Source organism: Anastrepha ludens, chromosome 5 (assembly GCF_028408465.1).
Source record: "Anastrepha ludens isolate Willacy chromosome 5, idAnaLude1.1, whole genome shotgun sequence".
In the NCBI taxonomy this organism is placed as follows: domain Eukaryota; kingdom Metazoa; phylum Arthropoda; class Insecta; order Diptera; family Tephritidae; genus Anastrepha; species Anastrepha ludens.
This window is the reverse complement of record NC_071501.1, coordinates 33,503,828-33,648,006: the sequence shown is the minus strand read 5'-3', so window position 1 is coordinate 33,648,006 and position 144,179 is coordinate 33,503,828. Positions and strand designations below refer to the sequence as shown.

At 37.8% G+C, this 144,179-nt stretch overlaps 1 protein-coding gene across 1 annotated transcript; it reads left to right on the top strand.

The window, feature by feature from the left end:
- Positions 1-46,323: 46,323 nt before the first annotated feature.
- LOC128864625 (POU domain, class 3, transcription factor 3-like) lies at positions 46,324-143,494 on the top strand. Its single transcript, XM_054104383.1, has 2 exons — positions 46,324-46,634; positions 142,319-143,494. The coding sequence occupies exon 2, from the start codon at positions 142,955-142,957 to the stop codon at positions 143,492-143,494; it is 540 nt and encodes a 179-aa protein (XP_053960358.1). The 5' UTR covers positions 46,324-46,634; positions 142,319-142,954.
- The last annotated feature ends 685 nt before the right edge of the window (positions 143,495-144,179 follow it).

Genomic DNA, 144,179 nt, shown 5'->3' with positions numbered 1-144,179 from the left:
TGGACTTATGCAGAGAAAGTACTCAACAGTATCGTTCACTGAAAGGTGCCCACAGCTTCTAGAATGGAAGTTCAATGGTAAATCTAGCTTTTCCGCGTACCCTGTAGAAAACCATAATTATTTATAACTGAAAAAAAAAATTTAAATATAAGAGAAAAAATATTAGTTTGTGCTCTTGAAGGATGTGGTATTGCCTTGAAAATGCATCCCATGTGACTGGTTTATTAATCACAACGGACGTATTTTTGAATAGTTGTCCAAGGGTGCCCTAAGCTATTTCTCTCAATTTCAGACTAACTCAATTTGAACCATGGAAAGATATACAATCGACTAATGCGTAAAGGTTATTCAGGCTTGTTATCAAAACGGGCGTTCAAATCAAAATGCATATCGCGCACTTCGTAATTTTTTCGGCCAATTTAATCGTCCAAATGTGCGTACAATCGGAAAAATTGTGCAAAAGTTTGAGTAACCCGGGTCTGTATCAGATCTGAAAACATCAGTGCATGCTCGTACTGCAGAAAATATTGCTGCTGTTCGCGATAGTGTGGTTGCAGAGCCATCCACCTCAACACGCTTACAAGGTGCAATTGACTCAAGAACTAAAGCCTGTTGACCATTTCAAGCATCGTCAATGGTCAGAATGGTGGCAGGAAATGGCAACAGTGAATGACCAATTTTCCAAGAAAATCATCTTCAGTGATGAGGCACCGTTTCACCTCAGTGGATTCGTCAATAAGCCGAATTGCCACATTTGGGCGGATGATAATCCAAGAGTGATTGCCGAAAAACCAATGCACCCACAAAGAGTGACTGTTTGGTGCGGTTTATGGGCCGGCGGCATCATTTGGCCGTATTTTTTCGAAAATGAGGCCGGCAGGCAGTTACTGTGAATAGTGTTCGCTATCATGAGATGATAACGAATTTTTTATGACTCGAATTGGAAGATATGGATGTGCACAATATGTGGTTTCAACAGGACGGTGCCACTTGTCACACAGCTAACCAAACAATGGCTCTTTCGCGCGAAATATTTGATGGCCGAATAATCTCACATCGCGGCGATGTCAATTGGCCGCGAAGATCATGTGATTTGACACCGTTGAACTTCTTTCTTTGAGGTTATTTGAAAGAAAAGGTGGACGTCGATAAGCCAGCAACAATTCAAGAGCTAAAGGATTCGGCACATTAACTGCATAGAACCTCAATTATGCCTCAGCGTCAACGAAAATTTGGACCATCGGATGGAGGGGTGCCGCCGAGACCGCGGGGGTCATTTTGCCAATATTTTGTTTTGTGCATAATTGAATCGTACCAGTATTATCATAATAAAGAGAAATGACAATAAGTTCTTTAAAAAATTGTAGTTTATTTACAATCAATACCGGACTTTAAAACTTAACCACACTTTAAATATTACTAAGTCTAGCGAAAAATACGGTAAAACAATTGGCAAGAGAGGAGTAAATCTTGAAAAATACATTCGAAGCATTTTCGAATAAAAATCGTAAAGGCAAACGGCGATTTAGTAATGTTATTTCTAAGAACTTCTAACAAAAAGTTTAAAATAGGTCATTTCATCCGTCATGGTAGGTTTAGTGTTAAATACTCAGTCTGGTTTATTCAATAAAATACTTACTAAATTACAACAAAAAAACACAAAAAAGTATACCTATTATAAAAAGCAAGCTAATTGTAGAAAAAAAGTTCATTAAACCACAGAAAAAAAGTTAATTAAACCTCATAGCAACTTTATTTGCCCGCAATTGTTATTTGGCTAATTATGAGAATTTCTCACATACAATGAACGCGAAGTTATTGGAGAAAAATGATTAACGAAAATCTACGTTGACACAGCGCTTGACAGTAACAATAATTTGTCATCCATTTGTCATAGTACGAGTATTTGCGTCAACCACGACAAAGTTGATTGTCATAAAAAACGAGAAAAGGTAAAAGAGAGGAAAAATAAACAAATAAAGACACAAATAATTTATTTGCTTGTGTGTGTGTGTGTGTGTGCTTGTAGATGTCTAATAATTAGGTAAAACAATCTGCTTGTTTTCGTCGCGGCGCAAAGTTTTCAATTTATATACGAGAATGCGCCTGACTGCTTGCCAACCGCAACGGTAATATGTAATTTATAATTTTTGCACCTCGCTTTATACATATGTATGTATGTATGCACATACGTATATACATTTCTTATTTTTTCATTTTTCATTTGTTGGTTTGGTTTTTTTGTTTTTTTGCTTTTCCGTTATGTTTTGTCAAGCCATGAAATGCTAAATTGTTTTTTAAACTTTTTTCTTATATAATCCTGCATTTTTCACCGTTGCGGCATCAGCGCCTCCAACGCCTCCAACTGTCGCCTGTGGCGCCGGAAAGATGACAAATGAACATTTGACAGGCGGCGTGAACTTTGAAGTTTTACTTGCTCATGGTTCGTTGGCGCAACTGGGTGAGTTGAGTGCATACAACACACACACATACATATATGTAAGTGTGAGAATTCGCTTGTTGAACAAACATGGAACTAGGCGCTTAAACAAATACCCTGCAGTCAAACCTAGTAGCTCTGTGATATCTTTGCTTTGCAGCTAAAGAAGATCACTATTCCTTTTCTATCACTTCTCAATACAAGAAATGGTATTTTTTCTTGTACGAAATGTCAATTGTCAGCATATGCAACTGTATCAAATCAAACAACGAGCTACACAGGTATAGTTCAACTAGTTCATAGTGGACTAGTTCATAACAGATAAAAAAAAGTTGATGACTGAGCACATTTAAGTCTAATCTTCATTTAACGCAGGTTAAGTTCAACTAGTTCATAGTGGCCTAGTTTCTAGACTAGTTCATAATAGACAGAAAAAAGCTTATGATTGGGTCCATAACCATTCTCATTAGTCTAATCCTCACTGTAAGGTTCAACTAGTTCATACTGGACTAGTTTGTAGACTAGTTCATAATTGACAGAAAAAAGTTGATGACTAGGTTCTTAGACATTCTTATTTGTCTAATCTTTATTGTAAAGTTCAACTAGTTCATACTGGACTAGTTTGTAGACTAGTTCATAATTGACAGAAAAAAGTTGATGACTAGGTTCTTTAATATTCTTATTTGTCTAATCTTTATTGTAAAGGTTAAGTGCAATTAGGTCATAGGGGACTAGTTAGTGACTAGTTCATAAAAGTGCAAAACTGAGCTCATAAACATTCTTATTGTTCTAATCCTTATTATAAAGGTAAAGTTCAACTTTTAGTTTAATCTTCATTAGCACCCAGTCAGAGCTCAACTAGTTCATGGTGACTCAGTCAGTGGACTAGTTCATAATAGACAGAAAAAAGTTGATGACTAAGTTCTTAAACATTCTTATAAGTGTAATCTTTATTGCACAGGTAAAGTTCAACTAAGCCAGAGTGGACTAGTTAGTGAACTAGTTCATAATAGACAGTAAAAAGTTGATGACTGAGTCCATAAGCATTTTTATTAGTCTAATTATAATTGTTACACAGCTAAAATTCAACTAGTTAGTTCGTGGTGGGGTATTGAAAGATTATTTGTTGTGTATGGTTATATGGTCATATTAGGTTATTTTGCAACTAGTACTATTCAACCCACTCTCGCACTAGTGAGACTTCTAACATCGAATACCATTTCATGAACTACATTGTTTGCTTAGTAATTCGGTTCTACACTGCAGGGCACACGTAATCACATGTATACCTACCTACATGCACACATACCCAACTGTCTCACACTCGACAAACACTACGCCTTTTCGCTCTTAATTACATTTTCATCGTTATTTCGCGCCTTAGCTGTTTTTTGTTTCGTACTTTTTGTTTACTTCATTCTAAAGATCGCAGCTGTCTAACAAGCCCAGAAGGAAAACGGTTGCCAATATCAAATAAGCATGCAACTATTTTTCAAACGATATGAAGATTTTTTCTACTCAGTATCGTGGACAACCGTTGACAATTGTAAGAGCAGAAAATTTTCCTAAACTATATCGTTCAACCTATAAATCCAATTGCATTGTCAATCGCCTTGAATATTTTAACGTGCACAATGTGCATTGAGTTCGGTAGGTGGTGTTTGGGCAACATGAAAGAGATCACAAGTCTGAAGTCTGAAGTCTCAGAAATGTTTCAAAGGAAGTCAGTAGTAGAGGGACAATATGCCGTCGGCCACTGTATCTATATTTGGGTTGTCCGGGAAAGTTGATGGATAGCCACACGAACGAATAAGAAACGAAAACAAAGAGAGTCCACTGATTTCCTGGAGCAGAGTTTGTCGAGTTTAAATTATTGTATAGAAATTGTGTACAATACTCCAGAGAATCATCACCGGATAGTTGTGAAAATGTGCTAAGCTGGGCACACGCATTAGCATTAAATTAAAGTTTGAATTTATGAGCGATGAGACTGTAATTTTTGATATCATAAGTATGCCTCGCACCTCATAAACATGCATGGCTCGATCATTCGCACAGGTACTGTTGGACGATTTTTTCATTATCATTCTGGTGATAGCTACGACAGGCTCAGTTATTGGGTAGGCCTAATCATCCATTACGCTAACCTAACGTCTACTATATCGTAATAGTTACAGCTACAGTTCTAAGGAATATGCCTATCCTTACTATTATCTAGCACATCTTTATTCCCTAATAAATAAGCCAATGCTACCTTGAAGGCAAGTCAGAATCTCTTTCAATACTTTAAGTCTAACGTTAACATTTCTTCCTTCTAACATCATCAAGCAGAGACTACAAGTATTCGTCACTACAAGTCTACTAATTACATGTGAAATTTGTTGGCCGAAAACAATCACAAACATGAAACTGGCTGATCTTAATGAAGAAGGCCGCATTACTGCGCCAATCAGTAGCAGAAATTGGTAGTGGATAGACTACCAACGACGCTAAGAGCCTCGCTGTAGTACCAGTAACTAGGACTAGTTTGTAATTCGTAAGGTAATCAAAAATACTGGCGCTCCAAAACATTGAGGAAAGGAACTAGTTTTTACGAGCTTCAAACCGTCTTTAAGATCTGAAAGTGAGTAAAAAATATTGTCCTAAATGGAGTTCAAAGGAAACTCTTAGTAGAGCCCCTCACAAAAAAATTAGCAAATCAAACGTGAAACTTAACAAAGGAGAAAATTCGAATAAGAAAAGCAAAGAACATCGAAGTAGGTTTTTTAATACAGAGTGGGACATGCTGCTGAATCGCCTTGAAAAAAACCTTCAAAATACTGAAACAGTTGCCTTCAAAGGAGTCACATTTCGACTATTCTATAGTTTTTTTCAGCTTTTCATTAAATAGTTAGCGATCAGAGTGTGGATGACTCATTGAACCCTAAAATGTGAGCAAATTTCCCTATTTTCAATATATTTTCAATAATAGTAAAAATGCTTGGTTTTTTGCTTCTCAACTAATTTTCGATATTTCGCTATGAAAAGTACTTGATATTTGATAAGGAAAAATAAAAAAAATTGGAATAGAAGAATTGGAAAGAAAATTTGGAAAAAAATATATTAAAAAAATTACCTAAAAATGGTTGCAGTTAAAGTTAAAAAAAAAATAGCAAGTTGTGGCGACCTGTGATCTAAAAACTGGGAAAAATTAAAAGCCAAAGTAAAAAAGTAAAAAAAAAAAAACAAAGTTGTATGAAAGAGTGCGGACAATTTAAAAAACAAATGATGTAGTTCGAAAAACAAATGATTTTCCTCAGTCTAAATATGCCAGAACCGGCCACGTTTTTCAAAATTTTTGAAAAAAGACTATCTCCGTGCAATTACACTCGAATTACCCTTTCAAAGGAATCGGAGAACCACTTTTTTGACTGATATTTAACAGCTTAGAATAGCCAAAGTTGGAATCACTTAGGATTCAAAAATAATTTTTCTCCACTCCTGCTACCATTGGGTGACACTAGGAAATTATGGATGAATATCAAGCTATTGATTTTTAGGCCCATTGAATTTTCTTTTTACTAATTAATAAAATTAATGAAAAAGCTTCTCATAAAAAATCATCGGCCACTCCTAAGGCAACACAAAATTGTACGTCCGTCCCTCCATTTGTGGAACAACATCAAGTCGAACATCATAAACAGAATGAAGGGCTCGGCCAAATACCAACAAAGGGTGTAAGTGACAATTATTTATATATATATATATACATAATTAATAAATGGTAATTCTAAGAATGCGCTCGTTTTCAATACTCTCTATGTGAAACCGAAGGCAGATCCATGTGTGGCAAGTTTCGTTAAGATATCTAGCATTTTTATATAGAACTATCTCTGTGCATGGGCAAGTCAAATTGCAAACCTTATAAAGGAATGGCTGATGGATCTTTACTCTCCCCATTTATATCCATGAAGCTGTGTCGTTCATTGTCTGTGTCCATCGACCGTGTTTATTATCATCTACAAAGTCTAGAACAAATTTATTTTGTTTATAACTATAACTTCCAACTTCAGTCAAGTGTACTCTGTGGTTCAAGGCCATGCAACGTTTTGGGCATTTTCGTTCTGCGAGAGAGAAAAAAGATATAATGTAGAGGAAAAGGAGAGAGAAAGCTATACCTCATATATATCTTAGATACACTTTAGCCTATTTTCCAGAGTTTTTCCTTGTGATTGCTAATTTTTAGTGAGAAATAACACTGCCTACTTTTTGGCGCTTGTTTATTGGTACAAACTTGTAGGAAATATCTTTTTGGTGCTTACTTTTTGGCGTTACATTTCCTTGGTGCATACTGTTTGGGGCGTTTTTTGGTTCCAATTTTTTTTAGCGTTTTTTTGGTGCCTACTTTTTGGCGCCTATTTCCGTTTCCTGGCTAGTGCTTGTGCGTACTATTAAATGCTATCCATTCCGGCGTCGGATTTATTGGTATTGCCTTGCGGTAATTTGTGCCATTGCTGCGGTCCTGGAATCGCTGCGTTTGTGCGGGCGATAAACGCTCGGAGTAGTGCGCGTTGTTGCCACGATTTGTGTTCGGTGTTTATCTACACCAGTCGACCCTTCTCCGTTGTTTGTAAATTTTGTCTATTTGTATTCTCTGCAAATGTTGTGAATTTATTTAGATATATATTCTTTCTCTCTCTCTCTTTCAGTCTCTTTCGGGTTTCTCCCTCTTTCTTTGTCTGCCTTGAAAGTTTCACTTCTGTTATGTGTACTACGCTACACGCACTTTTCTGTTCGACCAAGTACTGCAGCTTCCACAGAGTTCACAAAAATGTATCGCTTGATTTCTGCTGTTACAAAAAAAATATAAAAGTCTTTATTTTGCTCTTTAATTTACTTTTTCTAAAAATTGGCCAAAAAACGTCCCAAACAGTAGGCACCAAGGAAATATAACGGAAAAAGTAGGCACCAAACATATATTTCGTACAAGTTTGCACCAACACACAAGCGCCAAAAAGTAGGCAGTGTTATTTCTCACTAGAAATTAGCAAGCATAAAGAAAAACTCAGGAAAAATAGCCTAAAGCGTATCTAAGATATATATAAGGTATAGCTCTCTCTCTCCTTTTCCTCTACATTATATCTTTTTTCTCTCTCGCAGAACGAAAATGCCCAAAACGTTGCATGGCCTTGAAATTTTACTCTCCATTCTCGCTCGATCATCGACACCTAAGAAGTTTCACTTCAAAAATTATATTCCTTATTTCTCCCCAATTATTCTTATTCCTTGAAGATGAATAATTCTCAAATAATAGCAGGTAGGCACTTAGCTCCATATAGTTCATAGTTCCATTTCTCGCCAGAAATATACAACAGCACTGAAAACTATGTGAAAGACCGCCGTAACATTGCAAAGTGACCGTTAGCAAGTACCAAAAAAATTAACCATTGGTTAAACTGTTTCGCAGTGCATAAAATTTCAGTCTTATCGCAGCTAGGAGAGACTCACACATCCCATTGCCAATGGAGTGGTGTTCAAGTAGAGCCAATACACGAAATTAAATTTTTTCAATGGATTTTGAAATGGATGCAAAAGTTGGTGGATGAATAATCATTATCTTAGTTTTTTTTTGTTTTTTAGTAATACATTTTTAGTAATAAATTTCAGCAATGCTTGGCTGACAAAATCGAAATTTATAACTAACGCAAAGTCACACCTTTGCATTCCTTGCTGAGGACTTTCCCAAGGAGAGCGAGAGAGAAAGTGAGACAACTGGCTATTGAGTATACCTCCTTTTCTGGCACCCTCTTCAAAATAGAACAAAAACAACAATTTTGAACTTTTAATTAATTTTTAGTAATCCAGCACCAACAATTTTGCTATGTGCGAAAAACTTCTTATCCAATCGACTTTTTCAATCAGCCGCCGGGAATTTATTCCACCGATATTTTTCCGCAGGGCAATCAATTTTAACACCACCACCACCACTACTACACTACGTACAAATTCTAGCCGCCAACAATTTTGTTTTTATTACTTACTGATGATGTTGTTGTTGCTGGCTGCCGTTTGTTAGGTTGCTTTAGTTAGCTGACTGTGGGCGGTGGGCTGTGGGCTTCGAGCTGGTTGCAGTTGATGTTGATGTTGCGTTCGCATGTTAACTAGCGCTTAATCAAAAAATATTCACAACACTACCAACACCAACAAAATCGAAATGTCGGATGTATGTTGTTTGTAAGTGTGTGTCTGTGTGTTTGCGTGTTATTTTTCGCCACTTGGCATGGCGGCGTGCGAAAATTTGCACAATCACATTGGCAATAAGCGCTTGCCTGGCTGTACGCGCTGCCGCGGGTGATAGTGAATGACTGAGTGAGTGAGTGAGTGAGTTGTTGCTGTTGTGCTATGCTATGCCTTTTTTTTATTATTTCGTTGTGTTTCTATTGCCGTTCTGCAACTCGGTGCTCGTTGCAGTTCCACTTCATGGTTCGTGGTTTCGATGCAGTAAGTTTGTCGCCCAACTAAAGTGTAACTTTATAAACGCGTGTGTGTGTGAGTGTGTGCATTTTCACATTTCACACTTACAAACGTATGTGTGCATATATTCAAAGCAAATTTCTGTTTTAATGAGCGCAAAATTATTTCACACTCGTTGGTAATTTATTTGCCAGCACTGATGTGGCGTATTTTTGCTCGTGACTTTTCTGCGCTCGTTCATGTGCCTGTGTGCTTGTCTGTTTCATAGGTATGCACTAGTACGTACGTATGTATGTACGTACATATCATGGTGATTGTGGTGGGGAAATGCAAAGCTCATTGCTAAACTGTTGTCAACCCAAATCTTATGTAAGCCTCAGTCAAGCGGTTCCACATACTGTAAGCATAGTTTTTGGCGATTGCGTGGCATATTAGGAGCAACTGAAAGTTGCTTTATTTATAATTGCTACTTAATGGCCCAATATGTTTAATACACTAATTGTATGAGTAAATTGCAACTGTGGACTTTTATTGCTATTCACTTTCGGAAAAGTAGTAAGTGAAAGTGTCACCGAGCTATGGCAGCCCTGTTGAGCATGCACTCGCTCTAGAATTACTGAAGGATATTTATTTTTACTCCAGCTACGATGTTTGGAAAAAACAACTCATCTGAAGTTTGGGTCAAAATATGACTAGAAGTTATATTCAATCAAATATTTAACTGTAATGACCGCATGTGCCATATGCAAAATTCATTAAAAACAAGTTAAATGTCATAAAAAATGTCACTTGAGTAAAATACAACTATGGTATTTCATCCCTAACAGGGTTTGATTGAAAAGTAATGAGCCTTATTTTTTTAAGCAGTTTTATTAAAGCTTTTGGCTTATATAACTAATATTCTTCAAAATAGGACCCTTGAGCGTCAATACACCGCTGGTAGCGGTCCTTCTACTGCAGGAAACATTCCTTAAACTCATCCGCCGGAATCGCGTTCAATTCGGCTGTCCCAGTTTTTTGGATCGCCTCGATGGAGTCGAAACGCCTCCCCTTCAGCTTTCTGTTCAGGCGCGGGAACAAGAAGCAGAGGTCCGGAGGGGACAGGTCTGGGCTGTAGGGAGGGTGGGGAAGCACCGGAACCCCCATCTTGGCCAATGCAGAGGTGCAGAGGAAGGTACTGTGCGCCGGCGCATTGTCATGATGAAGGGTCCAATTGTTGACAAGGGTGGGCCGAATCCTGGCGACGCGGTTTTTCAGCCAAAGGAGCACTTCTTTGTAAAATGCCGCGCTTACAGTACTTCCTGGAGGTACAAACTCTTTGTTGACGATGCCTCGCTGCATTTTCGCCACTGCAAAATCCTAACACACTTTTAAAACAGCTTTCACGCGCGGAGCGATGTTGACTGCACCGCTGTTGCCAGCGTACTCGGACCGGTTTCTAGTGGAAGGTTAAAGTCGAAAGATCATTTTCCCCCACCATCCGATTCGGTTGATCGCTTGGCAGACGCTCCGCGCGGGAAGGCTCATTACTTTTCAATCAAACCCTGTATATCAATAATACATAGGTATTATCCAAAATTACAAGGAGAAGGCCAATATAATCAAGACTGTTTTTGATAGCGCCATCTTCTTAATGAGTTAGTGCGTTGGAAGTTACATCCCTAGCTGATTTCCAGTGAAAGCTTCGTGGCATTCGGTTCAGTAGAAGCGAAGTTATTGCATCTAAAGTGTCTATATGTTGGTGTCATCCGTACAAAAATGAGTTTCGAACAAAGAACTAATATAAAATTTTGTTTTAAAATCCGCAAAAAGTTTACCGAAACATTTGAATTTATGAAAAAAGTTTATGGCAATGATGGCCTATCTCGTGCCAGAGTTCATGAGTGATTTACATGTTTCAGAGGTGGTTGTGAGGACATAAATGACAGTGAACATTCGGGCCGGCCAAAATCAGTAACCACTGAAAACTGCATCGAAATTGTTCATAAATTTATCGAAAATGAACCGAGATAATCCTTAAAGTTCCTGGAATCGGAGTTGAATATCTCCAAAACATGGATTTATTGCATTTTAACTATTCATTTGGGCTTGCGAAAGGTTTGTGCAAGTTTCATTCCGCACAAGTTAACTGAGGACCAAAAATTGCTTAGAATTCAACATTCGAAAGACTTCATTAAAGAGGCGAGAAAAGACGAGAACTTCCCTTACAACACTGCAACTGGTGATGAAACGTGGTGTTTCCAACATCAACCTGAAACTAAGCGTCAAAGTGCCGAACGGAAGGCTACAGACGAGCCACCACCCAAAAAATCGCGTTTGGAGAAGTCAAAAATCAAGTCGATGCTCATTTGTTTTCACGATTCCAAGAGAATTGTCCAGAAGAAGTTCGTGCTAATGGACCAAATCGTCAATGCAATTTTTTATCTTAGCGTTTTGAAGCGCATTCGTCGAATTCGCCCTAAATACTGCGAAGCAGAAAGCTGGCGCTTATTGCATGATAATGCACCATCTCATCGATTCGTTCTTGTGACTGATTTTTCGACTAGAAATCACATTTGAACCATCAATCACTCAAAGTGATCGCTTGATATGGCTCCCTGTGACTTCTACTTATTCGAAAAATTGCATTAGACCATGAAAAGAAAACGTTTTGCGTCCGTAGAGGCCATCCAAAGGGTTTGCACCGACATCCTGAAGGACATTCCACTCAGTGACCTGATGCACCCTCGAAAAGGTTTAAGATCGCACTGAACAGTGTAACGAGGACAGAGGGGACTATTTTGAATAAATAAACGCTAGGTTATCAGAACAATGCTCCTGTCGTTTCTATTTTAGTTCAGTCTTGTTTACTTTGGACTTCACTTTGTAATTATGCCTTATTTCTTTACGGCTTTGCTCCAAAAACTCAACTTTACAAAATAAAATTACTTCTAAATTCTGCTCAGCACCTATGTTTCAGCACCTTGTGATCCACTCCTATAAGCAACTTACTATTTGAAGCCAATATTGAATCAATATAGGTGCAACAAAATATGGCTCTCCAAAAAATTTCTAAAATTTAATAAAGCGTCTAATCTCTTGCCTTTCATAACCTCTTCAGAGATTTGTCCACCAAATTTGCTGAATATTCATTTGCGTACACAGATGTACCCAAAATTAATCTTACAAAATCATACAGAGTAACAACTATATATACTTAGGTCTGCCATAAGTTCTGTTACAAGGTAACTCCGTTATAAATATGAAGCTAGTTTTATTTAATCATGTAAATATTATATCAAGCAAATAAATTTTAAAATTTCATCCATAATGGTCACCATTTGCTTTTGCCTTCAAACGATTAGGCCATTGAGTTTTTCCAGCACGCACAGTTCCGATGAATACTGACGTCGCTGCTCGAACCAAAGATTGCTTGAGACTTCCAAATTTCTGTGAGATCTTCTACAGGCTATGTTCTTTAATTCTGACCACAAGCTGTAGTCCAATAGAATTAAATCTGAACTTCCAGTCGGCCAATCTTCTGCGGCTATGAACCTAGGAATATTGTTTTTTAGTCACTGTTGGGTGGTTTTAGCTTTTTCGGCTGAAGTGGAATCTTGCTGGAAGATCCAACACTCTCCATTGAAGAGAACTGCTTCACCACGCCTTCTAAGACATCCTCCTGGTATACTTTTGCCCCGGTCTTAAGGGGGTAGTATGGTTAATTCGGTGTAAAACAAGCATATTTTTCGAAATTTTTTTTGTCGACACAGTTGATTTATTCAAAATTTTAAAATTACTTCATTATAAAGTCATATTTAAAGAATATTGTGTGAAATGTTCATTGATTTTTATGAAGAAATGAGTTGGTGGCAGCGAATCTTCGCGGACGTCTCATAAAAAAGTTTTATTGCGGTGTCCCTCAGAACTCATTACTGGATCAACTAAAATCAAAAAACCAAATTGATTTCATCAACTAATAAAGTTTCGCAGGTAACAGCGTCGAATTTTTTTTTTTTGTTCTGCGATGTTCTAGTGGTACGGTTGCGACATGTCTAGTTTTTCCGGAAAAACAGGCGACCATTTGCTTCAAAGTGTTTCGTGCGCGAACAACTTTTGTTGGATTTGGCTCATCTTGAAACACAGTCGACTGCTGGTAAATTTCGGGCTCATACGCGTAAATCCATAATTCATCACCTGTTACGATGTCATAGACGTGTTTCGAAGCCCCGCGATCGTATTTTTTTGAGCATTTCCTTCGACCAATCGACACGAGCCTTTTTTTGAGCGATTGACAAATTTTGTAGGATCCAACGCGAACAAATTTTATTGACAGTCAAATGTTTATGCAATATTGAATGTATGCTGGTCCCACTAATGCCTAAGATTGTCTCAATCTCACGATAGGTCACATGACGATCTTGCAATATCAGTTCGCGCACAGCATCAATGGTTTTCGGAACAACAACTGATATTGGACGATCTTCACGAAATTCGTCTTGGAGTGAACTACGACCACGATTGAATCCATCATACCATCGATAAACACTGGTCCTTGATGGAGCTTCATCGCCAAAAAATGAATTAAGTTCATCCATGCAATGTTACTGAGTTAATCCACGTCGAAAGTTGTAAAAAATAATCTCACGAAAATGTTCTCGATTTAATTCCATTTTTGGACCGAGATGAATCTTTTAAGTTACTGTGAACAATACAAATAGCGCTGGTATTTCGAAACGTTCTGAGTACGTAAAAGCCAAAAAATGTCAAACTTTGCGATACAGCTGTCAGTTGCCAGATTGCAACACCAGGGTTGCTAAACTCCGTTCGGAGTCGGCTTGAAACTGTAGGCCCCTCCATTTGTGGAACAACATCAAGACGCAGACCAGAAATAGGAGGAGGAGCTCAGCCAAACACCCAAAAAGGGTGTACTCGCCTTGGGCATTCTAAACACGTGTCCAAACCATCTTCTCCTCTAAGTTTTTATAAATCTTATCACAGTTTCGTGGTTTGCTCAGGATTATACATATAATATATATTTTATCACATAATCTACTTTACTAATCTCTAAAAGATAAACAAAGATACTTACTCTCTAATCGTACATCTACGATACATCACCAAACAGCGATGCGCTTCACCGCATTATACCTTTGAGCTGGTGCATATAACTCATTTGAATTTGAAGCGTCACAACTGCACCAATCAACAGGCTCCCTTGTTGCCGCAGACTGTCGCTCATCGTTAAAAGTTATCTTTATATTTTTCTCTTCCCTTTTTCCGTCTTATACTTTAATTTCATTTCAACTTGCGTAACCTGGATGCCGTTTTTCTTTCCACTATTCTCTTAGCTTTTTAGTTTCTGCCCTCCTCCATTGCTGTCACTTGTTTACCAATTTTCCCGCAGTCACACAGGACCCATTAGCGCCTCCAAATGTCGGATAGTTATGCTCGTGCACTCAAATTCTCGCACATTTGTTCTCCGTACGTAACAGCAATTTTTAAATTTCACATTTTTTACTTCTGCTTCTTCTTTTCACTTTTTTTCCTCTTCTTCCTTGCTTCTTATTTCACTCATTGACTCCCACTGGAATAACTTTGCACACCACTGTGCTTGACTTCTTTAGCCGCCACACAATTCGTCAAGTGAAGCGATGCAACAGCAACAGCACAGCAGGCGGCAAAAGTGTCAAGCTTTATCACTACTTTCTGCACAACAACAGCAGCAACAAGCACAGCGAATCCACATGTGTTGTAGCTGTGAGAAGTGAAATCGTATGTGTGTGAATGGTGAATGGAGGAGCATGACTTGGCGATGAACGGCTTGGCGGTGATAAATAAGAATAACTGGCACTGTGTGTGGCATCTTTTGCACATGTCGTTGAGTCGCGTCACTGCTAAGTTTTTTACGTTGACAGTTGAAGGCGTACCAAATGTCACAGGAATGATTATTATTATTATGAGGGGATTGAGCTCTGTGACCTCAAAGATTCAGAGTATTTCTCTGCGCCCAACTTAACGAGCGAATTTCAGTATTTGCCCTTTTTTTTGAGGAATGATATGTGCTTTATAATTTGCCTATTATTTAACGCCAGGAGAGAATTTTTAAAATTATATAAACATTTTTTTACACAATTTTTAAAAACCTTCCAGTATATAATTAAGCCATACTTTTTTACTTCCTGCATTGAAAAATTATTAATATTATTGATGTGTATTTGGTATTGTGATAAAGGGGAACCAGTTAAAAAGGAAGAGAGAAACTTGTGTCACGTAACCTTTAAACCAACAATTAAGAAAACATGCCGAGATTAAATCATTCTTACCACAGAGTTAATTTCGAAGTCACCACCTTTTAATTGCATTTTTTATTCGCCATATACGCTGTCAGTGGGCCGCTTTTTGAATTTGCTTGCTTTTGTGTCGCTGTGAAAAACGGCGAAGTAAGACCGACGCCGACGAGCAGTGAGGAGTTCGAGTGCAGAGTAGCAGTAGTGAAGTCGCAAAAATATTCATTATCTTTTAAGAAAGGCTTACTTATAGCCGAATTTAACGTTTTTGTAAAATGATACATGGAATTTAATAAAAAATATTCATATGAATTTATATGTGTTTTTGTGGACAAAACGTAGTGATCGGACATCTTGATATATCACCCCGGCTCGCCCCCGTCGTGACACTTATAGTCATTGGAGGTGTATGTTTTGTATTTGTATTGAAAATCATTGGACAACACGCAACCTCAATGGATGGTCGAGGAATAAATATAATATTTGTATACTCTTAGCCAATGTAAAATTTGTTTGCAAAGAACGTCTTAACTTTGGAACTCAAATGATGATTCAAGAATAATAACTTCTTTATTTTGAGCGACGCCTTTATATTAACCGGGCTAACGGACGGTTAAATAATTTTAAGATGTAGTATCCGAACATAATTTAGGATTTTTTGGAATAAGTACTAAAACCCAATGTATTTCTTTTCTAATATAAATAAAAAATAAGAATATATTAGTTCTTAAAGTTATTTGCTCATAAAATAGCGGCTATTGAAAGGTAGAAACTTTTCGAAGTCCTATTAATGACTCGATTTCCAATTTTGCCTTTATATGAATACATATTTGGGAGTCGGAATGGAGTATTGACTTTTGACCTTTATGGAAAGATTTGATATTCGTCGTGTATTCCCGCCTTACACGATTAATCTGAGAACCTTGAGGAATAATAGCTAAGAATTCATTGATGGTGTTACTCCTCGGAACCAAGCCTTTACGTCATCCACCGTATTCAATAACGGCCTTTAGTGGTTTTCCAAGACTCATAACTGGAACCATATAGTCTAAATTGACTGTGGCATTCCCAGTAGTAGAGCTATGTGCGAAGGTTCCAGAGGTAAGCTGTTCGGTTGCTTATAGCCTCACAGCTGATTTTGCAGCCCGATTTTAGAGAGCTGCCGTTGGAGTTGATTTCATAGCTTCCGTGATGCAAAACGCGGCGAGTCGTTGAACTTTTACCAATGGCCTGAGATATGTTTTCTTCCTTATCGCCTTCCACCACACCAATATAGTGAAATAAGTCTAACAATTGCAGTGTAGTACCAGTGCATAAGAGCGGCTGATAGCCCCCATGTGCTTCTAAGCATCTTTTTACATGCGTGTAAAGTATTCGTGACATTCTTCACCCTCTCGTCAACATTGGATTTCCACGTGAGTTTATTGCCCTCTATTAAACTAAGGTTCTCGGTGCAAGATTTCAGCGATAAAGAGGCGCCATCGAGCGAGGTTTGTGTCCATGCTGGAGCTCTGTACTTCTTTGTAAAGAGTAGTAAGTTCGTTTTTTCAACACTAACGTTCAGACCAGCATTGCTGGCCCTTTCAAGTAAGTAAATATTAGACAAATTTTCTTGGTGTTGCGAAATTTGGGACCAATTTTTTGTGAAAATGAGCTGGCCAAAGGTTTACCCAATATGTGAGGGTTCCGAGCACGATATGAACCACAAATTCATATGCCCTCTGACACTCACTCACTCACAGTGTCTAAGACAACCAGCCCCAATATAAGCAAAGAAGAAAAGCGCTAAAAAAGGCAATTAAAAACAGTAAACGCCGGTGTTTTCTTCAGCTATGCGACGATTCCGATAATGATCCATGGGGCCTTGGGTACAGGCTTGTTATAAAAGAACTTAAAGTCTTTAAGCCACTTCCAACAACATGCCCAGCTACTCTAGGTAATGTAGTAGAAACAGTGTTCCCCGTGCAAGACACTATACGAGACTACGAGTTGGTAAGACTCGGTGAAGGCCACCGAAATGTGCAGTTAACAAAAAAAGAAGAACTCCTGATGAGCATAAAACGGATAAAAAATAATAAAGCTCCTGGCCCGGATGGAATCCCCAACGAGGCCTTAAAAGTAGCAACCCAAAGTCGTACCGACAATTTTGTAGATCTCGACAATACATGTCTAAAGGAAGGTACATCTCCAACCCATTGAAAGCTGCAGAAACTGGTTTTAATTCCAAAAGGATCTAAGCCTGCGGAAGATCCTTCAGGCTACCGCCCCCTGTGCATGCTCGGCACCGCAGGGAAAATCCTCGAACGCCTGATCGCAAATCGTCTGGAAGCTGCTATAGAGGATGTAGTCGGTCTATCACCCCGACAATTCGGATTCCGGAAAGCCCGCTCAACCACAGAAGCAGTATCTGCAGTCAAAACCATTGCAGAGAAGGCGATTGAAGGTACTCGATGGCTATACGGTAGCAAGGAGTAGTGCCTAATTGCGACGCTGGACGTTAATAATGCCTTCAATACGGCGAATTGGAGCAAAATTCTAATCGCGCTGGATAGTTTCCACATTCCAATGTACATTCGCAAGATTTTCGCCAGTAACCTTTCTGACAGAACCTTGCGTTATAAAACCGATGCTAGTGTAAAAGAGTACAAAATAACAAGGCTCAGTCCTCCGTCCTTTGTTATGGAACGTTATGTACGATGGAGTTCTGCGTCTCAATCTACCTCTATGATCACAAATTATAGGATTTGCTGACGACATAGCTGTTGTGGTCGTGTTGGTCAAGCCGAAGAAGCATGCACCCAAGCTGTTGGCATGGTAAAGGAATGGTTGTGCAACAGTGGTCTAACTCTTGCGGACCATAAAACTGAAGTAGTATTAATTAGCAGCAGGAAGATTGTGGAGTCGGCCAACATAATGGTGGGCGATCATGGCATAGGATCGAAGCTATTCATTAAGTACCTGGGAGTAATAATCGACCGTAGGCTTAATTTCAAAGAGCACTTGGCGTAAGCGAGCAGCAGAAGCAGTAATTGCGCTAACGCGAATAATGATGAACATCAGAGGCCCTAGGCAAAACTGTACGAGACTACTCAACTCTGTTGTCTCATCGATTATGCTGTATGCAGCTCCCGCATGGGCGGAAGCCACAAATTGCGCCTCATATGTGAAGTGCATGACATCAGTGTACCGATTAAGTGCCCTCAGAGTGTGCTGCGCGTTTCGCACTGTATCGGAAGACGCCATTATGGTTATAGCAGGACTACTCCCAATCAACCTAATGGCAACAGAGTATGCTGAAATCTACAAAGCTACTTCAGAATGGGTGACAATATGCAAGATAACAAGAGAGCGTAGCCTGCGTTCATGGCAGGAGAAATGGAGCTTGTCCCTCAACAGCGTCCGTTGATTCCCACAATTTCCAAATGAGTTAACCGTGAACATGGACAGTTAGATTACTATCTGACCCAAATACTGACAGGACATGAATGCTTTAAATCCTACTTATATAGGTTTAAGCAAGAAGACGGCCCGTACTGTTATCATTGTGCACCAACTGCAGAAGACGCAGAACATGTTTTGTTTGTCTGTCCGCGATTTGCGTTCGAAAGGGAAGAACTAAGCATTAGGGTGGGGAAGCCAATTATGGCTGATAACCTAGTGGATATTATGTTAGAGTCAGAAGAATATTGGTCCGCTGTATGTAATATGGCAAAAATAGTAATCTCCAAACTGCGTCGCGCTGAACAACAGCGCAGATCTTCATAGCAATAGGCCGCTCCCCCTCCCGTGAAGTACTACTTAACGGTTGTCCCGCGGGAGGGAAACGGGGCTGGGGTGGGTTTTTAGTGGGTGAGCCGAAAGGCAAGTCTCACACTTTGCGGCTTTCAATGCTTTGTGCCACCTCCATAAAAAAAAAAGAAAAAAAAACCCCACTCACCTATAGGTGCAACCCATCGAAACTGCATGTTTCCTATGACAAGATTTTTCTGAGATAGACAATGACTACCAAACCTGTTTTTGCTTTGAAAAGCAGAAAGCGCTACGGCAACTTAAGTAGTTCTATAAAACTAATATACATATTTATATTACAAATATTTTCAATTTGTCCATTGATAAGCGAAAAACCTCTCATATTCTCATACTCATAAATACTCATACCATTCCAAACATACATACATATATATATTGATAAAGCATTTCTCCCACACATTACTAACGATTTTGAAGTTTATTAGAGCAAAATAACTAAAATACATTTCCACTCTTTCCCAATGTCAAATTTTCCCATACCCAGCGCAAACTACAAATATACCAAGTAAAGCTCGGTCACCCAAATATTTTTATTTAGAATTGATTACGAAATATCCATTGCTGAAAAAGATTTCTTACATATTTCTAAAATCTTTCTTACGCCTCAAATCAGTGATTTTCAGAAAAGTCTGCTCACAAGCAATTTGAACTTATTCCAAATCACTCGTCCAAGATATTGCACAATTTTTATTACAAAACGAGACTTCCTTATTCGAGTTTAAATTCAACGGTATGCATGTATGTGTATTTAAATATGTATGAATGTATGTTTATATGTATGTATGCATGTATTTGTGTATGTATGTATGTATGCACAAATATGTAAGTAAGTATGTACGCACACTTGTTGGCAAAAGCACGCCTCTGAAATGAGTGGCCCATCGATGCCATGCATTGAAAGCCATGAATGCTGCAAATGGAGTGGGTGTAGTACTTAGTACAAAAAAAATGTAACTGTGCGAGCTATGAAAGCATTGGATGCACGTACGAAAGGCATAAAAAACTGATGCGTGTCCTGACAGTGCGTATCTCTCTATAATAACTGTATTTGTACTATAAATGAATGCTCAGAATCGTGTGGCCTGCAAGAAAATTTTCTGTGCTCGTATTGATGGTCGACTAGTTTGCGATGATTTGTTTGTCTTTTCGTTGGTGTGTTTTGCTTCCACTTCAGTTAATTGCAGTTAGCTTTATTATTCGGGAGTTATGCTTGATTCGAATAGATTTATTTATTTCGTTTTTTAGATGTGGTGATTTATTCACAATTTTTGACCAGTTTTGAGATTTTTTATCCGAATTATGTCTTCATCCTCAAGGCTTTCAATGAGTGTCGGTTGTTTGGTAGTGTATCGCCTTAGGATAAATGGTCTCATTTAATGCACCTAAGGCTCTAATTCGAATCCTCATACATTATCTTTTACCTCGATTTATCGTTATCTTCAAAACATTTGGGCTTGTCGATAAATTTCCAATTTTTTTTAAGCAATCAGAGATCTCAGCTGCTTTCAGAAGCAGCCAAGTATGTAATGCTTATTGTGGTATAAGACTGAGCACTCCCAGAAATAGTAAAGAACAGTTTTTCATTTTCCATAAGCTGGCAGCTGCTATAACGAAGGTTGCATGGAACATCTATTATTGACAAAGGGACTCAGACTTAGCTGCGAGTCTGAAAATGCTGCTCTGACTTTATTTGATGCTCTTCTGCTTTCGACTTACTATAGTTGCCTCGAATCTGCTTCATAAAAAGTTCGCAGTTGATTTATAGTGAGGCAGATTCATAGTCAAATCAATATGATTGAGTGATGGAAATCTTCTCTACCTCTACCGATCCATTGCTTCTCTGTTTGTATACGCCAGCTGTCTGTTTTACTAGTGTCGAACATGACTGCCATACAACGTCATCACATGGGTGATTAATTTTGCGCCACCTTATATCATACTAGAGTAGAGAGAGCACTATGAGAGAGCATTATTAGTACTTCAGCTAATACCTCTCCTTCAAATACTCAGTATAAATGTGGATGGAGTCCTCCTTCTTCGAAGCTTCATACACATAAAAAAAATTTAAGAGAATTAAAAAGGTGAGATATTACTGAAAAACATTAATTTTTTAGAAATAAATTAAAAAAACAAAAAATGTATTAAACTAAATAAAAAACTTAATATTTAATGTAATTAGCCCAGGGCTAGGCATGTTGTGACGTAGAGATGCAATTTCTATCTATAGTTAGGCTTAAGAGAAATTCTCTCAACCTCTCCAAAGTTTTCAATAGGAAAGAAGAGAGAGATATCGGTCTTAAGTCTTTCGAATGGGAATGTGAGTTTCTACCAGCTTTTGGAATGAAAACAATTTTGACTTGTCTCCACTTAAGAGGTATATGACCGTAAAGAAAGGAACCTTTGAAGAATGCTAGTAGCCAGTGTGCTAGATATACGGCGGACTTTTGCAGTTCCACTGGGTAAATAGCCTCTGGGCCCGGTAATTTAAGAGGTTTGAAACTTTCAATCGCCCATAAGAGCCGGTCCTCAAATATAGCGTATATTCTAATTTCACGACAGCGTACTGTATCTTCCATGTCATCCCCAGTAGTGTCTGAGCAGCCTGGAAAATGAGTGTCGAGTAAAAGTTCTAAAGACTCTTTACTGGTTGTGGTGAAAGTGCCATCACTTTTCTGTAGCAGTTACCAATTTTGGGGAGTTCCCACTAAAATCTTACGAAGTCTGGAGGTCTCAGTTGCCCCCTCAACCTCTTCACAAAAGGATTTCCAAAAAAGTTTTTGGGCATTTCTGATTTCTTTCTTATACATTTTCAGAACATCTTTATAGCCTTTCTATTCTTCTACGAAACGTGTTTTCTTTGCCTCATTAAAAGCGCTTCTGCTTGTTTTTTGAAGCTTGCTTAGTTCTCCCGTCCACCACTTAGGCAGTCTTCTTAGGGGGCAGGCTTCCGCCAAAGTAGCATTCATGTTGTAGGTAATCTTATCAACTAGTCCTTCTATGCTTTCTGGTACCACAGATGGACATGTTCCTAGGGTAACCCCAATACAATCTACATACTTTTTCTAGTCTGTTTTACTGATATTTCTACCAGGCTTAAGTTTCGGTAGATTTTTACTAGCCTCAAACGAGATATATCTATGATCAGAGAAGGAATGTTCTTCCAAAACTTTCCAGTTAATAATTCTGTTAATAACCGAGTCAAAAGCAAAAGTAGCGTCTAGCACTTCCTGTCTATTACTAATGACAAAAGTAGGTTTATTACCTTTATTTCAGATCTGTAGTTTAGTTCCTATCTGATAATCAGTGAGACACTCACCTCTAGCGTTAGTATCAGTGCTGTCCCATATCTCGTGATGCGCATTTACATCCGCACCAATAATTAGTTTTGCGCCAAGCTTCTGCGCCTGTGCTGCCAGATCTTTGAATATTAATCTCGGTAGCTCCTCATGGTCATGTGCGAGGTAACAGGAAGATAGCCCCATCCGTTCATTTCCCGACTCCAGGCTAATGGTCAATTGATCGGTGTCGCTGCAGTTAGAGAGCATGAAAGCATATATCCCTTTCAATTTTTTTTTCTAAATTTAATTAAAATATTCTTAGAAAGACATATTTTTTTCTAAATTTAATTACATTAAAATTTGTTCTTAGAAAAAAAAAATTTTTTCCTAAATAAAAAAATGAATTAAAAAAAAAAAAAATTTCCTAAATTAATATTTTTAAGAAAATTTTTTTTTCCCAAATAAAAAAATTTTTTTTTTTTTTCAGTGCTTATTAATTTTTTAAGAAAAAAAAGTTTTAAGAAACAAAATCAATACTTGTTTTCAATAATTTTTCTTTTAACTTTTAATAAAAACCAACCAAAAACCAACAAATACTTTATATAATATTTCTAACTACCGAAGGGAACCACATTTTAGTCACTTATCAACCGACGCCTACTTACTCACCATAGGAGCGATTCTTGCTTTTTAAAATCCACAATTTTTGTTTACTAATTCAAATTCTCTCTACAGGGTGGGTATCCAAACTGATACGTGTGGGTACATTGACATTCGTATGGAAGATATTTTGTGTCTGCGTGCTCCATTGAATTGGTGCCTTAAGTGAGTTTACCAATAAATTTAGTCGTTAGCATTGCATTTTTGTGTGAGCTTTGCTTAGTTTATTTTTTTTCCTTTTACGAAATATGGCTAGAATGCGTAAAATAGGAGAAAATTGTTCGAGATAGAGCCAAATGCATATGGGCTAGATGAGTTTTCGGAATTAGGGTGCAAAAGAAAGAGAACCATTTACCTTAAGTAAAGGCAACAATTTTATGCGATTTGTACGTATGTGTGTGTTAATTTTGCTTAAATGCCGACGAAGTGTGAATGCTTCTGTGGAAATGTAAATAATTTAAATAGATGTTCGGTTGAGTGCTTGGACAAATTTGCACGAACATACACACCTAAACATGCTTACGTGACTATAGACTAAGTTCGGGCATATGGATTGGTCCCTAAGCTCCTGCAAATTTAAATAAGGAATACTCTATTTGTTGAAAAAAATGTTCTTTTGCCAAAACATTCTTCATTTGCGCTTCAAATAACACAATTTCTCGAGGGCAATAGTTTCTCAGCGATGATCTATTCATTCGACGCAAATTTTGTATTCACATTTCAATAGGAACTATGTGGTCGCATGTGTCGAAATCAGTAAAGTATAATAGATGAGGACAAACTCGTAATGTAGTATCCCCGGTAGCCCTAGTCCACGTGTAGACAATACAACAAAAAAACAATTCACAGGATAGAGAATCACTTGTCTAAAACCTTGTTTGCTATCGGACGGCTCGGATATGTTACTTCCTCCGTGTGGAGTTGCCTGTTTCCCTGACGTGTCCCTAGGTGGCGGAGAGGGGAACGCTTAGCAGATATGTAGGGTAGGTGGGAAATAAAATACCGCACGCGGACCAAAACAGGCAACCCAAAAATTCTAGAAGCGTCTGACTCATATTGAGCGGCTCTCTGGTCAGCGTCTGTTCTCCACGTAAGGAGCGGCTGTACTAATCGCTAAACGCGAACAACGGCTGGGGCTATGGATCTCTGTTACCTGAGTATGCGGAGTAAAATCTTGTAAGAATGGCTTTCAGAAGGGTTTCATAGCCTCTTCCGCCCCTTTCAAACATGGCAGGTCTCACAAAGCGCTCAAAGCGCGTAGTCTTCAGTGACCACGTAGGTTGGGTTGAGATGGCTCCCCATTCATTCCGGCTTGAAGTCTGGCTCTGAACTCTGGACCCCACAAGGGCCAAAGTCAACCCTCGCATGGACTCCCTGTTTACATAGATAACTATGGGACTTACGGTAACTACGTACACGCGCGGAGATAGCAGTTGTGAGTATAGCATGAACAAATTTAATACAAACAAAAACTCAAAAACCATCAATGATGGGACGCATGTACCTGATGTAAACATAAATGTTCACTCGCCGACAGGTGAAGCTGCAAACGCATTTAAGAGGAGCTCTGTGACTAGACGCTCTCCTCCACAAGTAACAGCAACTATAGAAAATACAAAGGAGAATGAAACACCCATGCCCACCGGTAGCCAGCGTCGTGGAAACAGAATAGCAGCGCAATCAAGTAGTATCATCGGTGTCTTGGTCGGGACGCCAACATCACATCACGGCAAAAATGATTCTACAGAACAGCCACAACAGAAAGAAAAACAAAAGACGGACAATGAAGTGCAAGGCATTGCCACAGCGCCCAAACCAAATGCATTGTATGAGCTTGTCGAACGCTTAGGCAATGAGATAGATGGCCTCCTATCATACGTCGAACCACTCAAAACTGTCCATAGTGACATTAGGAAGATGTGCGCAGCATTATAAAGCGCACCCATACTGATATGATCACAAAGCTTGAAGCCGAAGAGCGCAAGGCTCTGACAATTTCTGCCCCAGTACAGAGAGCAGCAAGCGTAGCCCTAAGCAGCGCAGGCAACAACCAAGTCCTCATCTGCGAAAAAAGAAAGAATGACAGCAGATATGTTACTTCCAGTTCTGGCGAAGCTTGCGGCAGCACTCAACGTCATCGCAATTAGTTTTGCGGGGATCCAAAGTCAGATATAGAGAGGTCGAAGTTGAGATGTCTATCTGTGCTATCAAATTGGAAAAGAAGCGGTGTGTGTATGGAGTTGTTTTTCGTGGACCATCTGCCGGATTTGGCGTACTGTGAAGGCGTATCAGTTCTTAAGTCGCACTAATAAGGCCAAATTCAGCGAATTTGTCGCTCTTGAGTCTCCTAATAATTATTCGCACTTCGTCTAGGTCGTATGGTGGTACGACGATTCAGTCCTGAACGACTCAGGAGTCAACTTAATCGTCCACCATTAATAATCTGGCTAAAGTGATTCCTGTGAACTATGGACGCTGAAAGCTAACGAGACAAAACAGCTAATGTGTTTTGAAAGAAGAGTGCTCCGAAGGATCCATGGCCCACTTAAACTGGCAGATGACACTTATCGCATAAGGCACGATGCCGAACTGGAAGTTATAGTTAAGAAAGAAACTAAACTAAGATTTATTAGGTCTCAACGATTTAGATGGTTGGGACATGTGGCTAGAATGCCAAGAGAGTGATCAACGAGAAAGGCACTAGATCTTCGCCCATGTGGAGAATGCAAAAGTGGACGCCCCTAGGAAAAGGTGATTAGAAGATGTGGAAGCTGATCTTAGGGAAATGCGCATGCAATGTTGGAGGGAAGTGCCTGTGAACCGAGAAAGATGGTAAGAAGCTGTGAAGGAAGCAATGGCTCACCAAGGACTGCGACGCTTATAAGAAGAAGCATGTCTTGGTCATCCGTCGCCAGTTGATTTCTTTCGCCTTTAAAGGAACTGGCCTCGCCTTTACAACCTTCCCAAGCTCAAGCAATTATTGTTCACTACTCGATTACGTCATTGAGTTGGAGACTCTTATGTTTGAATTGGAGTGAGAGTTGAGCTATGAAGTTCCTAGTTATATATTGTAACTGCTGCTTTTCGGCATTTAGCTTTCACTAGAAATCTTTTTAAAAATTAACAAAAATTCCGAATGGTATTGGTCTGTTTGTGAACGAGAGCAAAACCGAATATTTGCTAAAGTCGAGGTGGCCTACACAGGTGCAAAAGTTTCATGTGGGAGCTTACACTTTTGAAGCGGTGCAGAATTTTAAGTACTTGGGAGTTATGTTCGCATGTAGCGGTGATTCAACTTCCGACGACAGGGATCGCATCAATGATGCCAACAAAACGTATTATGCCCACCTTAACTTGTTCCAGTCCCGGCTCTTGTCTAATGCTACAAAGCTCACTACGTACAAGACTCTTATTCGACCAATCTTAACGTATCTGCTGACTGCGCGCTGATTGCTAGTATGGAAAGAAAATATTTAAGAAAGCATTTTAGCCCAATAAGAATGGATGACGATACCTATAAAATCCGGTACAACTCAGAACGAAACAGCTGTGCGTTTTGTTAGACCGCAGCGCATAAGATGGTTAGGTTGATCGTATGCCTGCTGACTGTGCCGTGAAGAAAGCCATGACAGGAAAGCTAATGGGTGTAAAGGCCAAAAGTAGACCGAGGAATCGACGGATAGATGCAGTGGAAAGCGATCTCAAGGATTTGGGAATACGTAACTGCGAAGCAATGGCTCAAGATCGACCGCTTTGGAGGAGCTTTGTGAAGGAAAGAAGTAGAAGAAGCTTTCGCTAGTGGTTTTTCGCTGTGTGCTTAGATGCACATTTTTTACCGCGGAGTATGACAAGCCTTTAGTTCATTAGTCTAAACTGGGAGACGAGATGGCGAAGTCTCCAGTCTACCGCAAATCCTACTGCGACGATGTCAGTCTTGCATTTGTTGAGGGCATCAATGAGCTCGTTAGCGCCACACAGCCTATAAAGGGTTCTGATAGAGTTCTGACGAAAATTCTGGGTAAGCAGTATTTTGGTTCATTAAATTTTGTGAAAAAATGCAAGTTTGAATTGCCTCCAAATTTGTGTGAATTTTTGATAACTTTTTTGTTTTTTGCCGGCGGTGTTCTAAATTTTCTGCTACATAACGAAATTTTTTTTATATGGAGCAAATCCACCAGACCACCCACAAGATTTTTGAGCCACTTTAATCTTGTAATTTAGTATAGCAAAATTCAACAGGCTATATAATTGCATACTCGAAATTTTTTTGAAGATTCTTGTGAAAAAGGTTTGATATAAATAAAAATAATAAAATGATAAGAAATGTCTGCACTTCTTTAAATTTTGTACAAGATATGAAAGTTTGAGTTATAGGGATTTTGAGGTTGTATACATTTTTGCACATTTGTTTATAGAAAAGTAGAAAAAAATATAAAAAAAATAAATAAAGAGACAAAACTTTGCTATTTGTCACGCTGCACAAAGGAGTATTTGTATGGAAAAGACGGTCATAAGTCGAAAAAAAAATATGCCTAATCTCATCCCAGAAACTATCTTCTTGAAGGTAGATAATCGGTTTAACAAATAACAGATAGACAGACGCCAGAATTTTCACAGCGTTTGGTGCTTGAGAATTGTTCTCGTCAATCTCATATTTCCATAATGTGCAATGGTTAACTGTGCTGTTGTTTTGAGAAGTGAACGAAAAAATCTTTTTTGGCATGGAAGGGGAAAGTCTGTACTTTTATATAACAATATATTTTTTTAGTTTCATGAGAAGTTTGCACTTCAAGTGAGGATTTTTAAGTCCTAGTAAAAAGTATTTCTTTTTTACTATTGTAAAATTTAGCAAACAATAGTGTTTTTAAATAGGTGCCAGACCTTGTCAAGTAAAATTGTTAGTGTGATCATAATATTTGGATCCTTGTCAAATATAAACGGTAATAAAATTGCCCCCCCATGTCTACAATTTTTTTTTCTCAGTTCTAAATGTATGCACTGCAAAAACAGGTTTCTTGGCGAAAATCACTTGTTCTCACTTTTGTGACAATTTTTTTTTATGTCGCCTCTAAAGACAGAAAGAATGTCTTCGTCCAAGTTCCTAAAAGTGTCGTCTACATTGAAGAACAGTGCCAAGAACTGATAGTAAATTCTCCTAATAGAGCTACTAAAATAAAACACACTTTACTGCTTACTATGGTAGACGGAAAAGTCTGCAACGAAGCTATAGATACAATATCCCCTATGAGGTGCTACATATGTAACCAAACTTCGAATGATTTTAATAAACTGAAGAAAACAACTCAGATAAATAACGAGGCACTCAAATTAGGCCTCTCGGTCCTCCATGCTAGAATTCGTTTCTTCGAGTCTCTATTGCATTTATCGTATAAGCTAACATTAAAAAAATGGCAAGCACGATCAAAAGAAGCGAAAAAACTATTGCAGGAAACCAAAGAAAAAAATCAAAAACGTTTCAGAGAAGAAATGGGTATCGCTTTTGACATTCCGAAAGCCGGTTATGATAACACCATACGTCAATACGTCACGAAAAATTTTTGAAGACCCAGAAACCTCTTCTCGGATCACTGGAATTAATCAAGAGCTTATGGAGCGATTAAGAGTTATTTTATTAACTCAACACGGTGCCATGGTGATCACTCATGCCATTTTACCAATTGAACAGCTATCAGAACAGGCAGCTGAGGCCAAAAATAAACACTTCCGAAAATACCGCCTGGATTTTTCCCGAAAATTTTCTAGAGTAGAATGCAACAGAGATATTCTGAACAGGTTGTTACTAAAATCTGACTCATTCTTAAGCTGCACTAGCAAAAAGAAAAATAAAAGAAATGAAAATCCGCTTTCTGAAGTGGGTACACCGACAATGGACGAAGCATAAGGCACAGCTTATTCAAGTACCAGAAAAAAAATCATAAACCATTAATTATATGCCGTTTATCAATAACTTACAAAGTAAGAGTGAAATGGATATAGTATTGCTTATTTAAATGATCAGTTTTATTTAATTTTTTTTTTATTTTTGTAAAATATATTGCCATTATGATTCATAAACGTGTTTTATTATTAAATACATTTGAAAAAAGCACTTAATATTGTAATTTTGACCGGTTTTTGGGCTGAAATACTCCTATGTGCGCTGCCATGTTTGTGAGCAAAAGTGCGCGTACCTAAATGGCCATATTGAAATTTTTAAAAAGGTTACATATTATTATAAATATTTATATCTACTATTGTGGGCAAAAAGTAAGGTGAATTTGGTTGTAAAATGAAAAATCTTTATTTATTCTTGTAAATCAATTTCATCCCCTTCAAAATAATCCCCTCTCTATGAAAAACACTTATGCCAACGAATTTTCCAATCCCCGAAACATGCCAAATAGTCCATTTCCGGTATAGCCATCAGCACCTTCTTCGATTCAGCTTTTATCTCCTCAATCTACTCGAAACGCGTTCCCCGGAGTGGTCTCTTGAGTTTTGGGAATAGCCAGAAGTTACACGGAGCCAAACGGTGGTTGCGGAACGATATGCGTGGAATTTTTGGCGAAATGGTCACGAAGAACGAGTGCAGTGTGAGACGGTGCATTATCGTGATGCAAAAACCAAGAGTTGTTGGCCCATAATTCTGGTCTTTTTAGACGAATTGCTTCACGTAAATGACGCATAACGCTCAAATAATATTACTTATTAACAGTTTGGCCAGGTGGAAGGATTTCATAGTGCACCACACCACGAAAATCGAAAAAAACTGTCATCACGACCTTTATTTTTGAACGACTTTGACGGGCTCTTTTCGGTCTGGCCTCGCCTTTAGCACGATATTCGCTTGATTGGTCGGTTGTTTCAGGGTCGTAAGCATAAATCCAAGTCTCATCTCCCGTAATGATGCATTTGAGCTTGTCCTGATAGTCTGAAAGCATTGTTTCACACACATCAACGCGACGACTTTTTTTTAAAAAATTGAGAGTTTTCGGTACCAAACGAGATTTGACTTTTCGTAGGCCCAAATGGTCTTTCAAAATGGTTTTGAAAGATCCTTCTGATATTCCGATCATATCGGTAAGGTCTTTAACAGTCAACCGACGATTTTTGAGCATTAACTCCTTCACTTTATTGACGTGTTGGTCATCTGTTGACGTCGATGGTCGTTCGGCGCGCTCCAAGTCATCAACACTTTCTCGACCCTCTTTGAAGTCTTTGTACCACTTATAAACATTTTTCTGCGACATGGTCGAATCACCAAATGCCTTCCGCAACATGCTAAACATTTTCGCAGCCGAAATTTCACGAAATGGCACTTCTCTGCTCAATCAAATCAGACATTGTAAAAATCGAAAAATGCACTCTTGGTCGTTTGGTAAACACAAGCGTAAATGTATTACTGAGAATGACATTCACATGAAAGTTGGCCCAGATGTTATTAACAGTGCTGCCAACTCATGAAAAAAATAACTAGAGCGAAATTTTAATCCCGCGAAGTTTGACAAATAAATTCACCTTACTTTTTGGCCACAGTAAATATATATATATTTGACTCCCGGGTACAAAGTGGCGCAAAATTAATCACCCTATCGGAAGATTTATAATTTTTGCAAATGGTGTTGCAGTATATAAACAGACAAGCCATTGAGCATATAAAGATGAAAATAAAGATTTTCAACACTTGAAATCATTTTTTTTTTATTTGGCAAAAGAGTTACTAAAAAATAAAATATTTGATAATTAATTTTGAGCCACCTAGCAGATCTTTTAAGGGATATTCGGCAAGTTTCTCTACAGTTATGATCGGCAATCTTTGTTAGGAGAAACGTTTCCTATCAAAAGGTATTTCGTGTTCATAGTGTGCTCCGTCGTCGAACCGACCGAATTGTGGTCGCGCATACTCAGCTTCGTGGGTTGACCTCTCCTTTTATTTTTGAATTGCTTTCTATTTCACCATATCCGGAGTTCTCTTCCCCTCAAATGTTCTTTTACCCTCCTCCATTGTGACCCTCTCTTGCAGCGCCACTTATTTGCACCCTAGCCACGCACACACTTAAAGTACAACGCATTAGTGTTTCTATTCCCATTAGGGATATCTCTATTACTATTGCCATTTGCTTCATTTTGCTTGCATCGCAGATAAGCAGAGCAAAAACAGGGCAACTAAAAACTGGCATTCCTTTTCGCATTCTTTCGTAATTCCTTCACTACATTTTCCTGCGTGTTGTACACATTTTTCCATTTTTTCCTAACTAAGATACTCTTTTTTACTTAGGTACTCTTTTTTTCTAATTTGCGCCACTGAATAATTTAATTCAATGTTTTGCGTGTAAATGACATGGGACTTAAGTGCTGAACTATTTAAATGCGTCAGAAGGAGTAAACAAAGAAGGAAAAAGAAATACAAAAGCAACAGCTAAGAGGCAAAGTGGTTGAGGCAAAGACTGCTTCAAATTAGTATAAATGCTTCTCATTTGCTCTTGGAGCGTACAAATAAAAACGAAGCAACAGAGGGGCGGAGAGTATAAGCTAAGGTATACAAATGAGAAACGTGAGAATTGTTGGAAAGTATTCTTTGAACTGGCTGGCAGAAAAAGTTGCAATTACACTTTTTTCAGAGATTTTTATAGATACGTTTTATGGGTGACATTTAGCTCTTATATAAGTATATACGACTAGATAAATATGCGAAGAGTTATGGGAATCCCACTATGTTTTCACATTTCGGGTTTACAGAGCAGTCTCAGTTATTAGAGAAAAATCTATGAGGTGAATCTGAGAAAAAATGAAAAAAAAATTCAGTTTTTTGAAATTTTATAATTCAAAAAAAAATTTTAGTTCTTTAATAGAAAATTAAAAACACACGTTTTTCTTAATTTCAAAATTGAAAAAAAAAATTTAAAAGGAAAAAAAACGTTAATTTTTTCCAAAAAAAAAAAATGTTTAAGCAGCATGCAATGAAAAAAATTATGTTAAAGGAACTGACACTATTTCACTTTAAAAACAATCAACCACAATTTTCAACATTCAATAAATTCTTAAAACACATTTACAGCTTATACAGGGTGGGCCATATAGCGTTTGCTTTTTGAAACACCTACTTTTTTGAGAATGGTAACACAAGTGACATGTCAAATGTGTTCATAATTTACTTAAAGATTTGACATTTACGAAATGGGACGCTGTACGCTTGAACAAAATTGGGAAATATTGAAAACCTATTTTCAAAAATGTGAGTGCGTACACCCGAACCATTGCTTCTGTAGCCGAAAATGTGCGTGAACATCCAACAACCTCAACTTGTCATCGTTCTCAATAATTCAACATTTCACGCGCTTCTTTGAGGAGAGTTTTGCATAAAGACCTCGGTATGAAGGCTTACAAAGTTCAACTGATGCAAGAACTGAAGCCTAATGACCATCCAATGCGTTTTCGGTTCGCTCAATGGGCAGAAAATCGTTTGACCGAATATGAGCATTTTTACCGGAAAATCATATTTTCTAATGAAGTTCATTTTCACATCGGTGGCTATGTCAATAAGCAAAATTGTCGGATTTGGGGCTCAGAAAATCCACACGTTACTGTAGAGAAGCAAATGCATCCACAACGAGTCACTGTTTGGTGCGGTTTTTGGTCTGGCGGTATCATCGGGCCATTTTTTTTCGAAAATGAGCGAGGAGCCGCGGTTACAGTAAATGACGAGCGTTACCGTGACATGCTCAACGAGTTGTTTCCAAGAATTGAAGAGGATGACATGGACGACATTTGGTTTCAAAAGGACGGTGCAACTTGTCACACTACCAAAGTTACATTCCAACTTTTGGCTACCATTTTTGAAAACCGCATAGTCAGCCGAAATTCCGATATCAATTGGCCGCCTCAGAGCTGTGATTTAAGACCGTTGGACTATTTTTTGTGGGGAGCCGTTAAGAACAAATGCTATGCGAACCATCTTAAGATGATTGATGCTTGAAAACACGAAATCGCAGTTACCATTCATGAAATTGGAGCCCAAACAATCGAAAATGTGCTTGAAAATTGGATTGAGCGAATGGCCTACTGTAAAGCCAATCGAGGCAGTGATTTGAACGATATTTTTTTCATTCATAAATGACAATGATCAATCTTCAAAATAAAAAAAAGTGTGAAAAAAATATTGATTTTTTATTTTTTTATAGCCGATTCAAAAAGCAAATTTTACATGGCCCACCCTATATATATATATATATATATATATATTAGGCCGGGTCGATTTGTGGGGAGGCAAAAAAATCGCCCATTGCTCTGTGAAAATCATATTCTAGGGATCAAAATAAGAAACTTTGCCGAAGGAACCATACCTCTAAAACGAATTCTGATGTCCCCCAATTTGGGTCGAACTTTTTAGTTTCTTTTCTCATGTAAAGGCCAAAAATGGTGATATTTTGAAATGGTTGTATGGGGAACCCCCCTGGGGAGTTCCAGGGGGTGTGCCACTGGCATGGGTGGATCGGCCGTCCAAAGTAAGTGGGGGTCGGTCATACATTTGGACTCGATTGGAGCACTCTAAATGGGTCAAAGTGGGATTTTTCGTTCGACCCAAATTGGGAGGCATAAGAATTCGTTTTAGAGGCATGGTTCCTGCAGCAAAGTTTCTTATTTTGATCCCTAGAATACGATGTTCACAGAGCAATGAGCGATTTTTAAAACGACCCGCCGTAATATATATAGGTACATATTTATATATATACAATTGGCGCGTTCACTCTTTTTGGTGTTTGGTCGACACCCTCCTCCTATTTGTCGTGTGCGTCTTGATGTTGTTCCACAAATGCAGCGGCCTACAGTTTCAAGCCGACTCGGAAGGCAGATATTGACGTGATAATGTCTTATAATTCGATGTAGCCGGCTACACTCACCAAAAAATCCGTCGTAATCTTGCTCATGCGTCGTTATCTTGGTCATGCGTCGTTACCTTGCTTCACTGCAAGCGAAAGCGCGGAACGAACGACAAAGAGGCACAATCGGCCCCCGCGTTCGGCAACGTTCGACATCTGGCGCTCTCCTATTTGAGTGAGCATTATATGTATGTATATGCGCATTGTATATAAATTCACATATTTGTATTTGCATATGCCTTCTTCCTGTGTGCATGGTAATGAACCGTTTCTCTATTGAGAATAGGACGATGATAGGAAAAGTAGGAAATATGAAAGGGAGTTTTTCGAGTGCAATGTGTCTTGAAAAAGGCAAATCGATGATGGAGCCTCTTAGTGTTGTTGATTTATTAACGTCTGATGCGCAATCGAAATTGAGCATATCTTTCATGAATTTGATATATGTTTCGTCATTTTTCACGTTTGTGTAAATGTAACTTGGCCTATTGCAATTCCATTTACCTCCTCCTCTATATCCATACAAAATATCTATCAAACAAATGAAATTAAAATTTTCTTTTGAAAAATGCAACCATTCCATCAGTATTTTCTTATGATGTTGCCACGTTAAACTATCGTCAGTAAGCCGACTTTACAGACAACCTCTTTTTTATGTTTTTGTTGGTCAACACGGCAGATACACTTTTGTCCTGGCCTCTGTACTCCGTGCCATTAGTTAGAGAAAAGATGTCGGGATGCCATTATCCTCTAAAACAATATTTTCCTTTAGTGCTGCGACGGTCTCTGCATTAGTTTCATAGGCTTTACTTTTGAGATGCCCCACTAAAAAAGGCGGTAGGGGTATAATTAGTCGACCTGGGTGGTCAGCATATGTCATCGAAACGAAGAGAAAAATGTGTTTACAAAAGAAAGCGAAATTACGAAGTATCGCCATGGTCTCTCTGATTTGATTTTTGAAGAGGTGAATTCTAAGATTATTTCTCTATATTTTACACCCAAAGCTTTTGGAATTCCAAGGCGTGCAAAGCGTCGAATTCAACATCTTCATCTGTTCATGAGCCCCGGTCTTGGGCTGTTTACCACCGAATTAGTTGTGTGGAAACTTCGTACCCATGAACGAATCAAATCTTTACTTGGGGCATCAGATAAACATCGAATAATGTAACGTAAACGAAATCTACGACGAGCTGTTGTACACGAATGATTGACTTTGTACATGAACCATTCACTTTGTACACGAATCATTGATTTGGAAATACGCTTCACCCGACCTCTGCAACATCGTGACTAAATAATCCGTACGAATAACGAAGCTAACGCCATCCTCTTCTTACTCATACGCTGAGCGGTTAGGGAGAAACCTTAAAATTAAAACCTCACTAGCCATCGAACACCCTGCATAATGGTGAATAAATGTATGAATGATGAATAAATCAATAATATCTCAAGATTTTATCGCTAAAAATATGCACCCGGTATACATGGAAATCTCGGTGCAGTTAAAACTTCGATTCTCCTTAACTTTTACGTTGTTTTGACTTGAAATTTCATTTAAAGTTTGGATTATGAAATACCTGTTAGATAACAGTTTAGTGAGCCCTAATGTAAAAATGCACCCTTAATTTACTTTGACTTCCGCAAATATTACAATAAATTCGTTAAAGAAACTTCGAGATCCATTTTTTCCCTTACAAAAGGTACAACTTATGTATATTACTTTAGCGAACAAATTGAATTTTTACCCTTACGAAATTTTTACTCAACATAGCTATGTACGCAAAATCTCCTTATGAACGTTTCGTCGTTTCTCTACTCACGTCTACTCACGCCTCACGCCAATATTTCTTAATATCTTCTACCCTTCACCATATCTGTCTGCTTCAAAGCAAAAACCCCTCCAATCGAGTTGCTTGCACCCTACACGAACTCTTCACTCATTCGATTTTAATAGCCAACATTTATGCAACTTAACTGACAGTTTGCCAGCAGCTGCCAGTCAAATCTGAATGAAACTGCACGTGAAACTGTTAGTTAACATATTTGTAGGCGCTCAGGACTGTGCTATGCATATCCTTTAAGTGAAATTTTATTTGAAATAAGCGAGTGCGAGTCGAATATCGATTGATGTTGGAGGAACGTAATAGAGCACGAACATACTTACATATATGTTATGTTTGCTATTAAGGAGAGGAAGAAAAAGCTTGGTAAAACGTCAGGCGGTCGAAAAAGAGGACTATGGAAATATATTTATTGAAAATATGTTTGCTCAAATTTATGATTTATGAACACATTTTTTTGACTTTAACACTTTTTTCGTACTTTTTTTCGAAATATTGATTTTTAAGGCAATCACAACCGATCTTCTTTTAAAAGCAGGCGATTTACGGCCATTATATCCATGGATTTTTTAAACATATACTTCGTCAATTTCTCTCACTTTACAAGAAATTCGCCAATGTGGCTTTTTTAAGTTTCAAAACCGTCTAACTATCTTTGTTTATGGTTATTTTTAAAAAGCATTGAAAATTGAAAGCCGAAAAGTGTGAGACTTGTCTTTTGACTCGTCTACTAAAAACCATCATCAGCCTCGATTCCCTCCCGCAGGACAACCCTTAAGTATTAATTCACGAAAGAAGGAGCGGCCTATTGCCTCTTCATGAAGATGTGCTTATACAGCGCGACAAACTATTACTATTTTTGCCATATTACCGACAGCGGATGAATGTTCTTCTAAGTTAAGCATAATATCTACTGGGTTGCTAAGCATTATTGGCATCCTGACCATCGTACTGAATTCTTCCCTTTCGCACTGAAGACGTAGGCAGACAAAGAAAATATGCTCTGCATCTTCAACTAAGTTGTCCCGAAAAGTGCAGTATCGGTCATCCTCATGCTTAAATCTTTGCAGATAAGATTTAAGGCATCCATATTCAGCAATTATTTCATTCAGGTAGAAGTGTAGCTGTTCATGCTTTCGATTTTTTCAATCAATAGGAAATCAATCGTCCATCGTCCGTTTATAGAGTTTTCCATTCCTCCTGCCACGTACGGGTGCTTCGCTCTCGTTCTTCTTTCGATTGATTAGCTTAACTGACAGCATACCCGCGATGACTAATACAGCATCATCCGATAATGGAATACGCAGTATACCTTGAGGGCATATAACCGGTATACCGATTTAATTCCTTTCATTAAGGAGCTGTAATTTGTTGCTTCGATCCAGACCACTGACGGGATCGCTGCTTTACCACTGGCGTATATTAGGTACAGTTTAAAGCTCAAGCTGTCGTCAATCTTTACTCCCAGAAATTTTTGATGTACACCTGAGACTCCAGTGCGTGGTCATCTACATCATCTACTATCTGAAAGTATTAGGTATAAGAATAAGTTTCCGTCCTCGTAAAAGAGGTGTTGCTGATACTAATTTTGTGTTCGCTCTAGTAATATACTGGAGATTTCGGTCGCAGTAGTTGACATTCGTTTGTAGGCTAAAGATCCTTTTTTATTTGACGTCAAAAATGTCTATGTTCGTCCCGAAAAAACAGCATTTGCCAGGAAGTCATGCTTCATTATTACCTTTTAAAGAAAAGTGAAGCTGAAACGTGTCGTATATTGATCAATATTTGCTGTAAACACGCTCCATCAAATACAACTTATCAAGAGTGGTCTCGACGCTTCCAAAGTGGTAATTTTGACTTGAGTGATAAAGATCGAACTAGCGAAGGGGCACCGATAAAATTCGAAGATACTCAACTATAACAATTATTGGAGACGCATGCCGAATCCTTAACGATATGTCTAAGGAGTTGGATGTTGACAGATCAACTGCCGGTAAACATTTGTACGCGTTGGGAATGGTCCAGAAAGCAGGTAACTGGGTGTCACATCAATTGAAGGAGAGGGATATCCAGAGATATTTGGTTATGTGTGAGATACTTCTTGAATGGCCATAAAACGAAAGGGTTTCTGCATGCATGAAAAATTTATTATTATGTTAACCCTTAGCGTCGAAAATGTTCGGGGCTGCCCGGTGAACCAGTTCCATCTACAGCAAAAAATATATTCATGCTTCAAAGGTTATGTTGTGCATCTGGTGGGATCAGAAGGATGTAATCTATTATGAACTTCCCTAACCATCTGAAACCATCACTGGCGATCCTTACCGACTGCAGCTAATGCGTTTGAATTAAGCTCTGAGCTTTCAAAGAAAAGAGACCGGAATGGGACGGTAGACATGACAAACTGATTTTGCTGCATGACTACGCCAGACCACACGTTGCTAAATCGGTCCAGAAATATTTAAAGGGACTTAATTGGGAAATCTTACCCCACCTGCTGTATTACTGAGACATTGCACTTTTGGATTACCATTTGTTCCGATCAATGCAGTCATCCCCTATTGGAGAGCAGTTCACTTCTTACGAGAGCATCGTAAATCGGCTCAATGAATGGATCAAGTCAAAAGAACTCGAATTTTTCGTTAGAGGAGTCCGTCTGCTGCCCGAAAGATTTAGTAAAGTTGTAGATTTCAATGGCACATACTTCCCATAATATCAGGTAATATTTAGTTGTTTAAATAATTCGTAATTTTGGCTAAGAAACGACGGAAACTTATTCCCATACTCAATATATAAGTATGAGTTTCTCTCATTTTCCCACACATATGTTTCGCTCTCATCTATGGTATGCTACGATCATTATGGACTACTCAAGCCCAGTGAAAATTCGACCGATTTTAGCAAAAACATTCTTAAAGCCAACGTTACTTTATGGTTGAGAACTGTATGCCGATTGTGATAGTCTATGCCGTAGTAAGCGTAATGTCCTTTAAAAAAAAATTGCGAGATACCTAGGTTTATTGTAGAAAACGCCACCAGCACATATCCACCTTTTTCTAAACTAATATTCTCCATGCAACTTAATGACTTACTGCAGTTGAAATGCTGAACACTTCACAAAGTCATTACTTTTCAATAGTCTTGAAATTGAAATTTGAAAAGGTCGAGCCAAGGAGCACCAGGAGATTTGGTGGCTCATAAACACTCAGGCTAAAAAGCCCGTTGTATTTAAAACTCTGAAAAGGGGATAGATAGTCAAGAAGGGAAAGAGAAAAGTATCAGAGAAAGAGATAGGAAAAAATAGAAGACATAGATAGAGCTAGTTAGTCCTCTGAGAATTTACCTTATGCCTTACGGACCGACTTCATTTTACTTTAAATCGTCTCGGCCTCTTAACTTACTTAGTATGAAATACAGCTGCGCAGTAACAGAATGTCAGTTCCTTGTCTTTGCTGTCCGTCTTTGAAACCTCCTACCACCACGAAGTGAGGAGCTATGGAAAATCGCATTGCAGTGATTGCATTAAAATGTAGTTAAAGTGCAAATGATATTTACGAATTGCTGAAGAACTTAGTGTTTTGAGAATGTTTGTCTACCGCACGATTAATCGTTTTACCCAAATGTCTGAAGTGATAGCCAGAAAAAGAAGTGGTCGTTCTCGTGTGGTGCACTGGACAGATATCAAAGCCGTTCGAGAAAGAATTCGCAAAAATTCGCTTATAAAGCAGAAAATCATGCCCAAGGAAATGAAAGTATCGTCCAGATCCATGCGAAGACTAATTATAGATGATCTCCACACGAAAGCCTTCCGTCGCTCAAGTGGTCATCTTTTGAGAACGCATTTGAAAAAAATTAGACTCGCCAGATGCAAGCAGCTTCTTCGGTGGCACGCGGTCAACGGCCATGAAAATATTCTTTTCACAAATTAAAATATATTTTTGAGCTAAGTATATTTTTCTTTTCTTTCACAGTACTGAGTTTGCTTCTGACTCCCTTTGCTAACCCCTTATATATGTATGTATATGGACAAGGTGAAATCCAAAATAAATAAGACTGGCGTCATAGAAATTTTTTTGATGGCGCCATCTTTTTAATGAGCTAGTGCGTTGGAAGTTACATCCCTAGCTGACTTCTACTAAAAGCTTGGTGACGTTGGGTATAGTGAAAACGAAGTTATTGCGTCTAAGCGTCTATATTGTCAGTATATTTGTGTCCAAAAATGAGTTTCGAACAAAGAACTAATATCAAATTTTGTTTCAAAATCGGTAAAACGTTTACCGAAACATTTGAATTGCTGAAAAAGGTTTATGGTGATGATTGTCTATCTCGAGCCAGAGTTCATGACTGGTTTGTACGTTTCAGAGATGGTTGTGAGGACTTAAATCACAATGAAGAACGGGCCTTCCAAAATCAGTAATCTCCGAAAACTCCATCAAAATTGTTCGTAAATTTATGAAAAATGAACCGAAATCATCATTGAGACCCATGGAATTGGAGTTGAATATCTCCAAAACATCGATTAATCGCATTTGATCTAATCATTTGAGCTTGCGAAAGTTTTGTGGAAGTTTCAATCCGTACAAGTTAACTGAGGACTAAAAATTGCTCAGAATTCAACAAGACCTGATTAAAGAGGCGAGAAAGGACGAAAAATTTCTTTACAAGATTGTAACTGGTGTTGAAACGTGGTGTTTCCTACGTGAACCTCAAAGTGCCGAATGGATGGCCCTAGACGAGCCACCACCTAAAAAAGCGCGTTTAGAGAAGTCAAAACCCAAGTCGATGCGCATTTGTTTTTACGATTCCAAGCGAATTGTCCACAAAGAGTTCGTGCGAATGGACCAACGGGCCAAACCGTCAATGTAAGTTTCTATCTTCGCGTTTTGAAGCATTTGTTGCATCGCATTCGTCGAATTCGCCCTGAATACCGCGAAGGAGGAAGCTTTCGCTAATTGCATGATAATGCACCATCTCAGCGATCCACTCTTGTGACTGATTTTTTGACTAGAAATCGCATTTTAACCATCAATCAATCACCGTATTCGCCTGTTATGACTCCCTGTGACTTCTATCTATTCGGAAAATTGCATTTGGCCATGACAGGAAAACGTTTTGCGTCCGTAAATGCCATTCAAAAGGCTTGTACCGACATTCTGAGGGACATTGCGGATTCCATTCAATGACCTGAAACACTCTTTAGAAAAGCTTTTAAATTGTGCAAGACAGTGTATTGAGGCCAGAGGGGACTATTTTAAATAAAGAAACTCCAAGCTATCAGAACAAAGCTCCTGTCGTATCTAGTTGAGCTCAGTCTTGTTTAGTTTAGACTTCATCTTGTATATATAATTGCCGCGTACACCCTTTTTGGGTGTTTGGTCGAGCCCCTCCTCCTATTTGTGGCGTGCCTCTTCAACAAATGGGTTGACTTACAGTTTCAAGCCGACTTCGAACGGCAGATATTTTTTATGAGGAGCTTTTTCACGGTAGAAATACACTCGGAGGTTTGCCATTGCCTGCCGAGGGGCGACCGCTATTAGAAAAACCGGTTTCTTCATTTTGGTGTTTCACGGAGTTTCGAACCTACGTCTTCCGAATGGTAGTCACGCACCAAATCATTCCGCTATGGCGGCCGCTACACTCCATATACATTTCCTTTATTATTAAGAATAGTAGCCATGAGTTTATACACTGTAAAATAACTTTTGGTTTTGTGTTTGATAAACAAATAAATAAAATGAAAGAAAATAAAGGTACAAAAATACCCAAGTCGGGTTACCCTCTACGTTAGTTGTTCAAAATAAATAGACAATCGCGATATTTTAGACTAAAGTTTCGGAATAATTTTTACCTTAGATTGAATTATTTTATGATGTATATGCCGGTTTGCCCAAAGACTAACTTTAAGCCCCCCCCCCCCCCCCCCCAAAAAAAAAAAAAAATTTAAAAAAATTGAAGACTGAAAGCGGTGCATGGCAGCTATAATTCCTTGTTCGCCTTTGACTTGAGCCGTTGTTAAAACCTTGTTGTTTGATTTGTTGTTGTACGGAGTTATTTACAAATGCTCAAAGTTTAGCACAACATCCCATTTATGGCTTTCTTCTAAGCGGCTAATAATCTCTTGACCAATTTGTTGCCAACATCAAGCATTTTACTGCATTTTAACTTTTTTACTTAGCCACATTTTTGGCATTTTCAATGAAGCCGGCTGGCCAAAGTACTTGAACAATTTATAGCCCATACGCAGTGGCATTTTATAGTACCGAATATTAGTCGAATGCATTTATACGTTCGCACGCAATGGAGAGGGTGTCGAACTTTTGCCGCATTTTAACTGCGAAACTCATAAATATTGAGTAGCACAGCACAGTAAATGCTTTATTAGCCACATTCAATGGATGCCAATTATATACTTGTGTGTGCATGTGCGTGTGTGTGTGCGATATTTTAAATACGCCTAAGAGGCGGCAATGAACATAAAAAATGTGTATAGTAAGCAAACAAACCGCAAACAGCAAAATCAAAGCAAAAGTCAAACGATGAAGGCAATAAGTCAAGTGCAGAAAAGTCAAAGCTACCGACAGAGCATTTGACCAGCGCATAGTTTTCGCTTTGTTTACTCTATTTTGCTGTCCAAATGTCAGCGCAGAGAATCTAAATGATGGTATGCGTGTGAGTGTGTGTGCGTGCGTGTGTACCAAGTGTCGCATGCAGACACTTCTATGCGACGAAAGCCCACGTACACGCACATACAAACAAACGCTGCAATTGTTTCCTTTTTACTTAGTTTTTTCTTCTTCTTCTTCTTCTTCTTCTTCTTCTCTCATCTCGACCGCCAAGTGATAAGTGTGCATACGAATGAGTGAGTTATCTACATATTTATCGAGTGAGTGAGCACGCGAGGGAGTGAGTGTCGGGTAGCGTTTTCGTGCTTCACGGCGCATAACGAATTGAAGCACGCTTTTGGGGTCAGTTGGCTGTACAATGCATTTTTTTGCGCTGCATGGAAAACCCCTTTTGAGTTGTTACTACAATCCTCTAAAATTTTGGCTTTACAAAATTCCACTTACCACGAACTATTGCGGCTATTGCAGGTATTGAGTTAAAGGGCGCAAGTTACTCAACTATTCAACTCGCCTGCGTTCACTGCTCTCTATCTCTCTCTTTTGAACCAAAATTCGCAGTAGCGCGCTCTCTATCAAGTTGTATGTGTGTAAGTTTAGTCGTTGGCGGCGAATTCTCGCCTTTTCTCTCATTGCGCGCAAGATTCGCCCACAATCGGCGAACCTTCTGATAAACAAAACTGACCTACATTAAGCTAATTTGCATATACGTACATATACATACAAATGCACATGACTGTTGTTGCTGTGAAAGAGAGCCTCTTTTGGAAACTCAACGTCATAAACATGTTTCACGAGATGTTAAAAGGCAAGTTGTTTGCTTGGCGATTCAAAAATGTTATTGCAATACGTAGAGTTTCTTGGGTGATGTTGGTGCACACAAATATTTGGAAAAGAAACTAAATTTTTGTTCAGCATGAAAACATAAATAATTTGCTCCCATTTTTGCTCCTTTTAGAAATAGGATTTACTGCTTAGGCGGACCATACCTCGTTGACGGAGAAAAGGCGAAAGTCGAAAGGTGCAATGTCTGGTACTTTCATGTAAGGTTTAATCTTAAGCCAATACGGGCGTATGGAATCCAACTATGGTGTTGCTCAAGTACCAGCAATACCTTGCAAATAAAAGGGTTTCAAAAGAAAGTCGTGAGATGTATCTACTGTTGATGTGCCCTGATACGTACGCAGTAGCGATGCCAAACGTAATCCGGATGTTGAGTCAGTTGCTGCAAATGCTACAATGATGATCAATGAGTGATTATTTAAAAACATACAATGACAGAAGTAGGTACATTTTTGATGGGGTAAAGAATACCCTATGACCCGAAAGTACCGCGAATGTTTAAATTAAACAAAACAGAGTAAATTTTCAGGCACATTTATTTTATCTCTTTCAAAATATGACCCGTCTGAAGCAACTCGCACGTGCCAACGTTTAACCCTGTCCTCCATGCACCCCTGGTAGACCGACGTAGAGATGGCCTTCAGCTCCTTCGTCGCATTCTCTTTGATCTCCTCTAACGACTGAAATCTCCTTCCACGAAGTGGTAACTTCAACTTAGGCTTTTTGTTTCCCACGGGGCTACATCAGGTGAATACGGTGCTTGCACGATGGTATTTACTTGGTGTTTGGTGTTAAACATCAAATAATAGAAAAAGTTGTTTCCTAATAGCGGTCGCTCTCCGGCAGGCAATGGCAAAAAAATCTTCTTATAAAAAACCATCTGTCATTCGGAGGTGGCATAAAACTAATCCCAGAGGCGACTTGAACTCACCCCCCATTTGTGCAAAAATATCAAGATGCTGACCACCAATAGTGGAAAACGCTTGGACAAATAAATTAATTAGTCTGGGTATTTGTCAGATAGGTATTATATTAATTTGTCTGAATATTAGAAACAAAAAAACCCGCGCTCAGGTACATATTTTAAAATTTATTTTGGCCATTAGTTAAGTGGACCCGGTGGTCAAGAAATTTCAAAAAATCGATTTTATGTTTTTTCGATATTTGGAAAGTATAGTATCTTGAGAATATACTGTGAAATTTTCTTGCGGAAATTCCCAATACTATAGCCTCTACAGCCCATTAACTAGGTAAAGAGCGGTCCGCTTGCTCCTGTACCTCAAACTTTAAAATCATTTATCTTGAAACGACTTTTTCGGCCTATTCAACCGAATCGTCTGAAATTTTAATATGTGGTTCAACTCATCAATGGCCATCGCTTGCCCGTACTAAAATCATATTATTAGTTTAATTATTTCGTTTTTTTTATTAAAAAACTGACATAGCTACGGCCATACTGATTAATAATTTTTTCGTGTTTCAGATATATAGAAAAGCCAAAATGGGCAACACCGTCCAGGTCCAATTTTTCGGGATGGTCAACTTCAGCGCCATTTTAAGAATTAAATTTTTTTTTCATTTTTGTGTGTTAAAGAAGGTAAATAAAAAGCCTAAAAAATATCGAGTTTCATTTTTCTTATTCTAAAAAAACATTCCTGAAAGTAGCCTATATCTTTGAGCTCTATATCAGCGAGGTGCTTTAAATTTACAAGTTTAGTGCTATCATCCTAAATTGGAAGTATTCGCTACAAAATCAATGATTGGTAATATGTAGCATAGTGTAAGCGGCAATAAGTGATGGCTATATGGACCTTTTTCTTACATTTCAACACATCACAGAAAGTATAAAATCTTTAAAAAAAAAAAACCCAAGTGAATCAGAGAGGTGATAGAATGAACGATCCGAGTGAGCCTGTTATGCAACCACTTTTCAATTGAATTTTGGAATGAGTTCCTTAGATTTCACATCACCAGCTAAAAGTGCATTTTCAAGTATGATATGACTAAAGTTCGGTAGAAGAAAGGATTATATGCATGCACCTGTGTTTAGAAAAATAGCAGCATGACATATTGCAAAGTTTTGACTAGCTATTTATTTTTATTTAACTTTTTTTATTTCCTTTTTTAAGTACCAAAAAACAAATAGCGCATAGTTTCATGACTTTCAAAAAACTAAAAAAAACCCAAATTCAACAAAAACCAACAACATTTCAAACTTTTTAGTTGGAATATCTAGAAAAATTCCTCTATTGTGGCCTCTTCAATTTTGTTTTAATAAAGTAGAAGCTCAAAGTGACTAAAAATTCACGTTGATTTCGGTATTTTTTTTTTTTTTGTAAAATGTTTTTTTTATAATTTTTTTTTTTGTTCTGAATTTGCTTTTACGTTCTGTGCTCTAAATTTCATTTTATGTAGAGAAAAAGCATATAAACTTTGCAATATGTAAATGTATTTGAAAGTATACGGCACCTACTAAAAAAAAAAAACAAGCTTGGCGTTACTTTCAGCTGTATTTATTTATTATTTTTTGGGTTAACACTCAAACACCTGTACCGCGATTTAAATGACTTGTTATGGTAGAGTTATATTTAGTTCACGTGCTAATTTACTCTTATACAAATTTCCATTTATCTCAAGCTCTTCTCCTCCAGTCAGTACTTACTCACTCAACTAAACACAATGCAGTAAATTTCTGTGCTCAAACTCAGCTATTTCGTTACCATTTCGCTATTCTCTCTTCATCATAAACACTCTCGTTCTCTTACATACCATTACAGTTTCGTGCGTTTACTCACAACAAACGTTCACAACCAATTCAACAGCCAATGCATTGTTCTAAACAACGAATCCGACGACTGCTTTCGTCCAATTGGTGAGCAAACGTCGTCAAAGCCCTACAACGCAGCAACTTCGTGCGCTGGTTTTGTTAAACGTTTTTTCGACAAATTTCATTCGTCGCTTGTATGGAGGCGAAACAACGTTGCTCACCACCACACACACACACAACTAAGGCATTTGTATTTATTTACAAGCGAATTGACGCTTCGTTTCTGGCTTTCGAAGTTTCGTTCACCAACGTATTTGTTAAAAGTTCGCTTGCCTTTGCTTGTGTTTGCTTGTATTGTTGGTTGGTTGGCTGGTCGGTTGGCTGGTAGGGCTTCGCCAGGATTCGCTTGTATAATCAGTACGTATCGTTAACAAATTAGTTTAGTTTGATTTTGCCATTCGTCGTTGACGGTTGTGTACCGGCGGAAATTTTTTCCAAAAACGCGTGCTTGTTTGTGTGTTCGTGTATGTGTAGTGGTGCGAATACTAAAGCCGGTAAAAATGCCGCAATTCAATGTGGATGGTGGAACATTGTTTGTTGTTGGAAGTTTAAGTTGAATTTGATGAAGTTGCCCGAATTCGCTTAAACAGATGCACGGAAATCGGGTTAGTTTGGAGAGAAGTGAAAAAATAAATATAGATATTAAAGGTGTAAATATTTTCAAAGTGTGTACTTGTAGCGTGACCCTTATCAAACATGCAGTGCAAAAAATAATGGTAGGCCAATGAGTAGTTTAATGTAGGATATGCAATAGATTTTACTTAGTATTAAACACTTAATCTAAAAAATATGTATGTAATTAAATAAACTACATAGAATAGAAAAATAGAATAAATTAAAGTAAAGTAAAATTAAAGGGAATAAAACAAAATAATAATACTTAAAATAAAAATTAAAAAAATTAACAAAAAATATTTATAAAAACAAAAATAATTGAAAATAATATTACAATAATTTAGATTAAATAAGAAACAAAAAATAAAAATTTAAAAAATTAAAAAAAAATAACATTTATAATGAATAAAAAAATAATTGAAAATAATTTTAATTTGGTTAAAAAATAATAATAATGAAAATTTAAAAAAATTAAAAAAAAAATATTTATAATAAATAAAAAAATAATTGCAAATAATATTAATTAAGATTAAATAGAAAAATAAAATTAACATTAAAAAAATTGAAAAAAAATAATATTTATAATAAAAAAAAATATAATTGAAAATAATATTAATTTAGATTAAATAAAAAAAATTAAATAAAAAATAAAAAAATTAAAAAAAAATATTAATAAAAAAAAAAATTGAAAATAATATTAATTACGATTAAATAAAAAAACAAGAACAATTTAAAAAATTTAAAAAAAATTATATTTATAATAAAAAAAATAATTCAAAATAATATTAATTTAGATTAAATAAAAAAAATAAAATAAAATTTAAAAAAATTAAAAAAAATAATATTTATAATAATAAAAAAATAATTGAAAATAATATTAATTAAGATTAAATAAAAAAATTAAATTAAAATTAAAAAAATTGAAAAAAAATAATATTTATAATAAAAAAAAATATAATTGAAAATAATATTAATTTAGATTAAATAAAAAAAATTAAATAAAAAATAAAAAAATTAAAAAAAAATATTAATAAAAAAAAAAATTGAAAATAATATTAATTACGATTAAATAAAAAAACAAGAACAATTTAAAAAATTTAAAAAAAATTATATTTATAATAAAAAAAATAGTTCAAAATAATATTAATTTAGATTAAATAAAAAAAATAAAATAAAATTTAAAAAAATTAAAAAAAATAATATTTATAATAATAAAAAAATAATTGAAAATAATATGATTTTAGATTAAATTCAAATATACAAATAATTTATTTTAATAAGAACAGCAACACAAAAAAAATATTTATATATAAAAATACAAGAATATATACCAAATCAAATAAATAAATAAAATATATATATTGTATACATATATTTTTTTTTAAACCAATTTTTAAAAAATATTATTTAATTTAATTATAATCTAATATAAAAAATAATTTATGTTAGTTTGAATTCAACAAACAAAAAAAAAGCACATAGAAAAAAATAAATAAAATAAGCGTATAAATAAAATACATTTTTAATTTAAAAAATAATAATTATTCATAAAGAAAGGAAATTGAAATATGTAGAAAATTATGGAAGTAAAACGGAAAAAGTCTCAAAACAATAAGAAAATAAAAATTCAATAAAAAGCAAAATAAATATATATTAATAAAGAAAGCTTAAATAAAAAAAAATATTCTAAAATAAAAAATGGTATTTAGTTGATTTGCATTATTTTTTTAAATATCACATATTAAATTAATAAAGGCAAAAAAATTAAATAACGCAAATTAAGAAAACACAGACTACATACTTTATATATAATAATTTAAAAAAAATAAGGTAAACTAAAACAAACCTAATACGACATAAGCAACTGTATGAATGAATATTCAAAATTTTATTACTTTAAATAAATAAAAAAATTAAATAAAATAAATTAAAAAAATTAAAATAAAAAAAATTAAACAGACGATATAGAAAAACACCGAATACGATATAAAAACTGTATGAACTAATTGTATTATTTTAATTAAATAAAAAATTAAAATCAAATAATATACAAAAAAATAAAAAAAGAACAAAGTAACTTGAAAAAAAAATTACATAAAGTGAAATGAAAAAGGTGTGTTAAAATAAATGAGAGATAAAATAATAAATAAAATTTTAAAAAAATTTCCGTTTATAAAAAGATTAATTAATTACAAAGGAATTTTATTTAAAAAAAAATTAATACTAAATTAAATCAGATTATGTTTCATAATAAAATAATAAATAAAAATGTTTCATAAAACAAAATATTTAATTTTATTATTTTAAATAACATTAAAATGAAATAAATAAAATAAAATAAAATAAATAAGTAAAACCAAACTAAATGAAACAAAATAAAATCAAACAAAATAATATAAAATATAAATGCAAAATCAAAGACTTATATATGTAAAATAAAATTTAATGAAAAATATGAAATAAAATAAGAAAGAGGAGAAAAATTAAAAAATTTAAATAAAACGAAAAACGGTTTAGAGTAGCCACACTTGATCGAGTCCAAAGAACAGCCTGCCTCTTGATAACAGGATGCTTAAGTACAACACCTACTAAGGCTCTAACTACGTTGCTTCACTTCTTCCCTATCGATCTGGCTGGCAAAGCGATTGCAGCGAAAGTTGCGACACGCATGAGTGCTATATCGAAATGGAATAAGTATCTTGGACATTCGGCCTAACTGAACAGAAACACTGTTATCTCTTCCGACATAGACTATCATGTAAGTCTACCATCACCACCCTTGCTGTTCTTCTGTTCACTCCCAACTAGGGGACAATGTAAGGCAAATCTTACCGAAATCGATGGCCCTCTGATTATATATACAGATGATTCAAAACAAGACGGTAAAGTGGGATTTGGAATCTTTTCACATTAATCTATCATTTAGATTACCCGACTGCTGTATTGTATTCCAAGTGGAAGTATGCGCTATCGAGTATGCTGCGAAAACTATCTTAGAAAAGAGAATACCACTTGAGGATATCCGCTTTTTCACTGACAGTCAAGCGGCCGTTCGAGCACTCAGCTCCTCTTATACCCACTCAGATGTGGTTCGATCCTGTCTCTTATCTCTTAACGAGATAAGTGTTCAGAATTCCGTCCAAGTTATCTGGATACCGGGTCACAGTGGATTCGAAGGTAACTGCAAAACTGATGAGCTCGCAAGAGCTGGAGCTGCGCAATCAAATGTTAGTAACTTACCCACAATCCATATTCCGCTCGCAACATGTAAAATGATCATTGATTGAGAATTTCACAGCATTGCTGATCGGAGGTGGCGAGTGGAAACTACTTGCGTTACGACCAGACAAATCTGGCCATCCTACAATCTGAAACAGACAACTAAGGCACCAACTAAAGCATATAATATCTCTTATCACCGACCACTGCCTTTTGGGCACTCACGCACGTCGGCTCGGGGTCCCTCAAAACGACCTGTGCAGATGCTGCGAGAACGAAGATGAGGAAGTATCGAGCAGGCATTTGCTGTGCAGTTGTCCCGGCCTAGCCAGAAGTCGACTCGCTCTTCTAGGCTCTCCAACAATTGACAATCTTTCAGTACTCTCGAACCTGAAAATCGAATCTCTCATCGAATTCTCGAAACGAATTAATATCTTTGAACAAAATCTACAATAAAAATCTCGGTTAGGTGGGGAAATCATTTAATATAATGAGCTCTAAGGTAACACAACGGACGCAACTTGCGCTCTATGTGGCACTCCTTAACTTTGGCTGGGAATTAAGTAAACTTTAAAAACTTAGGTAAAGCAAAATTAAAAATTTATTTATATTAAAATAATAAGGGCAAACTAAAACGTTATAAAAACTCAATAAAGTTATATAAAAAAAAATAATTATAAATAAATTAGGAAATTAGAAATTAAAAGAATTGTATAAAAAAATCAAAAATGAAATCATTAAAAAATTAAAGAAACCGAGCTAAGTAAATTAAAAATATTGTAAAATGAAATACAAAAAAAGTTATTGTTTTAAAAGCTAACATATATAAGATATAGCAAAAAAGGAAATATAATAAAAAATCAACTTTTATAAAAAATAATTATTAAAAAAAAATGTGAAATTTTATTGCACTAATTATTAAACTATAATAATTAAAATAACATAAAGCAAAATAATGTAAAAGTAAAGAAATTAGAACAAAAAACAATAAATAAATAAAATTTAAAAAATTTGCACAATTAAATAAAAAAATTAACACAATAATATGAATGGGGTATAACAAAAATAAATATAATTTAAAATAATTAAAAATTAATTTATAAAAATTTATACTTATTTTCAATTAAACATTTAACGTACAATGATATGAAACATTATTTTATAATAATTTAATTAAATTAAAGGAAAATAATTTAAAACAAGTTAAAACAAAAAAAAAAAGAAAATAATTAAGAAATATTTAAGTTTAATTAAAAATAGTTTTATAAAAATAATTATTTTCAATTACACAAAATTATATTACTTAATATTGTTTCAATATAAAAAAAGTTAAAACAAAAAGAAAAATATATATAAAAAAATTTTTAGTTTTATTAAAAAAAAATAATTGCATTATTAATATATATAATACAAATGAGACATAATAAAAATAAATATAATATAAAAAAACTTTTGTAAAAAAAATTGTTTTAAATTTAACGATTTTTTATTAAATAATATGGAACATTAAATTCTATAGTAATTTTAATAAAATAAAGCAAAATACTATCGAAGTAAATATATTGAAATGAAATGAAATAAAGAAAATTTAACTTAGTAAAATAAAAATAAAATATTAAAATTAAATAAAACATTTAATTGACTTAAAAGAGCCCCAAAGTTAAAAAATTAAAAATGAAATAAGATAAAATACAACAAAAAAAAATATATAATACAAAAATAATAAATGGAATAAAATACGCGTACACCTAGGGCCTGTAAAATTTATGCGCTTTTGGGAGATGTTCGCTTATGAGAAAAGTGTGAAAAACTTAAATATGAGTTATAATAGGGATAGCGTGTTTTGGGAAGGTTGTCTGTTCAAGAGAAAAAAATTTCAAATTTTTCTTAAAGATTTGTGGTATGTACTAAAAGAGGCGTATGCATATGGGAAGTACCCGCTTAACAGAGGTGTCTGTTAGGAGAGAGCTCACTGCATAAATTTTTCTTTAACTCCTTGTGGAGCATATGGCGCAAAAAGATTCACAGCCTCGCAAAAAATAAATACTAACATAATAACAAGATTATTAAAAAAAAAAATAAGCAAAACATAAACATTTCATTAATATTATAAAATTACCGTTAACACAACCACTCATAACAGATTAATTAACAAATTTCTTTGTTAATTCAATCAAAAACATATTCTTATTAAATTTGAAAATACTCAATTAAATTTTAATAAACCAACTTCAAAGCAAGCGCGCATTAAAATGAACCATTGCCGTTCGCCACCCTAATTCCCTGTTGCACACACTTGCTTAGACAGATACCTGAGCGTACGCTGTATGCTATGCTCTGCTTTGGCTTATTTTGTGTTCATTAAATCTAATTAATTCCATTACTGATGGCAAATTTCCCTCCATAATTAAAATAACAATCCATGAAAGCGGAGACTTGCTAGCAAAATAGAAGAAATGAAAATAAGTGCGAGTAAATAAGTAAACACAGCTTAAACGAATGATCAAAGTGAACTCAGCAACAGCAATCTTCTATCGAAAAACGGGTTCTCTGCCGTCTATTGTTAGACTTTTTGTGCGCTGCATTAGCCATTAGCTGCTGCATACGCCATGTCGTATACGCGACTAACTTCATTTTCTCGCTGAATCATTACATTCCGCCATGCGCTACAGGGCAACGCATGCAACAACAAAGCAAAAGTATTGCTAGTTACTAGTTGCAATGGGATTTGCTTATGTGCTTCCTATGCGATTTCGCTCCAATTCTATACATACTTTGTTCGCTTTTTTGTGTTTTGCCTTTGCTCATTATCTGCAAACCGTCCGGGGAATCTTGGAATGCCTTCGCTCGCAATGCATTTGGCCAACACTGGCATTAGCTCGTTAAGCGCACTTCCGTTGCAAAAGCGAATATGCACTTAGTAGTGAACGGTCGTATGTAGTTTGTGGTGTTGTTGTTGTTCTTTCATTTGCCTTGCCTCTGCTTGCACTTCCTCGTTGCGATTCTTAGCGCAGTTTCGCAAGTTAGCGCGTTATGCTCTCGTTACGTAGTTGGGCATTAGCTTGAGTTTAGAAATCGCAAGAACAACAAGCAACTTGTGTTTTGGTTTCTGCTGCTGCTTCTGATTTCATTGGCCTGCCTTCATTATCCATTTTAGTTAACAAACGCATGCGTGCAGAAATACTGTTGTGGAAATGTGTTGATTATAGTGCGCTGGGAGTCTAAGGAACTGGTATGTTTGGATATAATATTTTCAATAACTGCTATCGGATGGGTGGTTTAGCTAAATTAAATGAAAATGAAATGTATTTGTTGATAACTATGAGATTATTAGTGTTAAAGCGAATTCCTTTTTCTTCGTATTCATATGTTGCCCGCCTTTCGTAAGGACTTTGGGCTGCTGGAGTATGGAAGAGTGACTTTCAAAGATCAAAAATGCTTTTAAGTTTCAAAAATGCTTCTTAAAATTTTAATTATTTAAAAGTTTAATTATAAAATCAACATTTCTTATTGATATCCATTTCCAATGAATAAGAATCGTTAATAAAATTTAAAAAAAGTTTTACACCAACTATTTTTTCATAATTTTTTTTTCTTACGGTGCGATTGCTCAACGCCTCTACAAAACGAATAAGAACAGGTAAACAAATTTAAAAAAGAAATGTTACACTAGTCAACACACTATTTTATCCTAATTATTTTTTGGTGCGATTGCTCAATGCCTCTACAAAATGAATAAGAATCGTAAATTAAATTAAAAAGAAATATTTACACTAGTCAACATAGTATTTTTTCCTATTTCTTTACGGTGCGATAGCTCAACGCCTCTACAAAATGAATAAGAATCGTTAATTAAATTTAAAAAACAAGTTTTACACTAGTCAACACATTATCTTTTCCTCGTTTTTTTTGGACCGATTGCTCAACGCCTCTACAAAATGAACAAGAATCGTTAATAAAATTAAAAAAAAGTTTTACACTAGTCAACACACTATTTTTTTCCTTACAGTGCGATTGCTCAACGCCACTACAAAATGAATAAAAACCGTTAATAAAATTTAAAAAAAATTTAACACTAGTCAACACACTACTTTTATTTCTAATTGTTTTTTACGGTGCGATTGCTCAATGCCTCTTCGAAATGATTAAGAATCGTTAATAAAATTATAAAAAAAGTACACTAGTCAACACACTGCTTTTCCTACATTTTTTTACTGTTACTCAGTATTTCTAGAACTCTGAAGAAGAAAAAAATATTAGGAGCTTAATATGAACTTTATTCTTTGAAATTCTCTACTTATTTTTGGACTAAAAAATTCAAGAAAATTACTATACATTTAAGCAAACAGCAAAGAAAACTCAAAGAAATGATATTAACTTTTTTATATAAGAATTTTTTTTTTAGTGTGGAATGTCACCTTGACAACGAGCACAAACTTTAATTGTTTGATCGATACTTTACGAGATATCGATCACTACAGCCATCTACCGAAAAAACAATTTCTTTTCTCCAACCTATTATTTTATATGATACCCTCGAATGAAGCGCTTCAGCTTGATCTCATTGCAGGTTCTAGTAGTAGTCGGCTATCATATGAAAGTCCGATTTTCCTAGACAATGCTCTTCCTTTGTCCATATATCCTTCTGAAATCTCTGAAACAAACGGCCCAATTGTTGTCGTGATACTTAATTTTGCCCATTATTTTAGAGATATTTATGTACTTTTCTTACAAAATCGTCTTATGTTGAATAGTTGCAGATCCAGGCTTGTAAAAGAACACTCCAATAAAAACAAAAGCTCTTTTTGTTGCTCAATAAATCAATTACTTGGTGGCAATCACCAGCTTAGTATTTTCTAAACCCAAATATTATGAAATAAAATAATACCACTACAAAATATTTAACCCTTGCCTCGACAAGCTTTTCTCGGATGTGATAAAAAATAATGTTGATTTCCAGTCTAAGACAATTTTTTGCTTTCAAATCGTTGAAGCTCTGGTTGGATAAATATGTTGTCCCGACCAGAATCTTCACTGATTGTAGTATTGCATTCAGTTTATTGACAAACTGAATAATCTAGGATTCCATGCCTAAAGTTAGGCTGATGACCTGATAATATACCTAGTAGGCTATCATGAAGAAACCATCTCTGATGGCATGCAGCAAAACCTTAGTGTAATAAACATATGGAGCACCGAAATACGGCTCTCTTTTAACCCGTCGAAAACTGCGGTAGTGCTATTCACATGGAAAAGGAATATCCACATTAAATACCCTGTCCTAAATGAATCGACTCTTCAACTCTCCATAGAAGCGAGCTCTCTTAGTAGCAACCTTGACAAAACGCTTACTTGGAACGCTCATCTTCAGAAAGTAACTGCAAAAGGCACAGAAGCATTCTTTGCCTGCACAAGGCTTTTTGAAGAAACATGGGGACTGAGCTCCAGAATGACTTACTGAACATTTACTATAGTTACTAAACCCATAGTTACTTACGCTTCTCTAGCATGGTAGCCTAAAACAAAGCAACGAAAGGCGATATATGAACTCAAAAACTGTATGGTCTCATCTGTGCCAGTATAGCAAGAGCAATGAAAACATGCCAAACTGACGCATATTATATTTTTATTTTTTTATTTTATTTTTTCATTTTTATTTTATTTTATTTAATTTTTGTTTTAAATTGAACCACCCTAGCACGCTAGAGTCACAGGTGTCCTGACCCGCAACTCCAACCAAACTTCAGTTCGTTCCTTTCCACTCACTTGCATTCCTTTCGATTTCCCTTACATAAACTCCCCCAAAGCAAATAACGTCCACTGGTAGTTCTCTATTAGCACGCACACACACACACACACAAACATACATGAAATCACATTTTCCTTCACACACATACACACACTCAAACATACATGAAATCAAAATCTCCTTCACACACACACTCTCCTACATTTGCGAAATCAGCAAATTTGCCCACATTGGCTGTTTCTGGCACTTTAGCTGCTTCATCTTCTTCTTCTTCTTTGTGGGCACTTTGTGCTGGGAAGCCATGCAGCAGCAGTAGCAGCAGCAGTGCTTGCTTGAGAGAATAACAACGGATTTTCCGTAAAATATTTGCTAGCTGCATCAAACATTGAACTAAAGTTTTGCTGGAGTTTCCCGCCAACTGTCCAAAGTATTCTTGGAAAACCGTGAAAAGCGAAACTTTGAAGCGCTGAAAGCTGCTGCTGATGCTCGTTTATTCGAATGAAATTTGCATTTTATGTGGACGCACATACATACATACATGCATGTATATGTAGGAAATTATTGCAAATGCCAATATGATTGTATTGCAAGTATGTATGTTTGTATGAACGTATCAGACATATCCTTTTCATAATAATTTTGATTTCAATTGAAAAAAATAATATTTGCCATGGCATATCATAAAACTTTCCAACTTCGATTTTTCTAAAATACTCTTCCGAGGATATCGGTAGAGTGCAACGCTGCATATTTCTGTAATAATTGCTATATTACCCCAATAGCAACAACAACAACAACAAGTATAGTTCGAATTTATCACCATTTGAAATTTGTCTTCAAACTGTTACTAGTTGCTGACATCGAAACTTCAGCAGCGCAGTCAGTCTTCGGATAAAGCCAATGCAAGTCGCTGGAAATTTTCATTTCAAACTACTTTTATTCTAGTTGTGTTTTTTTGTTTTTTAGTTTTATTTTTTTTCTTACCATATTTGTTCAGCTTTCATATTAGTTTGCGGCGGGGAAAAAACACACCATGCACTCGTTCGCTTTCGTGTTGAAAATCTCTGCGGAGAATGCTGTCAAACAGCTAACGAACTGACTGTCAATTTCAATTTTGTTTAGCGCCAGCAGCGGCGCATTATGTTGAGGCCTTGTCTGTTGAAATCGGTGGTGTGACTTTGGGAATTTTCAGAATTTCATGTGAAGTTTAAGAGTGCACGCGCGCACTCGCTTAATAGAAACTGAATGGGCTTAGGTTTTGCAATCAAATTGAAAGTGAAAGTTTCGAGGTTTACTTTTATAAGATTCTATGAAGTATTTAAATGTATTTGGGCACGAAATGTAGATCTGGAAGGACAACTGGCAAGAAATATTTTATTTATGTTAATTTTATTTATATATTAGCAGATGAAGCAGAGAGTACTGAACATTTTTTGCAAGGTACAGCGCACGCTCGATAACGTGAACTAATTCAAAACAAGGTAGTTCACGTTAACAAAAGTGTTCAAGTTTTGGAATGCCCAAAACGACTAAGTAAATATATTTTTTCACATTTTAGTTCACGTTTTATTCTTGTTTTCGTTACATATTAATTGAAAATTAAGTCAATTTAAGGTAGTAGCCCGGTGTGACGGGTTCAACAAATCGATTTGTTTTTTTTTATCATTTTTCGGAAGAAAAAAATCTTAAAAATATACTATAAAAATTTCAGACAGAAATTTTAATTATTTTTAAAGTTATAGCTAAATTAAGAAAGCGCGCCGTAGTGTGTATGAAAGCGTGTGACACGCCAGCAGCAGCTGCTCTGACCGTCCCCTCTTTTATTGTCGAAACTTTAAACGCGTTTTTCTCAAAACCATGTCCTCGAAATTTCGGGGAATCAGTTACTGAAAACTATTCAACCGATTTGGCTAAAAATTTAACCCGTTTTTCTAGACATATGTGTGTCTGGATCCCGGACCTTTAAAACATTTAATTTTTTAATAATAAACAATTTAATTTAATCAATTTATGAAAAAAAAAATAGATTTTGAGAACTTTTTTTACAAGGCCGCCATTTTGTTTTTTCGTTTTTTATTTTTATGTATATTTTAGGTTCGGGACCTAAAATAAAGTCTATAGAATAATAGTCTCTTTGAAGTTTTTATTTCGGAGGACTTGGAAAGGCTGTGTGTTTCCCCGAACCAACTCATCTTTTTTTTAAGGACTCCACTTTGACGTGAAAAATTTTAAACAAATTAATATAAAATTAACTTTAAAAAACTTTTTTATATACTTCAAAACACCAATAAAAAACATGTAAAAACTTTAAAACGATCGTTTTTGATTTTCTTTTTAAAAAAGATTCATGAAAAAACGTCGAAACTTCGGTCGTTACACTTGACTACTACCTTAAAAGAATCAGTCATCGTTTTTTGTTTCTTCTGTTTTTCTAAAACTTGAAGCACAGCTTTCTTCCATAACCATCTTAGCACACTCATATCATTTTGATCGACGTCTTCATGACCAGCCCATATTAACGCCTTGTTGAACATTTCAACTGCTTCAGTCGGCTTAATTTTCTCCAGTTGCTCTGCATTGCCCTCCTCGATATCTTCGTTCCTTTCATGAATGGCTGGTAACGTGAATTCAATCTGAAATTTTTAATAAAAAACTTTTTTTCAATAACCCATATACATATCTTTGAGCATATCTGCGAACACGAACGAACCTCAGAATTAAAACTGCTAAGGAGATCGACGGTGTTGCTCATCAAGGTGCGAAGTTCAGCTTCCCATTTTTTTTTTAAACCGCCAACGGAACATTATCTTCGGAATCACCATTATTTACCGCAAAATTTAAAATACTGTTCCAGCACTTAGCTAATGTTGCTTCAGCAACACGAAACCAAGCCGCAGCCAAAAGATTTATAGCTGTTTTTAAGTTAATTTTTTTCAACGACTCGAGCAAATCAGACTTTGTTGCTCCTATTGAAGCCAGAAGGCTGTTTCTGTAATGCAACTTAGTGATTTTTATTGCATTCTGATCCATCTTTTGAATGAGGGTAGTAACGTTTGGTGGCATAAACATTGCCGAAATTTGCCCATTCTCCGTTGTTAGTTTAGCTTCATTTGGGTGAGAATGAGCGTTGTCGATTAGAAGGAAAGCTTTATTTGGTAAGGCTTTCTCCTTTAAAAACGATGTAACCTCAAAAAAAAAAATAACCAGTCAACCTTAAAAATCGGACAAAACTTAAAAGGAATATTCACCTGTGGAACAAATGACTCATGATACCATTGCTTGAAAATAGCCGACGTCATCCAGGTGGATTTCGAGCTCTGATAGTCGGTGGGACACTGAAAGTTTTTAAAGCAGCTTGGATTCTTCGCTTTCCAATTACCAAAAGCTTAAGCTTGTGGGATCGAGTGGCGTTTGAACAGCATAAAAACGTGACTCGCTGCTTCTCGGACTTTGTCCCTGGGGCTCTCTTCTCCAAACTTGACGCGTGCGTTTTCTCTGGCAAAAATCTCCAGAATAACTCCGACTCATCAGCATTATACAACTGTTCGTTGCACAACTCCAATTCGGTCATTTTAGCTTTAAGTTTTTCTTTAAACGGATCCACTAGCTGAGATTGCGAAGATGATATTTTATGCAGACGAATACCGTACTTCTTCTTGAAACCTTGGCGCCATCCATCACTAGCGAAGAAGTATGCTTCATTGTCTTTAAGTTTTGCAAAAACACTGCATGCCTCTTCTTTCAACATTAGAGTACTTACTGGCCAGTTTTTATCTCGCATTCGGATAAACCAACGATAAACATAAACACGATAAATTTTCTATTTTCAGGTCCACAATAAGTGTTGTTGACGCATTTTAAAATCACTTGCTTTTTCGCTTTAATGTTACAAATTGTTGATTGAGCAACAATTCGATTCCGAATATAGGCGATAATGCAATTTATACAATATATATTACAATTAAATATCGAATTACAAAAATATTTTAATTTATTTTATTTCATTGGTTATGTTAAGTTCTGAAGTTTGCTGCCAATAAAGATTGCGTATACATTGAATTTCTTTTGTATCGATATCCATGTTTTGTAGAATCTCAATGAGCTTATCGTGCTGAACAGTGTCAAACGCTTTTTCATAATCTATGAAACGCATAAATACATCTTTTTGGACGACTCTGCAATTTTCAACTAATACTTGAATACAAAATAGCGCTTCACGTGTGTCCATGTCTTCTTTAAATCCGAATTGTGTTTCTCCCATTGCTGATTCGCACTTCTTGTAAATTCTTTTATGAATAATTTTCAAAAAAAAAAATTGTAATGAATGACTCATCAAGCTTATAAGTCTGTGATCGCAACATTTCTTTGCACATTTCTTCTTTGGTAGCGCAATAAAAGTATATCTAAGCCAGTCTTGTGGGCATTTTCCAGTGTCGTAAATATAGTTGAAGTTTCTTGTGAAGATTAAAATCGTCATGTAGTTTTTGTAGTCTTTCAATTTCTTCACACTGGCTGTTCATCCAATCAATCTTTGCATCACGTATTTTGCGTCTAATCTCATAGCTAAGTTCTCTGTATCTATTTGGTTTTTTATTTTTGTAAGTACGTCGTTCTTGCATAAACGTAATTATTTCATTTGTTATCCACTTGTTTTTAATTTCATATCGTTTTTTACCTAGATGGTTCACCGGAAGAGTATTAAGTAACGTTTTAAGACGGTCCCACAATCTCTCCGCGTCTTCAGTGTTAGAATTTAACCTAATGCTGAGGAGCTCGTCATTGATTTTGGTTGTTAACAAACTTTTAGTATTTTCGACTTCTTTTAATTTTATTAATTCTAGTTTTCGTTGCTTTGGTTTCTTTTTTATCACAGATAATTTTGCAGAGATTTTTGCTAATAACAAATTATGATCTGATGCGACATCTGATGGGACATTTTATACATTCGAATAATTGTAACGTTTATTGTGCATGTTATAGAGCTTTTTGGGTTTGTTCACGTTTTGGAGTAGTCAGTGGACAAAAATGTCTGTTCACGTTTTGGGGTGTTCACGCTTTAGAGCGTTCACGTGTCAAGCGTTCAATGTCAATTTGAGACACTTTAAACCTGTAATTTATTATTACTACATACCCAGATTTTTTTCTGAAAATTCTAACTAAAAATATGAAATTTTAATGAAAGTTTATAAATTATTTCTTACTTACGCCCAAAGATTATGTAGGTTTTGTTCTAGTATGTACTAAATTTCTATAAAAAAAGTACAAAAAAATGTACAAAAAATAAATAAATAGTTAACTCTAGGGAATTTGTCGTGCTGCTCTGTTGTGATTGCTACTGTGAGAATAATAAAATTTGCAAATGCTAAAAAATGCGATAATCCAGGTCAGGACCGTACTACGGATGTAATAAAATCTCTCATCCAAACTCTTAAAGCATAGCGGCGTCTTTTCAATTCACCAACTCTGGACGTTCTGATTAATTGCTCGCATAAATTTGGTTGGTTGTGTATTGCAGATGTCCAAATTTAGATGTCCCAATTGATGTTTGATTCGTTTGGGTGGTTCGCCTTGCTCATAGTGATTCTCAAGATGTGTCGAATTTTCTCGTTTTCACCTACACTTTGGAGTAATTGAAGACACGGCTTCAAGAAATACAAACATTTGTTAGAAGTGTACTGCCGCCTTATTTTAAATACGCCGCTATTTCGGTAGATGTCACTTTTGAAGCTGTCATTTTTTGGTATTTCACAAGTAGAAACTACGCCATTACTAAAAATGGAACGATGCACGTTTCAACACCCATTGAAATTACTAAAACTCACTATAAAATTTGGCAGAGACGGTTCGTAAAACTCGAGCATTTTTGGGTCATCGTGAAGCACCTTGTTGGGCCGCAATACAGAAATTGGTGAAAAAATTCCAGCTGTTGGGAAAAGTTAGTGATGTGAAGAATAAAACTCGTGCACGTCGCACAAGAACAGCCGAAAATATTACTGTTGTAGCCGAAAGTGTTGCAGAAAACCCAGGTTTGTCCATTCCTCGTCGTTTTTTGGAATTAGGCATTCCACAAACGTCATTACACTGTGGGGTCTTAAGGCTTATAAAGTCCAGTTAACACAAGAACTCAAGCCGGCCGATCATCAACAACGTCATGTCTTTGCTGATTGGGTCGTTGAAATGCATGAAAATGATCCGGAATTCCATCGAAAAATCATCTTGAGTGATGAGGCTCATTTCCACCTCGGTGGCTTCGTCAACAAGCAAAATTGTCGGATTTGGGGCTCAGGAACAGCCAGATTGGTATATTTACTAAATATCATCAACACCCTGAGTTGTGGCTTTAGCTGCCTCAGCAATTTACCTCCATTCAACACGATGCAGCGCTAGAGATTTCCAGTTTTTGACGCCTATTTTTTTCAGGTTCTCGCTGACGTTATGCATCCAAGATGTTTTTTGTCTGCCACGGCGTCTTGACCATGAAAGAGTGGATTTCAGCAGAAGTTCATGTGGCCTACCGTCATCCATGTCATCTGATGCACTGCGACTTGATAAATCATACGATATCGTCGTCATTGCTGAGACTTAGCAGCTCCTTATTGTGCCTCATTTTCTTCTGATTCACTTTACTCAGTCTACTTTATAATATTATTGAAAACAATACGACCATAAAAATGCCCCAAATCATTGGTTTTTACTGGAAAACTAAGTCAGGTATTGAGACACCAAATCAAGTTATCAGAGCATAAACTTGCAAGCGGAGAACAAATCTTTATTTTGCCTAGCCTACGAACAGACTTTTAATAGTCTCTGTAGCACTTACAGTTTATTGTAAATTATAATGTATTATTATACTAATAATAAAAAAAAATCAATATGCTGAGTGGAAGTGCATGCAATGCTTTTATAATTTTTAGGGAAATGTTCCTAGAAGGACCCCTAATGAACTACTTACTCTAAAAATATTGTGCCAAAGCTACTCTCTCCTGTGTTAGTCCAGTCAAAATCCTTGTAAAAAAATAAATAAAAAATTCCGCGTAAACTGGTCCAAATGATTCCACAACCTACCCATTTAACACATGGACGTTGCTTCATTTGTCCACATCGAGCCAACATCACCATAGCCCCAATTGTTTGTTAGCTACAAAACATTAATTTGTTAAGTTTATTCTGATACATCGATCAGACACGTGCATTTTTTTTAAACACACGTAAGGACTCTATATTTTGTACTTTTATAAATGAATTATATATTTATTTAATAAAAAAATGCTATTAAAAGCAAAACACTTTCTTTCGCATATTGGGCAATATTAACCAATTAATGTCACTTACGTTTATTACTTGGAGTACAGAGATAAGGATTAAATAGTTAAGTTGATGAGAATATGAAAGGAAGACTGCTGCATTCTATATATAGTAAAAAATGTATAGTTTCACATGCATATGCAACTTTCGCTCGATAACAAAAAAAGTTGATCTTTGCCGAACGGTGTAACATAGCTTTGCATGCTGTTTGACTACAGTTGCAAGAATCTATTTAACCCTCCGTTGTGTGATGTGGCCTACTCAGGCCATTCCGACTTTTAGAGGGGTATATCTTTTTGTTTCGTTAAGTTTTCAAAAAACGGCGAATATATACCATAGAGGTCTGTTAGATGAATCTTCTGAAAATTTTATAACCGTTTCCAGCGAAGTGATTATGAAAAAAAATACATTTTACACAAAAACTTCATATGTTAGGGTAAATGGCCTGCACAGGCCACCACTGCAATTTTAGTATAGTCATGCACCGTACTTGGTCTTTTGACTAATTAGAGTACAAGAAAGAGTGAATACGGTTCTCCCTCACTCATAAAAATTTGGTGGGTCTGCGATTTTTCAACAAACTACCCTCTCAAGGGACAGATTTACACAGGAAAACGACCAAATGAAGAACGAGAAATTAACCAAGGTGAAAGAGTGGTACTGGATTTGGTAGAGAGGCATCGTAATTCCAGCCGAACGGTGTATTGCGATAACTTTTTCACATCACTCGACTTGGCCAAGTCTCTTATGCAGAAGGGATTCGCTGTCGTAGGCACAGTGCGCCCAAATAGAAAATTTGTTCCTCTATGCTTTCCGCTGAACAAAAAGACAAGGCCGTATAAAAAGTTTCGACCTATAGGTATATCAGACATTGTTTGCTTTCCTGGATGAAAATGTATCTATGTTATCATACGTTGCCAAAGTAGACACATATATGCTAGTATTGTCGACACAACATTACACGCAAGCCACAGAAACTTCAAACAAATATAAGCCTGCAGCTGTCTTAGACTACAATGAAAATAAGTCTGGGGTTGATACAATGGACAAAATGCTTTCTGGCTACAGTTGCAAACACGCAACAAACCGGTGGCCATTGGCCATTTTTTTTAATAGGCTTGACATTACTGGCTTGGCTTCTTATATTATATACAAGCATTTGCGACCAAGCAAGAAGTCAGACCAACGAAGGGATTTTATATTAGAATTGGCTGAACAACTGACAATCCCCCTTATGGAAACACGTGCAGCAAATCCCAGGGTAGACCAGGAATTAAAATAGCAATGCAAAAGTTCAATGTATTTTATGTAAGTATTTATACAAACATCCAAATTCGTACTGAAACATATAATTAATTTAAATGATGTATCTCTCACAGAATCCACCATCAACTTCGACGGCCCCAGCACAAAAAACTGCATCAAAGCCCGTAAGCTCACAGCACCGGCCATTGTGCAAGCTATGTACCAAACTGGATAAGTTTAAAAGAAAAACCCGATTTACTTGCCACATTTGCAAAGATGGAATGTGCTTAACTCATGGTTTAGAAACCAAAACCTACACTTGCAGCATATGTCTAGCTGCAGTAACTACGTCAACTTCATAAGCAACTTTTAAAATTTTATATTTTTATTTATTTATTTATAAATTGAATTTTTCAAATAATTTTTAAAAAACAGTAAGAAGGATGAACCTTGATAAATAAATTTCTTTTAACACTAATCAATCTGTTTTTTATTAATCGGTATTACACTTAAATTGATTACAGACATAATTTTCGTACCAGCCTATAAATAAAGCACGTGTTCTCATAGGTGGCCTGGCCAGGCCATTTTAAACAACGAAAGAATATAAAACTTTCACACAACGGACGGTTAATATTTTTCCAAATGAGCTCAAAAATTAATTATTTAACTTCTAATTTCCGGTTATTTCCAATTCTGGAAAAGTGGCTTTAATTAAGTCATATTTACAATAAATATATACAGTGGCGAGCATAGCAGAGTGCATAGCGATTTCTTTTCTATTTATAGAATAAAATATTTTGAAAATCACTTATTAGTATGCTTTTATATATAAGAGGTGCACTTGCAATGCTTCTAAAAAATGAATAAAATTCGTTAAAAAACAACCAAAACAGAAGGAATTTACGACATTTTTCGAGTAAATGAATAACTTGTAGAAGAAAATGTGTAAACTGCTTGTATTAATTACTAAAACTGAGACAGCATCTGCGAGACCTTTTAGTGTTTAAAAAAAATCAAAAGGTTGGAAATTACGAAATTCAAAATGAAATATTTTTATACAAAGCACTGAATTCCCTGCCTATTGGGGCTAATTAAGTTTGGGTTATATTGTATATATCCCCTATATGTAATACAATAATCATATTTTTTATAAAGGGTGGTTAAGTTTCAAGGGCCGGTGTTAATTTTGAATAAAATACAATTTTTTTAAGACACTATTGACATTTCTCTTTATTGTGATAATACTAGTATGGCTCAATTACGTACAGAACTATTGAAATATTGGCCAAATAACAGCCGCGGCCTCGGCGGTACACCTCCATCCGATGGTCCACATTTTCGATGACGCTGAAACATAATTGAGGTTCTATGCCGTTAATGTGCCGAATTATCTCATCCTTTAGCTCTTGAATTGTTACTGGCTTATCGACGTACAACTTTTCTTTCAAATAACCACAAAGAAAGAAGTCCAACGGTGTTAAATCACATTCACTTGGCGGCCACTTGAAATCGCCGCGACGTGGGATTATTCGGCCATCAAATTTTTCGCGCATTGTTTCGTTAGCTGTGTGACAAGTGGCACCGTCCTGTTGAAACCACATATCTATCGTCCACATCCATATCTTCCAAACACCGGGCCATAAAAAGTTCGTTGTCATCTCACGATAGCGAACACTATTCACAGTAACTGCCTGACCGGCCTCAGTTTGTAAAAAATACGGCTTAATGATGCCGCCGGCCCATAAACCGCACCAAACAGTCACTCTTTGTAGGTGCATTGGTTTTTCGGTAATCACTCTTGGATTATCATTCGCCCAAATGCGGCAATTCTGCTTATTAACGAAACCAATGAAGTGAAAATGTGCCTCATCACAGAAGATGATTTTCTTCGAAAATTGGTCATTCACTGTTGCCATTTCCTGCCCCCATTCTGACCATTGACGCCGCTTGAAATGGTCAAGAGGCTTTAGTTCTTGAGTCATTTTCACCTTGTAAGCGTGTAGATGCAAGTTTTTATGCATAATGTTCATCAACGACGAGCGTGAGAGGTGCAATTGTTGGGCACGACGACGAGTTGAGGTGGACGGCTGTTCAACCACACTATAGCGGGCAGCAGCAATATTTTCTGCAGCACGAGCTGTACGAGCATGCGCTGGTGTTTTCACATCTCCTACAGACCCGGTTTGCTCAAACTTTTCCACATTTTTTACGATTGTACGCACATTTGGACGATTAAATTCACCGAAAAAATCACGAAGTGCGCGATATGCATTTTGATTTGAACGCCCGTTTCCATAATAAGCCTGAATAACTTTAACGCGTTGCTCGATTGTGTATCTTTCCATGGTTCAAATTGAGTTAGCCTGAAATGGAAAAATGTCAAATTTGAGGTTTCTTTCTTTTTAATCTTCTTTTTACAGTTGCTTCATCGCTTAGTACGGAAGCTTCTGCGTTAATGTGTTTTTTTAACTTTTCAGCATGCTTAACTGCACAGAGATTGGCTGTGTGTGAGACGGTTTTTAAATTTAAATCCTTGTGCAGATCTTCATTACGCACGTACCAGGGAGCTATAACGATTCCCCTGATTACTCTATTTTGGAGGCGCTGTATAATGTCGATGTTGGTCTTTGCAGTACATCCCCATAATTGAAGACCATAGGTCCACACCGGCTTTAGCACTTGGTTGTAAATGAGGAGTTTATTTTGAGTAGATAGCTCAGAGTTTCTGCCAATTAGCCATTGGAGTTTTTGCGTCTTTAGATTCAGCTCAGCAGCTATGATTTTCACGTGCTCTTTCCACGTGAGCTTTACATCTAAAGTCATGTGACTACTTCGTCAATGGACTTCTGCAGTTTCTGGATGGATTCGTTTTCAGTTGATCCAACAGCTAAGATGCATGTATCGTCAGCGAATGTAGCTACTTTGCACATTTTCGGTACTGGCAGGTCTGCGGTATAGAGAAGGTACAGTACTGGGCCGAGTATGCTGCTTTATGGTACTCCGGCCAATATTTGTTTTATTTCCGAATACGCCTGCTTTTGCTTTACTCTAAAGTACCTATTTGTTATATACGATTCCAAAATGTCAGAGAACTGCAACGGAAGAAGGGCTTTTAATTTACAAAGTAGTCCTTCGTGCCACACTTTATCAAATGCCTGGGCAACGTCAAGGAATATTGCTGAGCAGACTTTATTACTCTCTAGCGCGTCTTCTATTGTATGTGTTATCCTGTGTATTTGTTCGACGGTAGAGTGTTTTTCCCGGCAGCCAAACTGATGTGAGGGTATGATGTTTCTACATCCAATTATAGATTTTAAGCGTTTGGAGAACAGCTTTTCGAATAGTTTACCCATTACTGGAAGCAGAGCGATTGGCCGGTAAGATGACACTGCATTCGGATTTTTGCCTGGTTTAGGTATCATTACTATTTCGGATACTTTCCATTGGAATGGTATATATTTCCAAATGTCAAATGAAATGCAGAAAAAGCTTGACGTTTAGGTGTGATTTACATTTAACATCGGCTCTTAAAATTTAACAACCATTTACTTAAAATATAAATAAAAAATTTTTTTTCGTTTTCGTTTTACAAGCTTTTAAAAAACGTAAAAAAATGAATAATAATAAAGTATTTAAAATATCAAAAAAATTTTAGCTCAAAATCCATTACAAATATTACACAACAAACCACCATGCACTCTTTTATGCTCGCCAGTGTACGTGCGGCAAATTAAACATTTGTTTAAAATCAATTTATTACATTTCATTTTTTTTTCCACAATCGAATGTTATTCAATATTTTATAATTTCGCTAAATATTAATAACACACAAAATTCACAAATTATGCATTTTATAATGAAAAGTAAACTGTTAGATATTTAAATAGCACAAAATTATGTTATTAATTTTTATTCTATTCATTGTTGCATTTAAATTCACTGCAATCAGCAAAGGAAGCAGGATGTGTGAATCAGAAAATATTTGAAATTTTTAATGAAAAGAAGAGAAAAAAAAATTGTTAAACGCATCGAGCGGAAACAGACACAATTAATTAACACAAATGACAGCACTCAGTTGAGTTTAGGGCGCGAAAACGCAAAATACCCTACTACACACCCATACACACACACATGCATGCATGCATGAATGGCAAATAATGCGTTGAAAAAGCAACGAAAAAGCCAGCGTGCAAGCATAGAAATGCAAATTTTATTAGAACTGCACGTGTGTGAACTCGCACTGCTAATAGATACAATTAAATGTGAAGGGTTTCCCAGTAGGTGTGGGAAGGCTTACGCTACTTTTTCGTCTAATCTCATGGCAGTCGAATGAAAAGGGTTGGAAAGTCACTAACTACAAAATTTCTTCTTTTTTTTTTGAAATTTTTCGCTTTAAATTACACACTACAACAACGATACGAATCGTCATAATCATCATCGTTTGGCGCTACAACTTCTTGTGTGCTTTGGCGTGCTGAGCAGTGACCCTGCGTGCTGTTCGAACTGCTGCTTTCTCCTTCAGCTTTGCAGATTTAGTTGCTCTAGAAAATTCATTTTTGACAGGAATCTCCGGAATAAGCGGATTGTCATTCTGAGCGACAGTTAAGTGGCACTCAAAGCATTGATCTCCTGTAGGGTTAAGCCCTCACTGGTCCCTGAGTATATTTAGAAACTGAATTTATTTGAAGCGCACAATCGCATTCGGCTTATTCGGGTCTCAGCATGCAATACAGGGGTGTAACAGGAAATGAAGTGGCGCAAATATTGGCTAGAGAGGCTGGGGCCGTGTTACCAATAGAACCCGAGCCCTTCATTGCTATGGAAAAACACACCATCCAGGAAAAGTTTAGGAATGCAGATCTAAGACTAATAGAGGTTAACGAGCATCAAAACATGGGGCTACGCCAGGTAAAATCTTTGCTGCGCAGGTACTATCAAAAGAGGTTTAGGAGACTACTAAGTCTCTCCAAGGATAAGCTGAGAAGGCCCACGACCGATTTCACAAATCACCGTAGATTACGTAGACACCCGCACAGAATTGGCATATGATGCTTTGACTCTAACCATTTTTGCGGTCAATCTCCGGACACTTCAGAATACCGTCTTCTCGAATGTAATGCTATAGCCTGAAGAAGGTTGAGAGATCTCGGCCAGATACGGTGGGAAGAAAACTTCATCTTAAATTTAATAAGGAAACTGGATTTGGATGGGATACTGTAATAAGTAGAGAGCTCAAAGCATCACGAGGTCGAAGTACAAACCTCAACTCTATCTACCTATGAAATGAGACTTTCAGCTTTTAGTCCACAGATGTCGCTAGGAGTATTTTTAAACCTTCCCAAATGTCTTGTTTTTTCGTCTGCCATCTGTCAACAATATTCAGTTCATTGTATGTTACGTTTCATACAACAATGCATTTTTGTCACTCTTAAAAATGTCGAATTTGGTGCCTTCCAACTATGATTTGCGGACATCGTTGATTTTCTGTTATCAATTGAAGAAAAACGCTTCTCAAGCTCATCAAATGCTTAGAACTAGAAGATTACGGTGGACATGCTCTAAGTAGAGCACAGTGCTTCAGGTGGTTTGAAAAATTTCGAAGCGGTGATTTTAGCGTGGAGAACGAGGACCGTGGCTGGCCACCGAAAAAGTTTGAGGACGCCGAATTGCAAGCATTGTTCGATGAAGATGATGGTCAAATGCAAGACATGATGGCAGAGCAGTTGGGAGTGATCCAAAAAACTATTTCCAAACGATTGAAAGACATGCGCATGAGTTTAAAGGTCGGAAGATGGGTGCCGCATGAACTGACAATGTGACGATGCACCGCCACATCGAACAAGAGCGACCCGGGCATTGGTCGAGACGTACGATTGGGAGCCATTCGTACATGCGGCTTACTAACCAGACTTGGCGTCTTCCGATTATCATTTGTTTGCATCGATGGGCCACGCACTTTCCGAGCAGCGTTTCAATTCTCACGAAGAAGCCAAAAAATGGCTCGATGATTGGTTTGCGGCCAAAGACAGCCAATTTTTTTGGCGCGGCATCCACAAAATCCAAACGTTTGAAATTTAAAAATTCTATCTGCTCTAGATCTTCTTTCATTTCATCTATGCAACTCGCTCTTGGCTTTTCTCTTGCTTTGTTCGGGTATACCTTAGTCTCCAGTGCTTTTCTGTGAGCTCTCGAACTGCCAATTCTAACAACGTGGTCTAGTCATTTTATTCGTTGCGCTTTGATGTTACGTACTGCATTTTCGCACTTGATTACTTCCTCCAGTTCATCATTCCAGAGCAAGTGCCATTATTCTTGAGATAGCGCCAAATATTTCCCTGATAATTTTCCTTTCAAAGGTTTGTAGTCGCGCTAAATATTTTTGTGATAATTTTCATTTCAAAGGTTTGTAGTTACGCTAAATATTGTTAGCCGAATTTTCCTTTCAAAGTCGCGGTAAATATTTCTGTGAGAGTTTTCTTTACAAAGGTTTGTAGTTTTGTCTTGCCTTTTTCACTCAATGTCCAGACTTCGACTCAATAGCACAAATCTGCTTTTATACAGTGCCAGCTTTCTAGGTTTGTTAAGGAGTTTTAAGTTACGTTGAAGCGGTTGTCCTGTGGGACACACTCAGGCTCATAGCCCATTGTAATGCCGCGGGGGGAGCTTGTCCCTATCTCTCCTAAAACCAGTGTGTGCTTTTTAAAATTTTTTAAATATCTCTGATTTTTGTAGAACTGAGATCTTCCAACTCATCAAAAAATTGTTTACCCAGAATAGTAAACCTGCGTCTGGATAGAGCAGGTCAGTGGCACAGTACTGTAGGTGCGAGATTGTGGATTCCTCGTCCTCATCTAGACAACTTCTACAGAAGTCATGTGTTTGCCCATCCATCCTTTGGGAGTGCCTACCTAGTAGATAATGTCTCGTTATGACTGAGATTAATGTGCTAAGGCTGTGTTTATTCTGGCTTAGCAGAGATTCTGTGCGTTTAGCATTGAGAGTCGGCCACAGTTGACGGGCGATTTTGCAGGTGGCTTCATTACGCCACCTCTCGTTTGCTTTCTTTACAATTTCTTCAAGGATGAGTAGCTTACATGCTTGTAAGGGTATGCCTATGTCATTGTCTATGCACTCATCGGTGAACTTGTTGCCGAGTCTCGCTAGTTCATCGGCTCTACAGTTACTCTGAATGTCGCAATGGCCAGGAGTTTTGTTTTGAAGAGATTTATAAGTAGAACGTAAGTGACTTAATTCGTTCATCTATTGTGAAGCTTGTCGTATTATCCGTTGTTCCGTAAGATATGTGACTTGAAATTGGTGTTTTCCGATATTACCGCATTTCAAAGTTTTTTAGAAGAATATACGTTGATAAGCCAGTAACGATTCAAGAGCTAAAGGATGAGATAATTCGGCACATTAATGGCATAGAACCTCAATTATGCCTCAGCGTCATCGAAAATTTGGACCATCGGATGGAGGTGTGTCGCCGAAGCCGCGGCGGCTATTTGGCCTATATTTTGTTCCATGCCTAAATGAGCTATACCAATATTATCATAATGAAGAGGAATAACAATTATTTAAAAAAAAACATTGTATTTATTCAAAATGAAAACCGGCCTTTGAAACTTAACCACACTTTACTTGTGGTCTACGGACTCGCCGCCTACTTTTTGAAAGCTTTCCGCTCCAAAACTGCGGATCTTTTTTATTGCCAATGGTACGGAAATTTTTTTGACAGAAAAGGTTATTGTTTACCGTGTTTAGTTTAATTTAATAAGTTAGCAAAATTCTATGTCTTTACTAAACTTGGGACTTAAAGAGGGTGGTCCATAGAGTAGTTAATTTTACAAATTAAGAAAATTCAAAGCAAAAAAAAACCTGGTTTGCTGATCAATTTAAGGTGGTTCGTGCCTTGATAATGCCAAAGCTAAATATTGCAGTAGAAGGCGTGGTCCAGATAGTGGTTTCTTTTTAAAAATTAAAATAAAAAATAAATGAACCAAAGTAAATTTATTTCGGTATATTATTATTTTATTTGAAAAAGCAAACATTTCCATCATTTGAACGATTTAATGCATGCCCAGATTTCTCATCTAGCCCCATGGCAGTGCATTCCGTTAATCCAGTACTGCGAGACGGTTAACGGTGACCGTTTCTGGCTTTAACTGACGAATGATTTGCTCGGTATTCCTCAATGAGCATTAATCGTTAATGCATTGTTTGCATAATACAGATCATTCACGACATTTCACAAGGAACAGTCTAACAGCGTCAAGTCACAGCCCAGAGGTGACTAATTAACATTGGCGAGGTGACTCTTAGACAATTACCGACTATGTGACATGGCGTAGCACCCAGTTGAAAGCGAAAAATCGTTCAAGTCCATGTCTTTAATATCCGGCTACAAAAAATTCTTTATCTCGCCGCTGTGGCCCTCAACGTTGTCCAAAATAGCGTTTATAGTATAATTTTCAACGAAAAGTGGGTTAGTGATGCCACCACCCGAAATGCCGCACCAAACCGTCACTCTCTGAAAATGCATTAACGACGATTCTAAAACAGTTTTACGATCCTCAGATTCGGCAGTTTTTCTTGTCAACAACCCCCGACGTGACAATGCGCTTCCTCATAAAAAATTATTTCAACTTATTTTAAATTAACTCAGGAATAGAAAATTGTTTGAACCATCTTGCATCGAAGTGGGGAGGATAAGAAAATTTGTTAGGTTGGGTAAAGTAAAGATATTTCAAGAAAATATTTGAAAGCCAATAATTAAGAGTAGTGATAGAAATCGTTGCGTTAAGTTTTAAGATCGGCACGTAAAAATAAATATCTATAATTGAAAATGGCTTAATGTTTTCTTAAATTCTGTTCCTGGACATCAAAACACTTTCCGATGCGTTCCAATCAATTTTCGTAGCAATCGACATACGCTTTTGAAGAAATTTGTCGTGTACTGAAGGGGCTTACTATTGAATTGGCAAACCAGCGAAAAGTTGCAGCTGGTGGTTTAATTTATATACGGAAGTCGGAAATCAATTGCGCAGAAATTGTCACTTTTCGGTAGATGCCACTTTTGAAGCTGTCATTTTCTGGTATTTGACAAGTAGAAATTACGCCATTAATAAAAATGGAACGATACGCACTTAAACAATGCACTAAAATTATTAAAATTCACTATAAATAAGGTGAAAATTTGGCAGAGACGGTTCGTGAAACGCGAACATTTTGGATCATCGTGAAGCACCTTGTCGGGCCGCAATACAGAAATTGGTGAAAAAATACGAGCTGTTGGGACAAGTTAGTGATGTGAAGAAGAAACCCCGTCCACGTCGCACAAGAAGTAGCCGAAAGTGTTGAAGAAAACCCAGGTTTGTCCATTCCTCGTCGTTCTTTGGAATTAGGCATTCCACAAACGTCACTACGCCGTATTTTGTATAAAGATTTGGGTCTCAAGTCTTATAAAGTCCAGTTAATACAAGAACTCAAGCCGGCCGATCATCAACAACGTCGTGTCTTTGCTGATTGGGTCGTTGAAATGCATGAAAATGATCCTGAATTCCATCGAAAAATCAACTTGAGTGGTGAGGCCCATTTCCACTTCGGTGGCTTCGTCAACAAACAAAATTGTCGGATCTGGGGTTTAGAAAATCCTAGAGTTATTGTTCAAAAGCCTCTCTATCCTCAACGTGCGACTGTTTGGTGCGGTTTATGGTCCGGCGGAGTCATTGGACCTTACTTTTCCGAAAATGAAGCTGGAGCAACAGTTACGGTGAATGGATTGCGTTATCGAGAGATGATTAACAATTTTTTATGGCCGGAAATGGATGGTATTGATCTGAGCAACGTTTATTTTCAACAAGACGGCGCTACGTGCCGCACAAGCAACGAAACCATTGATCTTTTACGGGGCTAAAGGCTTGCTAAATTATTCACATAAAAATAACCTCTATGAGAAAACTGTCTCCTTTAAGAAGAAAAATTCATATCACCAAAATGGCTGTAAAGGCCAGAAGTTTGCCTATTGCATAAGCTGCATAACAGAGGATTGTTCACTGTGGCTGAAAGCAAAAATCGTCCAAAATCGAATCTTCAATTACGATTTACAAAATGTCATTAGATATGTCTTTTTAGGGAATTTTTGTTTCCAATAGCATTTTCATAAAAAAAATAAAGTGTGCTACTGGTAGCAACACTCGAGAATTCATACAGAACTGTGGCAATTGCAGGTTGCAAAGGCTGCTCGAAAGTCATTTCCGAACTTCACGGTGCTCATGAGCCAAGTACTCCCCTTTTTAAAATATTCTCACTTTCCAGCTGGGAAAATATTTTCATACTCACACACCTACACATCCAAGTTAAATAAAAATGTGCGTGCACCAATTTCTACTTACCTTACGGTACATACAATCAGCAATTTGTGTGGGCTCAAAGGAAACAGAATCGTACATCGACAACAACAGCAAATGGGAATTTTCAAAATGATACCACAAAGTGTGAATACAAAATGCGAAATTAAAATCACGCACAAGCAAAGTCGGGTAATACGAAGTGCTACCAATAGGACACACACGTGTATGAGTGCGTGCATGTGTTAGTACCTATATAAAAGCACACAAGTGCATGCGTGTTGTACTCATAATGGGTGGAGTGGACGAGTGCGATTCCAAAATCAAATGAAAATCAAATTCCCTCCAGTGCCGGTGGCTCGGACTAATATGAGTTTCGTGTCACTTGGAGAGCTCATACACACACCCGTTTGTAACCGTATGTGTGGGTGTGTGTTGGCATATAAATGTCTACTTGTTTGCCTGTAACGATTATGTTCATTGTTTAATTACTGCCATAAACAACAATACTCTATTATGAAATTCTCTGCTAGAGACCACAAATCTGACTATTTTAAATGAGTATTTGGACATTTTATTTGAGGCAGAATAGTGTCGATTTACAGCCAAAAAAAGTAGTTATAATTAGTAAAATTTTGAAGGGTATTGGGAGCTTCATATTTTTAAAATATTCATTGGTCGAAAACTGATTGGAGTGTACAAAAAACAAAAAAAAAAAAGTAACGAAATAAAAATATTACTTCATTTTTACATTTTCTGTGTAGGTAATTTATATTAGGTGCCCAACTAAGTTCTCGCTCTTTGTCAATAGATGCCGCCAGCTGTGTGTGCTAGTCGATTCTAACATAACCTAAACGTCAAACCAAGCTTAGACAAACTGCTTCGACACATTAGAGATTTTAGTTTTAGTGATTATACTTTTGGTTTTGTGAAAATGTCTGATTTTGTGCCAAATAATCGTCATTTGTGGGAAGTGTTGATTTTCCTCTTTCATTTGAAAAAACGGCGGCTGAAGCGCATCGAGAGCTACACAAAGTTTATGGAGATGCTGCTTTAAGTGAAACAACGTGCCGCGATTGGCTCAGTCGCTTCAAAGACGGTGATTTTAATGTTGACGATCGTCCGCGTAAAGGCCAGAAACCTTCGAAGACGCGGAATTGGAGGCATTGCTCAATGAGGATCCGTGTCAAATGGAAGAAGAGCTTGCTTCAGTATTAGGAGTTAACCGACAATCCTTTTCCAAGCGATTGCATGCTTTTGGAATGATCCAGGAACAGGGGACTTGGGTTCCTTATGAGTTAAAACCAAGAGATGATGAATGTCGTTTTTTCGCCTGTGAACGACTGCTTCAGTGGCAAAAAAGGAAGGGATTTCTTCATCGCATCATGACGGGTGATGAAAACTGGATTCATTACAGCAATCTAAAGAAAATAAAGTCATAGGGACTGCCCGGCCTTGCTTCTACGTCGTCGCCTCGGCCGAATATTCACGCTGCGCAGGTTATGCTATGTATTTGGTGGGACCAAGTTGGTGCTATTATTGACTTCAATTGATACGATTGAGCCAAGCACAGCGCGAGAAGCGCCCGCCATACGCGGAGAAGCATGAAAAAGTGATTCTACAGCATGACAATGCTCGGCCTCACGTTGCCAAACCCGTTAAAACCTACCTGCAAACAGTGAAATAGGAAATCCTTCCCCACCTGCCATATTCTCCAGATATTGAGCCGTCCGATTATCACCTTTTCCGATCGATGGCACATGGTCTAACTGACCAGCAGTTCCAATCATATGCGGACATCAAAAAATGGCTTGCTCCGTGGATAGCCTCAAAAGGTGAACAGTTTTATCGCGACGGTATACGTGATCTACCAGACAGATGGGAAAAAGTAATAGCCAGCGAGGGGCAATACTTTCAATGATTCACTTGTAACCATTTTGTCAGAATAAAGTTGTATTTTCATCAAAAATCAGCGATAACTTAGTTGCGTACCTAATAACATTGACATTGTGGCAATATTTAAGCAATGATTCAAGGCAAACAGTTTTCATCACCCAAAATGGCCATCTAAATGTGCCGTCAGTGCAGAGAAATAGACAAAAAAAAAAAAAATCAAAATCCATATGTCCAACTAGTTCTTTATCTGGTGCCAGTAAGAGCATTACGAGGGCGATTCAATAAGTGCCCGTGTTTGATGACAGAAGGCGTTTCTGGGGAAAGTTGGTGTTAGCATCGTGTGCTGCCACCTATCAAACGGCGGCGAATCAAATTTCAGACCGATTGATAGGCTAGTTTGGATTTGGCAGCTAATTGCGTAAGACGTGTTTCGTGATTTTCGCTAAGATGGAAAAAGACCAGTATCGTTCGGAAAATCACTTTTGGTTTTGGATGGAAAAAACTGCGAGGAGATAAAAGAAAATTATGCTGCTGTCTACGGGGATGCTTCGCCATCTATATCCACAGTTTGATATTGGTTCAACGAATTTAAACGTGGGTGAACATCCGTTTTTGATGAGAAGCGACCAGGACGTGATTACTGAGGAAATCATTCAAAAAGTCCACGACATGATTGTCGTTCCGATGGCTGCTGCAATTGCTCACAAACAACAAGGCAATAACTTCAAGGCAGTGTTTGAAGCCATATAAACGAAATCCGAAGGAATTTTCGTGTCGAGATGTCACCACTGAGTAGACGTGGATTCATCATTACACACCAGAAACTAAGCAACAATGAAAACAATGGATTTTTCCCGGTGAATCTGCTCCAAAAAAGGCCAAAACAGTCCTATCGGCCGGAAAGGACAAAGATGGCCACGATTTTTTGGTATGTGAACGGCGTCATTTTCATGGATTTTTTATAGGAAGGAGTAACGATAACTGGACAACACTAGAGTGAGTTATTGGACCGCTTTCACAAAATATTAAATGAGACACGGCCGCATTTACCACAAAAGAAGGTGCTGTTTCACCATAATAATGGACACATTTATCCGAAGTTGTCCCCGCCAAACTGCTGAATTGCGTTATGAATTGCTGTTGCACCCCCCGTATTTATCCCATATGGCTCCAGGCTCCAGGCTCCCTGTTCCCTAACATGAAGAAATGGTTCGCGAGGAAAAAATTTAGTTCAAACGAGGAAGTCATCGCCGAGACAGAGGCGTATTTTGGATTGCTCGACAGATTATCATTTTTGGAGGGGCTTAAAAAATGGCCAAAGCTTGGAAGAGGTGCATCTTTCTAAAAGGGGATTATGTGAACAACAAAAAAAAATAAAAACAAAAAAATAAATGGTGTCTTAATTTCTAGTTTCTTCGTTTCACCAGTTTTGACTCTTTCGCTGGTTTAAGCCGATCGAAAACAAAGTACAAAACAAATTAAGATCGTCATCGCTCATATCTTCGCTAAATATTTCGCAAGGATAATAGATTACAAGATTTCACCATTCGAAGAAAAATTGTGAGAGTACCGTCGGTTACCACATCATTAAAGATTCGTAAGCAGAATTTTGTCTCTAATTTCACAGGTATTCTTACACTTTTCCAATCAGTCGCTGTTTAGACGGTTTCGAAGTAACATGAGTAATAGCTGTGCTGTTTTTTTTTTCTATATCACTAAGCCAATCTCAGTTTTTTGGTAAAAAAAATCGCTGTCACATCCTCCGTTACACCAGCAAATCAGCTGATTTCTTCATATTCGCTGAGAGCTGGTTTACGGCCTGATGTTGGCCACACCAGCTAAACTATTTTCGCCATTCCTCTTTTGCCTAAGATCTGACATATAAGCCATCATTGACGCTGATCTTTTGGCGGTTTTTCATACAGATAAATTGAGTCATAGTCTGGCATATCAACATCAGAGAGCGGCAACGGTCTCTTCTTAGTTGGCAGAGAATAGCTTTACAACTTTTAGGTAAGCACTATTGTTTTTTTGTCCACTGCTATTCGCACTTCGCTGCCGATAAACACCATCCACAGACGAAGGTTTGTGCTGAGCTGCATTGCAAACCTTTGCAAAAATCTCAGGCAAACATCAGCTACTTATGGAATCCCGGCGATAATATTGTCAGCAGAAACTGCGTTGCTATCGAGAGTGCTGAGCTGAGTCGTAGCAATGTTTAATTCACTGCGAGTAATGGGAATATCAGAGCTCTGGGATGAGGCGATGCACTCGAAACTGCGCAGGGAATGCCTGACTTGACTCTTTCAATCGCAATCGAATTCTTTGATATTAGACTCATCCGGGTTCCTTGTCACAGCAACATTGCAGAAAACCGCGAGGCGGATGAGCCGGCTAGACAAAAGAATTGCGAGATTATATTCCCGCTTGGAGAGCATTGGGATCTCTTTAACTGTTTACGGTCTGCTGCCGGAAAGGTGAGCGAAATCATTCTGACTACGTGTGGATTCGAGACGTTCGGGGGATCTTCTAAGATTAGCAAGCTTAGGCTAGTTATCGAATTTCGTGGGTACCTTTAGAGGACACGGTGTGCGAAGTGTGCTTGCTAAGAGACCCAGAATTACATCGAGTTTCATTTATGTGAGACGAGGCGAAGTCATTTCAGTAGCTTCTCCTTAGCCGCCTGTGAGAGCAGGACAAAAATTTAGGTATCTTGGCTCTCAGTTCTTTGCGGTGTCTGCTGATATAGCAATCCTTGATATTAACCGTGCGAACGATATCGCAGTATTGGCAAGAAACAAAATGTATCTATTTGAAACCTTTTGCAACTATGAAAGTCGTGCAAAAGTAATAGGCCTTAGAATAAATAAAGCAAAACTAAATATTTGAAGATCTCGCGCAGCCAAGAAATACGAAATCCTGAAAACATGGAAATAGGGGAAATTTATCCTTGAGGAAGTTCAACACTTCAAGTATTTGGGAGTGTAAATAGAAAATGAGAACACCAGTCATGATGCAATAAAAAGCAAAATATTAGCAGTAAACAAAGTGTATTACGCCCACCCAGCAAGCTGAAGTACAAACTGCTAACACGTGAATGTAAACTCCACCTCTATCACACTAATACTGCCGGTGCTGTCATACTTTGCGAGTGCTGGAAAATGAAAAGCAAAGACGAAAGAAGCTTAAGAGTGTTCGAGCGAAAAGTGTGCCGAAGAGTGTTTGGCTCCATACGCTGCAATGATGAGTTGTTGAACTTATGACGGGGAGAAGATGTCGTTAAACGCATTAAATCCCAAAGGCTTCGATGGTTAGGCCACACTGAGTGCATGGAGCCATGACAGCCATTCTCGAAATCCCTTTTTAACAACAAACTCTTTAACGATCCCAGCTGGATGACGTCCAAGCTACGAGTTAAGAGCTGGAGTTCTATTGCTATGAACCGTGTACCTTCTGCTCAAATATGAACTAGACGTTATCAATAAAACGGTCCGCGGATGACATATGGCGAAAATAAATTTTTTGTTGGATGGTAGGACAGTTATAAGCTTACATGGCAAATTTCAGCGTGATATGTCACATAGTTAGATTGCTGTGTAACAAGTCAAGCTCGAGTGTGTTCTTCGAATTTAACGATGGAAATTCAAGTTGAACAAAGAATTTGTTTGAAATTTTGTTATTCCAACAAAAATTCGGCTTCAGACGCCTTAAAAATGTTGCAGACAACCTATGAGGACTCTGCTCTATCGCGTGCACGTGTTTTCCAGTGGTACAAATAGTTCAAAGAGGGCCGTACATCGGTTGAAAACTTGCCTTATGAACGTCGTCCAGCAACATCAGTAAACGACGAAACCATCGGAAAAGTAAAGGAAATTATGCTTCAAAATCGCACAAATCGCAAAATCGGTTAACGCTGAATACTATTTAGACGTTTTAAAGCGTTTGCGCGAGAACATTCGTCTTAAAAGGAAGGAATTGTGGGACAACAAGTCATGGTTCTTGCATCACGATAATGCACCAGCTCACACATCACGTCTTGTTCGCGATTATTTGAACAAAAATAATGTTAATATCGTTCCGCAAGCACCGTATTCGCCTCATATGACTCCATGTGACTTTTTCCTGTTTCCCAAGCTCAAGTTGCCGCTCCGTGGAAAACATTTTGAGACAATTGAAGTCATAAAAGAGAATTCGAAGAACACACTCGAGCTTGACTTGTTTACAGTAGCACAGAAAACAAACTATGTGACATATCACGCTGAAATTTGCCATGTAAGCTTATAACTGTCCTACCAAAAAACAAAAAATTTATTTTTGCCATATGTCATCCGCGGACCGTTTTATTGATAACGTCTCGTTCATATTTGAGCAGAAGGTATATTGGAAGAGGAATTGTGGATGAAGCTAAAGCTCACCCTGAGCTGTAATTGGTACTTCATGATGATCATGATATTAACCACCTGTTGAACTTCATCAGCAGCATGAAGCGGTTAACACAACCGTAACTCTGTCATCATCCAATCGTCGTGCACAAATTATTGTCGCACGACTTGGCAATTCGTACGCTTCAAATGACGCAAAGGCTTATTGTTCTGTCGGACGTTGCGCACTGTTCATAATTTCTTTTCATTTTATTATTTTAAATCAGTGCTGCAGCTCATAATTTGAAATTTAAATGAAAACTGTAAAAGAACGAATACTAAAGGATTAATAATTGACGTATCAGTCGCTGATGAAAAGAGAGAAATGCTGAGATTACTTCTGCTTTGTTGAATGTGCCTTGGTATGCAGAGTTACCCACCTGGACTTCCCCATCATAGGTACTTAACGACATTATTATTTCAGTCCTTTCTGATTAATTGGGTTATACGACATGATGATGCCCAAAATTTAGCGCTTTTCGTGATATTCTATTTAAAAAAAGTGTTAAAAAAAATTAAACAAAAAATTAAAAAAATCATATCGGGCAAAAACCAAGAAACATTAAACTGTAAAACTCAAACAGTTGATATTATATTATAAGGTTGTCAAAAAAGTCTTGCGGTATTTCCGCAAGCTTGTCTTTGCAAGCGCGTAGTTCTAGTTGTATTCGTCGCATCGGTTCACGCTAGAGCTTTTTGGAAAGATCTTTTCACGTGCTAACAAGTGTTTGATTAATTGTTGTTTGCTTTTAGTCGTTCGTGAGTTATAGCGTCGCAAACATGGAGCAAAATAAAGAGAAAATACGGCATATTTTACAGTACTACTACGATAAAGGCAAAAATGCATCTCATGCTGCCAATAAAATGTGTGCAGTTTATGGACCCGATACAGTTTCCATTTCCACCGCACAACGATGGTTTCAACGTTTTCGTTCTGGTGCAGAGGTGATCGAAGATGCGCCATGGTCCGAAAGGCCTGTCGTCAAAAATTGCGATAAAATCGCTGAATTGATCGAAAGAGACCGGCGTAGTAGCAGCCGTAGCATCGGCCAAGAGCTGAGCATGAGTCATCAAACCGTTATAAACCATTTGAAGAAGCTTGGATTCAAAAAGAAGCTCGATATATGGGTGCCACAGGACTTGACGCAAAAAAACATTTTTGCCCCTATGGATGCATGCGAATCGCTTCTGAATCGCAACAAAATCGACCCGTTTTTGAAGCGGATGGTGACTGGCGATGAAAAGTGGGTCACTTACGACAACGTGAAGCGCAAACGGTCTTGGTCGAAAAGCGGTGAAGCTGCCCAGACGGTAGGCAAGCCTGGATTGATGGCCAGGAAGGTTCTGTGTGTTTGGTGGGATTGGCAGGGAATCATCCACTATGAGCTGCTCCCCTATGGCCAAACGCTCAATTCGGACCTGTACTGCCAACAACTGGACCGCTTGAATGCAGCACTCATGCAGAAGAGGCCATCTTTGATCAACAGAAGCCGAATAGTCTTCCACCAGGACAACGCCAGGCCACACACATCTTTAGTGACGCGCCAGAAGCTTCGGGAGCTCGGATGGGAGGTTCTTTTGCATCCACCGTATAGTCCGGACCTCGCACCAAGTGATTACCACTCATTTCTGTCCATGTTGTCCACAAGAGAGTCCTGTGAAAATTGGCTCTCCGAGTTTTTTGACAATAGGGAAGCGAGCTTCTATAAGAGGGGCATTATGAAGTTGGCATCTCGTTGGGAACTCGTCATCGAACAAAACCGCGCATATTTGACTTAAATCGCATTATTATAACCAATTTTATGAACAATTGAAAATTCAATAAAAATACCGCAAGACTTTTTTGACAACCTTATATATTTAAAGTGTATCTAACAGAGTGAAAAAGGCAAACAAAAATTTTTAAAAGGGTTAATGAGCTTGCCTTACATCCAACAAACATTAATTTTATTAACAACCCAGCTTTTCACCAAATTTTAAGAACTTGTCTCCTTTTTCAAATTTTAATTTGCCACATTCTAATACAATTTCCACATCGCTTCTTGTTGCTGCCCACATGAGCACTCGTGGAATGCACTGGCGCATTCTCCAACGCATTGCTCGCCACAAACTAGTTAAAGTTAAGTGTTTTCATTATGCATTTTCATAAACATTTATGCATTTTTTCTACAACCCATTTTTCGTGTGCACTTTTCATTATCTCACAGCTATGCACACATATGTACATGTATGAGTGTGTATGTATGCTTGGATGTGCACATTTTTTCGCTCTTATCTGTTACTGTAATTTTATTATCACCCAAAAGTTGCAAGTAATTACGCGACTTGCCGCAGTTTTTTCAGTTTTCCTGTTTTTTTTTTATTTTTAATTTTTTAACGCGCTGATGTTGCTCATCTTTTTGTGCTGAGTGCTGAAATTTTTTGCACAAAGTAAACAAAATTGTAGCATACTTTTATGCTCCATGCTGCGTTGTGGTTTTCAATGCTTATACGACGACGACGACGAGTACACATAAAAGCTGATTATGCTGGCTTGCGTTTTTATACCAGTTCTGCTTTGCTTTTCATAGAAAAAAATATATAATTTCATTAAATGAAAACACCTCTTCGCTATTTATATATAATGGAAAAAAGGGTATTTCCATAACTGTCAGCATAAGCAATGCACTAAAAATAAACACACATTTAAAAATGTTATTCAAACAACTGTAAATAACTATAGCACAGAGATCTATTGACAAGTTTTGACATATTTATTTGATTTTATTTTATTTATTTCATTTTATTTTAATAATTTTCTAATGAAAATATAGTTTATTCTACTATGAAACCCATATGAATCCAACTTTTACATTTTATGGAAATTAAAAGGGAAAAATCGATACATTTTCATCAAAATTTCAACCTGGAAATTTATAAAAAAATTTCAGGAATGCAGTTTTGTGGCTCATAACATTCTAATATGAAGAAGTGCGAATTTCAAGCAATTCACGTAATTTTTTAATTGATTTTTGACAATTTTTTTTTGGCGTTGTTGGGTGCTTTCGTCTGTATAAAAAAATTGTGCATTCGTCATATGGAGGAAAGGCACAACATTGCACAAAAATTACTAAAAATCAAACGGATTTTTGAAATTCCTAAAACTTGCACTTCATTTATAAAATTTAAATGAAATTAATATGAGACCGGATATTCGAAATTTGTTCAAAATTCTGATTGAGTTGAGAATTTTAAGAAAATCTATGATTTTTTTCTTATTAGTTTTCACAAAGCTAAATTCCATATTAAGCAAAAAAAAGTGCAAATTTAAGGCAGCTCGAAATTCGCGATGATTTTGGACAAATTTTTTTTATATGGAGAAAATTGGCTAAAAAAATGTTACGAATCAACGCGATTTTGAACTTCTTGAAAGCTGCACTGCATTTTATAAAGTTAAATGGATTCTAAAGCTAATACCCAAAATTTTTCTGAGAACTCTGATTAAAAGGTTTGAAATTTTAATTAAAATTTATTGATTTTTTTTACTTTTCACAAAGTTAAACTCTATATTAAGTAAAATAATTGCATTGATTTTTGAAAATTTTTTTGTTGACGGTATTGAGTGCTTTCGTTGGGTGCTTTTGTCCAAATGAAAAAAATTTCAGCGTTCGTTATATGGAGAAAATGCGTAAAAAAAGTAAAAAAAAAGTTCTTTAAATCAACGCGATTTTGAACTTTTTGAAACCAGTGCTTCAATTGTTAAAAATAAATGGACTATGAAACTGAATACAAGAAGTTTGTCTCCAAACTCCGCTTCAAAATTTCGAAATTTTAATTAAAATCTTTGAATTTTTTGTTTTCAGTTTCCGCAGAGTTAAATTCTATATTAAGCAAGAAAAGTGCAAATTTCAGGCAGCTCAAAAACTTCGTTGATTTTTGAAAATTTTTTTGTTGACGGTGTTGAGTGCTTTCGTCCAAATGTAAAAAATTTCAGCATTCATTATATGGAGAAAATACGTAAAATTGCAAGCAAATTGCAAATTGAAATTACTGAAATCTTGACTTCATTTATTAAAATTATATGGACTGCAAAATTATTGGTGCGCAACTAAGTTCTCGCTGCTATTTTGATGAAAATACAATCTTATTCCGAATAAAATGGTTGCAAGTGAATCATTGAAAGTATTGCCCCTCCCTGGCTACTACTTTTTCCCATCTTTCTGGTAGATCTCGTATACGTCGCGGTAAAACTGTTCATCTTTTGAGGCTATCCACGGATCAAGCCATTTTTTGGTGTATTCATATGAATGGAACTGCTGGTCAGCTAGACCATGTGCCATCGCTCGGAACAGGTGATAATCGGACGGCGCAATATCTGGAGAATATGGCAGGTGGTGTAGGATTTCCCATTTCAGTGTTTCTAGGTAGGTTTTAACGGGTTTGGCAACGTGAGGCCGAACGTTGTCATGTTATAGAATCACTTTTTCATGCCTCTTCGCGTATTGCGGCCGCTTTACGCGCAGTGCTCGGCTCATTCGCATCAATTGAAGTCGATACCGATACCCAATGATGGTTTCGCTTGGTTTTAAGAGTTTATAATAAATAACACCAACTTGGTCCCACCAAATACATAGCATAGCCTTCGCAGCGTGAATATTTGGCTGAGGCGACGACGTAGAAGCATGACCGGGCAGTCCCCATGACTTTTTTTCCTTTGGATTGCTTTAATGAATCCATTTTTCATCACCCGTAACGATGCGATGAAGAAACCCCTTCCTTTTTTGCCGCTAGAGCAGTTGTTCACAGGCGAAAAAACGATGTTCAACATCCCTTGGTTTTAACTCATAAGGAACCCAAAGGGGTTCCTGCTTCTGCATCATTCTCAAAGTATGCAATCGCGTGGAAATGGATTGGCGGGTTACTAATATTACTGAAGCAAGCTCTTCTTCCATTTTACACGGATCCTCATTGAGCAATGCCTCCAATTCAGCGTCTTCGAAGGTCTTTGGCCTTCCTTCACGCGGACGGACGTCAACATTAAAATCACCGTTTTTTCAGCAACGGAACCAATCTCGGCACGTTGCTTCACCTAAAACAACATCTCTATAAACTTTTTGAAGCTCTCGATTCGCATCAGCCGCTTTTTTTTCGAATGAAAGTGGAAAATCACCACTTCCCGCAAATTACGATTATTCGGCACAAAATCAGATATTTTCACAAAACCAAAAGTATATTATACCAAAACAAAATCTCTAATGTGTTGAAGCAGTTTGTTTACCATATGTCTAAGCTTGGTTTATGACGTTTAGGTTATGTTAGAATCGACTAGCACACACTGCTGGCGGCATCTATTGACAAACAGCGGGAACTTGAAATTTTCGAAGTGTATTGAAAGGAACTGATTTTGATGAATTGAAAAATGTCGATGAACTGATGTCTAAAAAAACATGGTAACCTTATTTCCAATATAAATTTAAATAAAAGTGTACTGAAAAGTACTGATTTTGAAGAATCGAAAAATATTGATGTGTAATGACCCAAAAAAAAAAAAAAATTTGGTAACTCTACTTCCCCGTCGATATGCAGACTTATACTAGAAATTTTACTTCCACGGAAAGTCATACATTACTCTTTTCCAGCACTGGTAAGTTGAGATTGTACTAAGTTCCACTTCGGCATAAATATTACCAAGCGTCTCTTACCTCGACTGACAGCAAGACCCTGGATAAAAAAATACCACCACTTCATGTTCTTACTTGTGCGATTTTGTTAAGCTTTTATCAGCCATTTCACTATTTAATATTAAAACGAGCTTCACACTTGTCACTCACATTAAGTGCTAACAAACCTTTCTTCATCCACGCTGATGCATATCCACGTCATCATGACAATCCACTATCCCTTAGGAAGTTTCACATTTTGGAAATTAAAAGAAAAACTTATGAGTGACAAATAAAAAATTGTAAAAGTTTTGTACATATATACTAGAATGGGTGAGAAAAATGTTTTTTTTCCTTCATGCAACCCCTAATTTTCGTTCACAAATGCGTTTAAAATTCCGTGTTAAAATAAATAATAATTTAAACTGTTTTCTATAGGGGCTCTATAATTCTCCTTCTTGATCATCTTAATGTATGTGCATTAAAAAAAAAGATAATATTACACAAGGAGGCGCAAATTTAATAAAGCAATTTTTTTTATATATTTATTAGAATTAATATATGATACTAAAACTAATACTAGAACGAGTACTAACTGCCAGGGCCTACAACTGGATAGTTAGATGGAAGAGTCTGTGTTATTATTGCAAATCATATTAAATCATAGTAGTTAAGTTAGAATCTTTCAAAAAGATATTTAAAGCAGTTATATTGAGTGCACTAGCCTGCCATCCCACAGGCTGAGGGTTCGAGTCCCACGTAAAGAATGGTCCTCGCACTTTTCCAAACTTTCCTACTTTCCTAGTTTCTCATTAAAAATAGTATAAAAATAATAATAATAATTCCATTCCTCTACCCCAACAACCTTATGCTTCTTACTCCGTCACAAAAAGTTAGCGCATTACTTGCATTGTGGCTGCTAAAACAAGCAAAAAACAAAAGAAAAAAAACACAGTTACACATTGCAACAGTGGCGCCAGCAAGAGGAAGCGGACAATCACGGTAATAGCGCAGGCACACCAAATTTAGCGAAGTCCTCAACCATCTGTGTGATCCTTTTGCCAGAAAAATGTAACACACAGATGGCGCTTCAAGCAGTAAGAAGGCGTTGTTCCTAAGCAACGACAGGTGGCCATTCCCACTACTTAGGACTGGCGGCATGCTAATCTCCTACCTTGTCAGAAATCAAGTAGATTAACAAAAGCAACGCAAGACTGAGTCCTGTCTAGGCCCTATGCCCCCGATTGGAGGGAAAAGGGGGAAAAAAATTGTAGAGGAAACAATAGCCAGTATAGCAGAAGGTTTGCTGGATCCGAAGTGTTTTTTCCTGAAACTTTCTAACGACACAAATTGAAGAAGCGATATAAAAGCCAGCAAACCCGAGGACATTCCGGGGACAGAGGCGCACAGATACCGCCTCTATAATATAAGTATCCTCTTCACCACACAACGCTATGGTGAACTATACAAAAATCGAGGAGCGTTTGACTCACGGTGAGCGGCTTCCCTGCTCAGCGTCTGTTTTCAGGTTAGGAGCGGCTGTAACTTGCGCGTAATCTGGCTAGCGAGTCATCAGAATGGAGACCAGTAACATTCTGATTTTGAAATACTGGACATATTTGGAAATGAGAAATCTGAGCAGGGCTTGTAATTCCCCGTTAGCTGAGTATGCGGGTTGAAACACCGTCGAAATGGCTTTCACAAAGAATTGCAAACTCTCCGTCCTAATAAAACTTGGCAGGTCTTAGGGTACGTTCAATATTAGTTGCCTTGGACTTAAGCTATGTAGGTTAGGTTGAGACGACACTCTATTTGTTCCGGCTGGGGCTTGGCTCTGAACTCTGGACCCCATAAGGGCCAGGGTCAACCCTCGCATGAAACTACATACATGAGTGTAGATAGCGGTCTTAAGTTTGGATCCTTACAGAATGGACACATTTAAACAGAAATTTACAACAAATACACCAGCAACAGCAACAGCAGAAAACATCAATGTTTTCCGGAGAAGTTCATTAATGCAATATTCGCCATCTACTAATGCCTCAAGTGGCACCCCCCACAACTGCTACGACTCCCCAGCAGCACCGCATTACAGTGTCTAAGGCGGCCACCATACTGTGCGACAGGAGCTCAACCAGATTGATCACCACACCAGTGACAAATGACAAGAATTCGTCAAATTTTGATGTTGGTTGCAGCTTAAAATTACCACAGGATATACTAGCCCAGTTAGTTGTCAAACTCGGAACAGAGATCGACGAACTACTTCACTATTGTGATCAGCGCCACAATGTACATGGTGAGGTGAAGAAGCGGCGCAGCATATTGAAGCGCTGTCACACGGAAATAACTATGGAACTGGAAGCGGAACAAAGAAGGGTTAAGCTAAAAGACTTACGTCACAAGCCTATGGTAGCAGCGCACCGAACGCCACAAACAGCGAAAAGGTTTAGAGGTAAAGCTAGCCCAAAGGACGTTACAAATGGGTCTAGCAGAACACCCGAGGCAAAGAAAAGGAAGACAACGACCCCAGGAAACCTACACCCACAGAAGAAGTCGACAACACCAAGCAAGGAGCAGGAATGGACTAAAGTTCAAAACAAAAATGATAAGAATCACGAAATCACAAGCAGGTGTCCAAAGCAATAAGACCCGGGGCAGATACTTTGGTGAAGAGCTAAAAGAGCTCAGTGAAGATGTCAGAAGTACGCGACTTACGCAAAAAAGTGGTTTGCTGATAGAGCTCAGGCGTAAAAGAGACGCCAATACTGCGAAGTTTGAAGCAACTATCGAAAAGGTCTTAGCAAACATGGCAACGGTTAATTTACGTACGCATATGGTTACCGTGCAATGCAGAAATCTCATCACTGACGTGAGCACAGCTGAAGAACTAATAGATGCGCTGACCGAACAAGCAAAAATTAAGAGGCCGGAAATAGGCTCCATAAAAAGCACACGAGCCACACACTGGTATGCATAATGCCTACATTTCCTTATCGGCAGAGGATGCCCAAAGAGTCCTGTCACTGGGTCATCTTAGAGTTGGTTGGATAAGCTGCCACGTGTCAGAAGTTGTAACCCCAAAGCACTGCTTCCGATGCTGGGGATATGGTCATATGGCCACAACATGTAAAGAGCCGGATTAAGCAAGCCAATGCAGGAGATGTAGAACAACGGGGCAGCTGATGGGTTATTATCACAAAATGGACATTGTTGTTGGGTAACTCTTGTGAGGAGGTGTAGGTGTGTGAGTTTGGTATGTCCAATTCTGAGTCGGGCGAACGGGCTTGATAAATATCGAGGTGTATTGCTTGGGTATGGTATAAATGTATACCATTCTGCCAGTTTAATCGAGTCAATATGTTTTTTATTTGTCTATGTAGATCATTTTCTGAACAAACTGGAAACAATGGGCTTGTTGCTGGCATAAGTCGAGCTGTTTCGTCGGCTTGCTCGTTGCCTCGGCACCCACATAATGTTGATCTTTTTTTATGCTACAAATACAAAGATATCTTATTTTTTCAACCAATTTGCTGCTACTATAAATGTTTTGTATGGCTTTAGTGGACAGCACGCTATCCATACAAATGAGGAATTTTCCTTTATTACACTGTAAAAAATCCAATGCTTTGTATATGACCATTGCTTCCGATGTGAGCACCGAGCAATTTTCAGGTAACTGGCCTCCAGAAATTAGCAATCCTTGTTGGTTAACTACACCAAACGTTGTATTAGTACTGGTTTTTGATCCGTGCGTATATGAAATATTCCAATTGTTGTTCCGGTAGTTTCTTTGCTGTTCTTCGAAGAGTTGTTGATAGGTCGAACTACGAGTACTTGTCGTAGATTTATTAAGTGCGTGGAGAACGGTGTTGAAATTCGATTTATATATGAACCACAATGGTTGGCAGTTTAATTTAGTGCCGCTCCTGGGTGCTGTCAAATGAATCTCTAAGCCACAAGAAATACTTTTTACTAAATATATATAAAAATGATTTTGAGTGATAAAACTCTTTATTTTGACCTGTACGCGCTCCATTGCTTGTTTGTTTGATTGGCCCAGCTGTCTAGTTCACAAATATCAAATACGACTGACGTACATCGACTTTTGCAAAAAATTATAAATCTTCCGATAGGGTGATTAATTTTGCACCACCTTGTACTAAACTACATACTTATAAAATCCCTGTCTCATTTTTTAGTTACATCAATGAAATTTCTCAAAACGGGGTATTCGTTAGTTGGACCATATTCTTCTGAAAAGAAAGTTGTACTTAGGTATTTTATATATTTGAACTGAAACAATAACAGACTCGTAAAAAAACTGTATACAGAAGCCATTTGCAGCGTGAGATTTGAGAACATCCTGAGCGGTGGCATGCAAGTGCAGATAGGAGAAAGATGTGCTCTCCTCGCAGCTATTCATCCTGGTACTGGACCTAATTAAGTATGTCGCAATCTATCCTACTTAAGGCCCCATACAGCAATATCGACCTAACTACTGCCATGTAGCACCAATGCATCAGTGACGGTGATAGACCCCAAGCAACGCCCAGCATTCTTTTACATGTGTACAGCGCATCACTGGCCTTTTTCAGCCTTTTCTCAACATTCTGCTTCCACAGAAATTTACTGTCCAGTATTACGCCGAGTTACCTCGCAAAATCTATGAAAAAAAAATTCGTTGTTGCTTAGTTTCGGGAGGCTCCACGCCGGGACCTTATTCTTGTTGGTAAATAGTATCATGCCCGTTTTTATCGCGAGATGTCCATTGGTGTACAGTTTTAAGTGTGTTGTTCACCACATTACTGATGGTGTCCAGGTACTTTCCCGTGACTATTATAGCTCTGTCATCTGCATATGCCACTAGTTTTGGTGCCCCTCACGGTTAAATTTCTTGAGTAGTTCATTTGCTACAAGTAACCATAATAGCGGCGAAGTACACCACCTTGCTGAGTACCTCAGCATGGATATTTGGTAACGCTGGCATATTTCCACTCCGCTCGTATCTTCCTGCTACCTAGGAGCTGATTTATTCATAGATAAACTGCGGGTTATACATTGAGTGACTCTATACTATTTAAAATAGCATCTTTTGTCACGTTGTTAAAGGCCCCTGATATATGTAGAAATTCTCTTAGAGCATACTCCTTATATTCTAACGCCTTTTCTATGGGAGGCGAAGTGCAGTTTCAGTAGATCTGGTTTTAATGTAAGCCTGCTGAGCCTTGGATAATTTGTCCCACGCAATTTTGTCTCTATTTTTTGAATATAAATGTTGTTTTTCCGATCAATCTTCAGTTCCAGAGCATGGAAATAGGTGCTAACATGCCGATTTGACTTAACGATTGCCATGACTTGATCAACATCATCGAGAATTTGCCTAACAGGGTGTGACTTACTTTCGACGTTATTGTCACCGCAATGGAATTGTTAGATCTACCGTTTTGTTGCTGTATTTGATACTGCTTTCGAACCATAAGTAGCACAAATTTGTTTTACTGTTTACGACGTCTTTAGTCCTTGGTCGTAGTGGTGGTGAGAAACGTATGAAATTTACTCTTGGCTTACCCTTATTTTTAAATGCTGTAACACACAACTGTCTGCTTGAAAGGCAGAACTACCTAAGAACATTTTTTGATACATAATATCATCATTTTGTGCGCACTCTTGTACTGTTGCATATACATATAAAAACACATACAAACCAAACAAAATTAATTTGCATGACGACGACGAGTATCTGAAAAAATAAATAAAATAAGGAAGGAATTTTAATACGTGAAAAATATTAAAATACAAGCAATTGAAAGCATAAGAAAAAGATACCAAAAATGTGCGTATTTTTGAAGCAAATAAATGTAGTACAGAAAAAGAAAAATAAAGAAACTGAATTTCTGCGTAGCAAAGTGAGTTCGCTTATAATACAGATTTGCTTTGAGACAGAGCAGGAGCTGCAAGAACGTTAAATGATCGCGGGGGTATGGCTTTGCTTGCATGGGGGCGAGTGTGCTTTGCAGTGCATATTCGACTTAGTCTACATACTAAAGTACAGAAGCTTGTATATTGGGTGTGTGTGTGTATACTAAATGCCTGACAAAATATGAAAACTGGAAAACTCAGTACACCGAGTACACCAACAGTAGCGATGCTAATTTTTCAAGATTAAGATTTCGGGGGTTTCGGGATGCCGAAAATGAAGTAACGGGATACTAATTTCTCGATTTTTAATATTTGGGGATTTTCGAGATGACGAGAATGTAACGAGATATTCATTTTTTGACTTCTTGAGATTTTGGGGACTTTCGGGATCCCAAAAATGTAATATAGTAACGGGATATTATTATTATTATTATTATTAGAAGGCCATTACGCACTGCGACCAGAGCTGATCTATTGTGAAACGCCTATTTTTGTCACCCAAGAGTTTTAGGCTTTTTAAAAATTTTAGCACAATTTTGGGTTTGTTGTTCCAAAGATTGCATGGAGATACTACGATACCACCAAGGTGATGAAGTCTCTGTCTGCCCAACGCAGGACATTCACAAAGCACATGTTCTGAGCTTTCTATGTCCATATCGCAAAAGCGGCAGACATTGGTCTCAGATAGACCAATATTATTTAGATAATACCTCAGGCTGCAGTGACCTGTAAGATATCCTGTTAAAAGACGCAGATCTGCTTAGTGAAAGTAGCTTGTCAGATATTTCTTTGTTGGGACTTAGAAATAGTTTGGCTTGACGCTGACCGGCACAGTTTAGCCAGTGTGCAGCAAATTTCCTTATTTCCCATTTACTAAGGAATTCATTAATGTGGCTGTTTGTGAGTCCACAGAAAGGCTCAAGACCAGTAAGTTGCATATTTGCTCCTTGTTTTGCAAGGTCATCAGCCATTTCATTTCCCTCATGTCCTTCATGTCCCGGAATCCAGCCTAGTGTTACTATGTTGAGGTTTCCTAAAGGGTTCAGGTGATAGTTGTTGATAGAAGGGCTTTTATAGGCGCTTGGCTATCTGAAAGTATGTAGATGTGAGTACCTCTCATTTTTCTGCTAAGGCATTCTCTCACACATATTTCAATGGCATGTATTTCAGCCTGGAATATTGTTGGGTAGAATCCCACCGGAATCGATTTTCTGAATTTAGGCCCATTGATTCCTGCCCCTGTTCTGCCATTTTCCAATTTGGATCCATCAGTAAACCATAGCTGGGAGCCAGGTTTGAAAGTGATAATGTTAGTTCTCCAGTCTGGCCGTTCATTAATTATAACTTGGAAGTTCCTGAAGGGTATTGGTTTGAGTGATAGTATAATATCCCTATGAAGAATGAGACTATGTAGGAAGTCTTATAAGACCTTTAAATGTCCTTTCATATCCCCACTTTTAAGTTCAGATATACTTTTTAATCTTAAGTCTCTCAAGATTGGAAGCTGTGGTATGTTCAGGAGCACACCCAATGCATCCGTGGGAATTGTTTTCATAGCCCCTGTGATACCAACACATATCAGGTGATACAGTTTGTTTAATTCGTTTACTGCTTTTCTTTGCTTGACCTTGGGCCACCATGCTAAGGATGCATAAGTGACTATGGGTTTCACAACTGTGGTGAATGTCCAGAACGTCTTTCTAGGGAGTACATTTCCTCAAAATAATAATAAAATGGGAGAGCAAAGAAGTTTAACAGATCGCGAAAAAGGGCAAATTGATGTCTTGGTACTTTCAAGTTGCCAAAAAAAAAATGGTCGAAGTCGAAACGTTTGGATCTTTTCGTGAAACAAGGAGCCTCCTATGGGGAGAACTACAAAGGCAGAACTACGATGGGTTTCAAACCGAAAGAAACCGGCAAACTCCTCAGGAGCTGTATCAAATCCAGCCCTTCCAACAGCAAAAATTAAAAAATGGCGAATGTTGCAGCCACTAAATCCGAAGTTCGGAGGGCTATTCTAAAAGCGCCACATATGCGGCATAAGAAATTACAAAACAAAAAAGCTTTGCATAAATTTCACAAAGAATGCCGCCTCGATTTTGCGTGGGACCACATGGCTTCGAGTTTTGTTACTAATAACGGTGAATGGTGAATGGAAAAAAAAAGTTTTAAGCGACGAAAAGAAGTTCAATCTGGATGCGCCGGATGGTTGCAATTACTGTTTCCATGACTTAAGAAAGGAGGAAACGTACTTGAGTCGACATCACAGCCGTGAAGGAGGTGTTATGGTATGCGGAACAGTAGTGTACTACGGCGCATTCGAATTGAAAATTGTGGAGTAAAAAATGACGAAAAACAGCTACAAAACTCTGCTGAAGTCATCTTTTCCCGAGGAAATTGCTGATGAGCTTGCCAGGAACGGAACTGAATTGGTCCCAAAGACCACCTCCCGGTCATTGGCATCCACCTGATTGTTAAGGAAAATTTCACAACTTATTTCTCAGGAAAGCACAGAAAAAATGGAACTCCATTTCTTCGTGTGCTATTTCGAAAACCCTTTGGCCCCAGTACAGAAAAAGTAGGTTTCAGAAAGATCTGGGGACTCCACGTCATCAAGCGGAAAACTTAGGTTTACCACTTAATCACCATTGTATAAGCTGTGAGTACCTTTCAGAGAAGAAAACTGTTAAGTACTTTCATTGCAAATTTTCGGGTTTGGCAGCTAGACGATTAAGTTCAATGGGTGCTTCTTTCTTCGACAGCCTGGGGCGAGGCACCAACCGGAATGCATATTCATACATAGCTGAAGTAAATTCTCGCATATTATTTTAATATTATTTGATGCAACAAAAATATTAATGTTTCAGCCATTCGCAGAGTTGAACACTGAACACAGCAAGTCCAGCTGATTTCGACAATAAAACTATTGAGAGTGCAAAGTGCTTTTGAATGCTGTTTTTTCCTATAAAAAGTAATTTTTCTTTGTCTTCATTTCATGTGCTCGTAAGAAATAGCAAATCCCGATACTGCTGGCAATTAATCCCGTATCTTTCGGGATTTCAAAAATACCAATCCCGGTACTGACATCCCTAATATTACGTAATACGATTAAAATGCAATAATACGAGCAACGAACTAACGACCAAAAGCGCACTAAAAAGGTGACTGAGTGTAGCTACTCACAGGATAATGACACGGATAATAAGCAATAATGATAATGAAATATTTTTATAGTTGTTGTATTATTAGTTTCATAAGATGCAGTAACAAATCTAAGAATCTAAAGTGCATGCAAGGAGTGCAGCTTTACCTTTTGTATGTTTGTATCATAAAATAAAATGTGAATATGTGGTATAAAATGTAAGACTTTTTTTTACATGTTTTTTTCGTTTTCTTTGCATGCTTGATTGTGTCGCTATTTTAGAAGCTTTGCAGTTGAATCGGTTCAATCGCCTTAGCGGAATATAAGCGCATGCTACAGACAGGCATTCAAAGTCAGGAGACTTAATTTGGGATGCAACAGGCGGATGCGAAATAATAAAGGTTTAAGTATGCATGCTTGGTAGAGGTAGTTGGTTTGTAGAGGTGGTGTCTGAGTGACACACTTCAGACCCAATTAACACAAAAGGGCCCATTTCGGTACACCACTAGTAGAACCACTGCCGTTGTTTAGTAAAACCACCTTGAATTGACTATAAATTTGCATATGTCGTCAATTTTCTTTCCTGCAATTTATGCCAAGTTGTTCAGTGAGAATTCCCCCACCATTCTATGTTGTAGAGCATCCAGACTTAGATTCTTCTTCTTAATTGGCGCTATAACCGCTTACGCGATTTTGGCCGAGCTTAACAAAACGCGCCAGTCGTTTCTTTCTCGTGTAACCGGCGCCAATTGGACACACCAAGTGAAGCCAAGTCCTTCTTCACCTGATCTTGCCAATGCAGAGGAGGCCTTCCTCTTCCTCTGCTACCACCAGCTGGTATCGCATACTTTCGAAGCCGGAGAGTTTGTATTCATTCGGACGACATGACCCAGCCAACGAAGCCGCTGGATCTTTATTCGCTGCGCTATGTCTATGTCGTCGTAAGGATGGTTCCATGTGTAGAAGTCCACGCAAGAAAGTTACTGATCGCCATTCACTTGGGAGTGGCCAGGACGATTCTTCTACATAGGGTTCAAGCAGCTCACAGCGTCCGGGATCAGCCCACGTATCCTCTGGGTAGCTTCCGAACACCCGTTCGAGAGTGAGCTAACGTGAGAAGGCGAAGCATTCCAGGATAGCTGGTTGTGCGCTGGGTTTGGGACCCGCCACTTAAAAATCCCCCCCCCCAATGAAAAGAACTCCAGACTTAGATTGCAGCTACTAAAACTATCCTTTAATTCTTCTGTGCATTGTCTGAATTTTTGAATTGATTGTTGATGAAAAGGACTATATGAAAAGATACGGCCTTCTGATAGTTGTTGTGGATGATTTCTGTTCATCCTCCAAGCTTCTCTTATCCCCAGAACCTCTGGTTGAAAGATACGAGGGGTGCCTTTTATATTTCGGGATTTGGCAACCCTGGTGTTGCAATCTGGCAACTGACAGCTGTATCGCAAAGTTTGACATTTTTTGGCTTTTACGTACTCAGAACGTTTTGAAATCCCAGCGCTATTTGTGTTGTTTAAGGTAACTTAAAAGATTCAACTCGGTCCAAAACTGGAATTAAATCGTCAACATTTTCGTGCTATTATTTTTTACAACTTTCGACGTGGATTAACTCAGTAACATTGCATGGATGAACTTAATTCATTTTTTGGCGATGAAGCTCCATCAAGGGCCAGTGTTTATCGATGGTATGGTGAATTCAATCGTGGAGGACGAATTTCGTGAAGGTCGTGCAAAATCAGTTGTTGTTCCGAAAACCATTGATGCTGTGCGCGAACTGATATTGCAAGATCATCATGTGACCTATGGTGAGATTGAGACAATCTTAGGCATTAGTGGGACCATCATACATTCAATATTGCATAAACATTTGACTGTCAAAAAAAATTTGTTCGTGTTGGATCCCACACAATTTGTCAACAGCTCAAAAAAAGGCTCGTGTCGATTGGTCGAAGGAAATATTCAAATACGATCGCGGGGCTTCGAAACACGTCTATAACAACGTGACAGGTGATGAATCATGGATTTACGCGTATGAGCCCGAAAGTAAACAGCAGTCGACTGTATGGGTGTTTCAAGATGAGCCAAATCCAACAAAAGTTGTGCGCGCACGAAGCACTTCCAAGCAAATGGTCGCCTGTTTTTTCGGAAAAACTTGACATGTCGCAACCGTACCACTAGAACAGTAAATTCTGAGTGATACACAACCATTTGTTTGCCAGTTGTTTTCCAAGAAATTAGGAAAACCAATCGCCAAAGACGGATCACACTTCACCAGGACAATGCGAGCTCTCACACATCGGCTCAAACAACTGCATTTTTGAGCACCCAAAACATCGAATTAATGGGTCATCCGTCGTATAGTCCTGACTTGGCACCGAATGACTTCTTTTTATTCCCGTACGTAAAAAACAAACTAAGACGTCAACGTTTTTCGACACCTGAAGAAGCGGTTGCGGCATTCAGAATGCATGTTTTGGAGGTACCTCATTCAGAGTGGCAAAAGTGCTTCGACAATTGGTTCAAACGCATGCAAAAGTGTATAGATCTTCATGGAGAATATTTTGAAAAACAATAAAGTGATTTTCGATGATTAAAATTTGTTTTTGTTCTCTAATCCCGACATATAAAAGGCACCCCTCATACTATTCCGAGGCGAAAGGACTTGGTGGTTTCGAGGTCTTTCAGCTATACATCCGCGCCTACGCCGTAATCCATCTTGGATCCATCGGTGTAAAGTGAGGTGGTTGGTATCTTTCTTGAATACTAAATTTAGCACCCATTCTTTTCGCGGGGGGAACATGACTTTAAACTCTTGTCTGAAGTCTAGGGGAGCGTTAAGCTTTCGGCTATCAATAATTGTACAATGGCCAAACATCTAAGCATTCCAGAAACTACACCCTTTTATTCTGAGGGTGGTATTTACTGCTGTTATTCCTAGTTGCAAACCTATTCGTAATGGATTACAAGGTTTGGTCCCCTGAAGCAAAACTGTCAGAGTTACTCCGGCTGCCATTTCACCGGTTGGTCGGCAGCAGAACTTTGCCCGCTCATTTTAAACGTATTTTTGCACTCGATCAATTTATTGCTGTTCAGGTGACAATGGATATCACCAACAAAATCTCAGTGTTGTCGTAAACAAACCGCCGATATATTCCACGTGACGTCAGTAAATCAGCTGATACCTTAAAATTCACTGAGAGTCGGTTAACGGTGAGCTGTTTGGCGCACCATGGGTAGTATAATAAAACAGTCTAAGTGTTTTTTCTTTTTTTTTTGTCTTTTGTTTTCACTCCAAATTTATAGCCAACTTTGTTTTTTTTTTAACAAAAAGCAATTTCAATATCTTAACAGAAATACCAGCATCGGTACAGGTTTTCCTGTCATTTCAATCCTGCCTAGTTGGAAAAATTACCCTACCACGACCCCCAAACTCCAGTTTGCGAATAGAGAAAACGAAGTTAAGGAGAAATGCAGTGTCAACTGCCTAAAAATGCGACCACCGCCTCGAAAGATTGCCTCCAGAGGCCAACTTCCATCAGTCTGATTACAGTCCTTTGCACCCTCTCCAGTTTAGTGCTATTATTGGCCATCCGAAGATTTAAGTATAACGCCAAGACACCTAACTTCCGATGAAAGCGGGAAAACGTGGCTATTTAATATGGGAAGTCTCAGAGTTGAGTCTGAGGCCACACCAAAACGTCTGCGACTGAGTACAGCCACTGGTGACCTTTCCAAAATCTCAGCCATAGTGTTTTCTTTTACATTTATGTATTTTTATTCTCATAAATGACAAACTATTATTTTTGCGAATACCTCGGAAAATGGCGATGTTGCCAATTCGCTGTGCATCTGTTTTCTCGACCAAATTTTCAGTAGGTGTTACATTGTCGAAAGGGAGAAATTTGTGTAGATTCACCACTGCACATATGTAGGTTCTTATTTTTATAAAAAGCACATGCATACATGCATATATATTCAATGTAAGTAGTTGGCTTACTGGCTACTTGGTTGAATGACTGGCTGTAAAATGCATATGAAGCGCCAGCTGACTGGCTAGTGGTGTGCCTGTCACCTGGTCTGTTGTTCATAATGCATGACATGTATGCGAAAACACACTCACACGGAAAACACGCATACATACACACATGACATTTCCTTACAGCGCTAGCTTATGTGGAAATTTCGTGTCCCAGCGCCATGCACTTGTAGAGTGAAGTGCCCAAATAAATTCCATCGCAGCCATATACTTTTACTATTTCCGTATGTGTATGTGTGCATGTGTAACCAGTGTATATGCATTTGTGTTTATATGCCACAAAGTATTACTTGCATTATAAATATGTGTATATGCAGCTGAAATAATACTTGGTCTAACAAGAATGTGGGTAAATAAAATGCAGCGGAATATAAAATTTTGAACGCGCACTGCAAAGCGTTTTGGTAGGTAGCCGAATAAAAATAGTTATTTTGCTCTCTTTTATATTAGAGGCCACACCACTTTACCGCCATAAGTATTTATATTGTTGGCATTTCTTGGTTGCTCTGCTATTTCTTTGAAAAATAAACTTAATTTATATTGCACTGTCTGGTAGCAATGCACATAAATATTGGTAGGAAAGTGAAATGGGGCAGTTAGCGAAAAAACCAAATTATCTATAAGTATGTATGTAAATAACTGTTAGACGGGGGTGGAGAAGACAAAGTGTTAATAAATATTGCTGAGAAAAGCTATTATTTTAGTAGTACGCAAGGCAGTTCGACGAAAGCAGCTCGAGTGGACTGGACGTTTATTCTCCATATACGAGTTGTGGCTTTTAAACAACGAGACTGACCCTCGGCCATAGAAAAAGTACACAGAATCCAAAAAAGCAGCTACCATTAACTGCTTAACATCAATCCTTCCCTTTCGATGGCAGTGCCTCTCGCTGCAGTAAGAATTTAGAATAGTTATATGTAGTCTTCGTTTGCTCTGGAATAGTTTCTGTTTTTGTTTCATCGGAAAGTTATATGTAGCACGAGAGCAACATAATAGACCATCCCATTTAGAATTACCCGTACAGTGTTTGCTAGCCAAGACCATCATCAAGGTATTAGGTCATCTACTTTAATCGTCGGATCTTGTGCCGTGAGGCTATTATCTGTTTTTTGAAGTGAATTTTGTCTTAAGAAAGTGAACAAATATTTGAGTTCGTTGAAGCTGAGAGCCATAGAGAGGGACAATACAAGAGAGAGAGACATATTTACAGAAAGAACTCACACAAGATGTTTTTTCGCAAACTGAGAAGTTCTCATGGATCAGTCAAGAGATAGTGTGTGGGTGTTTACGATGATAAAACATAATCTCATAATTTTATATTCATACTTCGTATACATGTACATGTATTCACAAATATAAAATTAAGAGTTATTATTTAGACATTCAATCGATGGAGGCTATGGTTTTCTGGCGGTGCAGGGGTGTCTTTGGGAAAACGTGGGGTCTTTCTCCTAGCAAGGTCATATAGATCTACACGGCTATGATAAGACCTATTATCACCTAAGCATCAGTGGTCTGGATGAGCAGACTCTCTCTCTATTAAGACTACAATGCACTGTGGTAATCTGTTGCACCGGAGCTTTTCCGCCTACTTCAGGCCCAGCATTAGATGCTCTGATTGGTCTACCACCACTTGATGATTACATCCAAGGAGAGGCCTTGAAGACCATCTGCAGGCTTAAACACAATGGGAACTGGTACGGGCTCTATCCGGCATTTGAAAACAGAGAAGGAATGTATTTCGATCCAACGATCCTCGCCATGCCTTTGACTCCATACCATCAAGAGTTGAAAAGAAATAGAGAGAGGTGCTGCCAGAGACTCATTTGTGGTCAAACTCCGGCAAACACTGGTTTCGCACTTTCACGGATGGCTCCAGGACCGAGTACGGCTCCGGCTCTGGGATCTACGTGGAATCCAGCAGGACAAACCTGCACTTTGCTCAACACACTCCAACTCTTTCTAATTTTAAATCCCATTTCGAAAACACGAGATCCGACGTTTGCATCGCGACAAAACTAATACGGCCGTCCAAAACGACGTTGAGCACAATACCATCAGCTCCATTTCAAAGCACTTCTCCGAGTTTTTTGATACTAAACGAGGTTTTAGACAAGGTGAGACCCGGTATTGTGAGTTTTTAAACCTGATGCTAGAAAGGGATGCATGAGCCATCGCTCAGGTACCATTTTCTATAAGAGCATACAATTGCTGATGTAAGCCGATACTTTTGACATCATCCACCTTAACAATCGCGATGTTCTTTACCTTCTTAATTAGCGCGATAACCGCGTACGCGATTTAGGCCGAGCTCAACAAAGCGCGCTAGTCGTTTCTTTCTCGTGCCAACTGGAGCTAATTGGACACACCAAATGAAGCTAAGTTCTTCGCCAACTGATCTTTCCGACGCAGAAGAGGCCTTCCTCTTCCTCTGCTACAACCAGCTGGTAGCGCAACGAAAACTATTAGAGCCGGAGCGCTTGTGTCCATTCGGACGACATGACCCAGCCAGCGTAGCCGCTGGATCTTTATTCGCTGCGCTATGTCTATGTCGTCGTAAAGCTCATACAGCTCATCGTTCCATCACTGCGATAATAGCCGGTGCCAACGTGTAAAGGCACAAAAGAAGACTTTTGTCTTGCGCAGAATCTTTCTTTCAAACACTCCAAGGGGCGACTCAACGGTTATTGGCATCGTCGAAGCTTCTGCGTCATAAGTTAGGGCGGGTATGATGAAAGCCTTGTAGAGTGTTATTTTTATTCGTCGAAAGAAGGATGACTTCATGTATAGAAGTTCACCCAAGTGAGGATGGTCCTGATTTATATTCACTTTAGAGTGGCCAGCACGATTCTTCGGTACATGATTCAAACAGCTCATAATTTCCGGGCTTTGCTCATGTATCCTCTGGGTAGCTTTCGAACACCCGTTCCAGAACGAGCTAATGTTATTAGGCGAAACACCCAAGAATAGCCAGTTGTGCGCTGAGTTTGGGACCCACCACGTAAAGGTTAGGTTAGGTTATGGTGGTAGTTGGTCCGTGTGAACAACTCAGTTAGACCTTATAGATCCATTGTGATACCACTGTGCGACACGGGAATCTTATTTATTTACTTTCATTTTGAGGCTCCTATGAAGCACAGGATTGGTCTAATCCCCGCGCCAGATAGTTCTGTAAGAGAATTAAAAAAGTGTTTACCTAGACAACCTGCTCTGATTTTAGCTAAGGCTGGACAATTGCAAAGGAAGTGCTCTACTGTTTCTTCCTCATCCTCATCTCTACAGCTTCTACAATATTCAAGGGATGCCTTCCAAGTGGCCGCCACATATATTAAAAATCCTTAATGAAAACCAGCACGACCTTCGTTCTCCCTTTTCCAACCTAGATAGGGCGTGGAATTAAATGAATCGCCTTGTGCTTGAGCAACATTGGGAAATATTCGAAATTTCCGCTTATTGAGAAGAAATTTTGTTCGAAACGAGGAATGCACCGCCTCTGCTGTACTCAAGTTTATAAAGCTGGCATTCTAGTGGTCAACAGCAACGAACACCGCCGTCGCTCGATTCACATTGACCAGAATGTGGCTGCTGTAGCTGAGAGTATAGGACTCGACTCGCCATTAATCTCAACAACTCATCATTTCACGTACTAGCCTGTTACGAATTTTGCACAAAACCGTACTTTCTGCGCTATTAAGGTCCCATTGTCTTAGAATGTGAATTAGACTACTTTCCGCTTCGTTATCGCTTCCCGGTTTGGGCGTTAGAGTAGAGTGAAATTGGCAATGATTTTACTTTCATCTTTCCTGACAGAGCGCATTTTCATCTCGGTGGCTGTATTAACAGGCGAAACTGCCGCATATGGGCAGCAGGAAACCCATATATGGTCACGCATCCTTTGAAAGTAGCACCTAAGTACAGAGTATAGAGCAGTGGTATCATTGCGCCATTTTTCTTCTACTGGAAACGCCATTGAGCTGGTGAGCACAACAGAAACATGATACATTTTTTTTTGAATTGAAAATTGAAGTTATGGACCCGGAGATCGTTGGTTTAAGCGAATGGCACGCCATGTTACACAGCCCATGCCACAAATGATCTTTGGCGTGCCAAGTGCGGTAATCGTGTTAATTATCGTTTCGGCGATGCCAATCGGACGCTTTCGAGCTGCGATTTGACGCAGTCTGCGGGTTTTTGTAAGGTGAGATGAAGGGCCGATATTATCTGCATAATCTATTAACGATTCATGTCATTAAGGCGTTTATCGAGGAAGCCATTCGTGAGACAGAGCAAGAAATAGCCATTAGATTGTCGAAATCTTGGTTAATAAAATGCGCTACTACGAGGCCAGATTCGAAATCGTCACATGCATGAAATCACTAGAGTAATGGAAATGTGTGGTCTTTCTACTAAACTACAAATGCAGTTTACCAAAAAAAAAATATTTTTGTTAACTTTTCTTCAATTTAAAAAAGTTATAATTTTATCGACAATATTACTTTTTAAGAAAATATTAATTTTAACTGCAAGGACTATCCTTTATGCTCCAATATCTAGCTTCGACATAATCAAGCCTCGAAACGCCTCAAATGATCATCTACCAACCTTTGGTTTCGTTTTCCGAATAACCTCCAAGTTGAAAAATGCCATCAGTTGCTTGAGACATTCAAATTTGAATGTGTGTGTGCACCTACAATTCGCAGAGTTGTGTAAATTTTCATATCTTCAATATCAACTGCCGTTATTATGTGCTTACCTCCTGCTCTGCGAGGATTGTGAATGAAAATGTATGTGGCATAAAAGCAGCAACTGTGGCATGAATGAATACAAAGCTAAAGTGAAGCTTATGCGTTAATGCACGAAATTTGGTTTATGTGCAAATATGTAAATTGTAAATGGACGTGTTGCTGCTACTTACATGTTTGTGCATTTTCACTCATACACTCACACATGCACAGGCTTCCATCTTGCGCCATTGCATTCCAGTCGCATTGTCGCATGATGCAGCGAACCTCATTCACAGCTTTCGCCAGAAATCAATAACGAAAAAACAGAGTGGGGCACAATTCGAATAAACAACAATATACATACACACACATATATGTGCACTTGTATGCGTGCATAAGAAGGCACTGTGCAGTGGGTAAGCTTGCGCATATGTATGTGTTTGCGCCAATGTTTACTCTTTCCATTTCAAACTGTTTTTTTTCTCTCTTCTCAATTCTTGCTTTGGAAATTGATTCGCATATGTCAGTTGATTCAGTGAGAAATGGGCGATTGTGAGCGAAAATTATACGCACACACAAGCATTCACATGTACACACACATGGGCATAAACAGTGCTCATATCAACCGAGTTATGAATGCAATTTTACGTCCGTACTGAGACTCGTAAAATGACTGAAAAAAGCAGGAATTTCAAAATTGATTTGCCAGCAATGCAGTCGCTTGTTATTGTGTCGCAAGATTTGTTTTCGCTTATATATTTTGCCGATATGCGGGCATTTTGAAGGATTAATCAATTTCGGTGCATTTTTGAATGTAATTTGTTTCTTATTTTAACTAAAAAATAAAAAATAAATAAAATAATACTTTCATTAGGGTGTTATTGTTTTTTATTTAACTGCTGACCAATGGTTTTAATTCCATCGCTTCTAGGCCATTACAGTCGCTTCATTTTTTTTGTTTTTTTTATATTTCGTTACTGAGCCCTAATTTTACTTTCTGGATCTTCAACCTACTATATAAGACATTGGTATGGTGGAAAAAAACCAATCAAATTAAAGCTACATCAAAACCGCATAAGGGGCTATAAGAACTATTGCAACTGCTGGGATGGAAGCGCCTTTAAATCTACCACCGCTAAACTTAGCAGTACAAGAAGAAGCTACTATGCAAGCACTCTCCTTTCATAGGGGGAAAAAAATTTAAACCTGGAGATATCACTGGACACCTCAATATCCTAAACAGGGTTCAATAAGCAGCCCAAATGACCCAGACGAATGACCACATGGAACCCGTACTCTATATATTTTACTAAGAAATATATACAAGGTTATCTTCACATCCAGGGAAGCGTGGAACCCTAACGCAACATGGCTATATGATAACTCGCAAAAATGGTATACAGATGGATCCAAAATGCTCCAGGGCGTAGGAGCAGGAATTGTGAGGCCTTGGAGCACACAAATCTTTAACACTGAGTACAGATACTACAATCTTCTATGCAGAGCTTTTCGCCATAATGGAAACAGTGGAAATCGTATCCAAAAGAGGGGTCGAAAAAGTAAAAATCAATCAGTTCTCAAGGCCTTAAATAGCTTTACATTTAATTAAAAGGTCCTTATAGAGTGCAATAACGTACTTAATAAACTGGCATTTCTTAATCAGGTTGAGCCTTGATTTGGCTACCACGACATGAGGGATTTGTAGGAAACGAGAAGGCAGACTTTCATGCCAACAAAGGGGAGGAAGGGCCGTTTATTGGGTCAATCTCATTTTTCGACTTTAACAAAAACAACCTGAAACAGGAAACCAAAAAATGAATCCAAATAAAAACTGGGCAATGCTGGAACGGCTCAAGTGGCCTTAATCACTCTAAAAAGTTGTTGAACTTTAATACTAACAGAGGAAAATCTGGGGTAGACTAGATAAAAAAGGCCTTAGCTTACTCTGTGAAGCACTTACAGGCCAGTTTGTCTACAATAAACATTTCAATACAATAGGACTTTATCTAGCACTAGTGTATGTAGGTTTTGCTGCTAATAAATAATTAAAATTAAGCACTTAGGGGCGTAGAATAGATCAATCGTTTCCCTTTATTTTCAATTTGTTTTTATTATTTTATTTACTTACAATACTTACTAATATTATTGTATATTTTTATTATTTTTCTTTTATATTCAATTATGTCAAAATCTTATATTCCTTAATTAACTTCGTATTAACTTAATACAAATTCCATTATTTTATGTTATTTCATATTAATTTACTTTCTTCTATTTAATTTTAAACAATTTTTTCAGTTTTTTTCATATCAATTATTTAAATTTTTTTCCTTATTTCCTTCATATCATTGCATTATTTTTTTTATATACATTTTTTTTTTGTTATATTTTCTAGTTATATTGAATTTTTTTATTTATATTTTATTGATTTTCTTTTTTAATTTTGTATTTAAAAAACATCTTACTGAAGCGAAACTTCTTAGGCGTCGATAGACGAGCGAGAATTGAGAGGCCATGCAACGTTTTGGGCATTTTCGTTCCGCGAGAGAGAAAAAAGATATAACATAGAGGAAAAGGAGAGAGAGAGCTGTACCTTATATATATCTTAGATACACTTAATACCAATTTTCCAGAGTTGTTCCTTGTGTTTGCTAATTTCTAGTGAGAAATAACACTGTCTGCTTTTTGGCGCTTGTTTGTTGGTGCAAACTTGTAGGAAATATATTTTTTGTGCCTACTTTTTGGTGTTATATTTCCTTGGTGCATAATGTTTGGGGCGTTATTTGGTTCCAATTTTTTAGTGTTTTTTTGGCGCCTACTTTTTGGTCTTATTTCCGTTTCCATTTCCGCAAAGTGCTTTCCATTCCGGCATCGGATTTAATGGTAATGCTTTGCGGTAATTTGTACCGTTGCTGCGGTCCTGGAATCCCTGCGTTTGTGCGGGTGATAAACGCTAGGAGTAGTGCGCATTGTTGCCTCGATTTGTGTCCGGCGTTTACCTTCACCGGTCGACCCTTCTCCGTTTTTTTGTAAATTTTGTCTATTTGTATTCTCTGCAAATGTAGTGAATTTATTTAGATATATATTTAACAACGGTCAAGGGGACACCGATGTCTGAGGGGGGACAGCTGAAACCGGTTCTGTCGACCCCTTCCTGGCAAGCTCGTCGGCAATTTCATTTCCCTCTATATTCCTGTGCCCAGGAACCCAGATAAGGGATATGTTTCTTGCACTTTCGAGACTTTCTAGTTCCTCCTTATAGGAGCTCACCAGAAGAGAGCTGCAACATGGAAAAAGTCTGGTTTCAAAGTGCTCTCGGATGTGATAGTCGGCCACTCTTTCAAATACCTTGAGAATAAAGGAGCTAAGACTTATAGGTCTGAAGTCCTTGGCCTGGACTTGGCCCCTCCTTCCTGCCTTAGGAATGAATACCACCTTGATTTTCTTCCAGCTTGCAGGAACGTGGTTTAGCGACATACAACGTTTTAGTCTTTTGAAGTATTACTCGATACCTGGAGATTTGAAAGGGGAAAAGCTCTCGATTGCTCAGTTTATTCTGTCGACGGACAGGTGTCAGGGACATCGCAGGTAACCCCTCCTGTCGGTTCGCGCCTTCGTTGCAAACTGGAGCAATAGAATTTTCCGGGAAATGGGCATCAATAAGGATTTTTAAACATTCGTCTGCAGATTCAGCTCACTCCCCATTCTCTCTTTTGACAAGAGTTTTACAGTAGTTGTCCTGGGTCCTTTTACCATGGTTCTCATTATATTTTATTTCGGTCCCGGTCCCGGACTAAAATAATTTGTTTTATTTTGCTCCATATTAATTTTTTTGGTTTTGTACTTAATTATTAATCTTATTTATTTAATTTAAATAATATATTTGGTTGATTGTGTTATATTATTTTAAATATGTTTTTATTATTTTTTTATATTTATAAAAAATTATTTTGCCATATTTTATTTTTTTCACATTATTTCATTTATTATTTTTTTACTTTGTGCTACACTATTTAAGTTTACATAATTTTTTAAATCATTTGTTTTTTGCAATTTTACTCCATTAACAATGCCTTGTTCACATCTCTTCGATATAGAAGCATATTTTTTCTCCCTTTTCGCTTGTAAAACCTCCTCCTTCCTCCATCTGCGCCCACCCGTATACTAATTTTGTTAGGTGATAATATGAAAAATAGCCTTCACCACAGTTGGCATCGTCATTTGTCATAAGCGGCGCTCCCAGGTACCTTAAAGTGACACGCCAAGAGAATTTACATACCAACAGGCGCTTATGCCTAGCTAGCATACAAATGATAAAAATAGCGGGGCGTTTCATCAACAAACGCGAAGTTAATGCATTTCACACAACATTGTGTTTGTTTTTGTGCTTCGAATGTTGGACTTGTCAAAATGTAGCCTTCAACTACATTAATAATACTGCTATACCTGTATATGCCTGTCGCTAAAAGAGCAATAACGGAGCTTTAACACACACACTCTTACACAGAATTACGATTATTAAGAAAAAATATAACAATGACGAACCAACGCTTGCTGCTGCACATTGTGAAGTAAACGGTTAGCGTGACAAACTTGAATTCTATAGCACACGCCATGTGAAAAAAACACAATAAAACCGTGCAAATATTTCATTCATTTGTTATGCAATTTCCTCGAAGTCAAGCGCGATGCCTGTCAGCTTTATTTACTTATCTTTTTATAGTAAATCAGGCACATTGACAGCTAAAAAAAACCACATTTTCTATTATTGTCTGGTTTTTATTTTTGTTTTATTTTGTTGTTCCTGTTGTTGCTCTCGGTATCACTAAACGATTGTTGTGTCAACCTCATTTTGACATTTTCTATAGCTATTTAACTACCACCGAGTTTATGGCGGTGAGGTGAGTAGTAACCAATCAAAGGAATGGAGTTGGTGCTAGGTCTTTTTCTTTAAGATTTTTTTTTTGTCACTTCACATTTGCATGCGATTACACTTTATACCCTTAACAAGCTTTCCCATAAATTTTTTAAAAATAATATCTCTTATGTCCAATGTAGGTTGATCAGAAGTTATGATTTAAGTCGCTGCATCTATATGCGCTGCGCTATGTTTATGTGGCCAGAAAGCTCTTACAGCTCGTTGGAGCGCCTACGTTACTCGCCGTCGCGAACGTGCAAAAGTCCAAGAAGTCTTTCGCAGAATCTTTCTTTCAAACAATCTATGAGACGCCTCATCGGATAAGGCTTACTGGAGGCTTATTTAACTATCAATGACCTGAAAATTTTTGAAAATGTTCATTCATGGCTGAATAAAAATTTTCCAAATGCTCTACGCTTTCGAATGCAGTTTCTCCCATTTTTCACCATAGAGTAGTTTATTGGTTTAACTCAAAAACAGTGCGTGTAGCGTAGTACACATAACAGAAGTGAAACATTCAAGACAGACAAAGAAAGAGGGAAAGACCCGAGAGAGAATGAGAGAGACCCATGAAAGAATATATATCTCACAACATTTGCAGGGAATACAAATAGACAAAATTTACAAAAAACGGAGAAGGGTCGATCGGTGTAGGTAAACGCCGGACACAAACCGTGGCAAGAACGCGCACTACTCTGAGCATTTATCACCCGCACAAATGCAGTGATACCAGGACCGCAGCAACGGCACAAATTACCGCAAGGCATTACCATTAAATCCGACGCCGGAATGGATAGCCCTTTATAGTACGCACAAGCACTAACGAAAAAACGGAAATAAGCGTCAAAGAGTTGGCACCAAAAAAAAAGCGCCAAAAAAATCGGGATCAAAAAACGCCCCAAACAGTAGGCACCAAAGAAATATAACGCCAAAAAGTAGGCACCAAAAATATATTTCCTACAAGTTTGCACCAACAAGCAAGAAAAAAGTAGGCAGTGTTATGTCTCGCTAGAAATTAGCAACCACAGCGAAAGACTCAGGAAAAATGGTCAAAGTGTATCTTAGATATATGTATATAAGGTATAGCTCTCTCTCTCCTTTTCCTCTACGTTATATCTTTCTTCTCTCTCGCGGAACGAAAATGCCCAAAACGTTGCATGGCCTTGAAATTTTACTCTCCATTCTCGCTCGTCCATCGACGCCTAAGAAGTTTCACTTCAAAAAAAAAAAAAAAAAATGAAGTGTAACTGAGCAGGGTATTAAGTACGTTTCTGGCCTACAGTTGAGTCTTTGGCACTCTATTGATGAGTATATTAAAACCATCTCCCTATATAACCTGATATTATTCTAGCCGTTTTATTCGTTTACTAACTTCATTGACTCTTTTACATTTCTGTTATGTATTCCGGTTGTTGTCGACTGCATGATGCATTGTTTTCTCATTTAATCACGCGATTGACAGGCGAACGAAGGATATACAAATAAAATAGAGACAAAGTGTCGCAAAGCGGCAATCAAAGACTTCGAGGTAGCAAAGCAGAAAAACCAAAAAAAAAAAAAAGCTAGCAGTTGATTTTAGTATTCCAGTAAAGGAAGCGGAGAAATGGACAACAAGGCTACTTACTGGAAGACAAATCGACAAACAATGACATCGACACAAATCAGAAATGTGACGCTGCCACCAACGGCGACAGCCGGCAAATTGGCATAACAAAAGTGTCGAACGCAATGGCGTTAATAGTCTTGCCACATTATGGAAATGCGGCAGCCAGCGAGTGAAGTGCAAGAGTATACGCTACTGCGTATATACATATATACATACGAGTATACAGGAGCGCATCTAGAAAGTAGAAGGTATTAAAAATATTACAAATTTGAAAATTCAGAGGGATATTGAAAACCAATTTTTTTTTTTAATTTTAAATTTCTAAAATTTGCCAATCCTTACATAAGTTGACTATTTCCTGAATATGTGAGAAAGTATCATTCATTAAATAAAATTTTAGTGCCCGGTTTTATTCAATAATAATAATAATAATTGGCACTAAAATTTTTTTTGAGCGTTTGGCCGAGCTCCTCCCCTTTTTTGAGGTGTAGGTTCCACAAATGCAGGAACCTAAAATTTTATGCCGCCCCAAATGGTAGCTGGTTCCTTATTAGAAGTTTTTTCATGCCAGAAATACACTCGGAGGTTTGCCATTGCCTCCCGATGGGCGACCGCTTTCCTCTTTCTCTTATTTGGTGTTTCATGCCCGAAGTTTTGAATCCTAGCACTACAGAAGGGAAGTCACGCAAACTCTGGTGACCGCCTGATAACAATTGGTGACGGTAAATATTGAGCACTTGTGATAATTGTGTACTTTAGTGTAGTTCCTTTTATGAATCGGGTATCTTTAAAGGTATCAAGTACTAAATGAATAAACATCTTGACCCTACTTTAGTATACTTTTAATCTGGCCGCCCTTTATTCTTACTGTAGCTTATCTTGAATGTGCTCGCTCATTTTACAAATATTCTTACCCTTTGTAAACAGTCATTGTTCATTCAGCAACGAAATAACATGCATTGGGGCTGTGATGATTTTTTCATATATCACAAATACAATATCACTTATGTCGTAAAAACCGCCGTCAAATCCTAAAACTGGAATTGTAAAAATCAGCTTTGAAAACTGGACCAAATTTTATTTGAGAATAGCAACCAACTCTAAAAACTTATAAAATTTCTGACAGTGTGGCACGGAAGCGCACAATGCGGTCCAATATGGAACAACCCCTGTTGTAGACCTTCGTGCGACGTGGCACCGCAGGAAGTAATAGTAGGTGTCGTACAAAAATGACGCACACTTTGACAGTATGATTTTACTGGACCCATTGCGGATCCAACGCAACCTTAAGTAGGCTCTATCCAACACACTTAGATCGCTCCAATGGAAAGGATAGCAAAATAGTCCAAGGCCCGATTTAGCCTAGTACCCACTCTGTTATAGGTATACACACTTATGCGTAATTATTAACCTCCTAGACGTAGATCAGCTCGGACCACAAAATGTTTGGTCAGTCAGAGAAATAGCATATGAACCTTCCTTCTGCTAGCTAGTCTGCGAACTCTTTTGAATTTGTTCAGTCCTTATAAACTTCTGAGCACACAATCAGCCAAGTGAGGTACAGAAACTTTACATGTTTTTTCAAGAAAAAATCAACAACAAGTCACTGTAAGGTATGGTTTTCCAGCTGGCGGAAACAACTGATCGAACTTTTTCAAAAATGATGCCGGTAGTCTCTGTTTATGACATGAAAACAAACTTACTATGATCCTAATTAAATGGCTTGGACTTCGATAAAACGTGGTTTCACAACAACAGTGCCCCTTGCCACACAGCTCGTGAAAAAATATCCCTATTGCGCACGAAGTGGCCATGATGCATTATATTACGAAGCACCGAGATCAAATGGCAGCCGAGATCTTGCGAGTTGACACCATATGATGTCTTTTTCTAACATACATGAATGATGGGTTATATTCCATTAATACCGAGACGATTTCCGAACTCAAGAACGAAATCATACGCCCTTTAAATGACTATAGCCCGAACTATGCTAAAAATGCATGGAAAGCTTTGATATGGGCATCCTGTATTGCCTAAGGCTAATGGGTTTTAAAGGGTCCACCATATAACTTTACGGAATTAAAAATGCTATAAAAAAGAAAGTACTCAATATTTTTCCAAACTATTTTCTTTTATTTTGAAGTACAATCCTTCCGGTTAATGATGTAACACAACTTCATTCCAATTGGACTTTGTACGGCGTCGTACCAAGGTCTTTACGCAAAATTCGTCTGAATGATGTCTCCGAAATGTCCAATTGTTGAGAACGACGGTGAACTGATGTTCCTGGTGATTCACGAACACTCTCGGCCACAGCAGCAATATTTTCGGGTGTACGCACGGTTTTTGGTCGGTCACGCGTTGGTTTGTCAATAAGCAACCCAGTTTCTCTTACTTTTTTCGCAAAGTACCGCACATACGCTTCATTCGGTGCTTTTATTCTTCCCATTGCCGTACGTAATTTTCGTACACATTCTGCAACATTACCATGATTTTCAAAGTAATGTCGCAATATTTCCCAGCGTTCTTTGAGCGTATACACAACCATTTTCGTTCAGCGGAAGAATAAAACTAATTTTCTGTCAAATCAGATGACAGCTAAGTGTTACCATTCTTCAAATAATACCTAGTTCAAATCCGTAACGATAGATGGCGGGCCCTGTATATAAAGGGTTTTCCAATAAGCGCGGGTAGATGTTGAAATGGAATAAAATGGCGTTTGCTGTGTGGCACGTAGCGCCGTCCTGCTGGAACCACATGTCGTCTAGGTCCATATGGTTCAATATGGGCCATAAGAAATTGGAAGGGCCACCACGTCTACCGAAAAATGGGCGCAATGCGCGCAACGTTTGCGTTAATGAACACTCATTTTGATAATAAAGTTTTATCATTTGAACGTGCTGTTCAATCGTGTAACTTGCCATGATTATTTGGCATAAACAACTGAATAATAAACAAAAGATTTGACAGATGTCACCAAAACAAAATGGCTGCCACAAGGCGCCAAAATCGACCCGCGCCAATTGAAAAACCCTTTATAAATGCAAAACAAAAAAATCATTTCGATAAATTTTTTTATATTTTAGGTTTGGTTATGGTAGAAGTCGGTCTGTAAGACGAAATCACTTAGACCTTACAGGTCCGTTGTGATAACCTTGTGAGACACGGGAATCTTTTTAATTTTTCTTCGTGGACCCTTTTTGTGACTCTTATCAAACACAGGATTGGTCGAACTCCAACGCCAGGCAGTCCCATAACAGAATTGAAAAATTATCTACCTAGAAAACATGCTCTGATTTTAGCTAAGGCTGGAGAATTGCAAAGGAAGTACTCAACTGTGTCTTCCTTTTCCTTATCTCTACAACTTCTGCAATATTCATGGGGGAGATCTTCCAGTCTCAAGGCATGCCTGCCAAATAGTCAATGACTGGTTATACGTCCTTCGAGATATCCTCTCTTGAAATGCTACGCAGTTCCTTTGTAGTTTTCTAATTTAAATATTTGCGATCATAGTAACTTAGCTGTTATGGTTGTGTCTCTCCATGCCCTATTGGCCTTTGGATAAACTTGCTTTAATTATAAATTTGCTCGTGGTCATAGAATAGTACTTCTCCCGGAAAGCTCCTCGGGCGTAAAATTTCGCTCAATATCTCTGCAAATAAGGTTGACCTTGAATATGACTCTAATATCATTTAGAGCTGCCCGACATTCCTGCCGAACCTTTGAACTTAGTATAGCCGCATTTATTGATTTAATGGCCGCCGTGGCTGTCCAAGAATGTAAATACATTTTTAGTAGTTGCTTTTTTTTTTTTGTTATGGGATGAGAATTTAGATACGTAACCACTTCTTTTATAGCTAGAACTTCTGCCTGATAGATACTGCAGTAGTATAGTGGTGGAACCGATAGATCCAGTCTTAGTTCCTTCGAAAAAACTTCATAGTCAACCCTGATTTGTGTCGACACTTAATTCCTTCCCCATTGTCTTGGTATCTGTCTTGTCTTGAAGAGTCTGTCGAAGTTGAGTCTCGGGATATAGGCATGACCAAACAACTTGTCTTTCCATAACTTTTAAGTCTAAGCACCCAGACGGCGGCCAAGATTTAGTGCAGGCAAATTGATTAGTTCTTTCAGCGCTTTGTTTTCGAGCCTCTATTTTTATTATTGACCAGTTGGGCGGCGGCCGTAGTCGAATGGGTTGGTGCGTGACTACCAAGCGGAGTTCACAGAGAGAACGTAGGTGCGAATCTCGGTGAAACACAAAATTAAGAAAAACATTTTTCTAATAGCGGTCGCCCCTCGGCAGGCAATGGCAAACCTCCGAGTGTATTTCTGCCATGAAAAAGCTCCTCATAAAAATATCTGCCGTTCGGAGTCTGCTTGAAACTGTAGGTCCCTCCATTTGTGGAACAACATCAAGACGCACACCACAAAAAGGAGGAGGGGCTCAACCAAACACATCAAAAGGGTGTACGCGCCAATTATATATACATGTATATATAGTTGGTCATTCGCACTGAGCCTTTAGCAACCTGAAGACAAGGGATCTGCTGATTAGCTTCAAACTCTATGCTTGGTATCCTGATCCGGAATCTCAGTCTTCGTGGAATCTCGCTGGCCGGAATGAGCTTGAATTTCAAGCCCTCCCAGCTATTTTCGAGTTTGCCAATCGTGTTCCTCAGGAATTGCAGTGAGAATTCGTCATCGTATTTGAGAACACGGTAACCGCGGACCACCAGTCGAAACCTCGTGATTCACCCTCGGGGCTCGCCATGACATGGTCTACGACCATGCGAGACAACCAAGTCTCAATCTCTGACTATTTGTCAAGCAGAGGCTTACCGCGGTTGGAAATTTCGTGTACCAAAGCTATTAGAAGATGGTCCGGTGCCACCTCACTGAATCGGTTGATAGCTTTGGAGGTAACTGAACCCTTATATTAAGTAGTGTGGTTTCCTTAATGATAGCTAGATGCGAAACTCTCTAATTTTGTATGAAAATACTCCAAAGAATAAGTTTCAATACTTGGCAGCACTATCGATCCGTGGGCTGATGAACATCTGATAGTAGAAATGGCGGGCTGCCAAAAATAAAGCACCAAAAATAATTAACGAAAGCAGTTCTTTTTTTACGTTAATGGACAAATGTAAAAGGACCTTAAATCACCAAAGATGCATAAAAAAGCTGTTCGCTGGACTCTACTCAGGCTTTTAGCGTAAATCGTCTTTGAAGCAGATGGCAGATTGGAGCAGAAGTACCAGAGCGTTCAATAATGTGTGTGACTGACACATAGATGGCGGCACTAGTACTAAATCAATATTTTTTCGAAAGTTGGCAAGTTAGGCTTACTGTCAAAATCATATGTTAATCCGACCATTTGTTTACAAGTTACAGTGCTTTAAGCGACGCTACTTTTGAGTTAAAAAAAAAAATGAATTCAAAGCAATTCCGTGTGCTGATTTATCATTGTTTTTTAATGAAAAAAAATACTGTTCAATGCCAGGAATGGCTTGAAAAACATTATTCCAACTCTGCTCCATCAAAAAGAAGCAGTTGTTATTGGTATGCCGAATTCAAACGTGGTCGTACAGACACCGATGACATTCCATCTACTGGAAGGCCAAATGGCGCTGTTATTCCGGAAAACGTTGAAAAAACACTGAAAATCATTATGTCCGACCGTAAAGTTAAAGTGAGGGAGATTGCTGACATTCTAGAGATATCAGCAGGTAGTGTACACACCATAATACACGAACATTTGGGTATGAAAAAGGTATTTTCCAAATGGGTGCCGCGTTTGCTCACACCGGATCAAAAACTACAACGAATCGATGATTCAAAGAGTTGTTTGGACATGTTTACGCGCAATAAGTCGGAGTTTTCGCATCGGTACATCACAATGGATGAAACATGGATCCACCATTTCACTCCAGAGTCAAATCGGCAGTCTGCTGAGTGGGATGCAGTCGGTGAAAGCCGCCCAAAGTGACCAAAGACGCAGCAGTCGGCTGGCAAGATTATGGCGTCTGTATTTCGGGATGCGCATGGAATAATATTCATCGACTATCTCCAGAAGGGGTAGACCATCAACAGCGACTATTATATAGCGTTATTGGAGCGTTTGAAAGACGAAATCGCAAAGAAACGGCTTCATATGGCGAAGAAAAAAGTGTTGTTCCACCAAGACAATGCACCGTGTCACAAATCAATAAAAACGATGGCAAAATTGAACGAATTGGGCTTCGAATCGCTTCCCCATCCACTGTATTCTCCAGATTTGGCCCCTATTGACTACTGGCTCTTCGCAGACCTCAAAAAGATGCTCCGTGGTAAGAGATTTGGCTCAAATGATGAAGTAATCGCCGAAGCTGAGGCCTATTTTGAAGGCAAAGAAAAATCGATTTACAAAGGCCGTATCGAAAGATTTGAAAAGCGTTGGAATGATTGTATCTCCCTAAAAGGGGACTATGTTGATGAATAAAAACGAATTTTGGCAAAAAAATGTGTTTTAATTAATTAGTCACACACATAATGTTATAGATCCAATATGTAACACGAGTTGCTAAACCCCATTTAATATCAACTGTCTTTTTGCATGAGTAGAATGCAACGCCGGCCCTCTTTACGCTTTCCTAAATAATAGGTTTTCCGTGAGTTTCCTATCTAATATGAGTCCTAAGTACTTGACATTCTCTCTCAAAACGCTCCCCAAATTTGTTGTATTTATTTTATATCTAAACAAATCTGCGGTCTTATTGAATCACCCTCTATATATATGTATATCTAGGCATGTAAGCAGCAATGCGTTTACTCTGTTGATGACTCAAATGACTCGTCGCTTACCTGTCTCGTTGACTCGTCGGCTCAGTTGTTATTGCTTTGACTATTTCGGTTTTGAATGATGGCTTGTGGCAATTGGCATTTATGGAAATGAGATATGCAGACATATGACCGTTTTGTGCCTTTAGCAGTCAGCAGCGCAAAGTGTGTATATTGCATGTGACATGAACTATTTCAGGAGCAAGACAAAGCAAACTCTACACAGCGGGTGTGAGTACGCAAATTGTACAAGCAAATAGTGGCCGTAGCATAGCAATGCCGATATACTACCGTTACATGCAGAGGTAGGTAGGTTGTGTAGCGATGTAATCAAATGGGTGCGGAGTAACTTAGTCGATTCGTTAGATCAGACTGAATTTAGTTTTTTGTTTTAAGCCACCACTTCCGTCGCAAATTGGCAGACGTAGTTAAGTTAGAAAAAAAAGCTTATATTTATGCCACAATTCCAAAAGACACTGAAAATGGAAGTGTTGGATAAGTAAAGCGCATAATTGCCGTACAAAATGCCAAAAAACGATTATTTACTGTTGTTCTTTTGCTGTTTTTGTTTTCTTAAATAGACTGAGAAGGCAGATAACGGCAAATCCAATGAATAACAAAACACAAAATGTCAACCAATATCTTGCCAAGGCTAATGATGTTTCGTCAGGCAACCAAAGAGTCGATAAGCGATTGCCTCTATTCGGTTTGTTGCTACATTCATACAAATTTATATATTCCTATTTGCTCCTGCGGAAGTTTGCTGGTTTGATTTGTGGGGTGTGTACCTCACTTGGTATTTAATTTGAAAATTTAGATTGATGGTCACACCAAGAATGCAGGTGTGAAATGTCAACGCGCTGCTACGCCGCCACCCATACCAACGCCCACCTCATCAGCTTAAACGGAGCAGCAATCCTTGGAGGTGTGACCAGCAGGTGGCTAACGATAGAATGATTATGAACGAACAACTGCTGCTTTCTTATATTGTTTGATTTGCTGTGTCGGCTGACTATTTGCTTCCATTTATTTTAGCCTTATATTGGATTCCACAGATTTGCTGTGAGATTTTCTAGCCTACGGTAAAGTATAATTAATGATGTGTTGCAAGGAAATATTTTAGCTACTAAGTGGAGTCGCCTCAACATTTTCGTAAAATTTATTCGCTCTTTAAACAAACTTTCATTTCCTCGATTGCCTGTTGTAGCGAGTGATTCTCTTAGCGCTTGGATTTTCATTTAATTTGGCTATAAAAACAAAAAAAATTTGACTCATTTAAAATTTTAACTAAAATATTTTTCAAATAAAGGGTGGTTAAGTTTCAAGGGCCGGTATTGATTTTGAATAAAATACAATTTTTTACGTAATTATTATTATTTATCTTTATTATGATAATATTGGTATGGCTCAATTACGTGTGGAATAAAATATCGGTCAAATAGCCGCCGCGGCCCTAGCGGCACACCTTCATCCGATGGTCCAAGTCTTCGATGACGCTGAGGCATAATTGAGGTTCTATGCCGTTAATGTGCCGAATTATCTCATCCTTTAGCTCTTGAATTGTTGCTAGCTTATCGACGTACACCTTTTCTTTCAAATACTCCCAAAGAAAGAAGTCCAGCGGTGTCGTTGATGTTTAGGTGTGGTTCGCATTCAACATCGAGGACGCTTCGCCATCTATGTCCCCAGTTTGATATTCGTTCAACGAATTTCAACGTGGGTGAACATCCGTTTTTGCTGAGGACGCCCGGCAGACGTGGTTTCCGAGGAAATCATTCAGAAAGTTCACGACATGATTCTCGCTGATCGACGAACGAAACGGCGCGAAGTAACAGAGGAACGGCAATTCATATTTTAAATGTTAAGTTGGCGATACCAAAATTCTCTGCCGATAGCTGCCGCGATTGCTCACAAGCAACAACAAACGGATGCGATTGTTAACTTTGAAGCAGGGTTTGGAGCAATTTAAGCGAGATCCGAAGGAGTTTTTGCGTCAAGTTGTCACCGTTGATGAGACCTGGATTCATTATTACACACCAGAAACTAAGGATCAATCAAAATCAACGATTTCTCCCAGTCAAAATGCTCCAAAGAAAGCGAAGACAGCTCCATCGATCGGAAAAGTTATGGCGACAATTTATTGGGATGCGAATGGCGTCATCCTCATGGATTTTTTAGAAAAAGGAGAAAGATCACTGCACAATACTACAGTGAGTTATTGGACTACTTTCACAAAAAAATTAAAGGAGACATGCCCTCATTTAGCATAAAAGAAGGTGCTGTTTCACCACGATAACACACCAGCGCATTTCTCCGGAGTTGGATGAATTGCATTATGAATTGCTGCCGCACCTGCCGTATTCACCCGATCTGGCTCCCTGCGACTTTTTCTCCTTCTCGAACATGAAGAAGTGGTTCACGAGAAAATATTTTAATTCAAACGAGGAAGGCATCGCCGAGACAGAGGCCTCTTGCAGAGATTTCCACAAATCCTACTTTTTGGAGTGGTTAACAAAATGACCGGAGCGTTGGGAGATGTGTATCTTTCTCAAAGGGGTCTATGTTGAAAAATATAAAAAAATTAAAAAAAAAATGGTGTCTTCATTTCTAACTCTACGATGTCTAAATTTGGTATCCCCGCAAAACTAGTACGGCTATGCAAGATGACGTTTCTCATCGATCTCTCCGAGCCGTTTGATACCAAACGAGGTTTCAGACAGGGTGATCGCTGTCGTGTGACTTCTTTAACCTGATATTGGAGAGCATCGTACGAGCCGCAGAACTTAATCGCTCAGGCACAATTTTTTATAAGAGTGTACAATTGTTGGCGTATGCCGATGATATTGACATCATCGGCCTTAACAACCGCGCTGTTAGTCCTGCCTTTCCCAAATTAGATAAAGAGGCAAAGCGGCAAATGAGGCAAATGAATGTGTTCGTGAACGAGGACAAAACGAAGTACCTCCTGTCTTCAAACAAACAGTCGGCGCACTCGCGTATCGGCACCCACGTCACTGTAGACAGTTATAATTTCGAGGTTGTGAAAGACTTCGTCTATTTAGGAACCAGCATTAACACCGATAACAATGTCAGCCTTGAAATCCAACGTAGAATCTCTCTTGCCAGCAAGTGCTACTTTGGACTAAGTAGGCAACTGAGCAGTAAAGTCCTCTCTCGACGAACAAAACTAAAACTCTATAAGGCTCTCATCATGCCCGTCCTAACGTATGGCGCAGAAGCTTGGACGATGACAACATCCGTTGAAGCGGCGGTTGGAGTGTTCGAGAGAAAGATTCTGCATAAGGTTTTTCGACCTTTGCACGTTGGCAACGCTGAATATCGCAGACGATGGAACGATGAGCTGTATGAGCTTTACGACGACAGAGACATAGCGCAACGAATAAAGATCCAGCGGCTATGTTGGCTGGGTCATGTCGTCCGAATGGATACAAACGCTCCGGCCTTGAAAGTATTCGATGCAGTACCAGCTGGTGGTAGTAGAGGAAGAGGGCGGCCTCCTCTGCGTTGGAAAGATCAGGTGGAGAAGGACTTGGCTTCACTTGGTGTGGCCAATTGGCGCCGGTTAGCACGAGAAAGAAACGACTGCGCGATTTGTTAAACTCAGCCAAAATCGCGTAAGCGGTTATCACGCCAATTAAGAAGAAGAAGACACTCTATTCTGTCAACGAACAAAAAACTACTGATATACAAGGTGGCGCAAAAGTAACCTTGCGATGTTTTTTGGCTGTAATTAAAAAAAAAAATGAAAACTTTGATTCTTCTTGCGGATTATTTTTATTTGGTCTTTTAGTTTTTTTTACATCAAGTCGAGAGTATGATGTCATGTAAATGGCCGCCGCCACAGTTGATTGCCATTTGAGCCCTTTTTATGGCATTTTCCATCACTTTGGCCAAAACTTCCGGCGATAGGTCCTTACATTCTTGACGGATATTGTCTTTAAGAGCTGCAAGAGTCTGAGGCTTGTTGACATAAACCCGTGACTTCAAAAAGCCCACAAAAAGAACTCTGGAGCGGTCAAATCAGGCGATCTTGGCAATCTAGTGCAAATCGCCAAAACGGGAGACTAGGCGCCCGGGAAATGCATCCTTCAGCATATCGGTTGTGGCATGTGCAGTGTGTGCCGTTGCACCGTCCTGTTGGAACCAAATGTTTTCCAATCCCAATTCATCAAGTTGCGGCAAAAAGAACTCGTTGATCATTGCTCTGTAGCGCTCACCATTCACAATAACCGTTTGGCCCGCGACGTCTTCGAAGAAAAAAGGTCCGATGACTCCTCCAGCAAAAACAGCACATCATACAGTGACTTTGAGCGGGTGTAATGGCTCTTCGTGGGTTACACGCGGATTTTCAGTGCCCCAGAAGCGTAAATTTTGCTTATTTACGTACCCGCTAAGATGGAAATGGGCCTCATCACTCATGATTATTTTTGATGAAAAATCATCTTCCTCTTGGTGGTGGTTAAGGATGGCTTGAGCGTATGTTAGACGCCATTGGCGGTCAGTAGCTAACAGCTGATGCACCGTCTGGACTTTGTACGGAAGCATCTTCAAATCTTGTACCAAAATTCGCTGTAAAGACCGTCGACTGATACCCATTTGCGTGGTACGTCGTCTGGTCGATGTCGACGGCGCTTCCATGACATCCTCGGCTACAGCAGCAATATTCTCTGCAGAACGGCTACTCCGGGGTCTGCCACGCCTGGCAGCATCTCGTGTTGTGCCAGTCTCTTCGAGGCGAGCGGCTAAACGTCGCAGTGTTTCAGCAGTAGGCGTTGGACGGCGAGGAAATCTGCGTCGAAATTTTCGTTTTTTCGCATTTTCTGATAGGAGGATTACTTTAGCGCCACCTGTTATAATCAAATTCTTAAACCGGTCTGGTCGTTTGACATTCAGCTATGGGGATGCTCCAGCGAATCTTGCATGACTATTATCCAACGATTCCAAAATAAAGTGTTGCGCAACATCGTCAATGCTCCATACTATGTGAGAAATCTCGACCTCCATCGTGAGCTTGGTATGCTACTCGTCACTGACGTGGCGAAAAAGTATGCCATGGCTCACAGACAACGTTTAAGTGCACATGTAAACGCTGAAGTATTGGCTTTGCTTCAGCCAAGTACTCATCGTCGGCGGCTCAAGCGTAAAACAGTTTTAGACCAGATGAACACCAAGTAGTAGCTGTACCTTATATATTTATACATATAGTGCATTCATAATGAATTTATGAATATTGAGGCTTCTTAGTTTTTCCTTTTTTAAAATATATGTTCAGTAAAAATTGCTCGTTAGTACCTTTATTTAGTTGTACTAGTTGTAATTTCTAAACGTTACTCTGTTTATACTTTAAGATGCGTTAATAAAAAAAAACAAAAAATATCCAAATAACTTTTAAATTTCTAGAAATAAAAGTTGTTAGAGTCTCAATAATTTTCTATGATACAAGTTTGTCTACTATCTCATCTTACATTATTATTCCTTTTCGATGACAGTTTTTGCTTTTAAGAGTTAAAATAACTGCCAACACTTGGCAGCTTCTGCAGATATTTCAATTTTCCAAATTAACTTATTTCCAATAACAGAATGCCAACTACGTTACCTTTTTTCCAAGTAAAATTAAATTTAAATTTCGTAAGCACATTTTGTATAAACTGTTTTAAAAAATGAGAAAAAAATCAGAAAAAAAGACTAAAAGAAAACATTCGAATCTGCAATACATCACAAAAGAAAAACAATTGGACGAAAACAAAAATATTTCTTATAAACTCGTATAAACATACGTAACTAGAAACTTTTACCTCGCTATATATTATTTTTTTATTTTTAGAAAACAAAAAAAAATACGTTTACTTGCATAATAAAAGGCGAAAGTTTATAAAACTTAAGCTAATATAGCCGTGCATTTGTGCAAGTTTTCGAAGTGCTTATGTGCGTATGTATGTGTGTAAACAGGAAAGTATATCTTTTTGCTCGTCTGTCTATCACAACATGCACTAAAATGTCTGCTGCTGCACTGTTTGCTATTTTTAAGCTGTTCAACTCTTTGCTTCAACTAAATGCCTTAACGTACAAAACTTTCATGATAATGCGCAACAAGGGTATAGTAGCTAGCGCCTATAAAAAATCCATTTAAGAAATCGTATTTCGCTTTACATGAATCCTTAAAGATGCACTGGAAGAAATTTAAACTATGAATAATCTTAGAAAAATGGTAACCAAAAGTTTAGGGTATGAAATTTATGAAGTGCGTAATACTTAATATAAGTCAAAAATAGTGCATTGTAAATCGTCGTAGGTACTTTTTGTTGCTAGCAACAATGTCACTCGGATAACCCTTTATTATTACCGATATCCGTTGCAGGAGTATAGCCACGACTTTTCCATCCGCTACTTTTACGACTGCTGCATTATTCCCTTTACCATCATCATAATCATTATTGTTACTTTTACTATTGCCATTATGATTACCAAAAATAAAACCATTAAAATTACTCTTACAATTGGCTGTACAACTAAATTATTTCGTTTTTTTTTGTTAAAAAACCCATTTATTTAAGTATAAAAGTGAAAAAATATTTTACTCAAAATATTGTCCATTGGAAGCGGCAACTTTTTCCCGTCTTTCAGGCAATTTATGGACTCTATTCCAAAAACACTTCTCATATTTTGCGCCGAGAAAGTCATCACGCCATTTTTTAATACCTTCAACATTGGTGAACCGTATTCCAGAAAGGTGATTCTGCATCGACCAAAACAAGTGGTAATCAGAAGGGGCTATCTCTGGGCTATAAGGCGAGTGCGGTAGAATTTCCCATCCGGCATTTTCCAAATCATTTTAGACCGGTACTGCAACATGTGGCGGAGCATTGTCATGATGGAAAACCAATTTCTCGTGTGTGGTCGCCCATTTTGACCGTTTTTCGGCTATTTCCTGCTTTCAACGTACCAATTGTTGCCTGCATAGCTCTCCCGTGATCGTCTGCCACGATTTTAACAGCTCATAGTACAGCACACCCTGCTGCTCCCACCAAATACAGAGCATTACCTTCAAACCATGAATATTCGGCTTTGGTGTCGATTTGGCTGGTTAGCCTGGCTTCACATATGATCTTTTACGCTTTGGGTTGTCGTAGTGAATCCACTTTTCATCGCCAGTGACAATACGATACAAAAACGATTTCTTTTTGTGGCGATTTAGCAGCATTTAAGACATGCAAAATCGTCTCTCAGCGTCTCTCGGCTTCAATTCGTGGGGCTCTGAATTTCCTTGTTTGTGAATGTATCCGGCTGCTTTTGAACGTTTAGAAATGGCTTGTTGAGTGAGTTCCAATGTTTTTCCGAGTTCTTCTTGAGTTTGACATGGATCTTGATCGAGTAATGCCTCTAATTCTTCGTATTCTAACTCTTTTGATGGACCTGATCGCTCTTTGTCTTCTGTGTCAAAATCACCACTTTTACATCGTGCAAACCATTGCTGACATACTCTTACCGCTGGAGCAAATTCAGGATAAGCTTCTGAGAGTAAACGATGTGCTTCTGTTGCACTTTTCTTTAAATTGAAGAACAAAAGAAAATCTCCCCGTAAATGCTGTTTTTGTGACATATCAAATTCACTTGATTTTTCGGCGTGCTTTGACATAGAAAAGCTGTCACTGTCAAAATAGTGACTACATAAATAGATATGAGGTTAGTAACAAATACGAAATTAATTATTTGTACACCCGATATTTCCACCATAATAAATATTGCAGTTTATTACTTTTAAAATTATCATTAGTCTTGTTATGACAATTGTAATGGCCGATACTATTACGTTTACCAAAATCAGAGCTTTCATTTTTAGAATCATTCAGAGAGTCATTATTATTACCATTACTCGTGCTACCATTTCAACTGTCATTACCATTGCAATTACTTTTAAATAACATTGTCCATTTTCATTACCGCTGTCAATATAACTACCAATACTATTACCGTTACCATTTTAATTACAATTACCATTACATTTAACAAAAAAAAATTTCCATTACTAATTCCATTATCATTACTATTAATATTGCCTTTTAAATTACAATTACAATTACATTTTCTATTATTCCACACTACCATTGCTTTCCCCATTACAATTGCCGTTTCAACAACGTTATGGCTTTAACTACCAATACCATTACTTTAGCCAATACCATTACATATAACAAAAAACATTATTAATTACACTACCTTTGTCATTACATTTGCGATTTCTATTGCGCTTATAATCGCTATTACCATTACTACCATGATTACAATTATATTTCATTTTCATTACCATTACTATTATCATTACCATTACCATTACCATTACCATTACCATTACCGTTACCATTACCATTACCATTCCGATTCCCATTCCTATTCCCATTCCCATTCCCATTACCATTTACATATATATATATTTACTATTAAAATTACTATTACCATTACGATCACCATTTGAATATCACAATCACAATACTACCATAACCAATACTATTGAATGACAATTACTATTACCATTACCATTCCCATTCCCATTACCATCACCATTGCCAGTACCATTACCATTTCCATTACCATTACCATTACCATTACAATTACCATTACCACTACCATTCCGATTCCCATTCCCATTCCTATTCCCATTCCCATTACCATTTATATATATATTTATTATTAAAATTACTATTACCACCATTACGATCACCATTTTAATATCACAATCATTACAAATACATACCAATACTGTGCCATTACTACATTCATTAGCATTACCATTACCATAAAAATTACAAGTAATATAAAAATTACCACATTCAAAACTCTATCACTAAACTACCAGTACTATTATGCTATTCCATTAGCATTACCAAAAAATCTGAATTTATATTACCACAACACTACCATTACCAATACTATTGAATGACAATTACTATTGCAACTACCAGGCCAATAAAATTCTTGTTTACCACTATCACTAACATTACTACTACTTTTACCTTTGCCACTGTTGTAACACGAGAACCCTAGTACCATGGAACAATTTTGATGCTCTTATGAAGCATAGAGTAGGCTTTCTCCCAACACCGGATAGTTGCTTAAAATAGTCAAAATGGTATTTTCCTAACAACCCTGCTCTACTCCTTGCTAAGGCTAGAAAATTACAAGAGAAATGTTCTACTATTTCCTCCTCTTCTTTGTCTCTACAACTTCTGCAGTATTCACGCCAAAATACTCCTAGCCTTGAAGAGCGTCTACCTATCAACCGGTCATTGGTAACGCAAGTCACGCCCTTCGAGAAGTTCACTCTGGAGAGGTTGAGCAATTCTCCTGACCTTTTCTTATCTATTTGCGGCCAAATTAGCCTGGTTGTAACACAAGTATTTTCTTCTCTCCATGATCTATTGGTCTCTTGGAGAATATTATTTTCTATTCTTAATTAGCAAGTTGTCATAGGGATTCCAATATTGCCTCTGTTTTCAAGAAGTGGAAGATTAGTATCCTTTCTAATGGTAAGGCCTAAGCTAATCGGCCTTGCAACTTTATTCAATATTTCTTAGCTTTTTTTGGCTTCACTTTCGCAGTTTGGACTCAACATAAGTTCAAACAATATCCAATCGTCTTAGCATGCCAAAAAGCTTTACGTTCAGTATTTTATAAAAAGCCTTACTTTGAAAAATTCTCAACGCAAATTTTCTACATTGAATAAATTTCAAAATTATTTAGTTTTTTATTTTATTTTTTCAACTTACTTCTCTCACAACAAAATGGTGACAATGTTTAAAATACTTGGATTACTTGGCATTAAATCGCCCTCAATCAATACACTCAACCGATCTACATTCCCAAACATTCCCTGCTCTTTTATTAGCGACGCGCTCAGATGAGATAATTTAACTCTTTAAGTCTCGTTATTGTTTCCCCAAGTTTCCCCTTCATACACAGAATTTTCCCCGTCATATTATTATTGTAAATGCCCACTGGTTTATAATAGTATTTTGCTGAATTATAATTCCGATCCAAAATTCCTCTCTGTGTATGCACTAAACTAACATTAGCCACCTTCATTGCAGCAGCGGCACTCCAACCAGCCAACCATTAAATGCATTTAGCAGTACTTTCAGACTCGCACAATAGTTCGAAGCGTAACAAGAAGTGCTGAAGGAGGCGAGCTTAAAGCGGCTAACTAAGTGAGCATAATGCGCCGATTCCGCTTCTGCTTCCATGAATGCCGCTATCGCTACCACAGCCGCAGTCTCTTATGCTGCTACGCTTTGAGGCGTCAAATTAAGAGTTTCTAAAGTTTTTGCTGCAACAACAACAAACAGCAGCAGCAACACCACTGGTGACCGCTAAGCAGTTTCCCCAACTTGCATGCAGCCTCTTAGCTAGTTAAATGCGTTTTTATGTATGTATGTATGTATGTATGTAATGAATGTACTAGAAAGTTTATATGTATTGCTTCTCCTTGGCTGCTATTTAACTTCATACAATTGCTGTTCTAATTAAATAAATATCCGACTTTATTGCTCCACTAACGTTCTGTTGCTCTCTCTTCCATTAAGCAGCAGCAATAGCCAAGCTCAGACGCACGCATACACACACACACACACACAGCCACAGAGAAACCACTGGTGCACTAGTGCAGGCACAATTACTTGGATGGAAACTCTTAAAGATAACAATATTTCGTATTGCTTCTTAGTTGCTATTTCTTTTTCGACTTTGTTTAAAAAGAAATAACAAGCAATAAATACTTTGCCCTGCATCCTCATTAGACACCCAAGTATGTGTGTATGTACATAAATTACGAAGAGCTCATTTTATATGCAGCAACTTAAAATATGCATAGGGTTTTATTAGGTTGCGTTTTTACCTCTGCGTGCTGATAAAATAATAAACTCGGAAATATTACCGTGAAAAATGAAATATTGTTGAAAAATTCGGCAATTAACTTTAGTAGTTTTCCTTCCAACCAAGTATGCAGGATTAGTTGAGGATGGAAGTGGAGGGTGTATGTGGAGGACGAATATGCAGTTATCGAAATAGTGCGCTCGCTGTTCATTCAATAAGTCACCCAGTTAAGACGAATTCGATTCGATTTATAGCTCGAACTTCTTACCAAGCCTTCCAGGTGTTACGGTTCCTTTGCTACGAAAGCAAATGTTTTTGGTAAGGTGCAAAGGTGAATCTCGGAGGAAATCAAGCTCGAAAATATCACGTTTGGTAATATTAATAGCTGGTGTAGCTCCGCAAAGCAGAAGAGCAACAGTTGTAGTTTTTTTATAGCAACCAAATCATCAAAGGCACATAACAGACAAATCTTAAATAAAAATTTTAGTCTCACATGTTCCCCATCTATTAGACCCATAGGTAAGGTTAAATCATCCGATTGATGAGATAGCTTACTTGGACGAGAATTCTAAATTCACCTATTGTGATGACATTTAGGTGGGAAAGAAGACGTCGAAGAGAGAAACAATGAGACCCATAACTTTCACATTGAGAAGATTTTTACAGATGTGGAGAATATCAGACCATTTAACGGCTCGCAGCGAATTTGACAGAATCAGCTGATGGGCTGACGTAGCAGGGGTTATAAATCGGTTTGTTGAAAATTGCGATTATTTCTGTTATACAAAAAAATCAACATAGTCTTCGCTTATATTTAACCTACCAGCCAATCCAACCTACCCGTAAAGCCACAGTGAAGATGAGGGTAAAGAGAACGTGACTTTCCACTACGATTTTATAAAGAGCGCTTCGAGCTCGCAAATGTCCTCGGCATCGTACCCACACCAGATAACCCAGTAACGCAAATCATGAACTCAAAAGAGAAATATGAAGCAGTTAAAAGTTTGCCGCAAGGATTGCAATAAAACTCTGAAACGTATGATGAGAGCGCAAAAAGGAAGCAAGGCGAATGCGACCGAGCTAGAACATCTAACAGATACAACATCTAATGAAGGAAATCTGCACATCCCAAGGAGATGATTGTATTTGCGAACAGAAAACAAGCACGAACCCCAAACAGACGACAAATCGATATCAAGCAATGATATTCCAAATTCCCGATGCCTCATTGCTCACAAAGTAGTAATGTATGCTATTGATAGCCTATAAGTCCCATAAGCAACTAGAGGAGTAATCTGGATGTAGCTACTTGATGTGTACGAGAAGCACAAACGCGGCTTCACCTTGATAAAATGCTTTTAGCAGTCCCAGGGTGGAATCGTCCTAGATGAGAGGAAAGTTATGGTGAGTTATAGGGTTAGGGGGAGTATGCCGCACATGTGACGCCACCTCAGATGATATTTCTGAGAAAACCAAAAATATTTCCAATTCCGCTGATTGCATATATCAAATACTAAATAGTCCTTAGTGAGACGTAATGTGTGTCCAACAACTGTTTATTTAATTTTTGCAGATTATACAGCTCGTCTAAACATATGTAACATCATTTCCAGTTTCATTTCACATTAAATCAGTTGAATAAGAACTAATCGTTGGGCGAACATTGCGAACAGCAAGCGCTCCCTAGTTTATATTCAAACACAAATTTCGCCAAACAAGATGTCGCTATTTATACCTTTATTTGGGTACAAAGTTTGAATTCTTTTATATATATAAATTGTTTTTACTCCTTCTGCAACTTATCTTTCTTGCTTCACAACCAGCGTTCGCTTATCTTTATTGCGTTTGTATGCTGGTTGCTTGCGCGGTATCTCTCATCTCTCTCGGTTGTCTCTTAGTATTTCGCTTAGCGATGCTGAATAGATGGATGCCCCCTAGGGAAATCGATTAGTATCCAACTGGTTCGCTTCTGGTGAATTTGGAACTAAACGGCATTAAACAAGTATGGTAGTAGAACTAATTGATAAGTTTGGACGATTTAGATGTTTCTTATTTAAGTTTAATAATACTACAAAAGTAATGTAATTTATTGTTCAAACTTTTCTAAAATTTAAATAAGTAATACATATATGAATAAATAAATTGTCAAACCTTTTAATTAGAATTTCTAGTAAAATTTCGAGTACGAAGTTATATTTAAGTCGATTGAATTTTGTTATAATACATTTTTTTTACCGATTTTCAACGATTTTTCATTGGTCGCGGCATTTTGGCTATTTACCGAAATCATGACCGTTTTTTTATGGGAAAAATTTTTCTATAGCTATTTGCATTTTACTAGATTGAATTCTTTCTCTTTTCCATATACAGTCACTCACAGCTTATTTGATACAGATACGATTTTGTTGTAAATTGTTCTATATTTCATAATATATTGTAATATTTTGGAAACACAGAGTATGCAGGTATTTTCTTTATTATTTTTTTATTTCATTTACCAACATTATTTCATTATGATTCAAAAAAAAAACAAACAAACAACATACAGAGAATTCACGCCGCAGCTTAAATGGTACAGTGAAGAAAGAGCAACTATTTATTCCTAATTTTTTTAATTTAAAGGTATTTAGTGCTTTGTTCGGTATCCTTTATTATCAACTACAGCTTGAAGCCCATGGAGTCAACTAATTTGTTTGTATGTATATTACGGACAAATTCCGGACAAATGGTTCCACTCTTCAAATATCGCCTTCTTAAGATCAGATTTGTTATGGATGCCATGTTTTCTTATATTTATCTTCATAGGTAGGTAGGTAGGTAGGTGGGGTGGTTGTCATAAAGACACACTTAGACCTTTCGCAGGTCCATTGTGATACCAGGTCCATTATCCTTACTCTACGTGTTCCTTTTCAACCCATCCGGTTGCTTTAATAAACGAGCAGAGCTTCGTTAGTTTTAGATCGGCTATGTGCGCTACATCGGTTAGAAATGCTGTATCAAGAGCGCGCACCCTTCTCATAGCTAGGCTTTCACACTCACATAAAAGGTGTCTGACTGTTTAATCTTCTTCTGTATTAAAACAGCTTCCACAGAAATCGAAGTACGGGAGTCCTAACCTTCTAGCGTGGCAGCCATTAAACAATGACCAGTTAATACACCTATCATTTTTCTTATAGATTCTCTGTAAAATCTTAGCAAGATCTTCGATCGACCGCTGTTCCAGTTCGGCCATGTCTGTCTGCTTATTTCGCATGTTGTGAGGTTTTGCCAGCTTGTATTCCCTGTCTATAAGTAATTTACAAGTGGCTATGGGCATAGGTATCAGCGCCTTATCCGGTTCGAGATCTAGCGTTGTACCGGTTCGTGCAAGTTCATCCGCCTTACATATTCCTGTGGCCCTTCATAGCCGGGCACGAATTTTCGATGACGTTCCAATTCGTCGATTATGCTGGAGTTTCAAAAATGTGGGAACATTTATTCCTTAACCTTGTTTGTATTATTTGTGTCTTACACTGAGGGCGGTTATTTTGATAAATGAGAAAGATGTCTTTAATTTGTAATTTTCTATCGCTTAGAACCAAATTGTAGAAACTTTAAATAAACATATTTGTCCACTGTTTCTTCAATAAAATGTAAAATGTCCCACTTCACTTGCTGACGGGCATGGCCAAAGCCATAACCTTGCCCTACCGTGTTTTATAGGAGCTCTAAAATGTTGGTGTTTGAGCTTCATATTGGCGTTCATCTGATTCAAATAAGTTTATTTTTACCTCGTCTGCGAAAATTATGGTTCTCAAAATGATCGGGTCGTATGAATGTAGAAGATCACGCGCAAACTACATTTTCATTCTTCTATTCCTTGCACTTACGAAAGGTTTATTATCAATCCGCGTAGGAAAAAATTCGCTTCTATTGAGTCCCTTTTTGTCCACCGGATATATTGTCACCATAAATGATGCCCCATTTTTGCTTGCCGTTTCCCATCGGTTTCCAACCACTGCTGGCTTTGCTTACTAGCTTCTAGACATACAAGTCTCATATAAAGTGATTATCCGACAGACGCACGAAATATACGATCCACTCAATGAGTCACCCATTACCCCGACGCCATTAAAAATGCTGCTTTCGAGAAACTTGACTTTAACTTTCCTTAGAACTAAGGAAAAGTGCCTTCTTTCCAGATATATGGCGAATTTTTAATTCAGGATACATTCTGTTTTGGGTATTTGGCCGAGCCATATTTTAGTGTGAGTCATCATGCCGTTCCATAAATCTGGATACCTAGAGATGGCTTAATATCTCCGAGCTGCAGATAGTTTTTTTTTTGAGGATCTTTTTTTTAAATTACCTGAACTTAGTTAACTGTTTTTCAAGTCCCTGCTACAAAGTTTTTGCCTCCTCCGAACAGTGAATAATTTTTTATATATGGAACTTTTTTGTAGCAGTAATTCACTCGGAGGATTGTCCTTGCCTGCCGAGGAGCGCCTGCTAATAGGAACAACTATTTCTATATTATCTCCATGCACAGATATTCGAACCTGCACAGAGCACTGAATATTTTTCTTAAAATTCTTTTTGAAAAGTGCAAAATTTTAATCAGAATTTTTGAATGAAGTTCGAGTGGTCGATTTACATGGTTTTGGTTGAAGGATAAAAAATATAAAAAAAATTTTTTTTTTTAATTTTAACTCGGAAAACATTGCAAAAAAATTAAAATTCATGCAGTTATGCTAAACTTTTTTTTTTTAATTTTAACTCGAAAAACATTACGAAAAAATCAAAATTCACTCAGTTATGCTCGTTATCTAATCTACCTAGAAAAGAATATGATTATATTTAGTATCTAGCGGAATTCGTTTAAACGGGTAACTCCATGTAATTTCTGTCCAGAACTCATTTATCTGCGCATATTATTTTTTTATTTTTTCATTATTCATTCTCTTCTACTATTTAACACTTGTTAGCTTGCGCTCTCACTCTTTATCCTGACTTGCAATTTAATTTTATATTTTAACCCATTATCAGCGCTTCCGAAGAGCTACAGGAACTTCGCTGCTAGTCACATTAGCTTGCGCTTAGAGAAGGTTTGGTGTGACGATGCTGAGATAAGCGACAATTACCCCGTTTCTGCTTTCACGCATTAGTTGCTCGCTTAAACCATTCCCACTCACTCTACCTCTCTAACACTTTCTCTCACTTTGTCTTATCACATTTTGTTGCTGTTACTGTTGTCAATCGTCATGGTGCTGCTCAAAAGTCGCGCACAGTCATATTGTTCCCCGTGTATTTATTCGTATTTGTATTCATACCCGTACACTTGCCAGTCTTTCCCCTTTATATTATTCTGCTGTTTTTTTATTTATTTTTTTTATGCTGGCATTTCTAGGGAATGTTATTGCGTGCGTATTGTGTGTCCATTTGTTATCCGCCTTTGGCTTTTGTTTATTCGCCCAACTACTCTTTTATTTCTTTCCCCGCTAGCATTTATTTACATTTTCGCTGGCCATTAACAATTTTGTTGTTTCCCACATTTTACTTCTTATCTCCGTAGTTTCTATTTACACATTTATTTCACTTTTGTTTTCGCCGCATTTTGTTTGTGCTGCCATTCATTACTTTCAACTATCTGCCGACCCTATTCTTTATTTATCTTCATTTCGTGTCCACTTAATTGTGGCTTTTCCTACTCCTGCGCGGAATGGGATGTGATTATCTTTAGTAGATTTCCGAAAGATTGGCGTTCTTTTGTCGAATAGTAAAAGCAAATAATTATTGTAGAAAAAGTGAAATATGTTGCTAGGCCAATAAGTTCAACTGGAAAATTTATGTTAAATAAATACGTACCAAATAAATGCGTATTAGCCTGGCGGTAACTAGTCGAATGGGGGCTAAAATATGTTAGGTCTATATTAATTAAAAGTATGCGTTAGCCAATTTATGCCTATTAGAGTCCTTTGCTCAATGTCTGCTTACGCACTCCACAGAAACTTAATCGAAAGACGACAGGAAAAAACGTATTCTCGCTGTAGGTTTATTACCAATGCTCGAAATTTTTAATCAAGACGGCGCAAAATTAATCACTCTATCGGAGGATTTCTAATTTTTGTAAATTACGTCGTACGTCAATCATATTTGACTTTCGTGAAGAAGACAGCTGGAGTATACACAGAGAAAAGCAACGAATCGCTAGAGATCCAAATAAAAATTTTCATCATCCAAAATCATTGTTATTTTGTTGGTTTTTTTTTTGTAAAAAATAAGTCGAAATGAACTTACAAAAAGATTGCGAAAGCTCTAAAATTTCCGGAAAAACTATAACCCGATAAAGAAGCAGTTTAAGGTAGGTGTTAGTGTTAAACGTACAAGAGGCTGTGGTGACCGTAACGAGGCGGAGAAAGTGGTGACCTTCCTGCAGAGAAATCCAAATCTCTCCGGAAGAAATATAGCTAGGATAGTGGGTTGCTCGGAACCACTGTACATGAACCTAAAGCAGAAGTTGGCTTGCAGACAAACAGTGCAAAAAAAATACCGAATAGCAATGCAAGGACTCTATGCCCCTTGACTCCATGCCATCAAGAGTCGTACTTGAAAAAAGATACAGTGTAGTGCTGCCAGAGGCTCAGTCGTGATCAAACTCTGAAAATGAGCCCGGCAAACACTGTTTTCGCATTTTCGCGGATGGCTCCAGGACCGAGCTTGGCTCCGGCTCTGGGGTCTACGTGGAATCCCGCGAGACAAAACTGCTCTACTTTGCTCTTGAAATGCATGCATCTGTGTTTCAAGCGGAGGTGTATGCTGCTCAAGACCCGATGAACTTTGTTGTAAAAAACTGATAGAGTGGCAGATCTATATGTGTCTGCAGCGACAGCCAAGCTGCGCTTATGACTTTAGACAGCCCCTCGACCACATCAGGGGTAGTCAAGTCCTGTAAATCCAGGCTGAACTATGTCGGTAGACATAATAGCATGGGCTCCGGGACACGTGGGTATCGCGGGTAACGGGACCTCTTTCTCCTTAGCTAGGATGGACTCTGAGGTCAACTTCTTTGGCCCAGAGCCCGTTTGACACTCTCCTCTGCGGCCATCACAGCCACGATTAGTAAATGGGTTACTACAACCCAGAAGCGAACTTGGCAGGCTGAGAGAGGCTGCAGATGGACGAAACTGATGTTGCCTGTCAAAGTCCAATCGACTGTTGCAAACCCTCCTGTCATTAAGCAGAAGGGAGTGCAGACAGCTGGTTGGACTGATGACGGGTCACTTTCTGTGGGTGACGCACATGGAAAGGGTGGGCATATCGGACAGTGTGCTCTGCCCAGCTTGTGAAGAGGAGGATGAGACGGCGGACCACTTCCTGTGTGTCTACCCCGCCTTGACTCAAATCAGGTTTGAGGTCTTTGGCACTGATGTGTTAAGAAGCGACCATCTTGGCTCCTTGGCACAACAAGATCTACTCAGATGTCTTCTGAGATCGGGTAGATTTAAAGAAAATTAAAAGGGAATCCAAGTGTAGTACAATGGACTTAATTAATGTCCGAGTGCTGCACTTGCTAGTTGTCCCGACAGAAAAAAAAATGCAAGGAGGAATGATATGGTTTATTACCGTGCCAAAAAGCAGGACACGGATTTCGTGCAAAGATGTGAATGCTGCGCAATGAACGATTAAACATACTTTATTTTTGACTTTTCTCAACTTTCTGGCCAATAGTCTTATGTTGCCGCTGTTAGAGAAAATGTCGCGGAACAATTTAAGACACACAAAAAGATGAAGTTTCCCACAAAAATTTTCGTTCGGCAGGTCATCTGTAGTTGTGCCATGAAGAGCAGACTTTTCGTAACTACAGGCACTACTTGGTTGGATGGTTGAAGTGGTGATTTACTATGTAACCAATTAGTATTTCCGCAGGGTTTTGTTACCCTATTCTCGCTACAAATAAGTTAAACAAGTATACCTTCACGATTAAACCCAGTCTGTGCGATTGAGAAACCTTTTAAGGTTGTTTATGCCTGTACCAGTCAAGTCCTCGAGGTTTTCAAAATGTGGTTTTTCCAGTATTAACATCATCGCCTTCCATGGGGCAGCGCATTCACAGAGGAAGTGGAAGATAGTTTCCCTTTTCTCCGGTTGATTACAATTATGGCAGTTTATATTGAAAGGGTGACGAGTTTTGGCTGCCTGCTCTTCTATAGACCAGAAGCCAGTTATAACTGCCGTGAGTATTCAGACATCCCTTTGTTTCATATTTATCAGTATTGACGATTGTTTGTGGCTGTATAAATGGGCCATAGTGTTCTACTAACTTTGTCTCATCTCTTCATATACAATCCGCGAGTCTGAGGTATTTTGAGAAAATTGTATTCTTGATTGCACTCAGTGGTGGAAATACCGATTCTGCAGTACCAACTTTCGCTCACGGTGGTAAGGCTGATACTACTTTATTCAACCAGTTTAGAGTTTATTGTTGTCGAATCCAGTGCCTGGATTGCCGCTTGGTTATCCGAAAAAATAACGTTCTTGCACCTAAAAGCGAAGTCAGCGATTACAAGCTTCCCCTACTCTGCAAGTATTGGAAAGACGCACAGATCTTTCAATTCTAAGTCTATAAGAATATACACTAGCTCCAACAATACACTCACTGTTTGAACCATCTGCGTAGACTGTAGTGTTAAAGTAGTTTAATAAAAAATCTTTACTTCAATCCTCCTGAGATAGAAAGAGCGTGGCAAGATTCGTATTGAATGTCACCGTTGAAATGATGAGATCAGTCCTCCCTACGGGCACTATTAACACAGAAATCTTCGTAAAAAAGTGCTTACAAAAGACACTTTGGCTAATTTAAAATTACCAAGGCATTTCTATCTTCTCTTGGCCTGATCTCCGTTTATGCTGCTACAGTAAAGCAGCTCTTAAATACTACGAGAAAAATTATATCGATTTTGCGCCTAGAGTGGCGAATACTCCCAATTGCTCAGAACTTCAGCCAACCGAGAGATATTGGGCCGTAGTAAAAAGAAATCTAAAGGGGGCAAGAAACAATATTTCAGAATGTCAGATATCTTCCACGTAAGTGGCATCCTGCGAGTCCGAAAATGCAAGACGTAACAGTGAAGGCTCTAATGGGTGGTATTCCAGAAATGGTCAACACTTTTACATATCAATAGAAGTTTTTTTAATCAAAATGAAATTTGAAAAATTAAATGAAATTACTGCATTCAATTCTTTTCATAAACAATAAGTTTTTTTGAAAATCGAAGAAGTAATTGTTGTTAAGTGGTGCATCTACTTTCTAGTGACCCACTCCTCATTTTATAGAACTATGCTACCCAAAAAAGCTTTTAAGATAGTCTACCATAGCCATGTAAACTGAAACTGCTCCCTATTCACTAGCAAATACTAAATATTTCGAAATGTTTTTTCCTACAGGGTAGCAAGATATGGTTAACATTGGTAGGACTTGTCGACATCGTTTGTCATTTACGCTCTAATGAGCTGAAGCAAAATATTACGTCAATAATAAGCTTTGTCAATAAAATTAAGGTATTTATAACACCTTTTGTATTGCGGCGTTTACTACTTTCCAAAGGCGAAAAAAGTCACACGAGTAAATATAATTGAGCATAGAATAGAGAATACTACACTAAAGGCTCTTAGTACACGTGCGAGGAACCCAATTAAGCGGATAAAATCGGAGGGATGAGGACATTAAATTATTAAATATAATATAATATTCTACCAGATTTACTCGTGTGACTTTTTTCGAATTTTGAACCGTAGGAGTATTTTTGGACAGTGTTAGTTATTAGGAATTAAATTTGGCTATGCCTATAAAGGGTGTTACTTTAGCTGCACGAGAACTATCGATTGCGATAACTATGGTTTGGTAACTAAATTGAAGAGAAAAATAGAAGTATTTATTTCCAAAAACAAAAAAAAAATTGATGAAAAAAGCATTAAATACAAGTAATAAATACATTAAAAAGAGATCTTAGATTAAGCTTTAAATTAAAAAAAAAAAAAAAACCATAATACAGAGGGATCATAGATCAAAGTTAAGTTTCTTTTCAGATAAAAAATTTCATTGGCTGAACAGAAAATTAAAACAAAAATTCTGAAAAAGGTGAAAAACTTTATGCTAAAAAATTTGGGAAAGAAATGTCTTCAAAAATATAAAATTAGTAAAACCTGAAATAATTTATATAAATAAATAAAAAAAATTGTCGGAAAATTCAAATTTAAGATTTAGGGTTTTGTTTTTTTTCTAAGGGGTCCTGGTGGTCTAGAGCTAGTTAATATCGCTTTCACGATATGAGAAAAAAGAAATATCTTTTTGTATATTTTAACGACGAAGTGCGTGTTTATTTTCGATATTCTTAAGACTAACTTGTTACAGAAATCTTACTGCTATTTATACTATTTGCATGCGGCAGTTGTTATCGCATTGGGATAATTCGTTGCTGATTGTGTATTGTTTACTTTTACATATAGATAACTATTTGAATGTTTATGGTTTGTTTTGGTGACACCGAATTTCTATTGTTCTTTACTTGATAATGCATGTCTATTGGCCATGGACTGAAGTGATTAGAAAAGAAGAAAGTGAGGCCATATTGTTAACTAGCTCGAAAATTTAGGGTATTTTCAGGAATTTTTTTTCTAAAGCGTGGTCAAGGGCCGATGTTGAATGTGAACCACACCTAAAGATTAAGTTTTTTTCTCCACTTCATTTGACATTTTTCAATTTCAGACTAACTCAACTTCAACCATGGAAAGATACATAATCGAGCAATGCGTTAAAGTTATTCAGGCTTATTATGAAAACGAGCGTTCAAATCAAAATGCATATCGCGCACTTGGTGAAGAAAATGAAGAAGATGAAGATGTTCAGTGATGAGGCACATTTTCACCTCAGTGGATTCGGCAATAAGCAGAATTGCCGCATTTGGGAGAATGATAATCCAAGAGTGATTGCCGAAAAACCAATACACCCACAAAGAGTGACTGTTTGGTGCGGTTTATGGGCCGGCGGCATCATTGGGCCGTAGTTTTTCCAAAATGAGGCCGGTCAGGCAGTTACTGTGAATAGTGTTCGCTATCGTGAGATGATAACGAACTTTTTATGGCCCGAATTGGAAGATATGGGTGTGGACGATATGCGGTTTCAACAGGACGGTGCCACTTGTCACACAGCTAACGAAACAATGGCTCTTTTGCGCGATGAATTTGATGGCCGAATAAGCTCACGTCGCGGCGATGTCAATTGGCCACCAAGATCATGTGATTTGACACCGTTGGACTTCTTTCTTTGGGGTTATTTGAAAGAAAAGGTGGATGTCGATAAGCCAGCAACAATTCACGTATAAACTGCTTGAGAGAATGTTTACCACAATAAGGCTCCATCGATTAGTCTACAGAAAATGAAGTTCCAAATCTTTTTCCAAGCTCTTTAAATGTTGTATTTAAATGATCCAGAATAGGCTGCACTTTGAATGCTTTATTATTCACATCAATTTGTGTATTATCATTGAAATGAAGGTACCGATGTATTTTTTCGAATTAACTCCGCGCATTGGACCTGTCACTAAATGGTTATGCACACCACTTTCTGTCTCCCAGTACATCCGAGTAGCTGGCACCTAAAAATGCAACTAATGAATTTACCAGGCAATAAAGTGAAATTATGGTTGAGAATAGTCACCTTGTTGTATCCACTTAGTATAAGGGTGCCTAGTTATGTGTACAATTCCACAAGATTTAGGGTGAGCGCTTCATCTCCTTTGCTTACAGCATATTTTATAGCCTGTGCTTGTATGTATTTATATAGTAAATTGTACTTCGATTTGCCCATTTTAGATAGTATATTAAAAAAATTATCCATATGCAATAAAATTTCGTAAAATTTTCATACCTTAAGAATATTTATTTTACTGAATTTTAGATTGCATTTTGTTTTTTTTTTAATGGCTAATTTTATATAAATAGTTGTAAGCTTTTTTTATATAAATAGCTGGATTAGTGGTTTCGTCGAGCCCTTCCTCCTATTTGTGGTGTGCGTCTTGATGCTATTCCAAAAATGAGTGAGCCCACAGTTTCCTGCCGCCTCTGAATGGCAACTGGGTTTTTATAAAAGAGCACGCTTGGGGCAAAATCAAAAATTCGTCCTTTGTGATACCATTGTAAGGGAGATAAGAAGGTTGGAAAGAAAAGAAGAAGAAGAGAGGGAGGGGGGCTCTGTGTATTCGGTAAAGACAACCGAACGTTAACTGGTATACGATGGTATTAGCCTCTTCGTCATCATCATCAAATTCATCAGGTTCTTAATATCAAGTTCTACAATCTCATTTGGCGTAGCAAAGAGATGAGAGTCAAGATGAGGTGCACTGACGCAAAAAAAACTCGAAGTAATGCCGAGTCTCACAGCATATATACCTCGCGGCCAATGTCCTGTAAGGGTACCCACGAAATTTGAGAGCTGAGATTTTGTTAACCTTAGGAGATCCCTTAAGCGCCGCAAATTCACTCGTGGCCAAAAAGATTTCGCGACCTTACAAGTTTGTATACTTGCCCACTGCTCGCTGAGTTGTCGTGAAGACCACCTCTCCACGAGCAGACCGTAGGTGGTAAACTGGTTGCCAACCCTCTCGTTTCGCCGGAGTAACTACCTCACAGGCCCCTTCTTTAATCAGCTCATCTGCTTTGCAGCTTTCTGCAAAGTCGCTATGACCAGGTACCCAGATGAGCTTTATGTCGAAGAATTCGGATGCGGGCTGACCATTAAATTTAACAGCCAGCCAGAGGTATTGTCTCATCAGGAGTGTCTAAACAATGAGAGGTAAGACAACTAAACCTAAGCTCTTAAAAAATCGCCCTTTATTTCATAAAATCGTTAGCAAAAATTAGTTTAAAAAGTTGTAGTGGACTTAATTCGTTATTCAAAATATCTGCCATAATATCTGGAGTGTGAACGCGTATTGCTGTGTTTGTGCCTTCTATTGCTTTTAGTTCTATTTTGGACCACTTTCGACGAATTGTGGGTTTTTTCTTTTTCCTTTGAGTGGAAGTCATTGACCGCGAGGTTTTTTGAATTGCTCACATCATTAAAAAACTGTACATTATCCACTTCTGATTTGACAAATTTTATCTCGCATGACTTTTTTAGATCCCCACGGCCCAAGTCGCCCAGTGTATCTTCATCGTCCTCATCTGCATCATCGCAATCGGATAACTCTTGTTCTTCAGATGGAAATAAAGTCACATCGATTGGTGTGGCATTTCTGATGTCGTCAATAATGTCTTCATTATTATCCTCATTCCGATCTTCGAGCCATCCAATTATCTCCTCAGTTGTTGCTTGTCTATAAAAAGGTATTATATAATATATGAATGCCCGTAAAGCCAAACTGGGGTAGCGTTTACGTATGATAAAACATACGCAATGATTTACAAGAAGCTAAAACACATTTCGGGGCAAGGTTTTCACTGCATTTTATATCTATTCGATGCGATTCATGGTTTCAACTTTGGGTTAATGCACGTTTTTATGTATGTAATATTGTAGCTTGGTTTTTTTTGAGATATAAAACTCAACTGAGTGGCATTATTCAGTTTTCCGAAAAACACTATATGAATTGGCGCGAAAGATGTAATCAAAAGAGCCTTAAATGACAACTAAAGAGCGTTTCTTTTCAATTACGCTTTTATCTCACTCGCCCTGTAAATATAAAACGCTTCTATGTAATAGTGGGTTTTCAGCGAATTTTTGAAAAAAGCCCTTTTTGCGTATGATGTATAATACTTTGTCATTAATGGGTTAATCATGAATATTTTCTTAGTGTGAAATTATTGTAATTTACAGAAATTATAAAAAATCCTAAAATACTGTTCGTTTTTTTACAGAATTTCTCGACGTAGTGGAAGTGGAAATAAATTAACTTTTCTAAAATATGCTATAAAGCAACTGAGTAATAAAATTTGTAAAGAAAATAAGGAAAAACCGGAAAAGAAGCAAAATACAACGAAATAAAAAATAACTATAAAATAGACGTGAAAATTATACGTAAATAAAAAATGTTAAATTCATAAATTATAAAAGGCATTAGGAAAAATTTGCAAAGACTAGAAAATACAAAATTAAATCGAATTACGCTATCGAAGCTTAAACTCTCATCTAAACGCGTGAAATAAGCAAAAAATAACATAAATTCCAATTCCACCAAAAATGGAATTGAAATAAAAGTAACAACTTGCAATATATTTACAAAGGCAGCTGCCACAGCAACACTCAAGCTGTATTTCAGCATAATTCACTCGCCTACCATGAAACTCTAATGCGTCTGTAAAGCCTCAAAGCACACAGGCTGTACCTACAGTGGATTTTCAACAACAGGCCAATGAATTTTGTCTAGTGACTATACACACACACACATACACCAATACATACATGCAAATAATTGTAACTGTTACGGCAATAATAATAATAGCAGCGTGTAAAATATTGGAGCAGTGGCAACATTATAAAATAGCAGCGCAACGATGCATACTTTTTGGCGCTTTGCAAAAGGCACACAAAGTGCCGAAATGACCCAAATGAAATTGCGTGCGCCGACAACAAAGTCCACAGCGACAACGACTGCCGCGTTGCTAACAGCCGAGAATCCAGCGACAACAACAAAAGCAGCGACGCCATCGCACATAATGAAAATGAAACGGAAACGTAAAATACCGGAAATTTCATTGCTAATTGTAGCAATTTGGATTAACAGCTTCTGGCCGTGGCCTGGCGGTGGCAGCAGTGGTGGTGGTGGTGGCGGTGGTGGTCCATTACCGCTCGTGTACTGCTCGCATATGTCCGCCTCAGCGGCTGGCGGTGTTGCCGCCTATACAGTCGACGCCGCACACCTGCACACCAGCGATATGCACAGTCATCACTATGATGATGATGGCGGCGGTGGTGCGGGTGGTGGTAGCAGTAGTAGCATGGAAAATATCGCAATGCATGGCGGCGGTATGCCAGAGGAATCAGAGGAGCGCGATCACATAGCCCATCATTTTGGTAAGTTTTTGTCGCCTTAATGAATTTTTCAAAAGCACTATTTACACGTCAAGCTCTAATCCACACACACTCGTACATATATGAACACATTTATATACCTGTGTGTGTGTGAGTGCAGACCAAATAATTTGAGGCTGTTATTTGTGCGGGTTTCGTGTGAATGTGCGCGGGCTATTGGCGCATGATTTTCGGTTTTTGTGGTTGGTTAGTGGCTTGTTTTTGTTGGTACAGTACATTTGGGAAGCTGCAAACGGCTAATATTATCGTTTCGGTTAAGCGGACTTAAAGCGGCTTAATGTTGTCTAAAAGTGATGTATGCTAACGGGGTGGATTGAAGCTCGCATATTTAGCGTAAGTGTGTGAGCTGGCTTTGTGCGTGTGTGTGTGTTGGCTATTAAATTAACTTTTAGCAAGGTTTATATGCAAATGTTGGTACCTATACAGCAAACTGAAGTTGTTGAGCGAAACTGAAAATAGAGAATTGCAGCACAGGTAGTGCCTTCCTGGTCGCTGATTTAAGTGTTAACTAATTGAGAGGAAGATATGTTTAGGGAGGGACTTATTTTGACCCACTAGCTATTTAATTTTTGTTTCGAAATACCTTTTCTGTCTGTTTAATTATTTTCCAGCGAAAACGAGTAGTATACCCGACATAAACCGAGTAAAATGTTTCTGCCTGTAAAAGAAGGTAATTATGACTGAAGT

What these genes read in the sequence shown, in the direction of transcription:
- LOC128864625 (XM_054104383.1), top strand. Translation starts at nt 142,955, where the DNA reads ATGCATACTTTTTGGCGCTTTGCAAAAGGCACACAAAGTGCCGAAATG.